Below are 144,179 nucleotides of genomic sequence, written 5' to 3'. Positions count from 1 at the left end.
GAGGAGGGTGGCTTCCAATGTAAACAACGAGGCTGGGGGGCCTCTTAAGGATCAGCAGCCTAGCCAGTCGGATGGTCTCGACGGGTTGGGTGGGGATGGGGGCAAAGATGAAATGCGGAGAGGAGAGGGACATTTTATACCTGTGATGGTAGGGAGGGGCACAGGAAATGGAAGTAGGGGCTGGGGACACCGCACCCGCTGTATTCGGGTGGTGCCGCGTTCTGCTCTCACTGCTCACCCTGCCTCCCTGTGGGTGCGAGAACGGGGAATCCTGGACTCCGACTGGTGTATGTGAATGCCAGGTCTGTAGCGAATAAGGCCCCCCTCGTACAAGATCTTATCGATGAGGAGGGCACGGACCTGGCTTGCATTACGGAGACCTGGTTGGGGCAGGAGGGGGGAATTCCTCTCTCTGATTTATGCCCCCCAGGCTTTCGTGTACTGCACCAGCCGTGACCCCAGGGAAGGGGTGGGGGGTGGCGGTGGTTATTAGAGAAAGTCTTAGTCCTAGGGAGGTCACTGTCCCTCAGATAGGCAGGTGTGAGTCTCTCCTATTGAAGTGGGACCCTGGAGTTCAGTCGGGTTTGTTGGTCATGTACCTATCTCCCAGCTGTGTGGCCACTGCCCTGCCTGCAGTGGTCAATGTCTTGGCTGAAGTGGCAGTGGAACTCCCCAGCCTTCTGGTTGTGGGAGATTTCAATCTGCCATCGATCGGCGAGACATCTGAGATGGTTCGGGAGTTCATGGCCTCCATGGCAGCCATGGATCTGACTCAGGTGGTTCAGGGCCCAACTCATAGGGGTGGACACACACTTGACCTGGTTTTTCTCTCTGGGCAGTGGATAAATAGCCGGGGTAGGGGGGAACTTTCCATTGCCCCCCTGTCATGGACCGACCATTCCCTCCTTAGACTGGACTTTCAACCCACCAACCCTCGCTGCTGGGAGGCAGAACCAGTAAAATGTTTCCGCCCCAAGGCGCCTGATGGACCCAGAGAGATTCCTGATGGAGCTTGGGACATTCCCTGCTTCCCAATCCCGCGATTCGGCTGAGGCACTGGTAGCATCCTGGGAGCGGGCAGCTGCTGGGGCCTTGGACCGAATTGCACCTTTGCAGCCTCTGACCCGACACAGATCCTGGGTGGCTCCTTGGTTCTCCATGGAGCTCCAGGAAATGAAGCGTCGGAAAAGATGCCTAGAGGAGTGTTGGCGGTCCTCCCGGTTTGAACCTGATCGAACACAATTAAGAACCCATATTAGGTCTTATCTTGTGGCGATGGAAGTGGCAAAGCGGGATCACTTCACCGTTCTCATTGCATCTGCAGAAAACCGCCCAACAGCCCTGTTTAGAGTGACCCGCTCTCTTCTTAATCAGGGAGCGAGGGAAGACCTCTTACAGGGCAGAGCTGAGGATTTTGTACAGTTTCTGCAAGATAAAATCGCTCAGATCCGGATTGGATTGGACTCTGATTGGGCAGAATCCATCCAGGAGACTGGGGTAAGTCTTGGGAATAGTATCTGGATTGAGTTTGGCCCTGTTTCCATCAATGAAGTGGACAGGATTGTGGGTAGACTGGGTGCCTCCACGTGTTTGTTGGATCCGTGTCCCTCCTGGCTTGTTTCAGCCACCTGGGAGGTGACTGGGGACTGGATCCAGGCAATTGTCAACACTTCCTTGAGGGAGGGAGTCTTCCCCACCTCTCTTAAGGAGGCGGTGGTTCGACCCCTCCTCAAGAAGCCTGCCCTGGATCCAGACTCATTTAATAACTATCGGCCTGTCTCCAACCTTCACTTTATAGCGAAGGTTGTTGAGTCCGTGTTGGCACAACAGCTCCCACAGTTCCTGGAGGAAACAGAGTTCCTAGACCCGTACCAATAGGGGTTCCGGTGTGGGCACAGCATGGAAACGGCTGTCAGGTTTTCAGGCTGTCTTCAAATAAATTGCGTCTCAAACAAAGTCTTTTTTGAAACAAACTTCCATTTTATTTAGCACGGCAACTTTTACACTGACTCCATGCAGCCAGCACTGACATGCTGACCCAAAATCCCTCCTCTTCCTTCCCCCACTCCTCTGCATGAATTGGCCATCTTCCCAATCATTCACCCCTAATCTACTGCTCCAATTCAAACAATTTTCCCCCTCCCATCCATCTCCTAGGGGACATTATCTCCAGCTAAAATAAGTAAGTGAAAGGCAACCGTCCCACTGCAGACACTGCGTTCTCCTTCTCATGTCAGCACTAGGATAAATGCATCTTGACGTGCTGACAACGGCATTGGTCGCTCTGGTGATTGATCTCTGGCAGGTCCGGGATGGAGGTTGTTCCTCCATCCTGGTCCTACTTGACCTCTCAGCGACTTTCGATACCATCAACCATGGTATCTTACTGCAGCGACTTGGGGGGTTGGGGGTAGGAGGCACTGTCTTACAGTGGTTCTCTTCCTACCTCTCAGGTCGCTCGCAATTTGTATGGGTGGGGGGGCAGAGGTCCACCCTGAGTCCCCTAACCACTAACCTGTGGGGTGCCTCAGGGGTCGGTTCTCTCCCCCCTACACTTTAACATCTATATGAAGCCGCTGGGTGAGATCATTCGTGGTTTTGGGGTGAGGTATCATCAATATGCTGATGATACTCAGCTATACATCTCCACCGCGGACCACCCTGGGGATGCCCTTTCCATGATGTTCCGATGCCTGGAGGCGGTACAGGCCTGGATGGGTAGGAACAGGCTCAGACTCAAACCCTCCAAGACTGAGTGGCTGTGGATGCCGGCACCTCGTGTTCTAGAGGTCCCATCACTTTTGATGGGGGGGGAGGTACTTGCTCCCGTTGAAAGGGCCCACAACTTGGGTGTCCTCCTGGATTCCCGACTGTCGCTGGCAGACCATCTGACGGCCGTGACCAGGGGGGCTTTCGCGCAGGTTCGCCTGGTGCGCCAGTTGCGCCCTTTCCTAGAACGAGATGCCCTTCGCACGGTCACTCATGCCCTGGTTACTTCTCGCTTGGATTACTGCAACTCCCTCTACATGGGGCTGCCCTTGAGGTGCACCCAGAGGCTCCAGCTGGTCCAGAATGCGGCTGCGCGGGTTGTTATGGGAACTCCCTGTTACTCCCGCATAACACCTCTCCTGCGCGAGCTGCACTGGTTACCAGTGGTCCTCCGGATCCACTTCAAGGTGCTGGTACTTACCTATAAAGCCCTACATGGCTTAGGTCCGGGGTATTTGCAGGACCATCTCCTGCCCGCCTCCCACCATCCTGTCCGCTCACACAGGGCTGCCCTCCTCAGGGTACCATCGACCAGACAATGTCAGCTGGCGATGTCCAGGGGTAGAACGTTCTCTGTGGGCGCTCCTGCCCTCTGGAATGAGTTACCCACCGAACTCCGGACAGCCCCTGATCTCCGCTCCTTCCGTCAAGGCCTAAAGACTTGGCTGTTTCAACAAATGGACTGATTCTGATTCTTGGGTTTTATTATTTATTTGTCCCTGTTTTAATTGGTTTTTAATTAGGATTTTCCTTTATTATTGTATGTTTTTTAACTTGTGTTCACCGCCCTGAGTCCTTTGGGAGAAGGGCGGCATATAAATATTTGTAAATAAACAAATAAATAAATAAATAAATAAATAAATAAATAAATAAAGAAATAAAGAAATAAAGAAAGAAAGAAAGAAAGAAAGAAAGAAAGAAAGAAAGAAAGAAAGAAATCTAACAAAATGAAATTCAATGGTGAAAAAAGTAAGGTTCTACATTTAGGCAAGAAAAACAAAATGCACTATGTGGTACCTTGCTCAATAGTGATGACTGTGAGAGGGATCTTGGAGTCCTAGTGTCAGTTTTGGAAGACAATTTTCTTTTTGCTTCTAAACTGCCACATATTTTAGCTGAGGAAGTTGGGAAGGGGTTGTTGTTGCATTGGTAGAAAGTTAGTCATAACAACATTCCATATTCAAGGACTTTTGCCTGCGTCTGATGGAGACTGCCTGAAGATTGTATCCGGTGGAGTGTGAAGAGTTGATTGGACAATGTGATGAACTTGTGGGTGTGGGGCAGGGCTGTGAACTCTTAGCTGGGTGGGGAAAACCTGGAAGCTTCAGATTCGGGTTTTCCCAGATGTGCCAACATGACATCTCTAATAAATTGGAACTTTGAGAAACCTCAGGCCTCAGAGCTTTATTTTGTTGGGGGTGTTCCTTGGAACCCTGATACCTAGTGGACAATCACTTAAATATGAGCCACCAAATGTGCTGCAGCTCCAAAAAAGCCAACACAGTTCTAAGCTGCATAAACAGAGGGATAGAATCAAGATAATGTGAAGTGTTAATACTACTTTATAATGCCTTGGTAAGGCCACACTTGGAATAATGCATCCAATTTTGGTCGCCACAATGTAAAAAAGATGTTGAGATTCTAGAAAGAGTGCAGAGAAGAGCAACAAAGATGATTAGGGGACTTGAGGATAAAACATATAAAGAACGGTTGTTGGAACTGGATATATCTAGTCTTATGAAAAGAAGGACTAGGGGTGATATGATAGCAGTGTTCCAATATCTAAGGGGTCACCACAAGGAAGAGGGAGTCAAACTATTCTCCAAAATACCTGAGGATAGAACAAGAAGTAATAGGTGGAAACTAATCAAGGAGAGAAGCAACTTAGAACTAAGGAGAAATTTCCTAGCTCTTCCAGTTGACGTCGAGGCACTCTCAGATACAGTAAACGGGTCTCCTTGTTCACTGTGCTGACTTCTCCCTGTTTGTGGGCTCTGAGAGGAGCCAAAGCCACCCTGTAGGGGTGGTGAAGCAAAGAGGGGCATCCTGTGAGGTCAAGGAGAGTTGCAGCTCTCCTGTCTGACCCAGGGTTTCTTTTCCCTCTCAGCCATGGCAAGAAGAAGAGGCAGCTAAAGATGGCTGTCACAAAGCTGGGACAACCGATGAACATCTAAGACTGGTGCTGGAGTGAAGTAGGTGAACAATGACTGGAACTGGGGGAGAGGATTTCCTTTTGCTTTAAATTCAACGTCAAGGAACAATTTAGAACTATTTGCTCAGAATTATTTGTAAAAGTGGCCTCTAAGCATTCTGAGAAATTATCAGACTGGAAGTGAGGGGCGAAGGAGAGAAAAATAATAAATTTTGGAATATACAGAAAATTGGACTCTTAAATTGGGAAGACGTGATACTGGGAAGGCATTTTAAAATGGTGGAATCGTCTACTTGTAAAACCTATTCTGCTTTTCTAATTGTTCTACGTCCAAAAGAATGCTTGATTAGTGGCAATACTGAAATTTCAGCTGAGAGTGCCACCTGATGGTGAAAGGAAAAATTACAAGCCTGGGAATATCTACATGAAGGACTGTTAAAATGTTTATTGGATTACTTTTAACTACCCTATGACCAGTGGTGGGATTCAATTTTTTTAACAACCGGTTCTGTGGGCGTGGCTTAGTTGTGGGTGTGGCTTGGTGGTCATGTGACTGGGTAGGCGTGGCTATGTGCATAGGGACTACTCAGAGGGCTGAAAAAGTCATTTCTGACTGGTCCTCGCACTTTTGACCAGTCCTCGCACTTATGACCATCCTCACATTAATGCCCGTTGCGGCATTCATAACAACCGTGTCAGTCATTTCACCACTACTTCTGTTCACCACGGTGACAAGATACTGTGCAAAACGTAAAATGTGAGGACAGTCGTAAATTCAAGGACTGGTCAAAAGTGCGAGGACTGGTCAAAAAAAACTTTTTCAGCCCTCTGAGTAGTCCCTATGCACCTAGGGACTACCCAGAGGGCTGAAAAAAGTGATTTCTGACAGGTCCTCGCACTTTTGACCAGTCATCATTTATGCCCATTGCAGCATTCTTAATTAAATTAATTAAATAAAAATGACCTGTTGGAGTAGTCCAAGGCAGTCCAAGGCGGGCGTTCGGGCTGGCTGCAGGGCAAGGTGATACAACCAGGATAGGTAGACCGCTGCTGCCCAGGTGGGCGATGGGCGCAGGCCTACAGGGCTGGCTGCAGGGTAAAGCGATCGGATGTCTGCAACCTTAAATACTCAACCTTAAACACATGTAAACACTTAAACACAACCTTAAACCTGGGTGGGCATTGCCAACTCCATATCACTTACTCCCACCCAGGTTTTGTAGCTCCCAGTATTTTCTTTTAAACAGGTATCTCTGGGTGTCTCATCTCTCTCATCTTTCTTTCTCCCCTTCATCTCTCTTTCTCCCCCCTTTCTCTCCTTCATTTCTCTTTCGCTCCATCTCTTTCTCCCTCCCCCTTTCTCTCCTTCATCTCTTTCCCCCCTTCTCTCCTTCATTTCTCTTTCTCTCCATCTCTTTCTCCTCTCCTGTCTGGGTAGCAGCTGTTGTGGCCCCGCCCTCTGAGCCTGTCCCATCAGAGGAAGAAAGCTCCGAGCATGAGGAAGAGGAGTCAGCCAGGCCTCCCTCTCCAGGCCCCTCCCCTCTGGCATTGTCTCAAGTGCCGGTCGAGGGAGAGGAGACAGCTGATTTGAATCAAAGTGATAATGAAACATCATTCCTGGACGCACGCCTCCGAAGGCGTGATAAACGTTTGCAGCAGCTTGGGAGGCGTCCTAGGGATTAGAACTGAGTCACTGGACCACACCCCAGAGACTATATAATAGAGGGTGGTGGTCAAGAATCTTTTGTGACGAACAAAGCAAACCTTGAATAGTCACTAAAGCCTCGTCCGGAGCTGCTGAGAGAAAGATTTAAAGTGTCGGACATTTGGACTCTTGAGTATTTTGTCTTTCTGGTTTACTTTGAAAATAAAGTCACTTGGCAGATGGTGTGTCTATCGCTGCCAAGTGGGAGATAAGAACTGGGTGCGTTCCAAAGTGTTTCCTTAACCCTCGACTGGCTGTGTGTGTGTGTGTGGGTACGGGGACAGATCAGCAGCAGCAGCGAACCTACCGCACCATCGGGTTGCCCCTCGGCTTGGAGGCGGCACCTTAAGTCTGCTCCCCACTGCGCTTGCGCCCACCCAGCTGCGCCTGCAGCAGGCTCTTGTTTATTTATTTATTTATTTGTTTGTTTCCATTTCTATACTGCCCTTCTCCAATAGGACTCAGGGCGGTGAACAGCCAGAGTAAAAAACAGAACATACAAAATTTAAAAGCAGTTTAAAATGATTAAATATTTTTGGCCGTAATTTAAAACAACCCAATTTAAAATCAGTTTAAAATTTAACTCAAGCCAGCCCAGCTAGTTGAAATAAATACGTTTTCAAGGCCCGATGAAAAATCCGGAGGTCTGTTATTGTACGTATCTCTGGGGGGAGATTGTTCCAGAGGGTGGGCGCTGCCACAGAGAAGCTCTCCCCCTGGGAGTCGCCAGCCGACATTGTCTGGCGGACGGCACCCTGAGGAGGCCCACTCTGTGCGAGCGTACTGGCCAGTGGGAGGCTATTGGTGGCAGAAGGCGGTCTCGTAAATACCCCGGCCCTAAGCCATGGAGTGCTTGTTGCTCTTACTGAGCCTCCAAATGGGGCAGACGACGCCCCTCCTCCTCCTGGAGCCCATTACGATGGGGAGCTTCGGCTGCAGCCTGGGCAGTCAGTCAGGGGTGGGTTCTAAAATTTTTTACTACCGGTTCTGTGGGCGTGACTTATTTTGTGGGCGTGGCTTGATGGTCATGTGACAATTCTTTAGGATTTAGCAGAGATACTGGTCTAGTAGGCTTTTAACTGGTAGACCAGTAGCCCCAGACCCCTTTGGGATCAACCTGCAGCCCTCCCATGTCTCCTAAGGTGGTGGAGTGTGTGGAGGGGGATGCTTCTCAAGAAGTCACAAGGAGGGCTGAGAGCTGGTTTCTGTCCCACAAGTAAGATTTGGTCCAGAACCAACCCCAACATGAAGGTCTTTTATTTGCTCTTTGTACTCCTTGTTTTTAACAGGTAATCAATTAAATTTAACAAGTAATCAATTAAATCCTGCATTTTTAACAGGTAATCAATTAAATTTCTGATGACGTAAAAATAGCTTATAACTCACCTTTCTAGACAGCTATTATCATGTCTAAAAGCAAGATATTCTTCTCCATCTTTTGTCTGGAGTACCATTTAATCCAGAGCCTTTTAATTCCAGAAGTCCAAGTTTAAAGAATGGACTTCTGGAATTAAAACTCCATTTTTTAGCTAAAACTTAATTCACACCTGTTAGTTTTGCTTGAGCAGTGTGAACAATTGACAGTGTGATCCTCCAAAGGTCTGAAAAATATATCACTGATTTTTCTTTGGCATTTAAACTAGATAACCAATGTGAAAAAGTGCATCAAGGAAGCCAATTCATACTGAACTGTATTGGGTTTTCTGTTGTTATTTGAATAAAATGAAAAGAAATCAAATAGTGGTACCTAGTGCGGAAAAAGAGATGAAATAATGGGTCATTCTCAACACTTGAATTCTCTACACTTAAAATGTCTAGAAATTATTATGGTTAAGTGAGTTTTGCCCCATTTTATGATTTTTCTTGCCATAGTTCAAATCAAAGTTCAAATCAAAGATTTGATAGTTCAAATCAGAGATTTGCTAGTTCAAATCAAAGGTTTCTGAGACCAATGTTGAATACTTAAATTTCAGGAGTCACCAATCCCAGTCTTAAAATGAGTTTAGAATCAGTGGGAGTCATTGATAACAATGAACTAACTAGCTACTGATAATGAGTCCAGCCCTGCCTTTCTTTTCCTTCTGTCCAAGTTTTGCAAGTACTTTTTCCAGGTATATGTTTTATTCCAAAGTATACAAACCATTATTGTTAGGGAAAAAATGGGTCTTCCAAGCAATTTTAAAAGACACTGTCAGAATGACTCTGCTCTCAGCCCCCCTTGTGGCTCCTTGAAAAGCATCCCCCCCACATATTTAAATGAAAAGAATAAGCTTAAAAATCCTAGCCTTTTAAAATTGAAAATATGGAGAATTGGGAGATGAATATGAGACACTAAGGGAGATGTTTCAAAAAGTAAGGGAGGCATTTAAGGGAAATAAATAAGCAGAGAATTGGTTAGTTTGCAAAAAAAAAAAAGAAAGAGAAAAGATGAATGAGAAGCAAGAGAAACAAGGATATAATATTGAAAAGGAAATAATTGAAAAAAAAGATAAAGATGATTACACTGGGTTCAATAGAAAAAATGGAATAAGATGAAATATACTGCTAATAATTAAAAAGATGAGGGGAAATTTTGAGAAATATACTTGATAAATGAAAGAAAGACTGGGGACTCCATAGTGGAAAATATAAAATTGAAAATGAATACAGCAATAGAGAGGGTTGAAGGAAGGAGAAGAGAGATGGAAGAAGGAAGGAGAGAGAGGGAAGGAAGAGAAGGGAGAAAGGAAGGGAAAGGAAATTAGAGTAGGAGTGAGGGTAAGAGAGGGAGGAAGAGAGGAGGAGAAGGAGAAAGGAAGAGGAAGTAGGGAGGAGAAGAAGCGGGGGGGAAGAGAAAGTAAGAAGGAAAGAAAAGAGAGAGGTGGTAGGTTTGAGGAGAAAGATTGCTGTACAGTAAAAAAGATGAAATGGAAGAAAGGCAACCCCAAACAAATATAAAGATATTAAGATAAAGAATGAATTGTTCAACTTTAAAGAATAAAATAGAACAAATATGAATAAATAACAATAATTAGAAACACACATACAAACATACAATTTATTTTCTTTGAACAGAGTATTTGGCCGGTTCACAAATTTAAACAGTGTTTAGTCATTTCAATTAAATTTACAATTTCTATATTTCCTTTTTGCCATATTTATTCCTCATCTATTTTTTAAAAAAACCAATATTATCCTTCATCCTCATCTCTAATCTTAATCAAATTCAATTTTCCCTTCTATTCTATATTATACCCCTTCCCATTGTCATCTATTTTTATATCCATCCTCACATTGGTTAATTATGTAATATTACAGTTGTTTAATATAAATTCAACCTTTTTAACATAAATCAATTAGTTATATAACTATCTTTTTTGTATATTAATTAATATGAACATGCATATTCCAATTATTTCCATGCAATGCAATTTCTTACAAATCAATTAATTATATTTACCAATAATAATAAACCAAATAATTTCCCCCATATATTCCTCCAAACCACAACTTAAACATTTCTGCTTTCAACACAATATACAATTAATAGTATCTCAATTATTACAATTCCCTAGTTAAATAGAGCTTTTTTTCTTTTGTGTTTTAAAATCTTGAACTCTCCTCTTTTTCCCTAAATTTCCCATTGTTTGCACCTACCTTTTTTGGTGAGGAAAAAGAAAAGAATTCTGCCTGCCTAATTTTCCAACATTGCAGCAAACAGCAAAGCCAACAGCCTGCTTTACTTTCAGTTTCGTTTTTCAGCATAGCTAGGGGAAAAAAAAATCTGCTCCAGCACTCTTTGCAAGCAAGCAGCAGAGCCCTGGCAAAACAGCTGAGAGCAAATCAGCTGAGAGTCGGGAGGCTGATCTAATCAACGGGCTAATTAGCCTATGCTGAAGCTCCACAGGCCAATAAAATTACAAAAAAACACCAAACCGTTTGTTAAATTGCTGGCTCCTGCCCCTCGCCCACCACTATTTATTGCCAATAAATAGTGGTGTGGAGGGGTGGGGCAAGGGGCGGGGCGAGCCAGCAATTTAACAAATGGTTCGGCCGAACCGCCTAGAACTGGCAGAATCCCACCACTGCCTATGACTACTGGAGACTCAAATATGAAAATAAGGACATTTTCTTAATTAAAGGGGCCCCTGGATATTATGCTAGAAAATTGAACCTGTAAAGGGGTGTAAAGAGGCTTTGGATAACTTTTGGGATTATCTAAATGGAACTGACTGTTTATCTATGGGATATAAAGAACTGGGACTAGTGCTGAAGGGCAACTTAAGAACTGAATAAATATTTCTTGGATTGTTGGACAAAAGTTGAATTTTTTAAAAATAAAACAAGATGTTTTATGAGGCAGAAATGGGTGGAATTTTGAAGGAGATGGCGTTACTCTTTCAAAATACAAAAGACACCATGGAGAAAGGATTTAAGGAGATTATGGAAAAAATGGAAAATACCATACGAGGGATGATGAGTAAAGAACAAGATGCCCAGAAAAGGGAGGAGTCAGCAGAAAAAATGAAGGAAGAAGAAGACAAAGAGGCGACAACAATGGAAATAACAGTGATTGGTGAATTAAATTGGGGGGAAATGTATTAAGAGAGTTGGAAGATACGTTTGAAAAAGAGATAGGGGCCTGGGCAGAAATTTTGGGAACTAGGCAGTGGAAGAGGGTAGAGGTGGGAGAAATACCTAGATTGAATAGCCAAGAAGCAGATTCTGACAGAGGTAGAGATCCAGGAGAGGAATTTGGGAGGCAAATTTTTTTTAAAAAGCATAGCAATTGAAGTATTGAAGCGGGCAAGAGACAATGGATAGATGATTTTTCTTCTCTGTTGTTGTTTTGATTTGCTTTTCCTTTTCTCTCTATTTATTATTTCTTTTTTGGTAGGTGACATGACTAGAAGTTAGGTAGGATAGAAAGAAAATATTTTTTAGTAAAAGGTGATATGATTAAAAGTTAGAATAAGTGACAGAAATAAGAGAAGGGGGAATGTTAGTGTATACACTTTTATATAATAAATCAAAAGTAACAGAGAAAACATGGAATAATTGAATAATGACAGATTGTAACTTATTATACTTGTGTATCATTATTAGAAATATATAAATATATAGATTGACTCTAATAATGATTAATTTTACTAGTTTTATTTGTATTAGAATGTTTGACACCTAGGTGCCACACTGTTCACGCATTGATTTGTTCGTAAAAAAAAAACTAAAAAAAAAGAACTAAGGAGAAATTTTCTGACAGTTAGAACAATTAATCAGTGGAACAACTTGCCTCTAGAAGTTGTAAATGCTCCAACATTGAAAGTTTTTAAGAAGATGTTGGATAACCATTTGTCTGAAGTGGTTTCCTGCCTAAGCAAGGGGTTGGACTAGAAGACCTCCAAGGTCCCTTCCAATTTTGATAAATTATTAATTATTATGAAGAAATGTTAGTGATGCTTAAAAATATTTATGAAAATGTGACAAAGAATCATAAGAAGATAATGGGATTGTTCAAAGATAAAGATGTGAGTGTAGAAGATCCTTAACAAATGGGGGGAAAAGTTTCAGGACTGGCTACTCATATGTTAAAGATTGAGGAGAGAGTACGGGAAATTGATGATGCTAACTTGGAGCTTGCAACTAAATTAGGAGAGGTTATGATACAAACAGAGAAAGTGGATGACGAAATGGTCATGTTACAATACAGATCAATGGAATTTGCCCTGAGGCTGAGAGGTTTGAAAGAAAAGAGTGGTGAAAATTTAAAAGATGTTTGTTCCAATGCTTTAGCAGAGCTGATTTCAGAAAGACCAGAAGATGTGGCAATTCAAATGGATAAAATTTACAGGGTTAATTCCTGGCTGGCAAAACAAAAGCAGCTACCAAGAGATGTGGTGATTTATTTCACAACAAGGAGAATTAGAAATGACATTCTGCAAGCTTCTTATAGAAACAAGATTAAAGTGGATGGACAAGAGCTGGTGGTCCTGAAAGAGCTTCCTCCTAAAATGTTAAGAGACAGAAAGCAGTTTGGTTTTTTGGTGAATGAACTAAGAAACCAGCAGCTCCAGTATAGATGGGATGTCCCATTTGGGATAATAGTGACATACGCTGGGCAAAGACATCGCTTAAACACAGTTGGAAAGGCAAAAGATTTTTATGTCAATGTTTTAAAGGCTGGCAGGCCACCCTCACCAGGGGGTGCTAGAAAGCAATTGGAAATGACACAACAAGAGAAAGATGGAGGGCAACCACAAATTTACGCTCAAGCACTAGCTGGAGGAGCCAATTTGGAAGAAGATTTACTGTTGAGTGGGGGTCCACCACCAACCCTTGAGTCATTAAAGATGATACAGCTGCCAAAAGATCAACGATTGACAAGAGCTACTTACAAACAACATCTGGCACGACAGCCTCAAGATTCAACCCAACAAGTCCAAAAAACACAAGCAGTGGGAGGAGCTAGGCCGAAGTCTAAAATGGCGGAGGAGGTTCAGCTGATGCTCTCAAAGCTTGGAGAGCCCAGAGATGGCAAATAAATTCTTATCTTGGAATGTCAACGGTTTAAATTCTCCACAAAAAAGAAAGAAAATATTTCACTATTTGAAGCAATTTCAGAACGATGTCATTTGTTTGCAAGAAACGCATATTAAATCCTCAGATCAAAAGTACTTGATAAATTCAAAATTAGGTACACATTTAGTGGCATCAGCACCAGAGAAGAAAAATGGCCTAGTTATATACGTTAAAAGAGGCTTAGTGGCCAATTTAATTGAGGCTGACACTCAAGGTATCTACCTATCTATATCTATATTGCAATCGAATTAACAACACAGAATGGGAAGCTGCTTGTAATTGGAGTATACGCACCTAATCAACAACAAGATAAATTTTATAAACTTTTACATACTAAAATATTACAATGGGATTATAGATCTTTACTTCTAATGGGTGATTGGAATGGGGTAATAAATACCCAGAAAGATAAAAAAAGTCTTTCCAAGATATCCATGCGCGCTAAGTTGTCTAAATCTTTTTTTGATATTTTGGAGGATATGGAGCTCAGAGACATTTGGAGAGAAAGGAACGTATTGGAGAGTGATTTTACTTTTTTTTCAGATAGGCATCAATCTTTTTCTAGGATTGATTTTATATTAACTACAAATGATCTTTTTTCTAGGCTGAAGAATACGAAGATATGTCCAAGAACTTTAACTGATCACAGCCCGGTTTGGGTGGAACTAGAGCAGGAAAGAGGGGAAAGGAGGTCTTGGAGGTTAAATGAGAATTTATTTAGATATGAAGATAACTTGTGTGAGCTTAAAAAACAAATGAAAGAATTTTTTGTTAACAATATGAATAAAGGAACCTCGATGGAGATGGTATGGGATGCGAGTAAGGCATATATGAGAGGAACATTATTTTTCTTGAACAATAAATATAGACTAAAACAACAAAACAGACGGAAAGAGATAGAGGAGGAAATTAAAAAGAAAGAACAATTGCTTATAATTAACCCTGGAGATAAAAAGGCAAAAGATATGATTAATATCTTAAGAGAGCAATTTAATATGTTAATGGCTGGGCAAGTAGCAACCAGCATACAATATGCCAGATATAATACATTTTGTAATGCTAATAAACCTGGGAGATGGTTGGCTTACACGATGAGGAAAAAACAAAAATCACGTGTTATAGACAAGATAGAATTTAGAGGTAAAGAGATTTATCAACAGAATTTAATAAAAAAAGGCTTTTTTGGAGTTCTATACAAAGTTATATGCTAAAGATGTAATTCAAGATGTTGATATTGATAGATATTTAAAGATGGAGATTCCTGAATTAACGCTGGAACAGAGAGAGAGATTGAATCAGCCAATAACTTCCGAGCAAATTGTTGGGGCAATTAAACAATTAAAAATAGGTAAGGCTCCGGGAACAGATGGACTAACAGCTGTCTATTATAAACATTTACAATCTGAAATGCTAGAACCACTCAAAATTTTATTTAATAAAATACAAGTAGGAGGAGGAGTACCACCTTCCTGGAAAACAGCCTTTGTCTCACTAATCCCAAAGGAGGACCAAAATTCCATTAAACCTGAGAATTTTAGGCCAATTTCACTTCTGAATACTGATTATAAGATTTTTGCTAAGATATTAGCTAATAGATTAATGCCAGTTATGCAACAAATAATTCATAATGATCAATCAGGGTTTATAAAAGGGAGACAAATGAGATATAATGTTAGACAAATTGTAAACTTACTGGAATATTTGGAAAAAAATAATCAAGTCCCTGCAGCGTTTATATTTTTGGATGCAGAGAAGGCATTTGATCGTTTGAACTGGCAATTTTTGTTTAAAATAATAGAGAAAATGCACTTTGGGGAATATTTCACACAATCAATTAGAGCGATATATCAGCAGCAAACAGCACAAATAATAGTTAATGGAGGTTTAACAGAGGCTTTTAAAATTGAGAAAGGAACAAGGCAGGGGTGTCCTCTGTCCCCATTACTGTTTATTTTGACTTTGGAAGTACTATTGAACAAGATATGTGACTCAGAAAAATTGAAGGGTATCGTAATTAGACAGCAAGATTATAGATTAAGAGCATTTGCAGATGCCTTGGTTATTACCTTATCCCAACCTATAGAGTCGGCTCCATATATATTGGATATAATTGATCAATACGGGAAAGTATCAGGATTTAAAGTTAACTCACATAAGACAAAGATGATAGTTAAAAATATGACTATACTTGAAAGAGATAAACTAGCAAGATTAACAGATTTTGAAATAGTTAAAAAGGTTAAATATCTAGGGGTATACATAGCAGCTTCAAATACAAAATTATACAAAAATAACTATGAGGTTCTTTGGCAGAAGGTACAGAAGGATATGGAAAATTGGAAAAAATTACAGTTGTCTTTATTGGGAAGAATTGCAGCAATTAAAATGAATGTCTTACCTAGATTTTTATTTTTGTTCCAAATGATACCTGTGCTTAAGAAAGATGAAAATCTGAGAGAATGGCAGAAAGGTGTTAACACTTTCATTTGGGCTGGGAAAAAACCCAGAATAAAAATGAAAATTATACAAGATACACGTGAAAGAGGGGGTCTCAAAATGCCTAATTTAAGATTATATTATGAAGCAGCAGTTTTATCACAAACTAGTGATTGGTTTAATTTAACTGAGGGGAGAATTTTGAATTTAGAAGTTTATGATTTGTTATATGGATGGCATGCTTATTTGTTATATGATAAAAAAGTGGATAAAGTATTTAAGGCTCATATACTAAGAAATGCTTTGTTGAGGGTTTGGAAAAAATATCAATATAAGTTAAATTATAAGATACCTGTATGGGCAAATCCTAGACATAAGGTGACCAGACGTCCCGCTTTTGGCGGGACAGTCCCGCTTTTGAGCAATTTGTCCCGCGTCCCGCGGCGTTTCAAAAAAGTCCCGATTTTTCTTGAGCCCCAGCTGATGGCTAGAAGAAAAAAAAACTGTTTAAACTCTTGCCCGGGGCTTCAAAGGGCCGCCCTACAGGCAATCAGTGTAAAGCAGTTTTTTTCCCCCTAGCTAAGCTTCAGAAACGAAACCGAAACCAGGGTCTTTGGTGCAGCGTGACAAAATGAGGCAGAGAGAGATTTATTTTTATTTTTCCTCCCCAAAAAAGGTAGGTGAAAAACTGCAAACAATGGGAAATTTAGGAGGAGAGTTCAAGATTTTAAAACACAAAGGAAAAAAAGCTGTATTTAACTAGGGAATTGTAATAATTGAGATACTATTAATTGTATATTGTGTTGAAAGCAGAAATGGTTAAGTTGTGGTTCGGAGGAATATATGGGAGAAATTATTTGGTTTATTATTATTGGTAAATATAATTAATTGATTTGTAAGAAATTGGATAGCATGGAAATAATTGGAATATTCATGTTCATATTGATTAATATACAAAAAAGGTAGTTATATAACTGATTTATATTAAAATGTTGAATTTATATTAAACAACTGTATTACATAATTACATAATTAAACAATGTGAGGATGGATATAAAAATAGATGACAATGGGAAGGGGTATAATATAGAATAGAAGGGAAAAATTGAATTTGATTAAGATTAGAGATGAGGATGAAGGGTAATATTGGTTTTTTTAAAAAATAGATGAGGAATAAATATGGCAAAAAGGAAATATAGAAATTGTAAATTTAATTGAAATGACTAAACGCTGTTTAAATTTGTGAACCAGCCAAATATTCTGTTCAAAGAAAATACATTGTATGTTTGTATGTGTGTTTCTAATTATTGCTATTTATTCATATTTGTTCTCTTTTATTCTTTAAAGTTTAACAATTCATTCTTTATCTTAATATCTTTATATTTGCTTGGGGTTGGCTTTCTTCCCTTTCATCTTTTTTATTGTACAGCAATCTTTCTCCTCAAACCTACCACCTCTCTCTTTTCTTTCCTTCTTACTTTCTCTTCCCCCCACCCTCTTTTTCTCCTCCCTACTTCCTCTTTCTTTCTCCTTCTCCTCCTCTCTTCCTCCCTCTCTTACCCTCACTCCTACTCTAATTTCCATTCCTTCATCCCTCTCTATTGCTGTAATCCTTTAATGCATATGGACTACTCAGAGGGCTGAAAAAGTTATTTTTGACTGGTCCTCACACTTTTGACCAGTCCTCGAACTTACGACTGTCCTCACATTTTACATTTTTGCCCTATCTTGTCACCATGTTGAAGAGAAGCAGTTGTGAAATGAGTGACATGGTTGTTAAGAATGCTGCACGGGCATAAATGTGAGGATGGTCATAAGTGTGAGGACCAGTCAAAAGTGCGAGGACCTGTCAGAAATGACTTTTTTCAGCCCTCTGGTTAGTCCTTTTGTGCATATGGACTACTCAGAGGGCTGAAAAAGTTATTTTTGACTGGTCCTCACACTTTTGACCAGTCCTCGAACTTACGACTGTCCTCACATTTTACATTTTTGCCCTATCTTGTCACCTTGTTGAAGAGAAGCAGTTGTGAAATGAGTGACATGGTTGTTAAGAATGCTGCACGGGCATAAATGTGAGGATGGTCATAAGTGTGAGGACCAGTCAAAAGTGTGAGGACCTGTCAGAAATGACTTTTCAGCCCTCTGAGTAGTCCCTATACACATAGCCATGGCCACCCGGTCACATGACCAGCTAGCCACGCCCACCCAGTCACATGGCCTCAAAGCCACGCCCACACAATAAGCCACGCCCACAATGGTGTCCTTCTTACCAATGTTAAAATCTGTTCACCTTACCCTATAGACATAGCCATGGCCACCCGGTCACATGACCAGCTAGCCACGCCCACCCAGTCACATGGCCTCCAAGCCACGCCCACACAATAAGCCACGCCCACAATGGTGTCCTTCTTACCAATGTTAAAATCTGTTCACCTTACCCTATAGACATAGCCATGGCCACCCGGTCACATGACCAGCTAGCCACGCCCACCCAGTCACATGACCAGCTAGCCACGTCCACAAAATAAGCCACGCCCACAATGTCCCTCTTTACCAATGTTAAAATCTGGTCACCTTACCTAGACATGCAATAGAAAATATAAGTATAGAACAAAAACAGGAGGTGATTACCTATAAAGAGCTTCTTATTATGGAAAGGGGGGTAATGTATTTGAAATCTTTAGATACACTGAGAGAAGAAGGTATAATTTATACATGGTTTCAGTATGGTCAACTTCAAGCTAGATGGAACGAAGATCAAAAAACTGGCTTTGTGCAAAATGAGGAGAATTTGGTAAAACAAATTAGAGATCAAAAACAAATGCATATTAAAAGGTTGTATAATGCTTTACTGGAAATAGATTCTGAGACGGAACTGGTTAAAGACTGTATGATTAAATGGGCACAAAATTTTCAAGAGCCAGTAATGATGGAGACTTGGGAAAAGATTTGGATTAGAAATGTGAAATTTACACAAGCACAAAATTTAAGAGAAAATTTTTATAAAATGTTTTATAGATGGCACTTAGATCCCAAAAAATTATCATGTATGTATCCTAATGTGCAAGCTAAATGTTGGAGATGTGACTGTGATGATGCAACTTATTATCATATATGGTGGACTTGTAGAAAAATCAAAGCATTTTGGATAAAGATTTGGTGGGTGATGCAGAATATTCTTAAAAAGAGACTGAAATTTACTCCACAGTTGTTCTTACTGGGTATAACTACGGACTGTACAGTTGCAGAGACTAAATTGATTTTGAACTTGATAACAGCAGCAAGATTGTTGGTAGCACAACATTGGAAGAAGGACTTTTTGCCTACTATTGATGATTGGATATTGAAAGTAACTAATTTAGCTGAAATGGCTAAAATTTCAGCATATTTGAAGGATCACACACAAGAAAGGTATATACAGGACTGGAGAAGATGGATTGATTATATACAAAATAAGTATCAGACCAAAAAATATCAAATAGCTTTTGAATGATCTCTTTTACTTGTATAAGCGCTATATAAGTGATATTAGAAGTTTTATGTTTAAGAAATAGGATTTTATATATGGGGGGTTAAGAATTTTTTTTAGGGGGTGTTAGTTTAATGATTGGTTATGCAATTTAGTTTATTGTTAAAGGTCAATAGAAATACCTTGTGTTCTGCTCTGGGAAGTCAGGGAGGGGGAGGGGGGGTTGGGAGGGAGGGTTCTGGGGAAATTGTGTTTGTTTTAAAACTTTTTCAATTAAAAAAAACAAATGGGGGAAAAGATGAATATAATATTCAGAAGACAGATGAGAAATTAGGAGTGGTGGTGGAGACAAATCAAAAAAAGTCACAAGAAGACAAAAACACTGAAGAGACAGTAACAAGAATCAAATAGATAATCTTTTAAGAGTTTACAATAGAACAGAGGAAAAAAAGAAAGATCTCCCAAAAATAATGAAAGGGTTATGGATGCTACCCAAATGATGCAGCAGAAGGAGACAAGGGGAAAGGCAGCGGGAACAATCAGTTTGTATAAAAATGCTAGAAAGAGATATAAATGATGAAATCTTAAGATACAGACACAGAGGAACGGGTCCCCACGTTCCCTGTGCTGAATTCTTCCTGTATGTGGGCTCTGGAAGGAGCCTAAGCTCCCTGAAAGGGCGGTGAAGCAAAGAGGAGCACCCTGTGATGTCAAGGAGAGTCGCAATTCTCCTATCTGACCCGGGTTTTTTTCTTTCCTCTCAGCCATGGCAAGAAGAAGCAGCCTAAAGATGGCCGCTACAAAGCTGGGACAAACCGAAGAATAACAGCTAAGATTGGTGCTGGAGAGAAAAAGGTGAGCAGTAGTGGAACTGGGCAAGAGGATTCTTCTTTTGTCTTAAATTGAACTCCAAGAAATAACCAGAACTATTTGCCCAGAATTGAGTGTTAAAGCGGCACCTAAGCATTCTGGGACGTTTTGAAAAAAAAAAACCCTAACCGGAAATGAGAGCTGTAGGAGAATAAACAACAGACTATGAAATAAATAGACCCCTAAACTGGGAAGAAACACTACTGGGAAGGTATTTTTAAACATTGGATTTATTTATATATAAAAAAACTTATTCTGCTTCGATATTTGCTGTATAATCCGAACGACAACGAACTAGTAAACTAGCAAACTGAAATTTAAATGGAGAGTGCCACCTGCTGACAAAAGAGAAAACTACAAGGAAGTGATTTAGGTAAAGAGACTCTTGAATAACATATTAGCCAAGGTGACGCAGTGGTTAGAGTGCAGTACTGCAGCTACTTCAGCTGACTGCTAGTTCAGCAGATCAGCGGATCAAATATCACCGGTTCAAGGTTGACTCAGCCTTCCATCCTTCTGAGGTGGGTAAAATGAGGACCCAGATTGTTAGGGGGCAATATGCTATTTAGTATACTGTCTTTGGTGTAAGCCGCCCATAGTCCTCGGAGAGTGGGCGGCATAGAAATATGACAAATAAATAAATAAATAAATAAATAAATAAATAAATAAATAAATATTAGAAGATTGAATTTGCAAAGAGGATATAAAAGATTTTTTGATAACTTCTGGGGACTACTTGAATGGAACTGAGTGTTAACTTAAGAGTAAAGATTGGGACTAGTGCACTCCTTGAAGGGTAGTTTAAAGACTAAATAAATAATTCTTGGACTGTTGGATAAAAACCAACCTTCTTAAAAATAAAATAAGATATTGAGGGCTTCCAGTGATGTTGTCAGGGCAGCGCACAGGGAAAAGAGCAAGCTCCGCTCTTTGACTCTGTTTCTTTCGTGTTGGGGGATCCTTCGAAGGCGTGTTGAAGGCTTGGAGAGCTACATGAAGCAGAGGGGAAGCCCGAAGGTCAGCGAGGTGGTGTGCAACCACCTGCTGAAACAAGGGAAACCCTCTTTAACCCGGCGCAAATGTGTCCTGTCATCTCATCTTGACATGGCAGACCCGAGGCCATGATAGCGCACGATAGAATTGGAAGAGGAAATTTAATCAGCAGACTGTGCTCATTTCCAGTGGTGAGAGACTCCCATATGCATAACAATTGGAACTGTCAAAGTGAACAAAACAAGGTACTTGGCAAATTACAGAGAGCTCTGGCAGGAAACTAGCGGTGAATTAAAGAGACGAGCCATGACTAAGTGAAAGTATATGCCGAGAGAGGTTCGGGAAAAACAGAAAGGAAGATCGAAAGCCGACTGTAAGGGGGAGAAGGAGAGCGAACGAGTGTAAGATAATGGATGAAGAGTAAGAGAAGAGAAAAAAAGAGAACTCATACGTTGAAATTTGATAAGAAAAAAGAAAGGGGGTGGTGAAAGACGATTAAGATGGACGGAGATCGGGTGATTAGAGAAAGCACGAGAGACAAGGAAGGAAGCTTGGAGAAGCCCAAAGATTAGACAGAGGTGTGAATAAACAAGTTGAGAAGAGTGCCTGGTGGAGGATTTATAATGAAAAGTGAAAGCAGAGTGGCGGAAACGATCTGGATTTAAATAGTTACAAAGTTAAAAACGCTTGAAAGAGACAATGAGAAGATAGAGAGAGAGCGCCAAAGAGAAGAAAAGGAAAAAAGAACTGTAAAAATTGAGAAATCCAGATATAATAAAGCATTGGGAAACTAAACTAAAATATTTTTTTTAAAAAAAGTTAAAGCAGAGGACATATCCTGGGTGAAATAGAAAATAGATTGTCATATTGTTACATTATAATCTGTGATTAACATTTTGGCAATAGGATATTTTCTGAATAGGGATGTGCCTACAATTTTTGTGGTAAAACAGCATTTACAAATACACAATGAAATATTGACATAGATAGTAGTTTAAGATTAGTCAGATTGTACTGAAGGTAGTATATTTAGCATAGAAATATTTATAATCAATATTTATTGTAAATTAAGATATTTAAGTTAATATTAAGATCTATCTGGAGTGATATATGATTATACTGTATTGTATTGTATGCCTATTGACATAGATAGTAGTTTAAGATTAATCAGATTGTATTGAAGTATTATATTTAGCATAGAACTATCTATAATTAATATTTATTATAAATTAAGATATTTAAGTTAATATTAAGATCTATCTGGAGTGATATATGATTATACCGTATTGTATTGTATGCCTTTATGATTGACTTACAATTGTAAACTCTTATAAGTTTTTTGGGTAGGTAACCAACGAAAATAGAAACTGAAACCTAGAGCCTAGAAAAAACAAAATGTGAAAGAAGTTAACACTACAATATTGATAGGTAAAGGGAAAAGATATTGAGAAAGCCAAAAGTAATATAAAAGGGGCCAAGCCAAAAATAGATATAGGGAAAAGGAACATAACTATAAGAAAATTAATTTAGAGGGATAAAAGAAAGTATTATTATTCGTGATAAAAATAGTGGTTGGTAATCTGGGAAAAGATTTATAAAATTTTAGGAGAAAAAAGTAACATTCTAAAAGAAATGACAAGTATCACCACTACATCACTGAGAACAGGGAAAAGGGCAGCTTCAAACCCAATGGTGGCAATGGCTTCCCCATCAACCCAGAGAACAATAGAAGGAATGCTGCCTACAGAAAAATCAAGCTCCAATTTGACTTCTCAAATGATGCAGACTACTCTCGTAATGATTCAGGAAACTGATGAAACTTCAGGAGACAATGACGAAAATCATGGAGAATTGAAATCTGACATACATAATTTAGACAATAAAATGGATTCAATTCAAGAGGCGATACAAAAGAATGAGCAAAAAATTAGAAATAATTATTTGGAAATAAAAACTGAACAAACTGAAAAAAAATTAGAGCAGATAGACCAAAAAATGATGGCGGTAAACAAAGACTTGGAAAGCTCATTAATGCATTTGGAAATAGATTGAGCCTCTTTTTACTTGAGATTTCAAAATGTGGCGGAAACAAAAGAAGATGATCTAGGAGAGATAATGGCGGGACTGATTGCGGAAGCCCTCCAGAGAGATAGAAATGAGATTATAAATGAGATGGACAAAGTATACAGAGTTCAAACCAACTATGCAAAGTGTCACCATTTACCAAGGGAAGTACGTATTAGATTTGCATGCAAAAACGTGCGAGATATTATTTATAAAATCACAAGAGATGAACCAATGATTTATCATGAAAGAGAGATAATAACATTGAAGCAAGTCCCCAGGCAGATTAGAGAACAAAGGAAGGATTACTGGTTCTTAGCATCTCTACTAAACAGAAGAAAAATATTATTTCGGTGGACCATTCCAGAGGGAATGTCAGTAACCTGGCAGGGCAAAAAAATTAAAATCGATGATCTAGTTAAAGCCCAAGAACTATATGATCAACTGATGGGGATGGAGGACGATTCGAGCAGTAAAGATACTGTAAATTGGAACCATCCAGTTTAGAAGAACAAAGATAAGAATCCGGGGATGAAGATGTGGGAGAAGGAGCCAAAATAAAGAAGGGGAATCAAAATGAAGAAAGGAGTACGAGTACCAGACCATAAAGAATTACAAGAGCAAACAAAAACCAGAGACCAGAAGACAATTAAGAAAATAGAGAAAGAAACTAAACTACTGTCAGTAAACATAAACGGATTGAATGATCAGGTGAAAAGGAAAAAAATACTTACAAAATTAACAAAACAGAATGTAGACATTATATTCCCCCAAGAGGCAAATATCAAAAAACAGGATCAGAAATATTTGGAATATAATAAGTTGGGGAATTTATATGCCGCACTGGCAGAGAAAAAAAAAGAGGGGTCAGAAAAGAAATAAAAAAATGAAATATCAGAAAAGAAATAAAAACAAGTGTAATATATGAAGATCCGAAGGAAAGAATATTATTATTGGGATTAATAGTAGGGGAAGTTAAAACGTTATTAGTTAATATATATGGTCCCAATAAAAACCAGAGGGAATTTTACAAAAAAATACACAGAAAAATCATTGAAACAGGTTATAAAAATATATGTATTGTGGGGGACTACAATGGGATAATAGATAGAAAAAAGGATTATATTAGTGAGAAGAAAAGGGGGGGGAAAGGAATGTACTACCGGAAAACTTTTTTCGATATGGCAGAAGAATTAAACCTGAATGATATATGATGAACACTAAACCCCAAAGAGAAAATTTTACTTTTTATTCCAATCTGCATAAATCCTTCTCAAGAATAGATATGGTATGGGCAAATAAAGAACTAGGTAAAGAAGTAGAAAATGTAGAGATTCTCCCAAACACTTGGGCAGATCATAATCCCCTGAAAATAATATGGAAAGGTCAAAAAAAGAAAATAAGAAGATGGACATTAAACCCAAAGATACTACAAGAGAAGGAATACATACAAAAGATTGATCAGGAACTAACCTTATTTCTAGAGATAAATAATAAACAACACACTTCTTTGCAGAATCTATGGGACACAATAAAATCATACACAAGAGGAATAACTGTAGCATATATGGAAAAAAGAAACAAGGAAAAATAGAAACAGCAGGCTATATTAGTAAAAAAATTAGAAGAGCTAGAAAAAAAATTCAAATAAGGCCAGGTGATGTACAACTAATTTAAGGTGACCAGACGTCCCGCTTTTGGCGGGACAGTCCCGCTTTTTAGCAATTTGTCCCGCGTCCCGCGGCGTTTCAAAAAAGTCCCGATTTTTCTTGAGCCCCAGCTGATGGCTAGAAGAAAAAAAAACTGTTTAAACTCTTGCCCGGGGCTTCAAAGGGCCGCCCTACAGGCAATCAGTGTAAAGAGTTCCTGAAGCAGTTTTTTTCCCCCCTAGCTAAGCTGCAGAAACGAAACCGAAACCAGGATCTTTGGTGGAACGTGACAAAATGAGGCAGAGAGAGATTTATTTTTATTTTTATTTTTCCTCCCCAAAAAAGGTAGGTGAAAAACTGCAAACAATGGGAAATTTAGGAGGAGAGTTCAAGATTTTAAAACACAAAAGAAAAAAAAGCTGTATTTAACTAGGGAATTGTAATAATTGAATTGAGATACTATTAATTGTATATTGTGTTGAAAGCAGAAATGTTTAAGTTGTGGTTCAGAGGAATATATGGGGGAAATTATTTGGTTTATTATTATTGGTAAATATAATTAATTGATTTGTAAGAAATTGGATTGCATGGAAATAATTGGAATATTCATGTTCATATTGATTAATATACAAAATTGATTTATATTAAAATGTTGAATTTATATTAAACAACTGTATTACATAATTACATAATTAAACAATGTGAGGATGGATATAAAAATAGATGACAATGGAAAGGGGTATAATATAGAATAGAAGGGAAAAATTGAATTTGATTAAGATTAGAGATGAGGATGAAGGGTAATATTGGTTTTTTAAAAAAAATAGATGAGGAATAAATATGGCAAAAAGGAAATATAGAAATTGTAAATTTAATTGAAGTGACTAAACACTGTTTAAATTTGTGAACCGGCCAAATACTCTGTTCAAAGAAAATAAATTGTATGCTTGTATGTGTGTTTCTAATTACTGCTATTTATTCATATTTGTTCTCTTTTATTCTTTAAAGTTTAACCATTCATTCTTTATCTTAATATCTTTATATTTGTTTGGGGTTGGCTTTCTTCCCTTTCATCTTTTTTATTGTACAGCAATCTTTCTCCTCAAACCTACCACCTCTCTCTTTTCTTTCCTTCTTACTTTCTCTTCCCCCCCTCTTCTTCTCCTCCCTACTTCCTCTTCCTTTCTCCTTCTCCTCTCTTCCTCCCCCTCTTACCCTCACTCCTACTCTAATTTCCCTTCCCTTCCTTCATCCCTCTCTATTGCTGTATCCTTTTATGCATATGGACTACTCAGAGGGCTGAAAAAGTTATTTTTGACTGGTCCTCGCACTTTTGACCAGTCATCGAACTTACGACTGTCTTCACATTTTATGTTTTTTGCCCTATCTTATCACCATGGTGAAGAGAAGCAGTTGTGAAATGAGTGACATGGTTGTTAAGAATGCTGCACGGGCATAAATGTGAGGATGGTCATAAGTGTGAGGACCAGTCAAAAGTGCGAGGACCTGTCAGAAATGACTTTTTTCAGCCCTCTGGTTAGTCCTTTTGTGCATATGGACTACTCAGAGGGCTGAAAAAGTTATTTTTGACTGGTCCTCACACTTTTGACCAGTCCTCGAACTTACGACTGTCCTCACATTTTACGTTTTTGCCCTATCTTGTCACCATGGTGAAGAGAAGCAGTTGTGAAATGAGTGACATGGTTGTTAAGAATGCTGCACGGGCATAAATGTGAGGATGGTCATAAGTGTGAGGACCAGTCAAAAGTGTGAGGACCTGTCAGAAATGACTTTTCAGCCCTCTGAGTAGTCCCTATACACATAGCCATGGCCACCCGGTCACATGACCAGCTAGCCATGCCCACCCAGTCACATGGCCTCCAAGCCACGCCCACACAATAAGCCACGCCCACAATGGTGTCCTTCTTACCAATGTTAAAATCTGTTCACCTTACCCTATAGACATAGCCATGGCCACCCGGTCACATGACCAGCTAGCCATGCCCACCCAGTCACATGACCAGCTAGCCACGCCCACAAAATAAGCCACGCCCACAATGTCCCTCTTTACCAATGTCAAAATCTGGTCACCTTAAACTAATTGAAGAATTAACATTAGTAAAACATAAATTAATTCTAATAGAACTAGCAGAACATGTTAAAAACATTAAATATGCGAAACAATACCAATTTGAGAATGCAAATAAGCCAGGGAGGTGGTTATCATACAAAATAAGAAAAGAAAAGGAAAGTAGAATAATACACCAACTGCAGGATGAGGTAGGGGATTTACAAAATAAGGAAGAAGAAACTAAAAGGATTGCATTAAAATATTTTGAGAACTTATATACACAGGAGGAAACTGAGATAGAAAAAATAAACGACTATTTAAAAGAGAAAAAGATGCCCATCATAGGGGAAGATAAAGAGAACGCTGCTAAATAGAGAAATAACATTGGCAGAGCTAAAAGAAACGATTCAAAAACAAAAAAATAATAAGACCCTGGGACCAGATGGTTTTCCAGGAGAATTTTACAAAAGCATGGGGGAGCTATTAGAGCCCATTCTTTTACAACTGTATAATGAAGTTTTGTTAGAAGCAAAAATCCCCGTTTCATGGAGAGAAGCATATATAATAGTGATTATGAAAGAAGGTACTGGCCCAAGCCAAATTCAAAACTACAGGCCAATTTCACTTTTGAATGCAGTCTACAATATTTTTATGGCTATCATAGCAGGAAGGATGAAAAAAATACTGAATGAAATTATTCACTCTGATCAAAATGGTTTTCTCCCTTCTAGACAAATTAGAGAGAACACAAGAATAGTATTGAACATATTAGAGTATTACAAGGCGCATCCAGAGAAACAAATTGCTCTTGTGTTTCTGGATGCGCAAAAAGCATTTGATAATTTAAATTAGTAAATATATGATTCAGAGACCCTGAATCGCCCCATAACAATGACTGAATTGATTGAAGCTCGTAAAAAACAAAAGAACAATAAAACTCCAGGACCAGATGGAATTCCTACTGAATTTTATAAACACTCCCAACAAGAAATAGACGAAATATTGCTACAAGTCTTCAACGCAGCATTATTGACAGCTGAAATCCCAAAATCATGGACAGAAACCATTACTACGTTAATACACAAAGAAGATTTAGACCGGACCCAAGTTAGGAATTACAGACCCATCTCATTACTCAATGTAGACTACAAACTATTCATGTCAATATTAGCGCAGAGACTCAAAACAATAATTCATAAATACATACATACAGACCAAAACGGCTTCATACCTAGGAGGCAGATTAAAAATAACTTGAGAACGATCATAGATATACTGGAATACTACGATAAGAAAATAGATAAGGAAATAGCTTTAATATCTCTCGACGCCCAGAAGGCCTTTGATAATTTAAATTGGTCCTTTCTTACATCACAACTTGAATTAATGAATTGCGGAGAGAAATTCCTTAAATTGATAAGAAAGATTTATTCCTGTCAAACAGCCAAAATTGCAATAAATGGTGACATGACACAAACTTTTGACATCCAGAAAGGCGTACGACAAGGTTGCCCCATGTCACCTCTATTATTTATAATCGCACTGGAAGTTTTACTAACGGAAATCAGGAAGGAAGAAGACGTGGAAGGCCTTAAGATTCGGGGAGAGGAGTACAAATTACTTGCCTTTGCAGACGATGTGATCTTCATATTGGAAAACCCAATACGATCTGGAACCAGGTTGATGACAATGATAGAGGAATACGGGGAAGTTGCGGGCCTCAAAATAAATAAGCAGAAGACGAAAGTATTGACGAAGAATATGACCCAAACACAACAGTTGAAATTAGAACAAGAATTAGGACTTCAAATAGTAAAGAAAATAAAATACCTAGGTATTTGGTTGACAGCAAAAGCAACTACAATTAAAGAAGATAATTATACCAAATTGTTAAAACAAATCAAAAAAGACTTAGAAATTTGGAGTAGATTACAACTCTCATTGATGGGCAGAATTGCCTCAATAAAAATGAATATATTACCAAGAGTACTATATTTATATCAAGTGATACCAATACATCCCGGAAGAGATTTCTTTAAGAACCTCAACAAAACAACAATGAACTACATATGGCAGGGAAAGAAGGCCAGAATCAAAATCAAAGCCCTACAGGATTCACGGGACAAAGGAGGCCTAGCAACACCAGATTGGGAACTCTACTATAAGGCATCAGGATTGACCTGGATTAAAGAATGGATGGAACTCAACAACAAAAGAACTTTATATTTAGAAGGCTTTGACTTAATAAGAGGATGGCACGCTTTCTTATGGGACGGATCGGATAAGAGACACATGTACTTCCAATGTCATATAATTCGAGCTTCATTATTCAAGATCTGGCAGGATATTAAGAGAACTCACTATACCAAAATACCAAAATGGTGGTCCCCGATGGAAGCATTGATATACCCGAACACTCTCGAAATAGGAAAAATGATGAGGTACCAAGACTTACTGAATCATGAAGGCAAACTCATTTCAAGACAGCAACTCCAAAACTCCGGCATAAATATCGATTGGTGGCCCTATATTCAAATACACTCAAGACACATAGCAGACAAAAAGCAATATGGAATCTCGAATAATTTGAACGAATTGGATAAGATTTTACAAGGCCCAGAACAAAAAATGATAACCAAATTATATAACTACTTACTTAGATATAAATTACTGGAAGAAACAGTAAAAGAAAATATGATAAGATGGGCCAGGGACATAGGGCACAACATCCAACTGGCAAACTGGGAGAAATTGTGGAAACAGAACATCAAAATGACAAGAGCCATACCCTACAAAGAAAACCTCATAAAAATGTTTTACAGATGGCACCTAACACCAGCCAGACTAGCCAAAATATATCCAAACACCTCCCCACGCTGTTGGAAGTGCAAAACAAAAAAGGGGACATACTACCATGCCTGGTGGAAATGTACAAAGGCCCAACAATACTGGAAGGACACAAAGGAAATCATTGAAGAAATAATAAACCAACAAGTAGAAAACACTCCAGAATTTTTTTTATTTGGAATGATAACAACACAACACAACAAAGAGACAAAATACCTCATCATACACATCTTGACAGCAGCACGGTTACTGTTTGCGCAAAATTGGAAATCAGATCAACTCCCAACCAAAGACAAACTAATCTCAAAGATAACAGAATGTGCCGAAATGGATAGACTGACACTAGAACTCCAAGATAAAGAAGAAAGTGAATTCTATCTTGTGTGGCACCAGTGGTATCAATGGCTGGAAAAGAAAATCAGTACAAATATAGATGAAAGAATATAGGGTAGAAAAAATAAAACTGGAAACAACTAAATAAAGAGGAGATGCAAGATTATTTCTAATCTAAAACATCTGAATTGACAATGTATTACGTATATATTAACTTATAAAGCAATATATATTCTGATGATGATCAAAACATATATGTAAAGTATAGTGTGGGTAGGTTGGTGGTGGGAACTCGTTTGTCTTTGTAATGTCTTTGTATTTTTTGTATTGTCTTTATATCTCTGTTTAAAACTCAATTATATATATATATATATATATATATATATATATATATATATATATATATATATATATATATATATATATATAAAAGGAAATATATGATTAGTCAAATTAGAGAAATGAAATTCGGCGACAAATTGTTAAAGGAAATTTACAAATAAAACATGTGTGTGTGTGTGTGTGTGTGTGTGTGAAATTAAATGTATGCAGAGTTAACTAAGATGTGCATAAAAAAATGTCCAGCATTTTCCCATTTTTTTTCCCTGAAGAAGGTCTGCTGCTGCTCCTATTACAGGCTTTTCTCAGTGGCTTAGTGGTTATAATATTTGATACATTGAAGATCCTTGGTTCAAAAGCTGGTATTTTTAAAATGATTATTTTTACTTTCCTGAACTATTTTTTGCTGAGCTCTATCAGTGCACTGTTTTATTATTTTTTAGTCATCTGACATAATGGTTTCACAAGCAGCTTCCCAGGTTTAAATTAATAGATTCTGCATCTAATGTGGAACTTAGCAAAATCCTTTCCAAGCAATATATACATTATTTGGATCAAAAGTAGGCATACTTGCTGAATCTGTTAATAGCTGTTTCTTGGGTTACATCATAGCCAGTTGGCTCAGGAAAATATATATTTGAGGCAATGACAGGAGCGCTATATTTCTAATGCAGATGGCTGTCATGTAAGGTCAAGAAAAATTACAGTTCATTCAAGAAATAACTGGCAAATACAGAAACACTACCCATATGAGATCCAAATGCTGCTGCCCGTCTCTACTTTCAACCTTTATTTTTAAGGTTTTGGGTCAGCCCCTAAAGTTAAAAACTAGCATGGTCCTCTCTCTATTGCCAATCATTTCTCCACTAATGACTTATAACATCTTCTAGCCATTGTTGAGCTGACAAAACCCATTTTCATTAGCACTGTATCAGCATATTGATGGTTGGATGTCTCTGCAATAAGGCTACAGCATCAGGCTGTATGAGGATCAGTATCAGGAAAATCCATGGTGTTACTCCAGCAATGTGTCTCTTGGCCCATCGTCTGGAGACTGAAGGGAGTACTGAATGAATAAATGCCATCCTTGAAGAATATCTCTGATGCTTTGTTACTCAACAGCAGGACAACTGGGTGGACGTGCTTCTGGTGGCTGAGTTTTCACATACAGTAATAACTTGCAACACATTTCCACCCAAGCGACCCCCTTCTTTGCCAGTTACATCTTTCATCTGCACCTATTCCTCTTAGCCCCATTGGGCTCTCCCATCCCTGTGGTGAATGTATTCCTCAAAGAGCTTCAGGCTGTGCACCACATGCTGAAACACCAGTTCAAAAAAGCCAAAAAGGATTGCAAGAAGTTTGCTGACTGCCACCACAGAGACATTCCACCGCTATTTGTGGGGCATCAGATTCAGCTATCCACGTGACACCTGCCTTCAAGCCAGTTATCCAAAAAACTAGACCAAAAAACTGGACCCTTTCCTATTGAAGCCATGATCAACCTTGTCATCTTCCGGCTAACATTGCCTCAAAGTAATCTACCCAATGTTCCATCGGTCCTTACTGATGCCTATGTCAGCAGACAGTCCCCACCATCCCACCACACTACCACTGGGTCCCGTGGCCACACAGGGACATCCAGAATATGAGGTATTTGGATTCCTGTTGGATGAGGGGATGCTTTCAGTACCTGGTGGCTTAGAAGGGCTATGGACCGGAGAACTTAATGTGGATGGATGCCAAGGATAAGCACGCTCATCTGGTATGGACACCAAGTACCTGGAGTGCTCTGGTCTGCATGGTTCTGGGAAAGGGGGCCCTGTGTGTGGGATAGTGTAATGACCCCATTGGATCCCAGTTTGGAGGAAGAGGAGGAGTTGGAACCCAGGACCGTCTGATGGATATGGCACGTCTCCCTTGAAATGTTTGGAGAGGCCAGAGGCTGAGAACAATGCTGTCCCAGGGCCCTCAGGCATTGGGGGAGGTGTTTGACCAGCTGGAAGCCAGGGGGAGTTTGTCAGGAACAATTGTTTGCTTTGGCTTACACTCCCCCAGCTTTCACTTGTGCTCTTGTCTGTTTCTTGCCTTTGCGTTGTGGACTGCCTTTGGCCTTGTGGACTTGCTTTGCCTTGTAGACCTGCCTTTGACCTTGCCTTACCCGGTGTTGACTTTGGACCTTGTCCCATGAGCTTGCATCCTCTCTTTGGACTTCCTTTGTTCTTTACCAGGTTTGGGGGACTGAGGTAGTGTGGAATGGAGCCTTGCCAGTTTGTTGGGCCATTTGTTGTGGCCTTTAAACAGAGCAATAAAGGACTCTACAGTATTGATGCCTGCCTCTGCCTAGATGACTTGGGTCATAACAGGAGCCCTTGAAAGCCGCCCCCCCCCCCCGTTTACTACAGCCATTAGCAAACCCAAGTACCTCTTGGAAGGAAATTTCCATGGACTTTATCATGGAATTGCCCAACAGCTTAGGAAACACTGTCATATTGGTCATCACCAATGTTTTCACCAAACAGGTTTATTTTGTTGTCTGTCCCAAGATCTCCTCAGCACGATCCTTAGCCAAGCTCTTTGTGCAACAAGTTTACAGACTCCATGGACCCCCCAAAAATCATCTCACTCAGAAAAAGTGAATTTACATTTCACTTTTGGCAAGAGTTCTTGAAACCTTTGGGGACTTCCCAGGGACTGAGCTCTTCTCACCACCCCCATATGAATGGAACCAATGAACGCACAAATGGCATTTTGGACCACTACCTCTGATGTTATGTTAACTATCAACCAGACAACTGGGCACAACTTTTCCCCTTTACAGAAGTGGCATATAACAACACTGTGCACACCAGCACCAGATTCAAACCATTCTGGGTGGCTACCGGCCAAGACTTTGTCACTATGCTGGAACTTCCTCAACAACAACAACCCTAAAGCACCACCCTCGCTGAGTGGATGAAATCCCTCCAGCACACTTGGTCGGTTGTTTGCAAAGCATTAGACAATACAAGGGAATCCCATAAAAATACACTAAAAAGAAAAAGCAGCCGCAAATCAAATTTAAAGTTGGAGACAAAGTATTCCTCTCAATCAAGTACTTTCCCCATCATCAGAGTCATCAATCTGGTGACTGTGGAATTGAACCTTCAGCGCATCCACCTGGTATTCCACTGTAGCCTATTAAAGTCTGCTAGCACATCCCCCTTGCATCCTGCAATGAAGCCACCACCAGCACCCATCCTTATTGAAGAACACTTTGAAGTTAAAGGAAATACTGGATTCATGAATTCACAGAGGCTGACTCCAGTATTTAATCCTTTAGAAACATTTTCTAGCCTCTGAATCAGAGTGTATTGATGCCCCACATATGCAATCCCCATGCCTCATCCGAAAATTCCATACCCTATCATACCCTATCAAACCTAACTAAATATCTAACATCTTTCTTTTTCTCTTTCTTTCCAGGATTAGCTCATTTTTCAAGGGGACAGAATATCAGAACTGCAATCCTTCACTTGCACTTATGCTTTGCTAGATACCAGTCTATATAAACCATGGGGGGGGGGGAGGGAGCTGTGGGAAGATGGGGAAAAGTGAATGAGATCTTCATGTCATCCCAAGATATCCAAAGGCCATGGACCTGGGAATGGAATGCAATGCTTATCCACCTACTCAACTGTTACAGGGACAGTTACCAAAACATCACCTTCAAATATGACTGGACAATGGGAAGATAGTGGGAGTGGACTGAAGAAAGGTAGGTAAAATGAGGACCCAGATTGTGGGGGCAATAAGCTTTATATAAATATACAAAAGTATGAAGGCTATTGCTTAACCCATTGTAAGCCGCCCTGAGTCTCCGGAGAAGGGTGGCATATAAATTAAAGCAAAAAAAAAAAAGAAGGAAAAGTTAACTAGGGAATCTTCATGCACAAACTTTTAGTTCTGGCTTTATTTACTGTAAGTGCTTGGCTTTTAGTAAAACTAATCTTTTTGCTACAAATGGAGTCAAAAGTGTTTCTTTCCAAAGGGACCAAGCTGGGCCAGGTCTGACATCCAGGAAACTACAGATTTATCAGCCTGACATCAATACCTGGGAAGATTCTGGAAAACATAATCAAGCAATGAATCTCCGAACACCTAGAGGCAAACAAAGTCCTAATGAACAGCCAACATGGATTTGTCAAAAACAGATCTTATTGCATTCTTTGACAAAGTGACAAAATTAGTGGACCAGAGAAATGCTGTGGATATAATTTATTTGGACTTCAGTAAAGCATTTGATAAAGTAGACCATAACCTACTACTAGATAAAGTAGAAAAATATGGGTTAGACAGCATCACCACCAGATGGATTTGTAACTGGCTGACCAACCACACTCAACGTGTAGTCCTCAATGGCACTACTTCTACACGGAGGGTAACCCAAGGCTCTGTCTTCGGCCCAGTACTCTTCAATACCAAAGGATCTTTACAGACCTGAAGATTGGGCCCTATCTAACAAAACTAAATTCAATGGTGAAAAAAGTAAGGCCCTACATTATGGCAAGAAAAACCGAATGCACAGTATAATACAGAGGTATAATACAAACTACACAAACACACAAAATCTCACAAAGCTGTATGTGGAATTTTGTGTGTGTAAAGTATGAAAGTTGGTTTTTTGCGTTTTTTGTGGCTGTGTGAGGTTCCTGCTTGTTGCAGGGGCCATTTTGGGTCTAGCACAGCTGCTTTTACATTGTGGGTGAGCCAGTTGTGTTCTGTTGTGTGTGTGTAAAGTGTGAAAGTTGTTTTTTGGGGCTTTTTGTGGCTGTGTGAGGTTCCTGCTTGTTGCAGGGGCCATTTTGGGTCTAGCACAGCTGCTTTTACATTGTGGGTGAGCCAGTTGTGTTCTGTTGTGTTGTGTGTGTGTAAAGTGTGAAAGTTGTTTTTTTGGGCTTTTTGTGGCTGTGTGAGGTTCCTGCTTGTTGCAGGGGCCATTTTGGGTCTAGCACAGCTGCTTTTATATTGTGGGTGAGCCAGTTGTGTTGTGTTGTGTTGTGTTTTTTAGGTTAAAAAAGGGCGAAGAAGTGACATTGACTTGGCCACACCCACCTGACCAACAAGCCATGCCCTCCCAGTCACCTTACCAAGCCACGCCCACTAATTAAGCCACGCCCACAGAACCAGTAGCAAAAATTTTTAGATTTCACCCCTGATCTAAATACTAGTGTAGGAAGAAATATCCTTCAGGGTTCAGCTCCAAGTGGGGAAAAAGATACTAGAAACATGGAGACTGCTTGGAAAGATGGCTTAATGGTGGACAGGATCACATGGCTTGAGTTCCTGAACAGAAAAGGGGACGAGACGCAGTGAGTCCCCGGGTTTTATGCCCTCTCTGGCTTTGAACTTCCTGGGGCCCAGAAAGAGTATCCTGGTTGCTTGTCAGACTCCCAGGGGGTGGGGGTCTTAGCTAACCTTGCTGGTTGATGTAATCTTCCCAGGTGCCATGTGGTGAGTTTCTGTTACTAGATGGGTCCTATTGTGTTGCAGATGATGGTCCATTGACAAAGATTGAGTTTCTGTCTCTGGCCCACTGACAAAAGGTATGGGCAGGAAGATGGGAGCTGCTTCGTCTTTAAAACATGCTTCTCCATTTCTCATCCAGGGAAACATAATATTCTGCCTTTTTAATATTTCCTAAAATATTTCATTCTTCTAGGAAAGGGGCGGGTGCTAACTTCCTACACTAGATTACTTGAAGATTAGAAATTCAAGTAAATGAGGGGAGATATGATATTGTTGCCAACTTAGAACTAAGGAGAAATTTCCTGACAGAACAATTAACAAATGGAACAATTTGCCTGCAGAAGTTGTGAATGCTCCAACACTGGAAATTTTTAAAATGTTGGATAACAATTTGCCTGAAGTGGTGTAGCATTTCCTGCCTGGGCAGGGGGTTGGACTAGAAGACCTCCAAGATCCCTTCCAACTCTGTTATTCTATTCTATTCTATTAGGTCTTCTGTTCTCATGCACAAAGATTTTAATGCAGAATATTTTAAGTAATTTTATTATTCCACCAGATGTATTATTTTTGCTTCTAGATTTCTTAGCAGAAAATTAAAATCACAAATTCAATTAAAATTATTTTTACTACAATCTTATTTCTCAATTTTAACAATGCTAATTCAACTTGCCAACAAACGTGCTACCTCTTTTCCTTCTATTGGAGTAAAAATAGTCTCCAAACTGCTCAAAAGAATTAGGGTCAATGTTCTATCTCTTGAAAGAAAGCATACTTTCATGAAAGAAACGATCCCAACCACGCGCGTCAGTCAAACCCGTTGAGCATGCGTGGAAAATAGAACCCATTGTGACGTCCGCGTAGACGCGCATGCTCTTAGTACCTTATCTGCAATGGTGTGGCATCTTTTTCATGCGTCCTGTTGTGGGAAATTGCGGTGCTACGTCGTGTCATGTCAGCGGCTTCTAAGGCAGCCCTGGGGGTTTCTGTCCTGCTCTCGGGCGGAGTCATTATTGGTGTCCACGTCCAACAGAGACGTCTCAGAGAGGTAATGTCGAAAGATTTCTCATACAGTATAAACTCCTACTTCCTCGTTGAATTTGGGAGCCATTTTTTTTCTCTCGGGTTAGAGGTAACAGCTATTCCACAGAAAAGCTATGGAGGAATCTGCTGTTTTATATTGCTGTACTAGGGAATTTCCAAAACGTTTTTAAAAGCATATGTAATTCCGCCGTTTCTCTTTCAAGAAAAAAGCCGCATTTAATGATTTTTCCTTCCAATATCTCTTCTGTGAAGAAAAGTTAGGGAGTTTCTAAATATATGTTAGTACTTTCTAAGGCTTATACTGAATTTGGACTGGAAGAAACTCCGAGGGACAATTTTACTTTTGCTCAACTTGAATGCTTCGTTGTAAGGTTTTTGTTTTCTTCCTGGAAATCTAAACAAGCCTTTATCATTTTCCTAATTAAGGTATCTTGTAAAAAGCAAGCAGTAACTTGTATCTTTATATTATATTTTTGTTTTTGGGCAGGGTTTACAATTTACAATGGCTTAACCTCAGTTCTTTGCAGAGAGTGAAAGAAGAAACTAATATTAAAATAGTATTGTTGCCAAAGTTAATTCCACTTAAACATTTTGAGAATTAAACAGTGTTAGAGAATGAGAAGTTTGACTCAATGATTGCTAGATGGAATCTTCATACAAGTTTATAGGAAACTAAAAAATTTCCTGGAAAGTTGGTATCTGTTTCTCAAAAACTGGATACTGCAACTTATTTTTACTTCATCCTTTTTTTGCTAACTTTTTTTCTGGTTTCTTGTTAAAACAATGTACCATACAAAATAGTATTACAACTAGTTTCATTTTTTATTTTTAATAGTAATAATACAAGTTTGATTTTTCAGTTAAATCTTTTAATCTCTGATTTCCCACAAGTGTAACTGAGGCTTTTATGTTCTAGGTAGTTCTCACTAATTGGTGGCAGCTGGGACCAGCAATACCATCTCTACTTTCATGATCCTGACTTTCATGTGCTAAGCAAATCCCACATGCATCCCACAGTCTGGTTGTCATTTTCTTTCAGCCCTAGGAAGGAGACAATGACAAAACACTTCTGATAAACCTTCTCAAAAAACCTGCAAGGACTTGTCCAAGCAGTTTCCTCCATGATTGAATGGAAAAAAATATTTTGCAAATATATTATATTTTAGCCTAGAGAAATTGTTAACTGTACTCCACTAGGGAGATATGGGACTGACAAGAAATGAGGGGAGGATCAGAGATATTGTTCAGGACCAGTAGCTGCACCAAATTCTATGGAACAGCTTCCCACAAGACATCTGATATTTATGGCTATCCTCAAAGTTATAGCCCCTGTGGTCATGTGATAAAAATTAAGACATTTGGTAGTCTGTCTGCATTTATGACCATAGAGTGCCCTTCAACTCTCCTCACCTGCCTAATTTCCCCTCCAACTCTGCTCTCCTCTGCTGTCTTTTGTCCTTGCTGCCCTGCACCCTACCCACACCTCAGTGGGAGGAAGAAGATGGCAAAGATAATCTGGGGGCTGCAGGATGGAGTACAGGGTGGTGGAACAGCAGGGGCAGTGGAGTTCAGAGTGACCCAAAAAGCAGAAATGAGAGGAAATGGATTGGAGAAGTTGAAGTGAAGGGGAGCATGCTAGGGCAAAATAAGCATGATAGCATAATCTTGGGCTAACAACTGCAACCAGGACTACCAAAACTGCTGTTGCTAAATGGTGTGGTCACATGATATTTCACCTAACAGATAGTCCTCAAACGACAATTGAAATGGAACCTTACAATTCCCCTTCTGTGCTCTTCCCAGTGCGGTCATTAAGTGAATTGGGAGACATAGTGCAGATCCTTCCCCAAGCCTCCTAAGGCCTTCCCCACCCCCTGAGGCATCTTGTGCTCTGCTTCCTGCCCTTGGGTCTGTTTCACACCCATAGACCCACATTCTCCTTACCCCACGTCACCCATTGCACCTTTCGAACATCTCTGGAATTTGTGTTAGAGAAGCAAAGCAGGTCTCATTGTTTCTGGCCTACATGGTGCAATCCTGGAAGTGGCTGCCATTTTCAGGTAAGCTGCCCTGAATAGTGGGCACTTTGAAAATGGTGGCGGCTTCTGGAATCGTACCATACAGCCTAGACACGATGAGGCCTGCTTTGCTTTCCTAACATGAGCTCCAGAGATCTTCAAAAGGTAAGTGAGGAAGATGTGGGGCCTGGGGGGCGGGATGCAGGCCTAAGGACTGTGGAACCTGATGGGGAGATAGGCAGGAAGGTGCTGAAGGGTCCTTGCAGTCAGTTGTAAGGGCAAAGGACTACAGGGGTGCTGCAGAAGTCATAATTTTGGAACTAAGTCAGCTTTTGGGTGGTCCACTGTAACTCTGAACAGTCACTAAATGATTGGTCTTAAGTTGACTACCTGTAGTTCTTGACTTATAACCATTTGTTTACCAATCTTTCAAAGTTACAGTGGCACTGAAAAAAGTAAGTTATGACCAGTCCTTGTATTTACAACTGTTTGGATCATCCCCACGGTCATGTAATCAAAATCTGAATGCTTGGAAATTGGCATCTATTCCAGTGTCTCAGTCATATGATTATCATTTGTGACCTTCCCAGCTGGCTTTGATTTCTCACAAAATCAGTAGAGGAATTCATATAATGACCATGGGATTCACTTAACTTCAGTGAATCGCCTAATAACTGGGGCAAAAAAAACCTATAAAATCACATGCAAGTCACTTAATCTTACTTAGCAATGGAAATTCTGATGCCAATTGTGGCTGTAAGTCAAGGACTACCTGTATATGAGTAGATGTAGTCCTCAACATATGGCCACTTGTTCAATGACCATTCAAAGTTATGATGGCCCTGAATGAAGAAGCTTATAACCTGTGACCTCAATTTTCCTCCCAATGTGATGAGGTGGCTGACCCTACTGTATGTGAATCAGCTGATAGCTCTGCCAGGTCTCAGGAAGAAGGCTTGGTGTGGCCAGCAACTGCTTCACATGCAGTAGGGTCAGGCCTGGTGCACCTTAACAGTGAGAGGAAAATGGCAAAGACCAGCTGGTTGTGGCAGGGCGGATGGGTTAAAGCACACCGCACTGCTTGGCCAGTCAGGTAGCTGATGTGGCTGAGGCTTACTCCCTGCTGCTGGCCTGGGCTGAGATGGCTGAGGCTTCCAGGGATGGCTGCAGCTTTGTGCAGCACTACAACTCAGGCATCTTGCACTGTGTCACATCAAGAAGCCCTTGAGCCAAGCATATTTTTTCCCAGCCTATCAGTGCTTGTGGCATACTGCAGCACCCCCAGTTTGCATGTAACTTGTGCTGGGCCTCCCCCAGGGGTGAAATGCTCCCAGTTCGGACTGGATCGCCTGATCTGGTAGCGATGGGGCCGGTGGTTCAGAGAACCAGTAGCAAAAATCCTTGCTGCCCCCCCCCCATACCCAGCTGAGCTGCGCAATCATCACAGGCTTTTTTAAAAAAAAAATTAAAGCATTTTTTCTACAACCTCTTCGGCTGAAAACATGCTTTTAAAATTAAAAAAAAAGCTGATGATTGCGCGGCTCAGCTGGGATCGTCAGAAGCTTTTAAAAGCATTTTTTCTACAACCTCTTCGGCCACTCCCACCCAGTCACATTACCCACCACCACCAAGCCATGCCCACAGAACCAGTAGTAACAAATTTTACATTTCACCACTGACCTCCCCCCTTCCCAGCCTACTGTATCCCTGTGCTTCTTACTGAAAGTACCTCATCTAGAGCTGCATGGCATCTTGTTTATGACATGTTGCTTAGCTGGAAGTTTGGTCCAAATTATAATCATAAGTCAAGGGTTAATGTATTTTTTGCTTATTGTATATTTTTTTTCCATAAGGATCTGTAATCTAATTAATATTGTATTATAATTTATGTATATCTGCTAAAAACCTATGTTGCAATATATATTAGTTTTGAAGAATTCTTAATTTTATAGCAAGTATGATGGATCTTTTCCAATCTTTTAATAATAATATATCTTTTTTTCAGAGATTACATGAAGGCGTGTACAGAGATCTTGAGAGACAGAAATACAAGGAACATTTTAATCTTTTAGATAAACATACTACTTTAGCCTTACAACTTGAAACAGAGAATAGCACAATGCTAATGGCAAGAAAACCCCAAGCATGAAAAGAAAGAGTTGTCATAATTTTCTGTTAACATAATTTTATTATCATATTTTTCAAGTCAAATCATTATTTTGATCATACTTTTTAAATATTAGAAGAAAACATTTTTATATAGTGAAAATAATTCTCCATAGGCATAATGGATAAAAATGCATACATGACTAACATGATGACTTGTCATGATGATGAAGCTACAAGAGCATCTCCTTCAGAAGGACTGGAAGAGGGGGAAGTAGAAGGAGAGACTCTTCTTATAGTAGAATCTGAAGATCAGGCATCAGTGGATTTGAGCCATGATCAAAGCGGGGACTCTATGAATAGTGATGAAGGAGAAACATCCTGGGCAGAGGAGATGTCTTATTACTGTGAAAGATGTCAAAAATGGTTGCCAGCAAGTAAGACTTCTTAATTATATTGTGTCCTTTGTGAATTTGAGTTTCTCAAAGTTACAGTTATTACTCTGTTTTGCACATAAGCACATATGTCCATGTAGAATAGTGTCTTAACACAAGTTTAGGTATAGGTATTCCGTTCTACCCATTTGGTGTTTTTTAGAAATGATCAATTAGCTTTGTATGAACTGCAGAAGCCTGGAGGTATAATACTTCTTAAAGTAAACAACATTGAAATCATTTATGCTTACTTCAAAATAAATGACACAGATCCCAATCCTCTTAAGACACAAATAAATTGTTGCATAGCAAATTCATTTTAAAAAGCCTTAAACATATATTAACTATTTGAACTTACTTTAATCAACATTTCTTTGTTGCAGAGCAGAGAAAATACCTGCATTTGTTTTTCTATGAGAAGCCATTGAGAAATTCAAGGACTATGGTGTTTAGATGTTCAGAAAGATCCAGAAAGGCAGCAATCACAAACCACTTCCATTCCTGTATTAAGAATATTCCATGAAGACAGGGCCTTCAAAATAACAGAATCGTTTAATGTTTATTTGTTAATTTTTATGTGTGATTGATGGCAAGCAGTTTCCTTCAGGTGTTTAAGTTGGCTTGCATTTCCCTTCATTCTTATCATGACAATCCTATGCCCAAGTTACCCAAATGAGTTTACACAGTTGAGGAAAACTTGAATCAGGTACAATACATTAACTAATAATATCTCTCCCACCCTCAAGGTAAACAAAGCTGGAAGACAGACAACTTTTCAGACAGACAACTTTTTTTTTCCAATTTAATCATTTTTATATGCATTATCAAGCAAAATCAAACATAATACTTGCTATTCAGAAACCCAGTAAAAAGCATGTGTACTGTTTTTGCTACTGTTATTCTTATAATCGTGATTGTTAACTAGAAAAAGGGCTGCTGCTGTTTTAACTGTATAAATAGCATTGACATTACAGCAAAACGGGGTATGCACAAAATGCACACATCCCACCTAGAAAAAAAATGGCCCAAATTAACATAGAACCTTTGTATTTTTAAATGCACCCTGAAACTTAATATTGATAGAATAGAGTAACATTTATAATTTCTGTTATGGTCCATGAAACCATACTTTGTATTAGGCATTTATTATAGCATTTCAATTTCAATCAGAATAGAGCTGGAAGGGACTTTGGAGGTCTTCTAGTCCAAGCCCCTGCTCAAGCAGGAGACCATTTCAGACAGGTGGTTCAGTCCAGTCTTTTCTTAAAAACGTCCAATGATGAAGCACCTACAACTTCTAAAGGCAAGCTGTTTCACTGGTTAATTGTTCTCACGGTTAAGAACTTTCTCCTTAATTCCAGATTGCTTTTCTCCTTCATTAGTTTCGATCCATTGTTTTTTGTCTTGCCTTCTTGTGCTTTGGAAAATAAGTTGACCCCCCTCTTCTTTGTGGCATACTGCTATCACATTGCCCCTAGTCCTTCTTTTCTCTAGACTATCCATAGCCAATTCCTGCAACTGTTCTTCATCTGTTTTAGTCTCCAGGCCTTTAATCATCTTAGTTGCTCTTCTTTGCACTTTTTTCAGATGTTGAGAAGTCTCAACATCTTTTTTGTAATGTGGTGACCAAAATCAGATGTAGTGTTTGAGATGTGATCTTATGAAGGATTTATAAAGTGATACTAATGATTTTGATTCTATGCCTCTCTATTTATACAACAAAGGATTGTATTAGTTTTTTTGGCTGCTGCTGCACACTGCTGGCTCATGTTTCAGTGATCGTCCACTAGGACTCCAAGGTCCTTTTCAGTTACTGTTTTTGAGCCAGGTTTCGCCTAATCTGTACTTGTACCTTTGGTTTTTCCTGCCTAGGTATAAAACCTTCCTTTTCTCCACATTTAATTTCATGTTGTTTGATAGGGTCCATTATTCAAGTCTGTAAAGATGTTTTTGGATCCTGAGCTTGTTTTCTGGGGTGTCGGGTATTCCTGCCAGCAAATTTGATGAATTCCCCTTCTATTACCTCATCTAAATCATTTATGAAGATATTGATGAGTACTGGGCCTAAGATGGAACCTTGTGGCGCCTCACTGCTTACTTCCCTCCATGTATTCCTCTGCGCATGTCCAAGATGGCCGCTCCCAGCTGAGCGGCGGCGATACTCGGGGGATATCCCCCGGGTTTTGGGGGTTCCGGGGGTTCGACCAGCTAATTGACCCCCATGTCTGGTGAGGGGAGCTTCTCACCAGTCTGTGTCATCTTCTTGAGAGCTGGCAGCTCTCCAGGACACGATGGCCACGAACGAGACGGAGACGGCTGCGCTGCGGCTCTATGAGCGGGGAGAGCGCCCTCAGCGCCCTCGGCATCTCCCCGCAGCTGCCGAGCTAGTGGAACGGGCGGTGGCGGCGTCGGCGATGCAGCCCCTCCCTGGAGCTTCAGGGACTCCGAGGGGATGACAGGGGCTTCCTGTTAGACCCAACGGTGGACGGGGATGTTTTAAGAGCTGGCATCGTCGGGATTGGCACTCGCTTTAACACTGGGACGAACGGCTGGGAGAGATAACATCAGAGAGGCCGGAAAGGGACAGGAGCCTGAATAGGGAGAGCGAGGGGCATCCTGACCATGATTTGAATCAGACCATCAATGTTTGTTTCTTGGAACTGCCGGTTACAGCTATGGATGGGAGGCCCACTTGGAGGGGGCCCACTCCTGGTCCTTCCAGAGGCTCCCCCCTCCCTCATTTGGATGGGGGTGAGCTAGAAACATTGCTGTTTGATGGTCACAAAAGACCTTGGGCCAGGCTTTTATGCCTTACGTGGTCTATCAGCCTCCAGGAGGCCACTTATCATCTGGAGATGCCTCTGAATAATATGATACGATACTTGTTATGATACCTGCCTCCCATGGACATGGACATCTATAGCCTCCCGATTCGCCTCCCTACTCGCCTAAGGTGCAGCCGCTAGAGTTATCGGAGTCTTCTCTGGGCCCGTGAACCTGTAGATTGGTGGTTTGTTATCAATGCCCCCAATTGTAAGAGGGAAATATTCGGATTTCAAGTCTTTCATGGTGCCGGTCGATGACTGCGGTTTCTGGCCCTTCCCAGCTTTCGTGAGAGGGCAGCTGGTGTTAACATCTGGCCTCGAAGCGGCCTAAGACTCCATCCACTGCTGTGAGAGAGCAGTGGAGTTTATTGACTTGGAATTGATTGAATATCCCTTTCCAGACTTTGGACTATCTTGATTACCCCCAGGCCGTTGATTTTCCCCCGATTGATTGATTAATTAATTGATTGATTAGATGTATTCGCCAACAGAACTTCTTATTCTGCGAGACTCCCCCCTCTCGCAGGTGTGGCCCTCCACTTTATCAAGGGCCTACCTTTATGACGGGCTTTGGCACCCCGAGAGGTGGCATGCTGCAAAAAGGGGATTAAGGGGTTTTTTAGGGAAACTTTTTGATAGATTTTTAAGGGATTTTAAGGGGCGGGAGGGTTGTGTGGGTTTGGGGGTTAACCCACGGGGGGAGGGGTCCGGCCCAGCTGTTAGTGGGGCCACGGAGGGTGTAGATTCCGGGGGTAAGGGGGACATCAGAGTCCATTCTGTCGAGGGCTTTTCTATCAATGTGTTGAGTGGGAGGGGCAGATATGGTGGGAGCAGGGGGCCGCATCATGTAGTGGGGGCGCGCACTCGCTATCTTCGAGCGGTGGCACGCCCCGGTCCCCATAGCCCTTCTCGTATCCCAGGCTGTTCAGACTCTCAGGGCCCGAGCCTTCGGCTGCTGTCGTGCAATGCCAGGTCCGTGGTAAATAAAGCCCCCCTCATTTGCGATCTTATTCAGGAGGGGGGAGCGGACCTGGCAGGTATTACGGAGACCTGGTTGGGCCATGAGGGGGGGGTTCCCCTCGTGGATATGTGCCCACCAGGTTTCCGAGCATTCCATCAGCCGAGAGCTCAGGGCAGGGGCGGGGGGGTGGCGGTTATTATAAAGGAAAGTCTTGATCCGAGGGAGACCACTGTTCCACAGATAGCCGGATGTGAGTCCCTTTTTGTGAGGTGGGGTCGTGGAGTACAGATGGGCTTGTTGATCACGTACCTGGCTCCCTGCCGCGTGGCAACGGCCCTGCTCGAGCTGCTCAACGTCATAGCTGAGGTGGCGGTTGGTACCCCCAGACTTTTAGTCATGGGGGATTTCAACTTGCCATCTGTCGGCGAAACGTCTGAGGTGGCTCGAGAGTTCATGGCTTCCATGACGGCCATGGACCTTACTCAGTTAATTCATGACCCCACTCACACGGGTGGACACACTCTGGACTTAGTTTTTGTCTCTGGTCAGTGGTTGAGTGGCCTTGATACAGGGGATATAGTCATCGAACCCTTGTCATGGTCTGACCACTCGCTCCTTCGACTGGACTTTCTAACCGCCGCACCCCGCCGCAGGGAGGCGGGACCGACCAGGTGGTTCCGCCCCAGGCGCCTGATGGACCCTGATAGGTTCCAGATGGAGCTTGGGCCATTTCCTGAGACTCTGGCTCACGACTCGACTGAGGACCTGGTGGCTGCCTGGGATAGTGCGGCTGCCGGGGCCTTGGACCGTGTCGTGCCTTTGCGGCCTCTGACCCGGCACCGAACTCACCTAGCTCCTTGGTTCTCCGAGGAGCTTAGGGAGATGAAGCGCCGGAAAAGACGCCTGGAGAGTAGTTGGAGGACCAGTCGCTCCGAATCCGACCGAACACTGGCGAGGTCTCATATTAAGACCTACCTAGTGGCGATAAAAGCGGCGAAATCTAGTTATTTTGCCGCTCTTATCGCGTCATCAGATAATCGCCCGGCCGCCCTGTTTAGGGTGACCCGCTCCCTCCTCCATCTGGAAGCGCGGGATGACCCCTTGCAGGGCCGAGCCGAGGACTTTGTGCAGTATCTGTATGACAAAATCGCTCAGATTCGGGAAGGACTGGCCTCTGACTGGGTATGTCCGGACGGGATGACTGAGGCCGGTCTTGAGAGTGTTATCTGGGGGGAGTTCGATCCTGTGGCTCCCGAGGACATGGACAGGGTCCTGGGACGGCTGAACGCGACCACATGTTTATTGGACCCGTGTCCCTCCTGGTTGGTACTGGCTTCCCGGGAGGTGACACGAGGCTGGCTCCAGAAGATTGTTAACGCTTCTTTGAGTGAGGGGGTCCTGCCGGCCGCTTTGAAAGAAGCGGTTGTGAGGCCCCTCCTCAAGAAGCCCTCTCTGGATCCGGCTGTTTTGGCTAACTATCGTCCAGTCTCCAACCTTCGCTTTGTTGCGAAGGTTGTTGAGAGTGTGGTGGCGCAACAGCTTCCCCGGTACCTGGATGAAGCTGTCTATCTAGACCCGCTCCAGTCCGGCTTCCGGCCTGGGTACAGCACGGAAACGGCATTGGTCGCGTTGGTGGATGATCTCTGGAGGGCTCGGGATAGGGGTTGCTCCTCTGTCCTGGTCCTGTTAGACCTCTCAGCGGCTTTTGATACCATCGACCATGGTATCATGTTGCACCGGTTGGCGGGGTTGGGGGTGGGGGGCACCGTTCTGCGGTGGTTCTCCTCCTACCTCTCTGACCGGTCGCAATCTGTGTTGACGGGGGGGCAGCGGTCGACCCCGAGGCACCTTGCTTGTGGGGTGCCACAAGGGTCGGTCCTCTCGCCCCTTCTGTTCAACATTTATGTAAAGCCGCTGGGTGAGATCATCCGTGGCTTTGGGGTGGAGTTCCATCAGTACGCTGATGACACCCAGCTGTACATCTCCACCCCAGGCCACCCCAACGATGCCCTTGAAGTGATGTCCCAGTGTCTGGAGGCCGTGCGGGCCTGGATGGGGAGAAACAGGCTCCGACTCAACCCCTCCAAGACCGAGTGGCTGTGGCTTCCAGCGTCCCGATATAGCCAGCTGACGCCATCGCTGGCTATTGGGGGCGAATCACTCGCCCCCACGGAGAGGGCTCGCAACTTGGGCGTCCTCCTGGACGCACGGCTGTCTTTAGAAGATCATTTGACGGCCGTGGCCAGGGGGGCTTTTTATCAGGTTCGCCTGATACGCCAGCTGCGCCCCTTTCTAGATCGGGACTCTCTACGCACAGTCACTCAGGCACTAGTCATTTCCCGCCTGGACTACTGCAACGCTCTCTACATGGGGCTCCCCCTGGGGTGCACCCGGAGGCTCCAGCTGGTCCAGAACGCGGCCGCGCGGGGGATTATGGGGGCGACGAGGCGCTCCCATGTGACACCTCTCCTGCGCGAGCTGCACTGGCTCCCAGTGGTCTTCCGGGTGCGCTTCAAGGTGTTGGTGACCACCTTTAAAGCGCTCCATGGCTTAGGGCCGGGGTATTTACGAGACCACCTTCTGCCACCAATAGCCTCCCACCGGCCAGTACGCTCGCACAGAGTGGGCCTCCTCAGGGTGCCGTCCGCCAGACAATGTCGGCTGGCGACCCCCAGGGAGAGAGCCTTCTCTGTGACGGCGCCCACCCTCTGGAACAACCTTCCCCCAGAGTTACGTATAATAACAGACCTCCGGATTTTTCGTCGGGCCCTGAAAACCTATTTATTTCAACAAGCTGGGCTGGCCTGAGTTAAATTTTAAATTGATTTTAAATTGGGTTATCTTAATTTCGGCCAAAATATTTAATTATTTTAATACTGTTCTTAAATTTTGTAATGCTTTGTTTTTATCTTGGCTGTGCACCGCCCTGAGTCCTATTGGAGAAGGGCGGTATAGAAATTTAATTAATAATAATAATAATAATAATAATAATGTAGATGTACTACCATTAAGGACAATTCTGAGTACAGTTTGTCAGCCAGTTACATATCCATCTGGTGGTGATGCTGTCTATACTACATTTTTCAAAGTAGGTCTACTTTGTTGAATGCCTTGCTAAAGTCTAAGTATACTATGTCCACAGCATTTCGCTGGTCTACTAATTTACGCACTTTGTGAAAGAATGAAATAAGATTGGTTTGGCATGATCTGCTTTTAACAAACCTGTTCTAGTTATAACTTTATTTGTTTCTAGATGTTCGCAGATCTGTTTTGCGATTATTTTTTCCAGTATCTACCCAGGCATTGATGTTAGGCTGATTGGTCTGTAGTTTTCTGATCTGTTTTCCCCACCCTTTTTTTTTTGAAGATGGGAACCACATCATTAACAACACTTACTGTGAGCACAAAGAACCACCACACATATTAATCTTTAAATTAGTTGCTGGAAATACAAAGTACAAATTGCATACATTCCTCTCACCCATTCATATTTTAATTGCATCCACTGGTATACATTTCTGCATAGTACATTATTTTAGAAAATCATCTATAATTTCACAGAAAGGCTGACTGTCATGTAACTGAGAGAGAAACAGTTAAGCGCTATTAACAATTGTCTTCTGTCTGACCACATGGTTAAATGTTTCTATCTTCATGCTTCATACCAGGATCTCAAAAAGTTTAAATCAGGAACAGCAAGAACATGATCAATTAATTCTAGCTTAAGTGGTCAAAAATTTGAAAAAAGTACAAGGCAAGGAATAACAGCTCAGTCATATACTTGGACACTTGAAATACTTACGTTTTTCAACAGTTCAGCGATTTGAATCTATAGTGCCACGTAACGGGGTAAGCTCCTGTTACTTGTCCCAGCTTCTGCCAACCTAGCAGTTCAAAAGCATGTAAAAAATGCAAGTAGAAAAATAGGGACCACCTTTGATGGGAAGGTAACAGCGTTCTGTGCACATTTGGCATTTAGTCATGCCGGCCACATGACCATGGAGACATCTTCGTACAGCGCTGGCTCTTCGGCTTTGAAACAGAGATGAGCACCTCCCCCTAGAATCGGGAACGACTAGCACATTTGTGCGAGGGGAACCTTTACCTTTTTAATATATACGATAAGAGCCAATCTGAGGTAGTGGTTAAGACATCAGGTAGAGACTGGGAGACCATGAATTCTAGTCCTGCCTTTGGCACAATGCCAGCTGAGTGACCTTGAGCTAGTCACTTTCTCTCAAGCCTGCAAATGAAACAATAGCAAACACTTCTGAAGAACTTTGCCAAGAAAATTGCAGGTACTTGTCTAGGCAATCTCCAAGTATCAGACATGATGGAATGGAAGAAAAAAATACTTTGTAATATAATTCATAATGAGTGACTTGAACTGTTTTTTTGGAGAAAAAAGGACTGATTTTTATTTATTTACAGGTCATACAAGAGAGCAGATCACCTATCTTAAAGGTGATAACTTTTTCAAGTTTACTTGTTCTGATTGTTCAGAAGATGGGAAGGAGCACTTTGAACGGTTGAAGCTAACATGGCAGCAAGTAAGTAGCAAGCTAATTAAGAAAGTTCAAATAATGTAATAATAAAATAGTTCAGATTTCTTTATATGTTAACATTAGAAGAATTTTTAAAATTATTTCCTTCAACACATTTTTCAGTAAACAATGTTTAAAATATTTTAAACAATGTTTAAAATGTATGTATGTATATGAATATGAATATTTAAAGATTATTTGAATGTAAAAGTAAAATCTATACTTAAACAAAGGAGAACAGAAAGAAGTAAATAGTGCAAGAAAAATAGAATAGAATAGAATTCTTCATTGGCCAAGAGTGATTTGGACACATAAGGAATTTGTCTTTGGTGCGTATGCTCTCAACGTACATAAAAAGACAAGATACATTCATCAAGAATCATAAGGTACAACACTTAATGATAGTCATAGGATACAAATAAGCAATCAGGAAACAATATCAATATAACTCGTAAGGATACAAGCAACAAAGTTGCAGTCATAAGTGGGAGGAGATGGGTGATAGGAACGATGACAAGACTAATAGTAATAGTAATGCAGCCTTAGTGAAGAGTTTGACAGTGTTGAAGGAATTATTTGTTTAGCAGAGTGATGGTGTTCGGGGAAAAAAGAATAAGGATATAGCCTTTATCACAACTATAATGAAATTTAGTGATTCTTCACCCCTCTAAGGTTACAGACATTTTTATCTATCTTCTATCTCGGGGGTCCCCAACCTTTTCGACCTCAGGGATCACCAAGTTCATAATTTTAAATCCCGCGGACCACTAATACAAATCCAGTGCGCCGCTTGCTGAAGCGCCTGGACTGCCAGTGACGGGATGGGGTCCTTCAGGCACTCTCCATCCTCTCTCTCTCTCTCTCACTCTCTCTCTCTCTCTCTCTCCCTCTCCCTCTCCCTCTCTTTCTCTCCCCCTCTCTCTTTCTCTCTCCCACTCATTCTCTCTCATTCTCTCTGATTCCCTCTCTCCCTCTTTCATTCTCTCTTTCATTCTCTCTCTCATTCTCTCTGTCTCTTTCTCATTCTCTCTTTCATTCTGTCTCTTTCTCTCATTCTGTGTCTCTCTCATTCTCTCTGTCTCTTTCTCTCTCTCTCTCTCTCTCTCATTCTCTCTCTGTCAGGTTCCGCAGAACAAAACCCCCAGCCAAATGATGTTTAGGTTTGAAGCGTTTATCTTCTCCGGCACTCACTGACCATCCAAGCAATAAACAATGCAAAGAAAGGATTGACAGAGCTAACATCTGGTGCTCCCCACCACCTTTAAATAGTTCCCATCGCCACACCCCCTCCTCCACGTGCCTGCCTGTCACCCAGAGCTCCCGGAAGTGCTGAGTCACTGTCTCGTAGTTGTAAATTTGCTTTGAGGCTCGCCTGCTGCTGGAGACATTCTGAGGCAGTTCTGGAGGCCCTGTAAGGGGCTTGACAATATCCAGCTGTTTGCAACAAGGCTGCCTCCCCTGGGATCGGCTCCTGATCGTCTCCCCCCCCCCCAAATGGCAGCTCTGAGCTGAGCATGCCAGAGCTGATATGCGGCCCCTCTACCACGGAGACTGCATCTGGAGTAGAGAGAACATGGTCAGGAGGGATATGGGTGGTTCGGGCCCCCCGGCTTATCTGGGTACTTGTGGTGGAACCGGGCTACCAGTCAAGGTGCCCTAACGTTTGTATCGGGGACCCATGAAGCCTCTGACAAAGAGTAGCCTTTCCATAGGACGAGGTATTGCAGCTGCCTCCTATGCCACCTGGTGTCTAGAAGATCTTCCACCTCATAGTGCTGTTCCCCGTCTACGTTTACGGGTGGAGGTGGCTGTACAGGACCCCCCCTTATGTGTGACGGCTGAACTGGCTGGATCAAGCTGCAGTGGAAGACCGGATGCATTTTACCTAATAATTGAGGCAATTTTAATTGCACCATGACGGGGTTAATCACCTTCACAATAGGAAATGGTCCAATGAATTTAGGGCCAAATTTCTTACAGAGCACAGATAACTTTAGCTTTTTGGTAGAAAGGAATACCATCTGCCCTACAAAGAAAGGCGTTTGTGGCCTTCGCTTTTTGTCTGCCTACTGTTTGTATTTCACAGCTGCATGGTGTAATGCCGTTTTCACCACCCCCATACTTATTGCATCCGGGCTATTCACTCCTGCATACCTGAATCGGCAGTAGCCACCTGGGGACACTCCGGAATCAGAATGAAGTCCCTCCCCAGTGGCTACCTGGAAAGGTTGCGGGATGGAAGGCTGAGCTAAGGCCTTGGGACAATCCTATCATGTTTACAAAATTCCGTCAGAAGCGAGCGGTAAACTGCACCCCCCGGTCTGATATTATCCGTTTGGGTACACCATGGAGCCGATAGATGTGGATGATAAACAGTTTGGCCAATTGTTTAGCAGACGGGAGGCCGGTACATGCTACAAAATGAGCCTGTTTAGAAAACAGGTCTACAACCGTCCATATCACTTTCTTACCCTGGCTGTCCGGTAGGTCCACAATGAAGTCCATTGCTATCTGTTCCCATGGGCATATAGAGTCCCATGGGCATATAGCCACAGGTTGTAACAGTCCGGGAGGGCGCCCTGGCCTGGCTTTCATGGCCGTACATATGACACAGCTGCCTACGTACTCCTTTATGTCCTTCATATGGGGCCACCAGAATTGGCGATTGGTTAAATGCAATGTTTTGAGGAACCCAAAATGCCCAGCTAAGCGGACATCGTGACATCGACGTAACACTAGCAAATGGACAGCACTGGGTACATATATTTTGGCTCCCTTCCAGGCAAGACCATCTCTCTGAGTCAATAACAAGCGATTCTCCTGGTACCATTGATCTGCTTGTAGGGCTGCCTGGATGGCCCTGGGTATGTCCACAATTTGGGCTCATGCACGGGTTGTGGATGACGTATGTTGGGTAGCTAACACTTTAGTGGGTGGTTTTGGGATTATAGCTTGTATGGAGACCTCCCTCTTTCTGTCATATTGTGGTTTACGAGAGAAGGTGTCCGCGGGGAAGTTCTTTTCCCCCGGGATGTACTTCAGCGTAAAGTTGAATCTCCTAAAATATAACGCCCACCTCAACTGTTTCGGCGATAGTCACTGTGGGGATTGGAGGGCTTCCAGGTTCTTATGGTCTGTCCAGACCTCAAAGGCCAACCCTCCCCCTTCTAATAATTGCCACATTTAACAAGGCCCACCGGACTGCGAATGCTTCCTTTCCCTATATTGACCAATTACATTCAGTCTCAGTCAATTTTCTGGAGGTATAAGCACACGGCTGGAGGACCCTGTCATTGTTCGTCTGTAGAAGAGCGGCCACTGCCATGTCACTAGCGTTGACCTGGACTACAAACGGCTTGTCTGTTTCTGGGTGTTTAAGCACTGGCTCGTTTGCAAACAGGGCTTTCAATTGCTCAAACGCCTGCTGACACTCAATCGTCCATACCACCTGACAACCAGGGTGTAGGGACTTTTTGAGATGTTTTGTTTTCAAGAGATCAGTCAGTGGGAGAGCCACTTGGGCAAAGGATAGGATGAACTGGCGATAGAAATTAGAGAACCTCAAAAAACTAGCTGTTTGCGAGTTTTGGGGGCTTGCCAGTCCAACATCACCTTTACCTTCGCAGGATCCATTTCAACACCGTTAGGTGAGATACGGAACACAAGGTAATCCAGCCGTGACCGGTGGTACTCACATTTCAATAATTTTACGTATAATTGTGCCGCTAGTAGATTTTTCAGGACCTGACACACTAGGGCGACATGTTCCTCCATGGTCCTGGTATATATTAAGATATTGTCTAGGTAGACGAACACCCCTTTGTATAAATGTTCATGCAACACCTCATTGATGAGCTGCATGAACACAGCTGGAGCTCCCTGGAGGCCAAAGGACATAACTCTGAACTGATAGCTTCCCAGGGGACAATTAAAGGCTGTTTTCCATTCGTCCCCTGCCCATATCCTTATCCAATAATACGCCTCCCTGAGATCTAACTTTATGAAAACACGGCCCTCCGCCAACTGGGCCAACATATCCTTCATCAACGGGAGAGGATATAAGTGCTCTATATAGACTGCGTTAATTTCCAGGAAGTCAACACAAAGGCGTAGGCCTCCATCTTTCTTTTCGTGGAAAAGGATGGGTGCCGCCACCCGGGACCTCGTTGACTGAATGAATCCCCTTTTTAGATTTTTTTTCTATGTATGCCCTCATCTCTGTCAGTTCCTGTGGGGTCATAGAATACAATTTGGGCTTGGGTAGTTTAGCTCTGGGGAGGATCTCAATAGCGTAATCCGTGGACCGGTGACGAGGTAGGGTGTTACACTCTCATTTGCTAAATATCTGTTTCAGGTCTGCATATATTCTAAGGAATTCTCCATCATCCGTTGTTTTAACATGGGGTAGTGTGATACTTCGCCCCTCCCTATCTGGTCTCGGTTCTTGGAGTTTCCCCTCATGGGGTGGCTGGTCAGGGCCAATCCCTATCCGCAGATGGCGAGAGCCACTCCCCCACCATATTGTTGGGCCCCACTTATCTAACCATGCTAGGCCAAGTACTATCTCCTCCGTAATACTCGGGACCACAATAAACCTCAGTGTCCCTAGATGTTGCCCAATACCACCCTTTCTGTGACATGCATGGCTGGTCGACTCCCCAACAATGACCCATTCATTTTCTCAAAGCATATTGGCTTTGCCAGTGACCTAAGGCCTACCCCCAAACTGGCGGCTATGGTAGCATTCACCAAACAACGAGTACACCCTGAATCAATCAGGGCTGTACAGTTCCGTCGTTTGCTTGCCTCTACCACCACCGGTATGACAAATGGTTTGACCGGTCTACATACCATTGGATCGGAGTCTCTTTCCATGTCCACTGGCATCAGGGGTGTCAACTCTGCTACTAAACGCGGTATGGAGCGTGCTTCCCTGGCTTGCCCTCTGTGATTTCTCTGGCCCATCCTTGATGCTCTTCCTGGCTGTTCCCTTCTTTGTGCTGGATGAACTACTGGACCCCTTTGGAGCGTTGTCATTGCAGTCAGCCGCCCTGTGACCCTGCCGCCCACACTGGAAACGTGATCAGCGGCCTGACCAAAGATGGCTTTCCAGGTCCAGGTGCCACAGGGAGAGGGGCCATTGCTGATAGTAGGGGCCCCCATGGCCCAAGGCCTGTGGTCCGGGTTGGAGATGGCAATGGCCTTTGTCCTCAGGCTCCCCACTCTCTTTTTGGTCTGTCTTCCCGGAATTCCACATCGAGTTCCATTGCGGCCTGGAACCATACTGGCAATCTTGGGGGCAGTCCTCAGCACATACAGGTGCGGCATAGAGCACAGTCAAGGCCGACCTTGAAGTGATGCACAATCAGCTGCTCTGGCCAACCCCTTGTCAGCTAGGCGCCAGAATTCCCTAATGTATTCTCATACAGGCCTCCCCCGTTGTTTAACTGCAAGCAGTTCATCCTCCGCTTCCTGGGTCCTTGTACTGTCCTCGAATCATTCTTGCAATGCTGCTAAGAACAGACCTATGTCGCCTAGTTTGGCAACGTGTTCTACGTAGAGGTCCACCACCCAATCAGCGGCCTCTTCATCCATTACTGCTGCCACCGCCATTATCATGTCCCAATTGGACGTGTATAAATGGCCGTAACGGTCCAGGTGGTTTACAACCTGGCCCAGTAAAAGGGCTACTTTCCCTGGGCTGCCGTCAAATGTGGCCCGCACTGGTGGTGGATCCCAATGTTCCATGGCCATGGCCAACGGACACACCTCTGTGGCCTAGGGGGGGTAGTTCTCATATCCTGGTGACCTCTCCCCCAGTACGTGCTAACCTCCAGGGAACTGAGGTGTCTGGTGACCACCCGGCCTGGATGGCCGGCGGTCTGTCCCTGTGGGCTTCTCCTGGGGGTCTCTGCTGGGAACCCGAAACCCACCGGCCACCCCTCCTGGCTGTTGGGGTCCGTGTGGTGGGTGGCCTGTTGCAGCCAGGTCCCACCATCCACTGTCATGTCCTGGCTCACGAAACCCACCGCCCCAAACAACTCCTGCAGCACGTCTATGGTCTGGCTGCCGACTCTGGTGGAGAAGCTCCAATCGTTATCTGATATCCTCCTTTCCTGTCACTGGGCAAAATGGGTCCCAGATGGGGTGAGTGGAGGAACAGACGGCAGAGTGGCCCTGCGGCCCAGACCCCATTCCCCACTGGATCCTGGTGGCCTTTGTCCAGCCTCTGGCTCCCCATGCTCCACAGGAAGCTCCCTTGCGCTGGAGTGGTCTTTGGGTCTAATGTCCAGGGATGCCTTCCCTGCCAGGTCTGGTATGGCTTCCAGTACAGTGACTTCAGTTGCCACTGCAGAATCCTCCAAATCAGCTACCTCTAACCCCAATACTGTATCTTCAGCCATGGTCAAGAGCTCTGTCAAATTGTCAGGTTCCGCAGAAAAAAACTCCCAGCCAAATGATGTTTAGGTTTGAAGCGTTTATCTTCTCCGGCACTCACCATCCAAGCAATAAACAATGCAAAGAAAGGATTGACAGAGCTAACATCCGGTGCTCCCCACCACCTTTAAACAGTTCCCGCCACCACACCCCGTCCCCCATGTGCCTGCCTGTCACCCAGTGCTCCCGGAAGTGCTGAGTCACTCTGAGTTGTCTCACAGTTGTAAGTTGTGCTTCTGAGGCTCGCTTGCTGCTGGAGACATTCTGAGGCAGTTCTGGAGGCCTTGTAAGGGGCTTGACAATGTCCAGCTGTTTGCAGCAAGGCTGCCTCCCCTGGGATCGGCCCCTGATGGTCTTTTCTCCCCCTCCCCGAATGGCAGCTCCAAGCTGAGCATGCCAGAGCTGACACTCTCATTCTCTTTCTCTTTTGTTCTGTCTCTGTCTCTTTCTCTTTCATTCTCTGCCTCTTTCTCTCTGTGTCTCGTTCTGATTCTCTCTGATTCCACTTCATTGTCTCTCTCTCTCTCATTCTGTCTCTCTCTCTTTTTCATTCTGTCTTTCTCTCTCTCTCCCCAACCTTTCTCTCTATCTCTCTTTCTCCCCCTCTCTTTCTCTGTCTCATCTCTCTTTCCCCTTTTTTCTCTCTCTCCCACTCTCACATTCTCTCTCTCATTCTCTGTCTTCATTCTCTCTCTCATTCTCTTTCTCTCATCTCATGGGCCAGCCAGTGTCTTGGGGCTGAGAGGAAGTCAAGCATCTCCCCAAGAGACCGAGGTGTGTGGAGCACCAACAAGGGCCGTAAGAAACGGCCATAAGATCCTGCAAGAGACGAAGCTTCGCTCCTGCTCTGGAATATGGAGCAAATCTCCATCCCCCACCCTTCCCTTGCCAGGCGAAGAGTGAGAGGGAAGGGAGGGCGAGGGGCGGGGATAGCCACTGGTAGGTTCAGCCAACAGGAAGCTACAGCAAGGGGAAGAAAACAGCCCGGGGCTCCCGCCACCCGTTTCTTCAGCCACCTGCACTGCCACCCCCTTTGCACCATTTCCTCATTCCGGCCAGCGAGGACTGCGCTGCAAAGTTGCAAGTTGCACGAACTTCCCTCTACATTTATTTACAGCCCCAGCATGAGCTGCCTGGCCAGTCCCATATTCCAGAGCTCTAGTCACAGGACTGGCCATTGCTCATCCCGGAGCAGCTCTTCCACCCAGGTGCGCTGCAGACCACCAAAATTTTGTCACGGACCACCGGTTAGTGACCACTGTTCTATCTTATCATCTTTATCCCATATCCCATCACTTATCTATAAATAAATCAAAACTTTCATCTATTCAGCCCTAATGTCAGCAAAAGGTATGTAAAGGGTTGCCATATCCCCGTGATGGCGAACCTATGGCACGCATGCCTGAAGTGGCACACGGAGTCATGTTGCCTGGCATGCGCAGCGTCGCCTGTTCCTCTTCCAGGTTTCTGTCGCTCATGCGTGCACAATGATCAGCTGGCCTTTGTGCTTGCGTCAGAATCTCAAGGACCTTGGAGGGACAGCAATCACCCCGAAGGTTCAGAGGAATCCTTCTAAATCCAACCGGGAAAAAACCAGCCATCTTGGCTGGCTGAGCGTTGACAACTGATTAGTGTGGAAGCGAAGATCAAATAAAGAGGACATCGGTAAGAATTAAAATAAATAACAAGAATAAGAAAGGTATAACTACAAAGAAACGAAAAGAAGCAGGTGATAGTGAGACTCCAAAAACCAGCGGCTTTACTGCCAGACAAGCGGCGAGGGAAGAGATACTGGAGCGGAAATTCAAAGCCGACAGTGACAGCACAATTTTGACAGGCGGCGGAGGCAAGTGAAAGCTAAGAAACATTGCGAAAAGGTGTTTGGATTACAAACTTACAAAATAAATTGGTTTCGAAGAGGAAAGTGTGTAAAATTAGAACTGTGATCGTGCTGAGAGACAACAGAGAAGCGAGACCTAGGAAAAAACCGCGGACTGAGAGAAAAGCATACAGTGGAAACCTTAATGAATGGTGGATAAAAGACTTGAAGAAGAGAAACTTTCGCTTTACAATTAGAGATGGCGGCGAGGTGAGCCACAGATACGAGACATTGTAACTAGATACCAGAAGGATACATTGAATCCCTCTGAAAAAAGACACAAACAAGAGACTTTTTTCTACTGAAGAATCGGAAGAGATTGACTTATTTAAAGCAAATTTCTTTAAAACTTTTAAAACTGGAGTGATAGAAGACAGACTGAAGAAGGAAGATCACGGAAGTAAATCCAACTGTTTAAACATGATATAGTGGATAAACTATTATATATTTAATAATATATGTAATTAGTTACTCTCATTTACTTTATATATTTAAATTTAGATTTTACTCAATTTTGATCAAGTAAATAACATAAATAATAATTATTATAAATTATATATATTCATAAATAATCTTAGATATTGAACGATTGATACAATACTAGTAATAAGTGCCATATTTTTTTAGATAATTAATTATAGACTTTAGGTATTGATATTGTCTAACAATTAGAACTTATATTGCATATTAACTATATTGATTAGTATTATCTTTTCCTACTTTTCCCCTTTTCTGTGAGTAACTTGATAGACGTTTATACAAGAAACGATGATGGCTATGCAGGAGAAAATGTCAAATAACCATTCTGAATTAAAAACAGACATACATGCACTGGACAAGAAGATGAATGAAATTCAAGTCTCAATATTCAATAATGAGCAAAGGATCCAGAAGGCGGAGCAAAGAATTGAACAGAATGAGAAAAAACTAGATACGGTAGACCAGACGTTGACGATGCAGAACAAGGAATTAGAAGATTCATTAATCCAACTGGAAATGTACAGGGCTTCGTTTTACTTACGGTTCCAAAATGTCATAGAAGACAAAGATGAAGATCTGGGAGAAAAAATGGCTGAACTGATAGCGGAAGTGCTCCAACAGAGTAAGCAAGAAATTATTAGAGAATTGGACGATGATTATAGGGTACAAACAAATTATGCGAGGAGAAACAGGCTCCCCAGGGAGGTCCACGTGAGGTTTGCGAGAAAGAAAGTGAAAGACATCTTGTATAACATGGCGAGAAGGGCAAATTACGTATAGAGGAAAAGAGGTGATCATATTAAAGCAAGTGCCAAGAAGAGTGAGGGAGGTAAGAAAGGACTACAGATTCCTAGCCATGCAATTGAATAAAAGGAACATACTTTTTAGATGGCTCTTGCCAGAAGGGATGTTAATTACATGGCAGGGGAGGAAAATAAAAATAGCCTGAGTTCAGCACAAGATTTCCTCAACCAGCTAAGAGGGGCGGAAGAAGAATAGAGCAGTAAAGAGGAAATCGAGGCAATTAACCTAGAAGAAGAAACTTCACATAAACGAAATAGTAAAGAAGAAATCGCGGAGGAGAAGAAGATAGAAGAAGAAGAAGCCAAAGGGAAAAAAACAAGACCAGTAAGAGCCGTAAGAACAAACAGGAACTAGGAACCAGACAAGGAAATCAGGAATGAATAACCTAAAACTAATATCAATAAACGTTAACGGATTGAATGATTACAAAAAGAGGAAGTCAACACTCACAAAGTTAGCGAAACAAAATGCAGACATAATCTGCCTACAGGAAGTTCATATAAAAAAGGATGAGGGCACTTGTCTAGAATACACAAAATACGGCAAAATATTTACTTCACTAGCAGAGAAAAAAAGGGGGGGTAGTAATTTATGTAAAAAAGGAATAGAAGCTGAATTAAAGTACAATGATACAAAGGGCAGAACTCTTATGATCGAGGTCACTAGAGGTAATTCCAAAATGCTAATAGCGGGCATCTATGCTCCAAACAAAAAATGGAGAATACTTCCAAAAACTCCATGAACAATTAGGAAAATTGGCACACAACGAAATTTGCATTATAGGCGACTTCAATGGCATTGTAGATCCGGACAAAGATTATAAAAGTAATAAATCCAACAAAAATAAAAGAACAAATTTACCAAGAGCATTTTTTGATTTAGCGGACGAATTAAATTTAATTGAATATGGTGAACCCTGTATCCAGATGCTAGACAGTATACATTCTATTCCAACCCGCAAAAGTCATGGTCTAGAATAGACATGGCATGGTTTACCAGGAAGGTGGGATTAGATATATGGACGGCAGATATTAGCCCAAATACTTGGGCAGATCATAACCCCCTTGAAATAATTTGGAAGAGTACAAAGAGAAAGAAACAACAGAGATGGAGGCTCAATGTGAAATTATTGAATGACAAAGAATGCATAGAAAAACTGAAAGAAGAAGTAAAGTTCTTCTTTGAAGAAAATGAGAACCAAGGAACACCACGAGAAATAGTCTGAGATGCTATGAAGGCCTATTTAAGAGGGGTAGTGATATCCTACAATGCATTCCAAAATAAAGAAAAAAGGAAATCCTTGGAAGATATTCTTAATCATCTAGTGGAAGCAGAAAGGAAGCTCCAGGATAATCCTGGAGACGGTGCAGCAAAACAAAATTGGTTGATGTGGAGACACAAAATGAACATCTTTGACCAAGAGGAATTAGCCCTAAAAGTAAAAAGAACAAAACAATATTACTTCGAAAATGCCAACAAGTCGGGAAGGTGGCTGGCCTACAAACTGAAAAAAGAAAACGAAAAAGGGCAAATCCATATATTAGAAGATGCCAAGGGCAACCTTTTAAATAAAGAAAAAGACAAATTAGAGAGAGCAAGGGAATACTACGAAGCTTTATACAAAGAAGAGGAAGCCCCAGAGGGAAAACTAGAGCAATATCTGGCAAATGCCGAGCTTCTACAAATAACGGAGGAAGAGAGGGAAATGCTTAACGGAAAAATAACACTAGAAGAGCTTAAAACAGCCCTCTCCAAAATCAAAAATAACAAAGCACCAGGCCCGGATGGTTTCCCAGGGGAAATATACAAAAAGTTGGAAGAAAAAATTCAATCAAAATTAATGGTAGAGCCTTGGTAGTACAAGGGTTTAAGGCACCCTGTTATTAAGCTGCTTAAGACCAGCTGCCTGCAATTACTGCAGGGTTCGAATCTCGCCAAGGCTCAAGGTTGACTCAGCCTTCCATCCTTTCTAAGGTAGGTGAAATGAGGACCCAGTTTGTGGGGGCAATAAGCTGACTTTGTATAAATATACAAAAGGATGAAGGCTATTGCTGAGCACATTGTAAGCCGCCCTGAGTCTTCGGAGAAGGGCGGCATATAAATCAAATTTAAAAAAAAAAAAAAAATGGAAATTTTTAATGAGGCCCTAACGAGTGCAAAAATTCCAGATACATGGAGGGAAGCGTATGTCACACTCCTACCAAAAGAAGGTGCCGACCTAAAACAAATCCAAAATTACAGGCCGATATCTCTCCTTAACACTGATTACTAATTATTCATGAGTATAATGGCCAAGAGACTTAAAAAAATACTAAACGCTTGGATACATAAAGATCAAAACGGATTCCTCCGGGGGAGGCAAATTAAGGACAATTTGAGAATTGTATTAAACATCCTGGAGTATTATGAAGAGCATCCCGGAAAACAGATGGCCCTAATTTTTTTGGACACCCAAAAGGTGTTCGATAATTTGAATTGGAAGTTTATGATTAACCAAATTAGAATAATGGGATTCGGATTAAATTTTGTGAAAATGATAGAAACTATTTATGACAACCAAAGGGCGAGCATTCTAGTGAATGGTGACAGGACAAGAGGGTTTCAGATTAGGAAGGGGGTAAGAAAAGGCTGCCCCCTATCACCGTTATTATTTATTTTGGCCCTAGAAGTCGTATTGCGAAAAATCAGAAAAAATGAAGAAATCAAAGGTTTAAAGATCAGAAAAGAAATCTACAAAACACAAGCATTTGCGGATGATGTGGCCCTAATATTAGAAGATCCTTTAGAATCCAGACCAAAAGTATTAGAGGAATTGGGCAAGTATGGAGAGGTGGCAGGCTTTAAATTGAACAAAACTAAAACTAAAATACTAACTAAGAATGTAATTGAAAACCAGGAAAATGAGATAGAAGAATCGCTGGGATTACAGGTAGTCAAAAAAATAAAATACCTGGGAATTTGGATTACTAAAAGGTGCTCATCCCTAAAGGAAGATAATTATGTTCCCCTAATTAGAAAAGTGAAACAAGATTTGGACAGATGGAAGAAAATTAAACTATCATTTGTAGGCAAGATAGCTGCGATTAAGATGAATATCTTTCCCAAAATTTTATTCCAATATCAAAACATACCAGTGACCCTAGACAAAAAAAATTTTTTTTAGAATTAAATAAAAACATCAGGGACTTTTTATGGGATGGGAAAAAACCGAGGATCTCACTTAAAATTCCACAGGGAAAAAGGAACATGGGAGGTTTTGGACTCCCAGATTGGGAATCGTATTCCAGGGCAGCCAAGCTAGTATGGATAAGGGAGTGGGCCATATTGGATAACAGGAGAATTCTAACTTTAGAAGGCCACGACTTACAGAAGGGGTGGCATTGCATACCTGTGGGACACAAAAAAAAAAAAAGAAAACTTATTTTCATAGGCATAAAATCAGGGAATCCCTAATTCAAACATGGACCGGAATCAGACAGCGTTAGTATACAAAAGTTCCCAAATGGCTCTCCACGATGGAGGCCTTGATCTATCCAAACAGGTGGGGAATGGAGAAAATGTGCAGATATAAAGATATATTAGATGGGGGAGGAAACCTTAAATCAGTTGACACTCTGAGAGACCAAGGTATAAATCTTGATTGGTGGACTTACCTACAAGTAAAATCAAGATATCAGAAAGACAAGAATATGGCTTAGAATTAGGATATAATGGACTAGACAAAATTTTGATGGGACCGGAGAAAAAAGTTTGGGCCAAACTATATAACTATTTGCTAGATGAGGACAGAACTGAAGAGACATCTAAAAACCAACTGAAAGTATGGGAAAAAAATATAGGACATAGTTTAAATTTCAATGAATGGGAAGAGGCATGGAACAAAAACTATAAATTAACTAGAGCCGCGACATATAAGGAGAATCAATACAAAATGCTCCACAGGTGGTACCTAGCACCTGCCAGACTAGCTAAGATGTTTCCCAATATGCACCCCAACTGTTGGAAATGCGGCCATGGTCAGGGCACCTTCTTTCATATGTGGTCGACATGCCCTGAAGTGAAAAGATACTGGAATAGAATTTGGAGATGGATACAAGAAATAATTGGAGAAGACATAGAATTGACACCGGAAATATTTCTCCTGGGAATAGTAAAGAAGGGGTATGGAAAGAAAAAGATCCATTTGATAATACACATAACCACAGCTGCTAGACTGGCGTATGCACAATTCTGGAAAGAGAAAACCCTGCCACCAGAAGAACTTATAATTAGGAAAATTCTGGATTGCGCAGAGATAAATAAATTAACGTATGAAATAAACAATGATGAGAACTCAGAGTATTATACTGTGTGGGAAAGGTGGTACGAATGGTTGAACAACAGAATTAAAGGGGGAGTATAAGGTATGTTAAATAAGTAGCAACAAATTGATTAAGTGACACCAGAGACATTTTATGTATATATGTAAAAACACTGCAGATCCAATGTTAACAGAAATGAAATTTTTGTCTTGTATAAATATAAAACTTAATAAAGTATATTTTAAAAAAAAAGATAGACGTTTATAGAGATATATCGATTAATTGAAACTGTTTTGATTATAATTATATACATTTATTATATAGATATTGCCTAGATATAGTAATTTTTATAGTAATTCTAAGTAGTCTTAAATAAGCTGGTTGATGATCTTAGACTACACACAAAATTATTGATAATTAATTATTCAGAATAAAAAGTGTGATTTATTAATATTATTACCTGATATATAAATATTATAGTTAAGAGGAATAAGAATAGAGTAATGAATTGCTGAACTATTGTACTTTCTCCCTACTCCTCAACTGACCTACCTAACCCTTATATAACAATATTTTTAAGTGAAATTATTAGAAATACATAAACTAGTGACTATACAACAGAAAAGAAAACAGATAAGATATCTCACATACTGACTCCTTTCCTCAATCATACATATTGAACAAATCTAATACTAATATTAATACAGAAATAAAAATACATCGACTCTATAAGAATCATAGTGTATGAAAATTTGGGAAATCGTAAAACAAAAAATAAAGATGACAACAACAGGTCCAACAATAACAACCAAGACAGGTAAAAAATTAATATCAAACAAGACAACTACAATATCCTCACCAGCAGAACAAAAAACAATCAATACAATGCTATCCTCAGACAAAGAAAAAGCCTTCACTACATTCAACATACAAAACATCCAATCAGTCTTAGCCATGATCCAGGAGGGGATGAATAAGACGCAAGAATCAATAGCGAACAACCACGAGGAAACGAGACGGAACAATGAAGAATTGAAATTAGATGTAGGAGAAATAAATGACAATATTAAAAAAAGGATGACAAGATTGAGAAAATACAACAAAATATTGTAAAAAATGAACAACGGATCCAAAATATGGAAATAAAAATGGACCAAGCAGAAAAAAAAATTGGCAATATGGAACAAAACCAGACAGCATTAAATAAAGAATTGGAAGACTCAATTACTTATTTAGAAATGGAGAAAGCATCCTTTTACCTATGGTTCCAAAACATTGCGGAAAATAGAGAAGAAGACTTAAGAGATTTGATGACGGGAATATTAGCAGAAGCCACCCAGAAGGAGAAAGAAGAAATCAGTAGGGAAATAGATGAAATTTACAGAGTTCATATGAACTACGCCCGCAGGAATAAATTACCCAAAGAGATCCATATTAGATTTGCACGCAAAATAGTGAAGGAAGAGATTTATAAATTAATGAGAGAAGAAACAGTTATAAGGGGAAGGAAATAATAACCTTAAAACAGATTCCGAGACGAATAAGAGAGCAAAGAAAGAATTATAGCTTTCTAACAACACAATTGAATAAACATAAAATAATGTTTCACTGGTTAATGCCAGAAGGAATCCTCGTGTCCTGGGAAGATAAGAAACATAAAATCGACACACTAGAGAGAGCAAAAGAATTTTTCGATCATCATTTCATATTAGAAGAAGAGCAGGAAACCAGATAGGATCCAGAAAACAAAAACCAAGAACATTCTACAGAAGAAATGGAAAGAGAACAAGAAGAAAAAAGACGAACTGAAAGGGAGAAGATGGAACAAGAAGGAGTAAGGGGGAAAACACAAATGATAACAAGGAATACAAGAAGACTTAGGCTAACAAACAGATAAGTAAGAAGAATGGGACAAGAAATAAGGTTAATCTCAACATAAACGGACTAAATTTACCAACTAAAAGATCACACACATTTAAAAAATTACAAAAATTAAACATGGATATCATAAATCTACAAGAAGTGCATATCCAAAGGCAACACCAAAAGTTATTAGAAAATAGAAGACTAGGAACACTATTCACCTCGTTAACAGAACAAAAAAAAAGAGGAATCGCAGTATATATCAAAAATCATATACAAGCAAAACAAATTTATACAGACGGAGAAGGTAGGATCCTGATGATTGATATTAAGATGGAAACCAAAAATATATTACTAATATCAATTTACGCACCGAATGGAAATCAAAAAGAATATTTTAAAATATTATATAACATAATTAAAGACTTAGACTATGAACATATATGTATTATAGGGGACTACAATGCGATTGTAGATATAGAAAATGATTACCAAAGCAGCAAAAAGAATAAAGTTAGGAAAAAGACACTTCAAAGATATGGCCCAAGAACTACAATTACAGGACACATGGAGAGAACTGAACAAAACCAAGAAACAATACACATTTTATTCGAATCCGCACCAATCATGGTCCAGGATAGATATGGCCTTGAGACCACGGAGTTAAGGAAGGACATAAAAGAAATTGAAATTGCACCGAATGTATGGGCAGATCATAATCCAATAATAGTAATTTGGAAAGGCCAACAAAAAAAGATGGATGATGGATAAAGAGATTATAAATGATAAGGAATACATAGAAATGATTAAGAAAGAGATGAACATATTTTTTCAAATAAATACGAGAGAACAAACATCATTGTAAAATTTATGGGACACCACTAAAGCGTATATAAGAGGTTTAACAATTTCTTACAAAGCGAAGAAAAATAGAGACAAACAGCAAAGGAAAGATAATCTACTGACAGAACTTGGAAAATACGAAGCGGAACTACAGAAAGAACCACACAGTAAAATGATTAAAGAAAAAGTAAATCTTACGAAACATAAAATAAATTTAATAACCAACAACAGAAATAGCGAGGAAAATTAAAATGGCAAAACAAAACCAATTTGAATACGCAAATAAAACAGGGCATTGGCTGGCCTACAAATTAAAAAAAGGAAAAAAGAACAATATACCAACTACAGGATGAACAAGGACAAATGTACCACAGGAATGAGGGGGGAAAAAAGAATTGCAAAGAACTTTTTACAGGAAGAAATTCAAGAAGAGATTAAAGATTATTTAAGTAAAACCAATATTCAAGAAATAAACGAAATCCAAAGAGAACTATTGAACAGACCAATTTCGATGTTTGAATTAATGGAGGCAAGAAAAAAACAGAAAAACAATAAAACCCCAGGTCCGGATGGTATACCATCGGAATTCTATAAAATCGGGCATCAGTTAATAGAGAATATCTTATTGCAGGTCTTTAATGAAGCACTCTCAGAAGCCAAAATTCCTCAATCATGGACAGAGACAACCATTACACTGATACCAAAAGAAGATTCGGACCTTACTCAAATTAAAAACTATAGACCTATAGACCTTGATTACATTCACCCAGACCAAAACGGATTTATCCCAAAAAGACATATTAAAAATAATACAAGAACGATAATTAATATTCTCGAATATTACGAACAGAAACCGGACGAACAAATGGCACTAATTTTCCTAGACACACAAAAGGTGTTCGACAATCTCAATTGGACATTTTTAACAGCAAACTAGAAAAAATGAGAGCAGGCGATAAATTCCTAAACATGATCAAGAGGATATACTCCAACCAAACGGCAAGAATATGGATAAATGGAGAGACAACGGACCAATTTGAAATATCTAAAGGGGTGAGACAGGGTTGTCCCCTATCCCCCCCTACTATTCATACTAGCATTAGAAATATTATTGAATGAAATTAGGAAAGACAAAGAGATAAAAGGATTAAAAATAAAGAATCAGGAATATAAATTACAAGCGTTCGCCGACAATGTATTTATCTTAGAATGACCAATCGGGTATGAAATTATTAGAGAAAATAGAACAATACGGAAAAGTAGCAGGATTGAAAATTAATAAACAAAAAACAAAAATTTGACGAAAGCTCAGGAGAAAGAATTGGAAGACATATTAGAAATACAGACAACAACAAAAATAAAATACTTAGGAATTTGGCTCACCAACAAAGTATCAACACTCAAAGAAGACAACTATAATAAATTGGCCAAACAAATTCAAAAGGACCTAGATATATGGAGTAAACTACGATTATCACTCTTGGGTAAAATCGCTTCCATAAAAACAAATATCTTACTGAAAGTATTGTACCTATTTCAAGTAATACCAATAAATCCAGGAAAAACATACTTCAAATATCTTGATAAAATGATATCAAAATACATCTGGCAAGGAAAAAGGGCAAGAATTAAATTGAAACATCTTCAAGACACCAGAGAGAGGGGTGGTCTAGGATTACCGGACTGGCAAATTTATTATAGAACCGCATCACTTACATGGATAAAACATTGGATAACACTAAAAAACAAACGCATGTTGGCACTAGAGGGATTCGATCTGCTGAAAGGATGGCATGCATTCTTATGGGAGGAGAAATTTAGACAACATGAACATTTTAGAAGACACTTCATCAGAGAGGCACTAGCAAAAACTTGGACAGAAATAAGGAAGAATCACTACGACAAAATTCCAAGGTGGCTCTCAACCATGGAGGCCCAAATATATCCAAACGCAGTGGACATAGATAAGATGAGAACATACAATGAACTGTTGAATAATGAAGGAGAAGTGAAGACAAGAGAAGAATTGAAAGAACAGGGTACAGACATTGATTGGTGGCTGTATTTACAAATAAAATCAAGACATAAGATGGACATGAAAAAATTTGGAATACGAAAAGAACAGAACGAATTGGACAAAATTCTGTTGGGATCAGATGATAAATTAATAACTAAAATTTATAACTATTTACTAAAATACAAATTGGAGGAAGAAGTGGTGAAAGAGAATATGATTACATGGGCGAAAAATTTCGGATACAATATTGAACTCGATAAATGGGAAAAAATATGGAAAGTAAATACCAAACTGACAATGTCTGTACCCTATAAGGAAAATACTTACAAAATGTTCTACAGATGGCATCTCCCCCCAGCACACTTGGCAAAGATGTTCCCTAACACTACACAGGATTGTTGGAAGTGCAGATCACACAAAGGGACTACTACTACCACATGTGGTGGCCATGCCAAAAGGCAAAAAAATTTTGGAAAATGATCCAAAAACAACTGGAAGAAATTACCACCCAGAGAGTGCCATTAAAACCAGAAACATACCTATTAGGAATACTAACAAACCACTATGAAAAAGAAATACAATATTTGATAATCCATATTCTGACAGGAGCAAGAATCACATTCGCGCAAATGTGGAAATTAGAAGATACGCCATTGGAGGATAAAATAATACAAAAAGTAATGGAATGTGCAGAGATGGACAGGCTTACCAAAGAAATACAAGAAAAGGAAGACACAGAGTACTATCTGGTTTGGCAACGATGGTACGATTGGTTAGAGAAAAGGAAACCGAAATAAAAAATAATCAGTAGGATAAAAAGGGAATACCAACTAAGGAAACAAAAATCAAGAAATAATCTTAAAATATTGTTATATAATGAATGATGTATATATATATATATATATATATATATATATGTTTTCTCAGGTTTTCGCGGGTGTTTGTATGTAGGTCTTTGGTTATTCGGGTCTTCTCCCACGTAAAATTGGAAGTGTCTTGGCAACGTTTCGACGAAGTCTCATTCGTCATCTTCAGGCTGGTGTTCTCGGCTTCGTGCTTCCAGGAGCAATGTGAGATCGCAGCTGTCTCTTCCTTTTAACTGCTAGTGGAGGTGTGAGCTGATTGGGTGGGAACTTGGCTGTGTTCTGATTGGGTGGAGGTGTGTTCTGATTGGTTAGGGGCTTGGCTGTGCTCTGATTGGCTGGGGTTGTGTTCTGTTTGGGTGGGGGCTTGGTTGTGCTCAGCTTAGTCTGAGTTGCAGGGGGATTTGAGCTGGTGAGCTGCGTTGTTGTTGTTTGGCTTCGTGTTTGTGGCCGTGCGAGCTCTTCATGGTGGGTGTCAGTCTGCTTCATGTATGGATTGGAGGGGTTTAAAGTGGCTAATGATGCAGCTGCGGTCTGGCTTCTGGTCCTTGGTCGTGGCTCATTATCAGTGTGGGTTTGAGTCTGCTTTCTGCGTGGATGTGTGGTGGTGACATCAGGTGTGGCACTCGTGAGTGTGGGTCTGGTGTCATTCGTCGTGTTAGGGACTCGTTTGTCAATAAGGGCGGGTTTCCAAATGGCTGGTAGGCGGGAGGTATCGTCTCGTTTGTTCATGCTGTGTGGGCGTTTTTCTATCTCAATGGCTTCTCTGATTATTCTGTTGTTAAAGTGTTCAGTTTTGGCGATAGTTCTGGTCTTTTTAAAGTCAATATCATGTCCTGTGGCTTTAAGGTGTTGGACCAGGGAAGAAGTTGGTTCCTCTTTTCTGACTGAGTTCTTGTGTTCTTCTATGCGTGCACTTATTCGTCTGTTGGTTTGTCCGATGTATGTGGTGGGGCAGGCGGTGCATGGGATTTCATATACTCCTTGATTTTCTAACTCAATTTTGTCTTTGGGGTTCCTTAGGATGGTGGATATTTTTCGGTTTGTGCAGAATGCTGTCTTGATGTTATGTTTGTGGAGGATTTTGCTTATTCTGTCTGTGGTGCCTTTTATGTATGGGAGGAGGGCCTTGCCGTTTTCTTGTTCTCTGTCTTGGATTTTAGTGGGGGTTTCTTTTTGGATTAGGTTGGTGATCTTATTTCTTTGGAATCCATTGGATGTGAGTACGTTAGTGAGGGTGTGTAGTTCGGTTTTTAGGTGTTGTTCGTCAGCTAAGCGTTTTGTTCTGGAAATGAGTGTCTTGGCTACAGAGTTGATCTGGGCAGGGTGGTGGTGTGAGAGTGCGTGCAGATAGCGGTTTGTGTGTGTTTTCTTCTGGTATATAGTGTGTCCTAGGGAGCCATTGGATTTTCTGTAGACTAAGACATCCAGGAAGGGAAGTTGGTTGTTCACTTCTGTTTCCATGGTGAACTGTATTTTGGGGTGTAGGCTGTTGAGGTGTGTGAGGAAGTTGTCCAGTTTTTCTTTCCCATGTGGCCAGATTATGAAGGTGTCGTCCACATATCTGAGCCAGAGTTTGGGTTTGTGATCGGATTTTTCTAGGGCTTGGGTTTCAAAGTATTCCATATAGAGGTTGGCAATGACAGGTGAGAGGGGTGATCCCATGGGTGCTCCTTCTGTTTGTTTGTATTTCTGTCCATTATAGATGAAGTATATGTTGGATAGGCAGTGGTTGGTCAGATCTAAGATGTGCTTGGGGGGGTTATATTTGTTTTGGATAACTGTCAAGGCTTCTTTGATTGGTACTTGGGTGAAGAGGGATATGACATCAAAGCTCACGAGTAGGTCACTGGGCTGTAAGTTTTGTTGCTTTATGATGTCTATGAACTGGAATGAGTTTTTTACGTATGAGGTGATGGATTCTGCATAGGGCTGTAGTTGTTTGGCGAGAAATTTGGCTAGGTTTTGTAGAGGTGAGCCTATGGAGCTGACTATGGGTCTAAGTGGGGTTCCTTCTTTGTGTATCTTGGGGAGACCATAAAGCTTAGGGCATCTGGATGACTTCTTCCCTGGTCCAACACCTTAAAGCCACAGGACATGATATTGACTTTAAAAAGACCAGAACTATCGCCAAAACTGAACACTTTAACAACAGAATAATCAGAGAAGCCATTGAGATAGAAAAACGCCCACACAGCATGAACAAACGAGACGATACCTCCCGCCTACCAGCCATTTGGAAACCCGCCCTTATTGACAAACGAGTCCCTAACACGACGAATGACACCAGACCCACACTCACGAGTGCCACACCTGATGTCACCACCACACATCCACGCAGAAAGCAGACTCAAACCCACACTGATAATGAGCCACGACCAAGGACCAGAAGCCAGACCGCAGCTGCATCATTAGCCACTTTAAACCCCTCCAATCCATACATGAAGCAGACTGACACCCACCATGAAGAGCTCGCACGGCCACAAACACGAAGCCAAACAACAACAACGCAGCTCACCAGCTCAAATCCCCCTGCAACTCAGACTAAGCTGAGCACAACCAAGCCCCCACCCAAACAGAACACAACCCCAGCCAATCAGAGCACAGCCAAGCCCCTAACCAATCAGAACACACCTCCACCCAATCAGAACACAGCCAAGTTCCCACCCAATCAGCTCACACCTCCACTAGCAGTTAAAAGGAAGAGACAGCTGCGATCTCACATTGCTCCTGGAAGCACGAAGCCGAGAACACCAGCCTGAAGATGACGAATGAGACTTCGTCGAAACGTTGCCAAGACACTTCCAATTTTACGTGGGAGAAGACCCGAATAACCAAAGACCTACATATATATATATATATATATATATATATATATATATATATATATATAAATAAATATAGAATACCGAAGTAATTTTCTTTTTTCATAAGGCTCAAGTTGCAAGACTTGATTTTAATGTATAGTTTATTTATGTTGTGTATTGTATGTATGTATGTTTTTGTTTGTCTATCTTTAATAAAATAAATATTAAAAAAAACAATATAGATCACATCACATTTAACAAGCTTATATAGTTCTGATAATACACATGTTTATGTTAAATTATAGTCTTTCATTATTTAGTTATTCAAAATTTCAATATCTTATTTTTATGCCAATCATCATATTTTGAATGTCATATCTTTTAAAGTATTGATCATATTTATTACATTTAGCAAGCTTATATAATTCTAATAATAGTACATATATTTAAGTTATGTTATAGTCTTCCATTATTTAGTTATTCAAATGATAATCCTTCATTATTTAATTTGCTTATTCAATTTATAATCCTTCATTATTTGATTATTCAGTATTTCAATATGTTATTTTCATGTCAATCACCATATTCTACATGTCATACATTTTAATACAAATAAAATATAATCATATTCGTTACATTTGGCAAGCATGCACATATTCATGCTGGATTATAATCTTTCATTATTTGGTTATTCAATAGTTCAATATATTATTTTAATGCCAGTCACCATATTATGTTAACATACTTGATAAAACCATTGTGTATTTTATTAATCCCCTTCCCTCTAGTTTCCATCCCTATTCTAACTTTTGGTTATGCCACTACTATATTTAAACATATTCCCTTTCTAGTCATCATCTCTTACCTGCTTCAAAGCTTTCATTACTCGTTTCTTAGCTTGCCTGCCATATTCCTTGCTTGGATCTTTATTTCTATCTACTTCCACATCTTGACTACTCATTTTAAACATTTCTCCCTTTTCTTCATTTTTCCATTGTCTAGCTTTCAAAATATCTATTCTTGTCCCTATCTCTGTTCCAGAAAAATCTTCTTGGTTCTCCGGTTCCTTTTTTAATTCCCTTAGAATACTCTCTCCTTGGCTTATTTCATCAATCCTTATTATTTTTCTTATTATCTCCTTCTTATCATCTTGTTTCATTTGTTTTGTCTGTTCTGTTTTCTCATGTACTCTTTTTATTTGGCTCCTCCTCTTCCTGGGTGTCTTGATCACTCATTGTCCTTTGTATTATATTTCCCAGCTTTTCATCTATGCTCTCAATTCAGTTCATCAGTATCTCCCTTGTACTTTGAATTAATGATGCCATCTCTTCCCAAATTCCACTCATTTCTTCTTGATGAAGCATCTCGTTAAATTTTATTGTGTCCCTTTTTTGTCCAATAATCCAAAAACCATATATTCAAGCCTAAAGTCACTTCTCAAAAAATTCAGTATTCTTAATTCTTTGTATCCCACAATTGATCAACCTGTCTGGATAGCCCCTTAAGTTTTCCAGAACCTCCTTAAGTCTCTCTGTAGATTCTGTCTTGTGTTGTAATCTTCAGGGGTCCTTTTAATGATAGTGTCTTTCTTATTCTCACATTTTTAAGTCTCTAGTAATCCAGTATTTCCAAGATTTTGGGACTGTGTTATGTTTCCTTTCATCAGCAGGTTGCACTCTTAGATTAGATTTCAATGTTAACCAATTTTTCCAGTTTTCCACAATGTAAAAATAATGTTAATTTTTAAAGTAGATAATTCTAGCATTTCAAAATGCCTATCCAAAACAATGCCTGTCCAATTTAAAATTTAATTTAAATTTTCTTTATTTGTAACATTTTTTTGCCTTTTCCTCTATTTCTTTTTCCTTCAATTTTGAAATTTTCCTCAGAGTGTTAAATCACTGCTACTTTTAAAAATCGTTATGAGCCTCTCTTTTCTTGGATATTCTTTTGGGGTTAAAATTTGAATAAAAAATATTCTTCTCACCCAGTTCCAGACACTGTTCACCAACTCGGCTCCAGCACAATTCTTAGATATTCCTTGGCTGTCCCAGCTTTGTGGCAGCCATCTTAGACTACCTCTCCTCCTCGCCGTGGCATAGAGGGAAAAAAGCTCCGGGGTTCAGCAGGAGGATTGCGATCTTTCCTGCAACGTCTAAAGTAGACCCCTGAAGTAGAGACCTTCAAATGTCTAGGTCCTACCATATCTCACAAACTAAAATGGACATCCAACATAAAAAACGTAATAAAAAAAGCACAACAAAGAATGTTCTTTCTGCACCAACTCAGAAAGCTCAAACTGCTCAAAGAGCTGCTGATACAATTCTACAGAGGAATTATTGAGTCTGTCATCTGCACCTCTATAACTGTCTGGTTTGGTTCTGCAACCCAACAAGACAGACACAGACTTCAGAGGATAATTAGAACTGCAGAAAAAAAATTACTACCAACCTGCCTTCCATTTAGGATCTGTATACTGCACGAGTCAAAAAGAGAGCTGTGAAAATATTTACAGACCCCTCGCATCCTGGACATAAACTGTTTCAACTCCTACCCTCAAAACAAAGCTATAGATCACTGCACACCAGAACAACTAGACACAAGAACAGTTTTCCCCCAAAAGCCATCACTAAACAAATAATTCTCTCAACACTGTCAAACTAGTTACTAAGTCTGCATTACTATTAATCTCATCGTTCCTATTACCCATCTCCTCCCACTTATGACTGTATGACTGTAACCTTGTTGCTGGTGTCCTTAAGATTTATATTGACTGTTTCAGTGGTGGGTTGCTACCGGTTCGCACTGGTTCGGGAGGACCGATAGCGATAAATTGGTGAGGGTCGCAGAACCGGTATTAATTGCTGGCTGGCCACGCCCCCGAACCGGTCCCCATCCTACCCAGTCACTTCTTTTACCTCCTTACCACCTGAGCGGCTTGCCTGCCTAAGCTGCCTTCCCATGTGGTGCCTGCCCTGCACCCCAACTGAGCTGTCGCCTCCTGCCTATAGGTAAGTCACGCTACCCCCCCCAAAGTATGCTGCGCCACCCCCACCGGGTGTTGTACCTTATGTTTCTTGACGAATGTATCTTTTATGTACTCCAAGAGCGTATGCACCAAGACAATCACACTTGGCCAATGAAGAATTCTATTCTATTCTACGCTACGCTACGCTACACTACGCTACTCTACTCTCTCAGAGCGCCCCTCCTTACCTTTGCTGCCCCTATAAGGCGGCTTTGGGTCTTTTCAGAGCCCACAAACAGGGAGAAGCCAGCATAGGAATAGCCAGCTCCGTTTCTTATGACTGGTAGTGCTGTGATGTCAGCCAGAAGTCTTGTTTTAATCTTGATCAAATCAACCAATTTTATATATCTTACTTTCACTTCTAACAGTCTTAATTTTAAAATCACTCAAATATTGTTGTAGAATTCTCTTCACTTCCTTTTTGTAGAATTCTCCTTCATTTCCATTGTCCCATTAGACAGAATTTTTCAAGACTTTTAACAAGCCTTTTTGGTAAATCCAGTAGGAAAAAATTATCAAAGTTTGTCTTGGCTTGTCATTTGCTTTTAGTACGTACACTTATATACCACTTCACTGTGCTTTACAGCCCTCTTTAAGCAGTTTACAGACTCAGCATATTGCCCCCAACAATCTGGGTCCTTATTTTACTGACCTCAAGGTCAGTAAAACATGGAAGGCTGAGTCAACCTTGAGATTTGAACTGCCGAACTTCCCTTTTAAATTTTAAATCCTCAGCCAATTTCTTTTGTAGATTCAGTGAAACGTCCACTTCTAAATCATTCTCTTAGCCAGTGAGTTGTAAATATCATCTCTGTTAAAATTTGTTCTATATCTGTCATTTCTTCAGTAAATGTTTTGGGCATAGTCTATCAATACAGGTAATAGAGTTATGAATGTAATAGAGCCTGCCAATTACATTCATACCCAAGGAATCATTTGAATCACGATAAATGAACATGATCACTCCCTGCTTTCCCCAACGCCTGGTGGCTCAGCAGACTAATAGAATTGTGATTAACACTAGCAGTCTGCAATTACTGTAAATTCAAATCTCACCAGGCTCAAGGTTGACTCAGCCTTCCATCCTTTCTAAGGTAGGTAAATTGAGGACCCAGTTTGTGGGGGCAATAAGCTGACTTTGTATAAATATACAAAAGTATGAAGGCTATTGCTTAACGCATTGTAAGCCGCCCTGAGTCTCCGGAGAAGGGCGGCATATAAATGAATTTTGCACAGGTCATTAAATGAGGTATCTCAGAGTAGGGAAGAGCATGCGGGGCCTAGTGCTGGAGCAGGCCATCCAAGGCATCCCCCATCCACTGAGATACCTCATGATCCCCTGGGGTTCCCACAATTGCTTTCCCCTCTATCCTGCCCCACCAGGTCTCCACAGACTGGGCCTGCTTTGCTAGCATCCCAGATTCCACTTACTCCTCCCCACCTCATTCCCCATGGATTACTTACTTTTTGAAGATCTCCAGAGCTCCAGAAGAGGCTGGCCCACTGGCAGAGAAGCCAAAGTGTTTTATTCAGATGATGGCGAAGCTGTAAGAAAGTGAAATCTAAGGAAAACATTTTCACCAGAGTCTGAGTAAAAAAACCTTCGGCTTGGGGCCAGAGAGACACATCATTATTTTGAAACAGTTTTGTGTTTGTCAATATGACCTCCAAATATTTCACTTTTTTCTCAACCCTTAAAACCAGCCTTTTTAGTCAATATATCACAATCCTGTAAGATCATATTCTTAATTAGCATTGTTGTTTTCTCTTTATTTTAAAACTGCTAAAATGCCAAACTCATTTAATTTTCTCATCAAATATTCTTTATTATTTTTGGGGTCTTGCAAGAATATAACCAAATCACCAGCATATGTCCTCAATTTATAAACTTCCTTCTTGATACTTATGCCTGATATTTTCTCATTTTGCACGATATCTTTGTTCAAAACTTCCAGCCCCCAAATAAACAACAAAGGAGACAAGGGATATCCTTGTCTTGTACCCTTTTGAATTTCATATGAATTGGTTAAATCACTGTTAATAACAATTTTTGCTTGCTATGACATATAAACAGTTTTGATCCCTTAAATAAAATTATCTCCAAAGTCCATTTCTTCCAGAACTTTAAACATAAAAACCAAATTTAGATTGTCAAAGGCCTTCTTTGCATCTAAGAATATTAAAGCTGCCTTTTCTCATTATGGTATTGTAAATATGCAATAATATTCAAAACAGTCCTCACATTGTCCTTAACTGTCTTTGGTAGAAAGCCAGATTGATCTTCGTGAATATATGCCTATAAACTCTTCTTTAATCTCTCTGTCAAAACTGCAGCAAAGATTATATAGTCATTGTTTAATGAAATTGGTCTGTAATTCTTTATCTTTGTAGCATCTTGACTGTCCTTCAGTAGTAATATTGGATTCTTTCCATGTTTGAGGTATCTTTCTCCCCTGTAATATATCGTTCATCTTTCAAAGATCTTGGAACGCCAGGGAACTACCAGAGGCTTGGAAAAGAGCTGAAGTGGTTCCCATCCGGGGAGGGGGGGGGAGGAGAACGGGACGACACAGATTCAGGAAACTACAGACTACAGACCAATCAGCCTGACATCCATACCTGTGAAGATCCTGGAAAAAATAATCAAGCAACAGATATTTGAACAAGCAAAGCAAGCATAGTTATAACCAGAAGCCAACATGGATTTGTCAAAATAGACCATGCCAAACAAATTTTATTTCATTCTTTGGTAAAGAGATTAAATTAGTGGACCAGGAAAAGGCTGTGGACATAGTATTCTTGGATTTCAGTAAAGCATTTGATATACCATAGTAGACTATGTTTAGAAAAATGTGAGATAGACAGCATTATCATCAGATGGATTGGTAACTTGCTGACAAACCGCACTCAACAGGTAGTCCTTAATGAACTACATCTGCATGATGGGAAGTAAGCACTCTTTTATTTTATTTATTTTATTTATTTAAAAAAATACATCAAGAAAAAGAAATAGTCAAACAAATGATCGCGACAGGAACTTACATGATATTTACACTTTCTACGGTATGTAGACTTCAGTCAGATTTAACAAATATTAAGCATAATCCTGGTTATATTTGACTTTTTGGGCGTTTGTTGTTCAACCAAACATACCATTTGTCCCAACATTGGAAATATACGGAGTCCTTTTGATCTCTCAATGCTTTAGTCAGTCTGTCGGCTTCCGCATAATCCAAAATTTTCTCCAAAATCAACTCTTCAGCCGGCAGGTCTTTCCCCTTCCAATATTGGGCGAAACATATTCTTGCTGACGTGGTGATAAAAACACACAGACACCATATATTTGTGCCTATGTTGTCTGGCCTAATGTTCAGTAGGTAGTACTCTGGTTTCAGAATTAGGTTATAACCTGTGATTTCCATGATCCATGCCTGTATAATTTTCCAGAATTCAGTCGTCCTGGAACAGGTCCACCACATGTGGAAATAGGTGCCAATCTCCCCACACTTCCAACAGTTTGGTGAGAGATTTGAATACATTTTAGAAAGACGAGCAGGTGGAAGGTGCCATCTATACAGCATCTTGTACACATTTTCTTTGTATGATGTTGCCCACAGGAATTTCATATGTTTAAGCCAGATTTCTTCCCATTTTGTCATATCAATTGGATAGCCAATATTTCTCCCTCAGGCAATCATAGAGTCTTTAACTATTTCATCCCCTATCCAATAGTCTATTAAAAGTTTATATATCCTTGATAACATTTTGTCCTCTTTTCCTAGAATGATATTGTCCAGATCATGCTGATTCAAATTAATACCATCTTGTTCCCTATCTTTTTTAAATTTCGAGCAAATTTGGGCATAAGCCCACCAATCCAGTTGTTTTCCCTGCAACTCCAACTCATTTCTTGATTTCAGACTACCATGGGGGTCCAAAAGTTCCCGGTAAGGGAGGTGATTTTCTTTGTTATATAGAGGCCTATACGTTATAGCTTCGAGTGGGACCAGCCAAGCGGGGATTGAAAAGTAAAATTTGCCCTTAATTTTCCTCCAGGACTCAATTAGAATATTCCTCACATAATGTCCTGCAAGGCACCTGTGCTTTGGGATTTTGTTTTGCCAAAGAAAATAATGCCAACCTTGATGTAGCCCCTCACCTTCCAGGATCAACAACCTCCTTCTTCTCAACAATATCCAATCCCTGATCCAGACTAAATTTGCGGCCTGATAGTAATATTCCCATTTTGGAACACCAAATCCTCCTCTTTCTTTAAGCTCTTGAAGCATTTTAAGTTTGATTCTGGGTTTTTTGTTTTGCCAAATGAATTTAAGGACATAGTAATTTAGTTTTTTAAAAAAATTACTTACCTGGCAGGGGAGATATCTTGATCAGGAAGTAAGCACTCTTTAAGTTTCTGTTTTAGGCCCAATACTCTTCTATATGTTCATAAACAATTTAGATGAGGGAACCGAAGGTGAACTCATCAAATTTGCAGACAACACCAAGCTGGCAGGAATAGCTAATACCCCTGAAGATAGACCCAGGATCTTAACAGACTTGAACATTTGACCCTATCTAACCAAATGAAATTCAACAATGAAAACAATAAGGTTTTACATTTAGGCAAGAAAAACAAATGTACAGGTATAGAACTGGTGGAACCTGGCTTAATAGTAGCAACTGCGAGAGGGATTTAGGAGTCCTAGTAGACAACCACTTAATTATCAGCCAGCAGTGTTCTGCAGCCACCAAAAAAGCCAATACAATCCTAGACTGCATTAACAGACAGAGCGAATCAAGATTATGTGAAGTGTTAGTACCAATTTATAATGACTTGGTAAAGACCACACTTTGAATATTGCATCAAGTTTTGGTCATAGTGCAGAGAAGAGCCACAAAGATGATTAGGGGGCTGGGGGCTAAAACATATGAAGAAAGATTGCAGGAATTGGATATATCTAGGCTAGTCAAAAGAAGGACTAGGAGGTAACATGATAGCAGTGGTTCAATATTTGAGGGGCTATCACAAAGAAGAGGGGGTCAACCTATTTTCCAAATCATCAGAAGGCAGGACATGAAGCAATGGATGGAAACTAATCACGTAGAGAACCAATCTAGAATTAAGGAGAAATTTAATGACAATGAGAACCCGATGGAATTCCAGTGGAATGGCTTGGCTTCGATGCACTGCGGCCGGCTCTCTGCGCTGGTAGCAGGAACCACTGTAGCTGGCGGGCGTTTCTGTGCGCCCAGGGCACTATTGCAATACAGAAAATAAATTTGCCGAGCAGTTGCAATAAGCTGTGCAACATTACCTGCCTCTTGGCTAAAACATGGTCCACCAGGGCCCTGATGTCCTGTTGCCTTTCAGCCGACAGAAAGACCTGGCCTTTTATGGAATCGATCAAAGCCCCAAGGTGAGTAATGCACGCCGTGGGCTGCAGGTGACTCTTCTTCCGGTTGATGGAGAAACTGTGAAGAGTGATAATGTGGCATACAGACTGTAGATCTCATAAAGCCTGTGAGGGAGGGATGTGAGGGAGACAGGAGCAATATATTGTCCAGGTAACACAACAGTCGAATCGGGACGAGACGAATCATAGCCGCCACCGCTGCCAGTAACTTGGTGAAAGTACGTGGGGCCGATGACAGGCCAAACGGCATGGTCCGATATTGATAATGCTTGCCGGCAAAGGCAAATCTCAGAAACCTGCAGTGCTGCGGATGTATGGGCACTTGTAGGTATGCTTCCTGCAAATCTAGTGATGTCCCCCTGTCTCACACAGGCCAATATTGTCCTGAGAAATTGCATCTTGAACCTCTTGTACAGTATGTATTTGTTGATGAACTTTAGGTTCAAGATGCCCCTCCAGCCCCCCCGAGGACTTGGCGACCAGAAACAGAATCAAATACACCCCTGTCCCTTCCTCTCCTGCTGGAACTGGTTCTATTGCTCCTATTTCTAACAAATGTTGTATTTCCTTGGACAGTTGCTGATGTTTCTCTGACTGTCCGGCAATTGGACAGGAAAGGAAGCGGTCGGGAGGTGTGGTCCTGAATTCTAAGGTGAGACCTAGCCTCACCGTCCAAAGTATCCAATCTTTGGACGTAGTTGTTTCCCATTGATGGATGAAATGACTGAGGCATCCACCAATGGGAAAAAGGGATTGCGAGTCACTTGCCTCGCCTACTGGGTCTGGATCCTGCTCCCCTATAGGGTCTCCTTGAGGTAGGGTGATATCTACCTCTGTCCCGAAAGGACTGCCTATCTGCATTCCTGTCAAACCTCTGGGGGTAAGTCCTAGTGAAGTAGGACCCACTGGGTCCTGAGTCTGGCGAAAGGGCTGTCTCTGAGGGTACAGGGTAAACCTGTGTTCTGATGTCCGATAGGATACCAGAAGCACCTTCTGTTTATCCTTCCCCTCTACAAGAATAGGCTTCAGTTCTGCTCCAAACAGATCCGTTCCTTTATAGGGAGCAGAGGCCAATTTCCATTTTGATTTTAAATCTGCTTGCCAAGGGCGCAACCAGAGGAGCCTCCTAGATGTTACATTAGAAGCTATTGCCCTTGCTGCAAATTTTGCGGCATCTAGAGATGCATCTGCCGAATACTCGGCAGCAGCCACCATTTTATTGATATCCTGCTGGATACGTAAATCGTCTGGAGGAAGACGGTCACGCAATTGCCTCAGCCAGATTAAATTAGCTCTATTTAAAAAGGCAGAAGTTGCTGCCTTCACCGCCCAGGCAGCTGCTTGGTGTGTCTTTCTAAATGAAACATCCGCCCGTCTATCCTCAGTTCTTAACACTTCTGAAACATCATTAGACAAAACAGTAGAGGAAGTCAAACTAACAACGGGAGTGTCCACTGTGGGAATAGCTAACAACCTGTCTAATACTGGGTCTACACAATAAGTCCTTTTGTCATGTCCCATGGGCGTCGAAAAAGCCCCAGGGAGATCCCACTGCCTCTTAATTACCTCAGAAAATAATTCCGGGTATGGAATAAAATCATGGTCAGGGGCGGGAACAGCAAAGAATTCATTCTGAGGCGTCTGCGAGCCCTCTACCTGATTCCCTGAGTTCACTACCGGCCCCATGTTAGTTGCTAACATTTTGCCTTGTGTAACAATGTCTTGAAAACAGATGGACGGAAAAGAGTTGCAAAGGCCGGCTTATCTGGCAGTGCTCCCTCGTCCGCCGAAAATTCCTGGTCCCCTGGGTCCCCTTCTGCCTGCCATGAATCCTCGCTACTGACTGATTCTTGTTGGGCGACAGGTAAAGGTTGATGCCTCGATTGTATGGAGGCTTGAGGCTGACAACCTGTCAAGTTGGGTGGCATATGACCCTGCTGATTAAGTCCCGAGACCAAAGCCTGGGCTAATGCATTTGTCAGTAAAGTCTGAAAATCAAAGGACTGTCTTTGTCCCTGCCCCTCCCCCGCGTGGAGCCCCGCTGTGGTTGGGGTAAAAGTGGCCTTTGGTGCCAATCTGGCCCCTGGCTGTAGTGCTTGTGATCCCCTCAGGGTCTCCAGGACAGGTCCTGAATCTTTCTCCTGACACCCCTGAAGCTCTAAGGCTGTAACAGAAGGAACCCTGGCAGCCACAGGCTGAGATACAAATTCCTCCTCTAACTGAGAAGAAGGTGGCGCAGTACTTGGCTGGACCTGTTTCTTGGCCCATTCAAACTGCCTCTCCAGGGCATTATGCCGTCTCTGGGCAACTCTGTCCTCAATGGTAGACCTAGGAATCCCCTGGTCAGGTTCTCTCCTATTGGAAGAAGAAGAAAAGCTCTTAGACCTAGACTTAGAGGTCTTTTTAGCTCTGGGGGGAGTCTGAGGCTGTTCGATGTCTGAGGAGAACTCTGGGTCAGCCATTGTAAGAGTCACTGCAAGGCACCAGTGACTCTGAAGAAATAGCAGAGTTGGCGCCTAAATCAACTGCCAGCTCCCTCCCAGAATGATACAAAATTGCTTGAGAGCTAAGCTCTCCCAGCGCTCTGGCTGCTCTGCTGGAAAACACTTGAATAAGCCTTCTTCCAATCCAGCCACCCCAGCAGCTTTCAAATTATGGCGTGGGCTAAGCCCTCCGATCACTGCCTCTCTGTGCAGTCAATAATTAGCGGTGGAGATGTAAACAATCACACGCCACTGGGACCGTCAAACCTGGCATCAAAATAGCGCGAAGCAATCCACAGGCTTCTTGCGCTTCTCCGCGGCCAGCCTCGTCCAACCAAACTTCAATCTTCTGTGCGGCCCGGTCCCAAGGCTTTCAATGCACTAGAGCTAATTGCTCTTCGAGCGCTAGTCAGAAGAAATCACCTCAGAGTTTGCCTCGGAGCCCCGAGCATTGACTCTGGAGCCGCCCTACACTAAAAGGAGCTTAAAATGGCAGCCGCGGTTATTCCGGCGTACCGGGTGACCAGCAGGTTTGCCGGCGGCTAAATCAACAGCTTAACGCCTTTCGGAGTATGCCACCCCGGAAAAAACTCCTCCTGCTAAAATGTGGGGTGAGGGTGGTGACCTCACCCACCACAAGCAGCATTAAGCAGCTCCAGCTGCAACTTCAGCCAGAAACCTGCACTCTTCAGCTCCCACAAATAAAATAACAAAAGAAATAAAATAATAAAATAATAAAGCCTCTCTAAACACCTATCTAACTAACTGCCAGAGCAGTTTGAAATAGGTCCCTACAAGAAGACTGAGCGAAAACAACTGAGGATCTAGGAGGCAGAGGAGGTGTGGCCTATGCAAATTTAAAGAAATATTACGCTCAGTCCCTGACAAGCGAGGAAATCCCACACATGAATTGACTAAGCAGCGCAACGGAAAATAGGGGAGAAGGTGGTAAAAGAGCATAAATGAGCAAGAAAATAATATTGAAGGAAAAGGAATTGAATGCAAAAAGCAGTTAGATGATTTCACTGGGATTTACAGTGGCAAAAAAAGAGTGGATGTGGGGAACATCCCCCAAAAAAGAATCAATCAAAGGGTAAAGAGGGAAATGTTCTACTGTAATGCTCTCTACATGGAGCTCCCCTTGAGGAGCACCCGGAGGCTCCAACTGGTGCAGAGTGCAGCTGCGCGGGTGGTTACACCTCTCTTGCGCGAACTGCACTGGCTCCCGGTGGTCTTCCGGGTGCGCTTCAAGGTTTTGGTTACTACCTTTAGAGCGCTCCATGGCTTAGGGCCTGGTTATTTACGGGACCGCCTGCTGCCGCAAACGGCCTCCCACCGGCCGGTACGCTCTCACAGAGAGGGACTCCTCTGGGTGCCGTCGGCCAAACAATGTCGGCTGGCGGCCCCCAGGGGGAGAGCCTTCTCTGTGGGGGCACCTACTATCTGGAACGAGCTCCCCCCGGAGATACGGAGGATCCCGGAACTATGCACCTTCCGCCGCGCTCTTAAGACCTTTTTATTTCACCAGGCTGGTCTGGCCTAACTTTTCCCATTCTTTTTTAATGTAAATTTTAATTTGTTCTTAACCTGGGGTTTTAAATTTGTCTTGGGCTAAATTGATTTAATTCGATTTTACTTCTGCTCTTAATTTTTGTATTCTATGTGTTTTATTCTGTGCCTGTTCACCGCCCTGAGTCCTTCGGGAGTAGGGCGGTATACAAATTAAATAAAATGAAAAAAAAAAGTGAAAATAGTGGAAAGAGATCAGGAGAAAGCTTGGGGAGATCGACGTGAATAATATATCTAAAAGTGAGAAAAAGGTTTCAGAAAAAAAGATTTAATAGATATAAAAAAAGAAAAAGAAGAAGTTAAAGAGAATGAGATAAAAGGAGAAAATTATCAAGAAGTGGAATTTTGGAGAGACCAAGAGAAAATGGTTAAAGAAGGGAAGTTTAGTGGAAAGGAGGAAGAGAAATAAGGTACATATTAGTAGATTTAAGGGAACTGTATCAATATTATTAATTGTGAATGGTCAACTAAGTTAAAGGGTTTTAATGTAAGGTTTGAATATGGTGATGTATATTGCTTATAGTAAAACAAAATAGCAGATGAAATGTGAAATGGCAATTTGGTTTAATTTTGAAGACAATTTAAATTAAGAGATAGTTGAAATGTTAAAAAGTGGGATGGGGATTTTCAGAAATATATTCTGTAATGGAGAAATAAGATAATTAATTGATGTTATTGTAAGAGATTAGAAATTAAGGATGGATAGTGATACTGTTTATGTATTATGTATTAAGAAATTAAGATAAGATGAAGTATGGAAAAAGAATATTATGGCTGAAATTGGAAACATGTAAAATGGTCTTGGGGGAAAAATAATATGGTAGAAGCTGAAATAACAAGATGTGGGGGAAAATGATTAATTTGTGATAAAGAATTATCTAAAAGAGGTGAATATGGAAAAAATGGGAAGATTGGAATAGATTATAAAGATTAATATATACAAGATGTATAAAATGTGGCCCGGTCAACACTCTGTTCATAAAATATGTATGATGAAAGAAAAACTACCAAAAAAAAAAAAATCCGGATAGGCATGGCTGGGGAGGGTCATGTGGGAGTGACATTGAGTTGGCCACGTCCACCCAGGTTTTGTGGCTCCCAGTGTTTTCTGTGGGAAATGGGTCCAAATGGCTCTTTGAGTGTTTAAGGTTGCAGACCCCTGGTCTAGACAGTCACTTATCTAAAATGTTATAGATTCTACTGCTTGAGCAGGGGGCTGGACTAGAAGACCTCCAAGGTTCCTTCCAGGTCATTCATTCTGTTCTATTCTACATTGCAACCATACTATTTCTCTTTCCTTATTAGAATATTGGGGGTCTGCTGCTGCTTCTTTTTTTTTTGGCACCTCACCAATCCTCCAGGAGTTTTCAAAGATTATAGCTGGCAATTGTAAGATCATTTCTGCCAATTACTTCAGAATATTGTTTTTATTATTTGGCAAGAAGTGAAGGAAGGGACAAAGTCAGGAATGTATTTGTGATAACATCTGGAAAGTCTTCTGAGCTTTCAGAAGATGGTGAGAGACAGGTACCTTGGTCTATATACCAAACAAATGACCCCCATTTGATATGGGATCCCCATATCAAAACAATTTACCTTATGTGCGGCCAGAATCTGAAAATAACATTTATCACAGCACAGTACTTATGCAGATCTCAACCGAACTATTTTGCTTATGTGGGACTGATTGAAGTAGATTGCAGAGGTAACACCGAAATACAATTTTATCATATTTTATCTATATCTTCAATTAAATTATTGTATTTTATTCCAATTTCATTTCAGACTGTATTTTATTCCAATTTCATTTTAAATTGTATTTTATCCAATTCAATTTTAAATTGCTTTTATCAAATTTTAGTAATAATTTGTTTCTAGAACTCTGCACTTTGGTATCGCCCAAGGACTAATAAATAAATAAAGATTAAAGAAAGATGAATGTTTGGGTTTTCTGTGGCTTGAGATGTAATTAAATTAGGAAATTGAATATAGAATTGCATCAGTAATTCATCTTTGGAAATTTTTAAATTTTATGACACAAAGTTTAGAAGATAGAAGGTTTTTATACATAAGCAGATGAATTGTTTAAGGTGTTAATATTAGCATTTCTGTTCGTAAAATAGGTTGTCATGCTGGCTATGTATAATCTATCTCTAGAAGGAACTGGTCGCCAAGGTTATTTCCGATGGAAAGAAGACATTTGTGCTTTTATTGAAAAACACTGGAGTTATCTACTAGGAAATCGGTAATTATTACAAGTATATCGTAATGTATACAGTAGTATTATCATTTAAATATTCTGTTAATTTGGAAAATACAGTTTCAGTATTACTTTTAATTCTTGATAGAAAGGCCACAAGCTTCAGAATTTGCAGAGCGTATCAAAAAATGTTGTAAAGCATAGTCATCCTTTTTTTTAACAAAAATGTTGTGTCTAGTAGTTGTAACGTTAACCAAATATGATTCAAGGAAATCTCTAGAACATCAGCAATTTTAGTAAAATAAAATGCTCTGATATTTTGGATTACTGCAATTCCCTCTACATGGGCCTGCCCCTGAGATGCACCCGGAGACTCCAGCTGATCCAGAATGCAGCTGCACGGGTTGTTATGGGAGCCCCTCGTTACTCCCATATAACACCCCTCCTGCGTCAGCTGCACTGGTTACCAGTGGCTCTCCGGGTCCGCTTCAAGGTGCTAGTCCTCACCTATAAGGCCCTTCATGACTTAGGTCCGGGATATTTGCATGACCTTCTCCTACCTGCCTCTCACCATCCTGTTCGCTCACATAGGGCCGCTCTCCTCAGGGTTCCAACGGCGAGCCAATGTCACCTTGCTGTGCCCAGGGGTAGGGCGTTCTCTGTGGGTGCTCCCACCCTCTGGAATGAATTACCTACTGAGCTCCGGACGGCTCCTGATCTCCGCTCCTTCCGTCGGGACTTGAAGACTTGGCTTTTATTTATTTATTTATTTTTATTTTATTCAATTTGTATACCGCCCTTCTCCTAGTGGACTCAGGGCGGTGCACAGCCAAAACTAAAACACATAACAATACAAAATTTAAAATTATTAAAAGAATTATATACTTTGGGCCAATTTTAGAACTATTCGAATTAAAACCCATTGACAGATTAAAAGCTAAACAACTAAAAAACTAAAAAAGGGGGGGGGCTTTCACACCAGCCCTGCTTGATGGAAAAGAAAAGTTTTCAGGGCACGGCGAAAGACCCGGAGATCCGATATCCTTCTTATCTCCGGGGCAAATTGTTCCAGAGGGCGGGAGCTGCCACAGAGAAGGCCCTCCCCCTGGGGGTCGCCAGCCAACATTGCCTGGTTGACGGCACCCTGAGGAGTCCCTCTCTGTGGGAGTGTACTGGTCGGTGGGAGGCTATCGGCGGCAGAAGGCGGTCCCGCAAATACCCAGGTCCTATGCCATGGAGCGCTTTAAATGTCAGGGCATTTATTAATCCCATGTTTGGCTCTGGGACTAATTACCCTGGTTTAGAGGAGATGCATCATGGCTTATTCCAAGTTGTAATAATCTGAAAAGAAACGCGAGGAAAAGTTTCTAATAAAACTCATTTATTTGTTATAAAGAAAATAAAACACCTCACTAACTAAGAAAAGTTAATTGTTACATTTTTGAAAGTAATTCTTGCCGGCTATCTGAGCCGGACCTCTGGCAAGAGAACAAAGGAAAGAGAGAGTGAAGAGCAAGTGAAGGAATGTGGGTGTGTACGGAAACACGTAGCTTACTGATAAGAAGTTGGCAAGCAAGCTACGGAGAGTCTGACAGTCCAGAAATAATGAGCTCAGCTGGTAAATAAAATAACGCAGTGACATTCCCCTTCTTTTGCCAGTTGAGCGAATATCAGTTCATCATCAAATAAGGCACATCTTCTCACGCAGATACTCGTGTTGAGCTGCTGGAAGTGGTTTGTTGAGCATATCAGCAATTTGATCATGTGTAGATACATACTGCATTTTGACAAAACCTTTTTTCACTAAATGCTTTATGTTTTGATAACGGATGTCAATGTGTCTGGACCTAGAACCTGTGAAATGAGATTCAGAAATATAAACCACCGATTCATTGTCTTCCATCACGGTGATCGGTCGGATCGGGTGTGTCCAGATATCTGTGACTAAAGCATCAAACCAAGTTAGGGAATTACATGCATCTGAAACACAAGCATATTCAGCTTCAGTAGATGAACAAGAAACAAAATTCTGTTTACGTACTTGCCAATAAACAGGACATCCATTTAAGAACATCATATAACCTGAAGTACTTTTACGTGATTTCTTATCACTTGCCCAATCAGAATCTGCATAACAACATAATTCTGCATAATCAGAATGTGTTGGTTCTAACAATAACTTCATGTGTTTAGTGTATTTTAGGTATCTCAATAATTTCTTAATACATGTCCAATGAAACTGTTTTGCTTTCCCTACGTGTCGTGATAAGAGGTTAACACTAAGTGCAATGTCGGGTCTGGTCCAACTACTAATGTATAACATTGACCCAATGACTGAACGATAAAGTGTTTGATCCTTGAATTCAGGACTTTCTTCTTGTGTCAAGTTATGAAAATCTGTTTGCATGGGTGTCTTTGTTGTGTTAGCATCTTTCATGTTGCAATGATGCAAAATTTGTTCAATTTTATCTTCTTGTGAAAGACTAAACCCCTTCTGTGTCTTTTCAATCTGAACACCTAAATAAGTGCTAATGTGACCTAATGATTTCAATGTGAAGTATCTCTGCAAAGCTTTGGCAAAAATTTCACTCATTTGCTTATTTGGACCAATATAAACAATATCATCAACATAAACAAGAACTATCTCATATGCATTGTTAGATCTTTTTGTGAACACGCACTCATCAGTTTCGGACTTAATAAAGCCCATTGAATTTAGTTTGTCAGTAAGACATAAGTACCACATTAAACCAGATTGTTTCAGACCATAAAGACTTTTGTTTAGGAACCAGGTATCCCCTTCTTGCTGTCGGAATCCTGGAGGACTTCTCACGTAGATCTCTTCGTCTAGGTCTGCATGTAGATAAGCCGTGTCAACATCAAACTGGAAAACTTCTAAACCAAGGATAGTTGCAGTTGCTAAAGCAATTTTTACACTCTCAGTTCTGACTGTCGGTGAGTAAGTATTTGTGTAGTCCTCAGGATAACGTTGAGCGAAACCCTGAGCTACAAGTCTGGCCTTGTACAGTGACTCACCATTTGGTTTCTTTTTGATTCTGTAGACCCATCGAGTGCCAATGACCTTTTTGTTTGCTGGAGGTTTTGCAGGTGTAAATACTTTAAGTTTCTTTAGACTGTCCATTTCAACCTGCATTGCCTCATACCATTTGTCTTGCTCTGAATCAGGGAGCTGCTTGATTTGTGTGAAATTATCAGGTGGAAGTGTGACATTGCAAATCAAAGGCAAGGGTGCTTTTGTCAGTTGCCAAGAATATCGTTGTGGAGGGATCCCTTTTGTGACCCTCTTGGAACGTCTCGGAACAACTGTCCAATCTTCTTCTGCTTCGTCCTCGTCCTCACTTTCGTCGCTAGCGTCAGCATCCGCGGCTTGCGAAGACGGAACATCGGGTTGAGAAGAATCAGTGGAATCTTGATCATCAATCTGCGTAACATCAGCAGTATCATCTCTGGGAAAATAAACTCCAGGATCATTGGAATGAATCCTGGACCAGTCAATATCTTCTTCAAAATTAGCAGATTGGGAAATCACAATTACATGTTTAGAGTCAATAAATTTGCTCCACTTTGAGTTATCATCAATACCCATAAATCTCAGTCTTTTTGCTGCTGGACTTCCTTTTCTTCTTTGAGCTAAGGGAATGTTCACCATAGCATATGAACCAAAAATATGGATGTTTTTAAGATTGGGCTTGTAGCCATACAACATGAAGAAAGGAGTCTGATTTGTTACACTGCTCCAAGTACGGTTGACAATGTAATTTGCATACTTGATAGCTTCACCCCAGTATATCATATCAAGGTTGGCGTCTTCTAGGAGACAACGCATCATGGTTTGCAGTACTCCTTGTCTTCGTTCTGCGACTCCATTATGAGCCGGTGTGTAAGGCGCCGACGTCTGATGAATAATTCCATTCTTACGCATCCAGTCCTGGAAACTCTGAGACATGAATTCGGCACCACGATCACTCTGGATTCTGGCGATGCGAACTTGGTGTTGGGTAGAAACAAGGGTTGCAAAGTCTTTAAAGATCTGAAAAGTCTCTGATTTTTCTTTCATAGGATATACATATCCATATCTAGAGTAATTATCAACAATTGTTAGAAAATATTTTCTACCACCAAATGATGGTGGGAATGGACCAACTATGTCAATGTGAACCAAATCAAAAATGCGTGTTGACAGGCGTGTAGCGCGTTTGGGAATGGCTGCTGCTTTGGATTTGGCCTTCTTGCATACAGCACAATCCAAAAACACCTTACACCCCTTTAGATCCAAACCTTTTGCGAACTCCGGCATCTTCCTAAGAACACGGAAACTGGCATGCCCCAATCTTCTATGCCATTTGTGGATACACCTGGAATGCAAAGGTTTACCTGTTAGTGAATTCTCAACATTAACATTTTTATGCGGAACCTCAGGCTTGCTCTGAGCAACCTGTTTACCAACTCTGTTTTTGTTGGCTTTAGGAGCCTTTGGAATAGCAACAGGATCTCTCTCTGGAGCATCTCTCTCTGGGCCTGTGCTCTGCCTTTTTGGAGTTTGCATACTTGCCTGTGTTTGTGGTTTAGGCTTTGGCTTTAAGTAATAAACACCACCAATTAATATGGTTTCAGCAACAATATCTCCATCTTTAACTATGTAACTTGCTTTTTCAAGGTGGTGAACTTGGAACTTTAACATTCTAGACAAGTGATACTGACTAAGCAAATTACTGGTTGCTGTTGGTATGTAATAAACATCAGGAATGAATGCATCGAGCTCTTCAACATAAACAGTTCCTTTTCCTTTGACCTGACAAGGATGATTTGAAAAAGAATAAAGTTCACGTAGTTCTGGTTCAGGCTCGTGCATCTCTGTGAAAAGTTCCTTTCTGTAGGTAACATGCAATGCTGCACCACTGTCCAAAGTCCACAGGAGTCGTCTGTCGTACTCTGGTTGAGGTTGTGGATCATTGGTTAAAGCCAATGTGGCGAATGGAGTTTGTGGATCACGCCGGGGACCACGACGACCTTGTTTACCGCCTCTGCCTCTGCCTCTGGAGTCTGTTCCTCTGGGCTGGTATGTGACAGGAACTGGAACTCGTTGGGGACAATCCCGGGTGGCATGTCCCACACGATTGCAGGTGTAGCATCTTGGCGTCCTTGGAGCGTAGGTCCTTCCTCGGAAGGGGCGCCTAGCTGGAGCTCTTGATGCGGGTGGTCCTCTCAAGTGTGGCGTGGCCAACATGAATGCCTCTTCTTCAATCAAAAGTCTACAAACATTGTCCACTGTGCGTTGAGCAATTGGGACTTGGTTAATTTTTGTAACAGCATCTTTCCATTCATAATTCAAAGAGTTAATAATGATGCTGATCATTTGAATATCTTCAATGTTATGGCCTCTTTCTCTCAATTCTGTTCTCAGACCTTTCAGTTTGGTCAAATGTCCTCCAATTTGTTCACCGGGTTTCAATCTCGAACCGTGGAGTTCAGACATGAGTAAACATGAAGATTCAATTGAGATAGGCCTGTAGCAATTTTCCAATTCAGCCCAAATTTGTCGGGCTGTTGTGTTTGGTGGAAAAGTGACCTGCAGTTCAGTATCCATGGACATCAATAATGTTGTACGAGCCCTTATCTCTAGATCTCGTATTGCAAAGTCCCATGGTTGAGCAGGTGGGTTAAATACCATACAATGACTGCCTTCTCTAAGAAGCAATAGTGTAATCTCACTGACCCAGGCTTTGTAATTGTGTCCTGACATTTTTAGTTTTGACTCACCAGTTAGTGGAGAGACAGAAAATGCCTGGTGAGGAGCCTGCACTTGGTACGCTGGCTGTGCTGGCAGAGGTATTTGCTGTGCTTGTTGTGGACCTAAAAATGGTCTTGGTTGTGCCATTGGAGGCGGGCCAGGAGGTGGCCCTATTTGCACTTGTGGCTGGGGCACATATGCAGGCATTTGTAGCTGCTGTGGCTGATGCACTGGAATCTGCTGTATTCCAGTTGCCATTTGTGCTTGATCTGCAATATTGGCATGACCTGCTGGAGATGCAATCATTTGCCTTTGCTTTGTTCCATCTAAAAGGACACCAACACCGCCAGGGGGTGTTGGAGTTTGGGCCTGTGGAAACACTTGTGGCATTTCAGCTTCCTGTAGTAAATTACTTTTGCCAGCAGATGGTGCTGCACCTTTGGGCAGCTTTGCATACGGGGCATTGTATGCTTTAGAGTAGGAGTGGTTACGTAAGACATGTGTAACTTGATCAGGGAGACTTTCATGTGATGTATGCAGTGCCCTCTGTCTTAATTGGCCTGACACAGAATCCACCAGGGGGAGTGTCTTTGGCTCTGAGCAAGAAGACAATATGGCGCTTTTTGAAAAATTTAAGTTATCTCCCATATCTTGCTCAAGCATAGATATAGCCATTTTTGCTTGGGATAGCTGCTGTTCATAGAGTTTTATACGGTAGGCTTTCATGGCCAGCTGATCCAGGGTGAGCTTAGAGCTTCGAGGAGAATAATGAATTGTTTCTCTCTCTGCGTGGGAGGAATTTTGCTCAGCAGTGCTTGCACCGAGCTTTACAAATTCAGAAGGTTCTGGGGAGACTTTTTCAGAGCTTGGAAGATCAGAAGAAAATGTTACTGACCTCAGTCGTAAATCATCATCTTCAAAAACAGCTTCTGTCTTATCTGTCTCCATTTCTGTTCCCACGGCTTCTTCTCGTTCCAGGCGTGTGGCTGTAGTAAGGGGCTGGAAATCTGGAAACCTCCTTTCTGCCACCTCTTCGTTGGAAAGATCAATCAAATCATTTACGAAGAGTGGTCTTGGTTTCACTTTGCCTTTTTTTCTTCTGTTTCGGCATCTCAGCAATATAATTAGCGTACCTCAGTAGCTAAAAACTAATTGCCTATGCGCTCTTATCAGAAGTAACAAAAACAAGGAAAAAGCCATAAATCAAACCATCCTCGTGCTACCAGAATGTCAGGGCATTTATTAATCCCATGTTTGGCTCTGGGACTAATTACCCTGGTTTAGAGGAGATGCATCGTGGCTTATTCCAAGTTGTAATAATCTGAAAAGAAACGCGAGGAAAAGTTTCTAATAAAACTCATTTATTTGTTATAAAGAAAATAAAACACCTCACTAACTAAGAAAAGTTAATTGTTACATTTTTGAAAGTAATTCTTGCCGGCTATCTGAGCCGGACCTCTGGCAAGAGAACAAAGGAAAGAGAGAGTGAAGAGCAAGTGAAGGAATGTGGGTGTGTACGGAAACACGTAGCTTACTGATAAGAAGTTGGCAAGCAAGCTACGGAGAGTCTGACAGTCCAGAAATAATGAGCTCAGCTGGTAAATAAAATAACGCAGTGACATTAAAGGTGGTAACCAACACCTTGAAGCGCACCCGGAAGACCACTGGAAGCCAATGCAGCTCACGCAGGAGAGGTGTCACGTGGGAGCGACCCCTTGCTCCCATAATCCCCTGCGCGGCTGCATTCTGCACCAGTTGGAGCCTCCAGGTACTCCTCAAGGGGAGCCCCATGTAGAGAGCATTGCAATAGTCCAGGCAGGAAGTGACGAGCGTCTGAGTGCCTGTGCGTAAGGAATCCTGATCCAGAAAGGGACGCAACTGACGAATCTGCTCTTCTAAAGACAGCCGTGCATCCAGGAGGACACCCAAGTTGCGAGCCTTATCCGTGGGGGCCAATAACTCGCCCCCAATAGCCAGCCATGGCATCAGCTGGCTATATCGGGACGCCGGAAGCCACAGCCACTCGGTCTTGGAAGGGTTGAGTCAGAGCCTGTTACTCCCCATCCAGATCCGCACGGCCTCCAGGCACTGGGACATCACTTCAAGGGCATCGTTGGGATGGCCTGGGGTGGAGATGTACAGCTGCGTATCATCAGCGTACTGATGGAACTCCACCCCAAAGCCACGGATGATCTCACCCAGCGGTTTCACATAAATGTTGAACAGAAGGGGCGAGAGGACCGACCCCTGAGGCACCCCACAAACAAGGCGCCTCGGGGTCGACCGCTGCCCCCCTGCCAACACCAACTGCGACCGGTCAGAGAGATAGGAGGAGAACCATCGCAGAATGGTGCCCCCCACTCCCAACCCCTCCAACCGGCGCAGCAGGATACCATGGTCAATGGTATCAAAAGCCGCTGAGAGATCTAACAGGACCAGGACAGAGGAACAACCCCTATCCCGAGCCCTCCAGAGATCATCCACCAACGCGACCAATGCCGTTTCTGTGCTGTGCCCAGGCCTGAAGCCGGACTGGAGCGGATCCAGATAGACAGCTTCATCCAGGTACCCAGGAAGCTGTCGCGCCACCACACTCTTAACAACCTTCGCCAAGAAGGGAAGGTTGGAGACTGGACGATAGTTAGCCAAAACAGCCGGATCCAGAGCAGGCTTCTTGAGGAGGGGCCTCACCACCGCCTCTTTCAAGGCGGATGGCAAAACACCCTCACTCAAGGAAGCGTTGATAATCCCCTGGAGCCAGCCTCGCATAACCTCCCGGGAGGCCAGCACCAACCAGGAGGGAAATGGGTCCAATAAACATGTCGCGTTCAGCCGCCCCAGTATCCTGTCCATGTCCTCGGGAGCAACAGGGTCGAACTCCTCCCAAATGGCAGTCTTAAGACCGGCACCCACCATCCTGTCTGTACCTACCCAGTCAGAGACCAAGCCTTCCCGAATCTGAGTGATTTTATCGTGCAGATACTGAACAAAATCCTCGGCACGACTCTGCAAGGGATCCTCCCGCGCTCCCAGATGGAGGAGGAAACGGGTCACCCTAAACAGGGTGGCCGGGCAATTATCTGCCGATGCGATAAGAGCAGAAAAATAGTTACATTTTGCCGCTTTTATCACCACTAGGTAAGTCTTAATATGAGATCTTACCAGTGTTCGGTCAGATTCGGAGTGACTAGATCTCCAACTGCTCTCTAGGCGTCTTTTCTGGCGCTTCATCCCCCTCAGCTCCTCGGAAAACCAAGGAGCCAGGTAGACTCGGCGACAGGTCAGAGGCCGCACAGGCACGACTTGATCCAAAGCGTCAGCGGCCGCCCTATCCCAGGCGGCCACCAGCTCCTCAGCCGAGCCATGAGTCAGAGCCTCAGGTAATGGCCCAAGCTCCATCTGGAACCTATCAGGATCCATCAGGCGCCTGGGGCGGAACCATCTGGTCTGTTCTGCCTCCCTGTGGCAGGGTGTGGCTGTTAGAAAGTCAAGCCTAAGAAGGGAATGATCCGACCATGACAAGGGCTCAATTACTATCTCCCCTATCTCGAGATCATTCATCCACTGCCCAGAGACAAAAATCAGATCCAGAGTGTGTCCTCCCGTGTGCCTGGGTCCACAAATTAATTGGGTCAGGTCCATGGCCATCATGGAAGCCATGAACTCCCGAGCCGCCTCAGACGCTTCGCCGACAGACGGCAGGTTAAAGTCCCCCATCATCATAAGACTGGGGGTCTCCACCGCCACCTCGGCAATCACGTTGAGGAGCTCGGGCAGGGCCGCTGACACGTGGCAGGGAGCCAGGTACGTAATCAGCAAGCCCATCTACCTCCCTTGTCCCCATTTCACAAGGAGGGACTCACATCTGGCTATCTGAGGTACAGTGGCCTCCCTTGGGGCGAGACCTTCCTTTACGAGAACCGCCACCCCCCCACCTCTCCCCTGGGACCTCGGTTGATGGAATGCATAGAAACCCGGAGGGCACATCTCAATGAGGGGGACCCCGTGTTGAGGGTAAACTGCCCTCTGCAGAGTAGAGCGACGGACCAGACAGCGTTGCAACACAGATACTCTCAGACTCTGAACGTCGTTAGAAAAATAAATAGTCTTTACTTGTAAAACAAACAAACTTGGCTTCTCATAAACAAAGAGAACACTTTCAATACAAAACAAAGTTTGCTTACAGTTCTAGTTCCGTAACACCGTCACAGTATCTCTAGCAGTAATATCACGAGCAGGAGTGAGAAGGAGTGAATGAACTTCCTGCCTTCCTTTTATTTCTGTTTTAACCACTTAATCAATTAGTCATCTTGTAGCAGTTAAAGTTACAGTACATATTATCTACCCAACCGTAGGATAAGGATCCAACACCCTCCCCCTCCTGGCCCAACCAGGTCTCTGTAATACCTACCAGGTCCGCACCCCCCTCCTGAACCAGATCACAAATGAGGAGGGCTTTATTTACCACAGACCTGGCATTGCACAACATCAACCGAAGGCCCAGGGCCTGAGGATCTGAACAACCCGGGGTGCGAGACAAGCATTGAGGGCCGGAGCACGCAAACGCTCGCAGATAGCGAGTGCGTCCTCCCCTAACACGATATGGCCCCCTGCTCCCGCCATATCTGCCCCTCCCACCCATGATGTTGATGGCAACGCCCTCCCCAATATAGGAACTAGCCCCCCCAGCTCCCCCCAACCCCTGTGGGTTATCCCCCAAACCCTATTTTCAAACAAATAGGCTGAGACTGATTCCGGGCTTTATTATTTACAACTAATTAATTATTTGGATTAAATTATGATTTTATTGTACTTGTTTCTTAACTTGTGTTCGCCGCCCTGAGTCCTTCGGGAGAGTGGTGGCATATAAATACATGTAATAAATAAATAAATAAATAAATTTTCATACTTATAAATTGCTTGCTTACAGCTTGCTTATACTTTCAGTTATTGTAACTTTCTTAAATATATGGTACATGAAATCTTAATGTATTGGATCTTAATTCAGCGGACTTAGTATGAAATGGATCAATAGTCTGCAACAGGAAATTGTATTTATGCAAATTGTCACAGGATTACTCTCCAATTTAACCAGTTTGTTAATAATTGACACCTGTGTCCCAATTAGTCAATTAAACTAAATGAGTTTATACTGTACTGTATTTTAAAAACCACAAGGCCACATTCCATTATTGAATAAAGTTTTTTAAAAGTTTGGTTGGAGAATCTGTGTGGAGTATGATGTTCACTTTTCTGTCTATTTAAGATATTAAATGATGATTTTTTATTATTTGAAGAATTGTAATACAAGTGCCACTGATCAAAAGTGTGGAATAGCAGTATGTTGAGGTAAAATATGTTTTGATGTCTAGATATGGATCAGCAACTAGAAATGTTCCAGAATTCCTTCTAGATAATTTAATAATTTTAATAAGCCTAGAATAATAATAATTTAAGAGTAGTTGTTAAAATAAAACAAATTATCTAAATAAAACATCTACCCTGTTTAAAGATCATTCAAAGTTACTAAAGCATTGAAAAAGTAACTTTACAACTAGTCCTTGTATTTATGATGGTCACAGTGTCCCATGGTCACATGGTTGCCATTTGCACTCTTCTCAGCCAACTGACAATAAGCAAAGTGGAGCAATAAAATTTTATTTCATGTGATGTCTTGTTTAAAAACTGGGTGATTTACACAAACCTGCAAAAATAGCTTTGTGGCAGTCATGTAATGTTTCACTTAATATTCAAAAGCACATACTGTAGAATCAGAAATAAAGGAACTGGGCATCCATTTTAATATGTATATGTCACATTTTAATAGATTTAAAATTAGAGAATTCAGGAAAACATTTTTACTATCTTTTGGATTCCTGTGTGTCTTTTAAAGCAGAAATCAGTGAGTTCATCTAATTGAGATGTTAAAAATACTATATTTTACAATAGAAGTTAACTTCACATGCTAATTTTGATCTGAAGGTACTTATGAACTGGAGGACAACAGAAATAGCTATTACAATTAGTTAATGATTGTTTTTGGGATTGGAATTTCTATTGCTAATCACTGCAATCATAAAGTGTGATCTCACATGACTGCATTGCTTAGTAATGGCAAACCCTGCAGTCCCTATTGCTATCATTAAGCAAGAAATGCTGACAATTTTTTGCTGGCTGCCAATAAGCAAAATCAGTGGGGAAACTGGCAGGAAGTTGCAAGTCCAAGGCAGCCCATAGGCATCTAGTGGATAGGTAAGTGACTACTGCATTGCGATGTATGATCGGGGCCGGGGGTAGTTGCTACCAGGTGAGGATGTGCAGGTGGCTGCCACTAGACGGGGATTCTATGGGCACATGTACTGTGGAGTAAAATCCCTGGGAATGATTCCCTGGGATCTTGTACACACTATAGTCAAACTCCTCAGGAGAAAGAGCTGCAAGGGTGCAAACAGCTCACAAAAGCAACTTGCAAACTTCCTTTCAAACTTCCTTGACTGTGTGGGAAGCCAGCAGGAAAGGTTGCAAATAGTTGCCAAGCACCCAGATTGCAGTCATGTGACTACGGGGATCCTGGGCCAATTGGAACTTGGAGGCCCGGTTGTCTATACCACTTGTTCAGTACCGTCATGACTTTGAATGGTCGTTGACTGAGTGGTCATTAAACAAGGATATTGAGTAATGCCTGTAGTTTATAGAGCTTCATGTTATTAGATGTTGGTATAAATGTTAAAGGTGTTATCTAAAAATCATAATGCTAAATTCCTTATTCCCATCTAATTATTTAGAAAGAAGACATCTACATGGTGGAGCACTGTTGCTGGTTGCCTTTCTGTGGGAAGCCCTCTGTATTTTCGCTCAGGGGCTCAGGAATTCGGAGAACCAGGATGGTGGAAACTTGTTCATAATAGGCCCCCTATAATGAAGCCTGAAGGAGAGAAACTTTCTGTGTCTTCTCTAAAAGCAAAAGGTAGGGCTTTATGAACTGCATATAAATCTGCGTATTTCAAGATTCAAGCTAAGCCTAGGTTCATAGGCATTTTGGGGAGTGGAAAGGGAATGTGTGCAAGCTTTGAAAAATTATCTGAGAGTTAATTTTATGCATCACAAAATATAAAAGTACAGAAATACAGGTAATCCTCAACTTATAGCAGTTCATTCGAAGTTATAATGGCACTGAAAAAAAGTGACTTATGACTGTTTTTCACACTTATGACCATTGCAGCATTCCCATGGTCATGTGATCAAAATTAGCAACTGGTTCATATTTATGATAGTTGCAGTGTCCCAAGTTCATGTGATCACCTTTTGCAACTTTATGACAAGCAAAGTCAATAGGGAAGCCAGATTCACTTTACAACTGTGCTGCTAACTGCAGTTATTCACTTTTAACAACTGTGGCAAGAAAGATTGTAAAATTGGGCAATTTTACAATTGTCTTCCTTAGCAACAGAAATTTTGAGCTCAATTGTGGTCATAAATTGAGGACTACCTATACAGAATAATAGGGTTTGAAGGGAGCTTGGAGGTCTTCTAGTACAACCTTCTGCTCAGTCAGGAGACCCTATATAATTTGGGCAAATTGTTGTCCAATCTCTTCTTCTGGAGGTAAGCCATTCCACTAATTAATTGTTCTGACAGCAAATTTCTCCTTAATTGTTAATTAATTAATACTTGGATATCTCTGATAAACTTCCATCTATTACTTTTTCTCCTACCCACAGGTGTTTTGGAGGTCAACCCTCTATTCTCTGTGACAGCCCCTCAAATATTGAAAGACGACTATCAGGTCACCCCACTCCTTCTTTTTGTTAGACTAGACCGGACATGTCAAATACAAGGCCCGCAGACCAGATCCAGCCTGTGATGTGCTTAGATGTGACCAGGGTGGATTTGATTTAAATCGAGGTTGATTTAAATCACAATTTAAATCTTGATTTAAATCACTAGTAAAAAGGCTTGATTTAAATCAACTCGATTTATATCATAATTTTTAAAGAGCAACTGTCATCTCTGCTACTCCTTTGACCCACTGTTGACTCACCGAAAGTCCCAGTGTTGCAGAATATGCAGCCTCATGCTACATAACTAAGCTCCATTTCATGCTGAATAAACTAAATTATTTATGTATCTTAAATAGAAAACTATCTTACGATAGATTTTTACCCCAAAAGTTTTTTATTAAAATAAATTCGATTTAAATAAAAAAAATCCGATTTAAATCAAAAAAATCTGATTTTTTTGATTTTTTTTAAAAAAATCATTGATTTTTTTTCCCACCCTGGATGTGACCCACAGGACTGCCCTGCAGACATAGAGGGGCTGGCCCCTGCTGCCTCAGCCTCCCCCTCCCCCGGGCACATGCACATGAGTGGAGAGAGCGTAGGGCCTAGCATTCCCAATGACTGTCTTGCCCCGCAGGCTGGCCACATTCTGAGCACTTCCCTTTCACCCGGGATGCCAGCCCCCATGTGCTCGGGCCGGCCACCATCACCTCGGCCCTAACCCTCCCCTTCTATGCCAAGCGCATAGAAGACGGCAAACGTGGGGTTGGTGAAAGGGAAGTGCTCAGAATATGGTCAGCCTGCGGGGCAAGACGGTCATTGGGAATGCTAGGCCCTATGCTCTCTCCACCTCCTGTGCATGTGCCTGTGGTGGGGGGGGTTGCTGAGGCAGCAGGGGCAGCCCTTCACTGTCACCAGAGCAGCCAGCAGTTTGGGGAGGCAAGGAGCTTGTGGGGCACCAAATTGTCCCCTCGTCAGGTTAGGCAGTGCGACTTGTTCCATCCCGACCCAGGCATCCCGAGTCAGCCACGCTCAGTGAGCGGCATCAAACCGGCCACACCCACCCAGTCACACCCACCTAGTCACGGCGACCCAGCTACTGCCCTTTGAGGGCAACCATAATGCTGATGCGGCCCTCAATGAAATTGAGTTTGACACCCCTGGACTAGACAGATATAATTCCAGATATAATGCCACCTCAGGCCCTTTGTCATGTAAAAGCTATTCTTAAGTTTCCTTATCTGTTCATTCTTACTAGATTCTAGATTCCTGCAAGTGTTCTTCATATGATTTAGTCTCCAGTTCCTATTCATCTTTGTTGCTCATCTCTGCACTTTTTCTAGAGCAAGGATGGGTAATTAATTTTTTCAAGGGGCTATGTGAGATGCTGGGATTGTTGCACTCTGCCCTCTGCTGACCCTCTGTACTCTGCCAACACCCCACCCCCCAATGCTGATACCCCAACGATGACACAGGCCATATAGGAACCGCTGAAGGGTGTAAAATACCCAAGTCTGTTCTAGAAAATCAAGATTTTTTGTTGTGGTGATCAAAACTGGATGCAATAGAACATACGAGCTCGAGCAGGAGACTCTATACCATTTTGGGCAAGTGGCTGTCTAGTCGCTTCTTAAATTCTAAGTGTATTCCAAGTGTTCAAATGTTGTCAAGATCCTTCTGGATCTTGAGCCTATCTTCTAAAGTGAAGGCTATTTCCACAGCTTGTTATCGTTTGCAAATTTGATGAGTTACCCTTCTATCCCCTAAATCATTTATGAAGATATTGAAGAGTACTGGGCCTAAAACAGAATCTAGTGGTATCCCACCGTGTGGTTGGTTGGTCAGTCAGTTACTAGTAATTTAAAACAGTGGTGACTAACCTGTAATGCCAGAATCACATTTGCACAGAATCACCTTTTTCCCCTTTTAGATCAGTGATAGCAAAACTTTTTGGCACCAAGTGCCCAAACCGGAGCTCCGCATGGGCTAACTGGTCTTTGGGTTTGTGGCACACAGATGTGCGTTGTCCAGTTGGTGTTCGGGTTTCTGGCGCCCCAGCGCACTCAAAGATCAGCTGGCCAGCGCACGGGAAACCAGAAGAGCAGCTGGTGACGACGTGCATGCCCACAGAGAGGGCTCTGCGTGCCACCGCGTGCCATAGATTTGCCATCATGGCCTTAGATTATCTTCTGTCTGCACTAGTGAATTAATTTTATCTTCATATAGGAAAAATTAAAAATATAGTGCAATCTTAAAATAGATTTAATGCAGTTAACCATACAAGAAAAAATCCAGGAATGGCTAACCTCACACATATACCTGGTCTCATTCACTTTGCACCATCATTGAACCATTCTTTTCATGGTACTCTTCTACACATTATTAAATATCAGGCTCACAACCAACAAAATACTGCACACTTTGATTTAAAATATGCAAGCATATATGTATGTAAACTTGCTGTGAATTTTTTTAATACTTGTAATGTAATCAGATATAATCAGCATTGTAATGCTGATATGATTATGGAAACTCACTGCTTATTTTCCGGCAGGTTCAAAACTGTCTATAGATCCAATCATTACAGTGGAGGGGCTTAGAAAACGAGTGAGCCGCAATCCAGTAGAATCTGCTATGGAGCTGAAGGAGAAGCGGTCTCGCACTCAAGAAGCCAAAGAAATCAGGAGAGCTCAGAAAGAAGCAGCTGGCTTCATGGACAGGAGTACATCCTCTACACCGGTCAAATTCACCAGTCGAAACAGGCATTCAGACATTATGCTTGAAAAGGGGGAGGTGGTTGACTTTTCCTCCCTCAGTTCTTCTGATCAGACACCTTTGACCAGCCCATCTCCTTCTCCCTCTCTGGATTTTTCTGCTCCTGGAACTCCAGCGTCACATTCAGCTACACCTAGTCTGCTTTCAGAAGCTGATCTTATTCCAGACATAATGCCGCCCCAGGCCCTTTTTCATGGTAAAAGCAATTTTTAAGTTTCCTTATCTGATCATTTTTACTAGATTCATTTGCACAAACATATTTTGACTGTGGTTGTACTACTGAGATATGTAATGTTTGTTAAGAATGTTATAGGAGAAAGAATATATAATTTTCATGATTGCAGCACTTGAGAAAATAAAATTATCCATATAAAAAAGGACTTAATGTGTAACATAGCAAATATTCATCTTTTTTCTTTCCTTTTTTTATTAAGACACATAAATAAATGAAACAACAATTAATATACAAAAGGAAACATTGAATCATTTTTAAAAGCCTACAATTTGGAAATGTATCTAAATAGGTTGATAATCTTAAGAATTTAAAGATGTTAAACATGATAATTATACTTTGCCCAGAAAGACATTCATATAGACAGAAGTGTAATTTTATATTATTTATTATTAAATTTATTTGCTGCCGATCTCATTTTGAAGCGACTGGGCAGCAATAATATTAGTAATAAGTGGTTTGACAGAGCTTCAAAATTCAGTGTTACATATTTGATTAGTATTTTTAAAACATTCTATCATAAAAGAAAAGAAAAATGATATCTGATGATAATATTCATTAGGTGTGCATATGCACACTTTCTCTGTTGAGATGTGGAAAATGAACCAACTTTTAAATGGTTGGTTTGAATGTTCTGAACTCAGAATAATACATAGAAGTATTCCAGTTGTTCTGGGCACTATATTTGGACTTTTCTTTTGAGGCTTGCAACTGAATTTGCCAGTAAAGCAGTAAGGAGTAGAGATGCCCTTGCTGCTATTATTTGGATGGAGAGATCTTAGGAGTGCTGGGCAAAACAGCAGGCATTGAAATATCAAAAGGCTCAATAAAGAGCCATTCTGAATTTAGATGCTGCTATGGAGGACTATCTTCAGTGCTGGTAGAATTTCACTGCTGAATACAGTAGAACCTCTGGTCACGACCATAATTTGTTCCATAACTTTGGTCGCAACCCGATTTGGTCGTGACCCAAATCTAATTTTGGAAATTTGGTGCTTACAAAAAAAATGGCGCAGAAGGGGAAATTGGCCGCGGGAAAAAAATTGTGAATTTTTTGGTTGGAACCTGATTTGGTCGTGGTCAGAAGCGTTCATGACCAGAGATTCTACTGTATATCTGCCTGGCTATCTTCATCCCATTTTGATAGAGCTTTTAAAAATGTTCTTTAGGTTTCACTTAATTTTAAAACAGTGTAGTACATACTGTATAAAAAAGAACACCGCTTTGGGGGGGGGGGCGAAAGCCCTACTAAGCAGGTATATACAAAAGTATGAAGGTAATTGCTTAATGCATTGTAAGCCGCCCTGAGTCTCCGGAGAAGGGCGGCATATAAATCGAACCAATAAATAATAAATAAAATAAAATAAAATAAAATAAAATAAAATAAAATAAAATAAAATAAAATAAAATAAAATAAAATAAAATAAATAAATAAATAATACATACATACATACATACATACATACATACATACATACATACATACATACTAGCAGAAGGGTATAAAGGAAGAATTCACCCTCTTTCTGAGCAAACAGTGCTAAAATCTGACTGAACCTGACAATGGCCGCCTGGTGGTTTCTTGCCTACCAAGCAAGAATGTTGATGTGATAATACTTCATATGTCTGTTATTTGATGGAATAAATCTTAAAATAAGACACTTATTAGTAGACTTTTATGGCCTTCCTCAGGTTGATGAATGAGAGATAAGCCCCTTACTTTACAATCCTGAATATATTTAGTCTCCAATGTTTAGGCTCTGGATTAAGCCCGAGGTGAAGGATTAGTGCTGTCCCTCTGGTACCATTTCACTTATTTACTGTATTGCCTGAGAGCTATATATTACATGAAGATCCTTGTGACTCTGTATAATTCTTCAGTCTCTGCAATCCCACTGTGTGGAAAACTACTTGACTGACCAAGTGCTTTGCCAGTCTGTCCATTATCATTGGAACGACTTGCCTGGTGCATCTTTCCTGGAATAGCATACCAGTATGAGTTTACTGGAATACCATACCAGTGTTACTCATATCAATGATATTTGTTGAGTCATCCCTGGTATTAAACTATCTGAACTAAAATGAGATTTAGACATTATCATCTATCCATCCAGGGGGACAGAGCATAATTAAATGTAATAACTGTTTAATAATTGTTTAAATTTAATATTTAAACAATAGAGACAAATGTTAACTAGTGTGCTTAATCATCTCAAAGTTGATAGGGCATGGATAGCTTTGCTTCTTGGCTTCAAAATTACATAAAGCTGAATCGTCCTCAGGAAGTAAAGAGAGCAGTAAGTTTAGATAGGAAAATAAACTGAGACACGGTCATGAAGGAGAAGAATGTCTCTGACTTACAGATCATACTAATATTAATATGAAAAAAATGTTCAGCTATTGAAAGCTGAACACAAGGAATGAGTAAAGGAAAGAAGATATAAATGTCTCTGTATATGGCATTGTAGATAATTACTAACAGTACCAAAGACTGCAAGAAGCTTATCTGTCCTGGACCAAATACTATAAACTGACTGCTCCCTTGAGATAAAAAACAGCAAGTCACATTTCTGAATCATTTAATATGAGTGCATGATAGGACTTAAAAGTAAACTATTATACTCGAGAGATAGGAGGAAAATAGTATGGGTAGCAATTAAAATAGATGTACATTGGAGTACCCTTGGAAACACTACAGATTATCATCAAGACTAGGTTGATATGGCACACCTCTTTCTCACTTTCTCTCATGCGTACATTTGTAATAATCAGATTTGAATAAAACTATCCTTAGTTGTAGGGTTGTTTAATTTTTCAACCAATATAAATATTACTGATTTACAGAAACTTGTACAGGCAATCATTGACTAACGACACAATTGAGCCCCAAATTCATGTTGCTAAGTGAGACAGTTGTTAAGTAAGTTTTGCCTGATTTTGTGACTTTTCTTGCCACTGCTGTTAGGTAAATAACTCCAGTTGTTAAGTTAGTCAGAGGATTGTTAAGTGAATCTCGCTTCCCCATTGACTTTGCTTGTCAGAAGGTCACATGATCTTGGGACACTGCAACCATCAAAAAGGTGAGTCAGTTGCCAACTGTCTAAATTTTGATCATGTGATCATGGGCATGCCGCGATGGTTCTGTGAAAAATGGTCATAAGTCACTTTTTCAGTGCCATTGTAACTTCAAATGGTCACTAAATGAACTGTAGTAAGTTGAGGACTGTATTTTAGTTTTCTGTTGTTTTGTAAAAATTGGGATATTGATTTTGTAAGGCAAAAAAATCAAAGTTGACATATTTTCAGAATTTCCTAGGTATCAACATTTACTATCTGCAGGAAAAATATTTGGTTACAATATTACAGTGTTTCTGAGGCATTTTGTTTTGTTTATAGATGATGAAGAGATGGAAGGTATGATAGACCCAGGAATAGAATATATCCCTCCATCCGGTGCATCAGGGACAATGATCCAAAAGAAAATGAAGCTGTCTGATCAGATTAAACAAGAGCTGATGTGTGAAGAAGGAAGAGCAGAGAGGCTAGTCAATGTTGTGGAAAATCATAGTAGTACACATGCCTTCCTTCAAGACCAAGGTTTAAACAAGCGGAAGACCCAGCAAGCTCATAAGGATTCGCAATCTAAATATACTGCTATTGGTATCTATGAAGAAAAACTTCTTTTGAGGAACTTGGAGGCCTGTCTAAATGCAGCAGACATGACTCCTGAGGCTCGGAGACTGAGGCGCAAGCTGATAGTCCGAAAGATGAAACGAGAGAGAGGTCTTCCCCTTTTTAACTTGGACGATATTGTGAATTCTGCTCTTATCTTGGTTGATCAGTTTTATGGAACTAAGGAAAGACATGCTGCCTATCTGCCATCAGATTATGCAGTATACAAAACTTCTTGCCAGGCTTTCCGAATCTTGGATCGATATCAGGTTCCTGTTTTTCTGTTGTTATTATCACTATCATTATCATAAAATATATCTTATTTTTTCCTTAGGAACTTACAGTGATTCCTTTTGAAATCTCCCTGTTTCATAACAACAACCTATGAAGTAGCTTGGGTTGAGAAAGAGCAATTGGCTCAAAATCTCTGTCTTTTTTTAAGTTATTCTCTATAATTCAATATGTATGAGAATCCATTTGGAGACAATTTGGTGCCATGGTTAACGGCACTGTCTTACAAACTGAGAGTTGGTGAATTTGGTGCCATCTTAGGCACAGAACCATTTGAATGAGACTGGGCCAATCACTATCACAGACCTAGTAAGGACTAACCATTTCAGAAAAAAATATTGGCAAGAAAACATTGTGAACTCTATGGCAAGAAACAAGACTGACTTGAAGGGACAAATAATAAATTATAATCTGTTGTTACATCCCTGTAAAAAGGATGGAGCAATAATGCTTAACAACAATAATAAAGTTGGAAGGGACTTTGAAGGTCTTCTAATCCAACCACCTGCACAAGCAGGTGCCTGTGATGGCGAACCTATGGCACGAGTGCCGGAAATGGCATACAGAGCCATTTTTCTGGGCACGCGAGCTGTTCCCCAACTCACCTGCAGCTGCGCATGCACACACCCCCCAGCTAGTGTTTGGGCCTCCAGTACGAATGCGCACAATTCAGGGGACTCAGCTGGTCCTTGGAGCTCTGCGCATGCATGCGCATTTGTGCACGCACCCTGGAGTACTGGTGCACAGCGCATGGTTGCGCAGACGGCATTCATGCATGTGCATTGAGCATGCAAAAACCACATGCATGCGCAGATGGTGTGATTGTGCATGCAGAGCATGGGGCACACGCGCGAAAGCTGTGCGCATGTGCAAATAGTGTGCGTGCAGCGCATGGGTGGGTGTGCAAAAGCTGTGCGCATGTGTAGATGGTGCAGTTATGCGCACAGCGCATGGGGGAGGAGCCCTGCGTTAGCATGATGGCACACATGCACGCACAGCGCGCAAAACACAGACCTGTTTGGCACTCGGTGAGTAAAAGGTTTGCCACCACTGCCCTATACCATTCTGGACAAATGGCTGTCTGATCTCTTCTTAAAAATCTCCAGTGATGTAGCACCCACAACTTCTTGAAGGCAAGCGGTTCCACTGGTTAATTCTCATTATCAGGGAATTAATTTAGTTCTAAGTTGGTTCTCTCCTTGATTACTTTCCATCCATTACTTGTTCTGCCTTCTGGTGCTTTGGAAAATTGATTGACACCCCCCCCCCCATTTCTTTGTGGCAAATATTGAACCACTGCTATCATGTCACCCTGGTCCTTCTTTTCACTAGACTAGAAATACCCAATTCCTGCAATCTTTGTTCATATGTTTTAGCCTCCAGCCGCTTTATCATCTTTGTTGCTCTTCTCTGCACTCTTTCCAGAGCCTCAACATCTTTTTTATATTGTGACGACCAAAACTGGATGCAATATTCCAAGTGTGGTCTTATCAAGACACTAGCTGGATACCCATGCTTTGCTATGAAACTGTGATCGGGCTTGATAAATCAACACTTACAGCTTGAAAATTAATGAGTAGTTACGATCGGCTTCTCCTCTTCCCTTCTCTCCCTCAGCCTTGCCCCACAGAAACGGCTCCTATCCTATCCCCTTCTCTCCCTCAGCCTTTCCCCACAGAAGCCTAGCCTATACCCTTCTCTCTCTCAGCCTTACCCTACAGAAGCCTCCCCTATCCTATCCCCTTCTCTCCCCCAGGCTTGCCACACAGAGGCCTCTCCTATCCTGCCCCCTTCTCTCCCTCAGCCTTGCCCCACAGAAGCCTCCCCTATCCTATCCCCTTCTCTCCCCCAGGCTTGCCACACAGAGGCCTCTCCTATCCTGCCCCCTTCTCTCCCTCAGCCTTGCCCCACAGAAGCCTCCCCTATCCTATCCCCTTCTCTCCCCCAGGCTTGCCACACAGAAGAGGCCTCTCCTATCCTATCCTAGGCTTTACGGTTCTGGAGATTTCGTGATTACAGCATGAGTGGTTTTCGCGTTTTTATATATATAGATTATAAAGCAGTACACTTCACATGATCCTGATCTTAATGCAGCCTAGGATTGCATTGGTTTTTTCGCAGCACTTTGCTGCCTGTTATTTAAGTGTTTGTCTACTAGGACTCCAAATGTCAAATGGACCCCTTCCACTACACTAGGTATTGCAATTTCCCTTTCTAATATCTGGAATCCAGGATCCGTTTTACTTTGTAATGTTTCTCTCCTCCCATCATAGTTGGTCCAGGGGCTTCTTTTCCTACAGGCCTTAAGTTAGAGCCCTGGACTGGCTTCAACAAACTGCAATGGAAAACTGGGTGCCCTTTCCCCAATATCTTGGGCAGCTTTAACTCTACCATAACAGAGTTGATCACCCTCACAATAGGGAAGGGCCCCACATACTTAGATCCCAACTTTCGGCTGGTTTAACCTGGTTTAATATCAAGGTTCTGACTGACGAACCCAGCCGAAGCAATCACCACCGAGATGATCCAACACTCTTCATGCAAAATTTTATTGAGTACATCACTTCAGCACAGTTGAAGGCAAAAAGAAGATCTAGATCTTTCCCGTGCTAATCCCCATAGTTAAAGTTCACATTCTTCCACCCCCCCAATTAGCTCAGGTCACATTGTCTAGTACATTCTCTGGATATTGTTGTGGGAAAATCAGGCTTTTGTAAACACCTGCTGGTGTCCTCATGCAGATCTCTTGATATCTGGGCCATGTTCTATCTCCCGCTCCCTCCCCTCATAATTTGTTGGCAAGCTGAGATGTGTTAATAATGGCAACAGCAAAAAGTCTGTACTGTGTTTTCCCGAAAATAAGACCCTGTCTTGTATTTTTTTGAACCCTGAAATAAGCACTTGGCCTTATTGCCATGCGCTCAAAAGCCCGATTGGGCTTATTATCAGGGGATGTCTTATTTTGGGGGAAACAGGGTAGAGATTCTCAGTCATCCAGCCCAACCCCCTGCTTAGGCAGGAAACCCTACACCACTTCAGACAAATGGTAATCCAATCTCTGCTTTAAAACTTCCAGTGTTGGAGCATTTACAACTTCTGGAGACAAGTTGTTCCACTGATTAATTGTTCTGTCAGGAAATTTGAGGGGCTCCTACAAAAACGAGGAGGTCAAACTATTTTCCAAAGCACCAATGGAAAAGCTTGCCTTCAGAAGTTGTGGGTGCTCCATCACACACAAGCAACACAGTTACAAGATAATTTGAAATCTTTACAGTCTAATACTGTAAGCTAACTCTTAAATGCTGAAAATGCAGGATCAAAATACATAAACACAGAAACAGCATTGCAACCCTATTCCAAATTAATAAAATCAATTCTGCTAATTAGAACATGTATTTAAAAAGCCATAAGAACTCTGACAAGAAACTCCTGCTCTGTATTAACATTTTTAAAACTCCTTCCCTGGCCTAATCCTGTCAAGAACAAGGAGAGATTCAACCTAGAAATGAGGAATTTTCTGACAGTGAGAACAATCAACCAATGGAACAGCTTACCTTCGGAAGTTATGGGAGCTTCATCACTGGAGGCTTTCACGAAGAGATTGGACTACCATTTGTCAGAAATGATGTAGGGTTTCCTGCTTGGGCGGGGGGTTGGACTACATGACCTACAAGGTCTCTTCCAACTCTGTTAATCTGTATGATCTATAACTTTCTATTGTTTCTGGGCCACTGCATTCCTGCGGTTTTGTTATTGCAACTAAGTATTCGCCTGTTAAATGGTTCTTGGCTGTCTGCCTGGGCCAGAGCTATTAACTGAAGGGAGAGAGAAGTGGGGGAGAAAGCTCTCTTGCACTTTAAGCCTTAATTTTAAAAGACCTAGAATTTTTCTGTTGAGGAAATGGCTATGTGGTTATTTCTTCTTTTTCTTTTCCCTTCCTTTGGTTAATTACAAATTAGCAGGAATGTCTGAGAGGTGTGTGAGCTAGTGGAATCTTTAGGCAGGCAGGCAGACAGGCAGCCTTGACTATTCAGCCGGTTTGCAGAACTCCACAAAGAGTTAACAAAACAGTTCTCCCAAAACTGCGAACTGGTTGAATTCCACCAGTGTTATTACCTGTTTGCTCCCAAAGCTTCCAGGAAGCTTAGTGTCCAAGGGCTTTGAATCCCGAACTTCTTGCACCCAAAGCGAGAATTATATCCCTAACTCAATGAGCCGATGATGCTATCATGATGATTGTTCCAACCTTTTAAGGAAGTAGCCATTATTGGGTGTTTTTGAAAATTACAACTTTTCATGTGTTTTATATTTATGTATTCTAGTCCGAGTGGATTTAATATTGCTATTCCTTAATTTAAGAAATAACTGAAACATTGTGAAACAAATTCTGATGACCCCATGGTTTATGCTGATACAATATTATTATAAGTTTCTGCTATCCTTTTGCTATCCTCAATTTATGACCACAATTGAGCCCCAAATTTCAATTGCTCAGCAAGACAGTTATTAGATGTGTTTTGCTCATTTTACAATGTTTCTTATCACAGTTATTAACTGAATCACTGCAGTTGTCAAGTTAGTAACTTGGTTATTACTAACAATGGCTTTCCTCATTGACTTTGCTTGTCAGAAAGTTGCAAAAGGTGATCACATGTTCATAAATACATGCCAGTTGTCAAGCATATGCATTTTGATCACATGACGATGGGGATGCTGCAATGGTCATAAGTGCGAAAAGTAGTCATAAGTCACTTTTTTCAGTGCCATTATAACTTCGGTCACTAAATGAATGGTTGTAAGTTGAAAACTACCTGTTAATGCCAAAATGATTTGTTGTTCAATACTAAAGCTCCCAAGCTTGCTTCAGACTATAGTAATGTAAAATATATTGAGGCTATGGTAGTCATTGGCAGAAGCATTTCTGAGGAATGAGAAGGAAATCAAAGTACAGCTTTGGAAGAGAAAAGGTTGCAGAGCAAAAGAGAAAGATGGTCCTTTACTTTCGGAAAGCAAGAACAAAATCAGAGAAAATAACTTCTTACTCACAGGAGGAACTTGGGTTAGGGATGAGCACACTGGCATCCTCTAGATCAGTGGTTCTCAACCTTCCTAATGCCGCGACCCTTTAATACAGTTCCTCATGTTGTGGTGACCCCCAACCAGGGGTGGGTTCTAAATTTTTTTACTACCGGTTCTGTGGGCGTGGCTTATTTTGTGGGCATGGCTTGGAGGTCATGTGACTGGGTAGGCGTGGCTAGCTGGTCATGTGACCAGTTGGCCATGGCTATGTGTATAGGGACTACTCAGAGGGCTGAAAAAAGTCATTTCTGACAGGTCCTCGCACTTTTGACCGGTCCTTACACTTATGACCATCCTCACATTTATGCCCGTGCAGCATTCTTAACAGCCATGTCACTCATTTCACAACTGCTTCTTTTCACCATGGTGATAAGATAAGGCAAAAAATGTAAAATGTGAGGATAGTCGTAAATTCGAGATCTTGTCAAAAGTGCGAGGACCAGTCAAAAATAACTTTTTCAGCCCTCTGAGTAGTCCATGTGCACAAAAGGATTACCCAGAGGGCTGAAAAAAGTCATTTCTGACAGGTCCTCGCACTTTTGACCGGTCTTCGCACTTATGACTGGTCATCATTTATGCCCATTGTAGCATTCTTAACAACCATGTCACTCATTTCACAACTGCTTCTCTTCACCATGGTGACAAGATAGGGCAAAAACGTAAAATGTGAGGACAGTCGTAAGTTCGAGGACTGGTCAAAAGTGCGAGGACCAGTCAGAAATAACTTTTTCAGCCCTCTGAGTAGTCCATATGCATAAAAAGATACAGCAATAGAGAGGGATGAAGGAAGGGAAGGGAAATTAGAGTAGGAGTGAGGGTAAGAGAGGGAGGAAGAGAGGAGGAGAAGGAGAAAGGAAGAGGAAGTAGGGAGGAGAAGAAGAGGGGGAGGAAGAGAAAGTAAGAAGGAAAGAAAAGAGAGAGGTGGTAGGTTTGAGGAGAAAGATTGCTGCACAATAAAAAAGATGAAAGGGAAGAAAGCCAACCCCAAACAAATATAAAGATATTAAGATAAAGAATGAATGGTTAAACTTTAAAGAATAAAAGAGAACAAATATGAATAAATAACAATAATTAGAAACACACATACAAACATACAATGTATTTTCTTTGAACAGAGTATTTGGCCGGTTCACAAATTTAAACAGTGTTTAGTCATTTCAATTAAATTTACAATTTCTATATTTCCTTTTTGCCATATTTATTCCTCATCTATTTTTGTAAAAAACCAATATTAACCTTCATCCTCATCTCTAATCTTAATCAAATTCAATTTTTCCTTTCTATTCTATATTATACCCCTTCCCATTGTCATCTATTTTTATATCCATCCTCACATTGGTTAATTATGTAATATTACAGTTGTTTAATATAAATTCAACATTTTAATATAAATCAATTAGTTATATAACTACCTTTTTATATATTAATCAATATGAACATGAATATTCCAATTATTCCCATGCAATCCAATTTCTTACAAATCAATTAATTATATTTACCAATAATAATAAACCAAATAATTTCTCCCATATATTCCTCCAAACCACAACTTAACCATTTCTGCTTTCAACACAATATACAATTAATAGTATCTCAATTATTACAATTCCCTAGTTAAATAGAGCTTTCTTTCTTTTGTGTTTTAAAATCTTGAACTCTCCTCTTTTTCCCTAAATTTCCCATTGTTTGCACCTACCTTTTTTGGTGAGGAAAAAGAAAAGAAATCTGCCTGGCTAATTTTTCAACGTTGCAGCAACAGCAAAGCCAACAGCCTGCTTTAGTTTCGGTTTCGTTTTTCAGCATAGCTAGGGGGAAAAAAAATCTGCTCCAGGACTTTTTGCAAGGAAGCAGCAGAGCCCTCCGCAAAACAGCTGAGACCAAATCAGCTGAGAGTTGGGAGCCGATCTAATCAAGGGCTAATTAACCTATGCTGAAGCTCCGCGGGCCAATAAAATTACAAAAAAACACCAAACCCTTTGTTAAATTGCTGGCTCGCCCGCCCCTCGCCCACCACTATTTATTGGCAATAAATAGTGGTGCGGAGGGTTGGGGCAGGCCAGCAATTTAACAAATGGTTCGGCTGAACCCCCTAGAACCGGCAGAATCCCACCACTGGCTATAGGGTGGCCCTTTGAAGCCCCGCGGCAAGAATTTAAACAGTTTTTTTTTCCTCTAGCCATCAGCTGGGACTCAGGAGGCAGCAATAGATTGGGAGTGGGCGGGGTAAGCGAACGGCCGGCGATCCAACAGAGCAGAGAGTGAGGGTGAGTGAAGGCGTGGGGGGGGCGAGAGAGGGCTTTGGCAACCCCTGTGAAATGGCCGTTCGACCCCCAAAGGGGTCACGACTCCCAGGTTGAGAACCGCTGCTCTAGATAATTTGAACCACAGTTTCATAATCTTCAAAGCTACAAATCAAAGCAGATGGAGGCAAACTTGGTTTCTAGCAAGAAAGCTAGATTCTCACAGAATAATACTAATCAAAAAAAGAAAAAAATGGGTGTTATGGGAATTTTGGCAACTATTTGTGTTTATTTTAATACCCTCTCTATTTCTAGGATTTTTTTTAGGATGGCAGGGATTTCATGATTCTCTTTTCAAATGTTGATGTAAATTGGAATGTGACTGCCTATTTTTCTGATAAAGGAAGAATGTGTAGATATTCCAAATTTGTAATATTTCGTAGATTGCCATCCTCTTTCCAGTCATTGTGAAATCTTTTCCAGTCACATGTAGAAATGTTTCTGTTTCATGTAGAAAGGTGGGAAACACAGACTGAGAATAAATTTTGTGCAATAAATATATAAAAATACAAACAGTAAATATATTTCTAATTTGCTGCTGATAGTTTTCTTGTCTGCAGTGTCACAAATTCAGAATTTTTTACTTATCTTTTTATTATGCGCAATATTGGGCATCAAAGTAAGATAAGCAATTTGATTTTAAATGCATAAGACCACTTATTCAGTAGTTGGTTTCTCTAGGATGCATGCAACTTCTTGCTATTTTGGATACCTATATAATCTCTGTATATTAAAATTCTCTTTGTTCTGCTTAACATTAGATGTCATCATGCATCTGCCATATTTGATTAATCATTGGTACTGGCCATATCACTGAATTTATTTCCTGATTACTTCTGTAACTCAGTTATTTCTTAATTTTGTTTTACAGACTAAGGTTTCTGCTGCGAAAGAGTTTCAACATAGAACTACAACATTTTGGTGCCGACTTGTAGGGTCTGAAGATACAACTGATCATAGCATTATCAGTCCCTATACTTCTCGTGTTTTGAAACCTTATATCAGGTATAGATATGCTATTGGGAAGACATTTTTTCTTCTGGCTCCTTTATATTCTTTGATCTTGGTAAATATTGATAATTAAGAAAATAACACTGATCAGCTATAGCTCTCCTATTGCTTTTTCTCATTGCTTTGTCCTGAAGAAAATAAAAGATGAAGAAGTAAAAGGTGGCTTTCAGGATGGGTGGCAGAGTTTGCTTCTGCATATAGACAAGGAAAGGGAAAGTGCCAAATGGTGGGTTGCTACCGGTTTGCCTCAGTTCGGGCGAGTCGGTAGTGGCGATGGTGAGGTGAGAGCGAACCAGTTCGCTCTGACCATCAGCTGGGCCTTCCCACCCACCCCTGCGCTATACCTACCTATATTCGTTCATTTTTAGCCCAGCTGATAGGCGTGCAGAGCGAATTGCTGCACCTCAGCTGTTCGGAAATGTAATGCGCTTGTGCAGAGCGCAAGTTTGGCATGCGTGTGTGCAAAGTAAACTGGTGGTAACACCGGTTGTAACCCACCACTGTTCCTGCCACAGTAAAACACTGACTATGCTAAGATTATGATGCTAATCAAGCACTCATCTTTTATCCAGAACTTATCAAATGGCAACATATGCTAAACATTTTGATAATTTAACATTATGTGGGAAAGCCACATATACTTTACTTGCTGAAGGAAGAGCTGGTGAGTTTAATGGGAGATGAAATACTTAGATTTAAGACACACACCCGGTGACATCAGAGTCATAGAATTATAGGGCTGGAAAGTTTCTTGGAGATCTTTTAGTCCAGCTCCCTTCCCAAAGTTGGAGACTTTCTGCATCCTGGATAAATGGCTGTCCAATTTTTTTTAAAGACCTCCTGCGATATTCCTCTCACAACTCCAGGTGGCAAGCTATTCCATTGATTAATTATTCTTACTGTCAAGAAATTTTTTCTTTGTTCCAGATTGGATCTCTCTTTAACAAACTTCCATCCATCCCAGTGGTGACATTCAAATTTTTTCCATCCTCCTCCCTATGAAAGCCCCTCAAGTACCAGAAGATAGCTATTATGTAATCCTCTTGTTAGGCTAGACATATCTAGTTCCCTTAAGAATTCATCATATGGCTAGTTTCTAGATCTCTTATCATCTATTTGCTCTTCTCTACATCCTTTCTAGGGTCTCAGCGCCTTTTTTGTATCATGGTGACCAGAACTGGATGTGTATTCCAAGTGTGGAGGCACTTCTCTTTATCTTGATCCTTCTGTTCCCTCTGATGCAGCCTAGGATTGCATTGACTTTTTTGGCAGCTGAACACACTGTTAGCTCATATGTAACTAATGGTCCACTAGGACACAAAGATCCCTTTCACAGTTACTACTCTGTTTAGCCAAGTACTGCCTGTTCTATACCTATGCATTTAGTTTTTCCTGCCTAAGTGCAGGATCTTACTTTTCTCACCACTGAACTGTATCTTGTTGGATAGGACTCAATGCTCAATTCTGTCAAAATCGTTCTGAATTATAACTTTGTCTTCCAAGCTGTTACTCCCTGTAGTTTGTTTTAATCTGCAAATTTGATGAGTTCTCCTTCTATCCCATCATCTAGATCATTTATGAAAATGTTGAAGAGCATTAGCCCAAGACAAAATGTTGAGGTACCTCACTGCGTGCTTCCCTCCACGTAGATGTAATTCCATTAAGGACTACACTGAGTGCAGTTTGTCAGCCAACTGCAAATCCATCTAGTAGTGGTACTATCACACATTGTTCTATCACACCAAGAAATGGGCTGCAGTCTACTTTGTCAAATGTCTTATGGTCAAATGGTTTTAAATCGGCCAAATCTATTTAATTATTTTAATTTTTAATTATTGTTGTGTCTTGTGTTTTTAAATTGGCTGTCCTTCGGGAGAAGGGCGGTATAGAAATAAAATTATTATTATTATTATTATTATTATTATTATTATTATTATTATTATTATTATTATTATTATTGATGTCCAAGTATACTATATCCAAAACATTACTTTGATATGCTAATTTAGTCAGTTTATCAGAGAAGGGAATAAAGTTTGTCTGGCATGATCTCTTTTTAACAAACTCATGCTGGCTTCTAGCGATTGATTAGTTCATTTTAGGTGCTCACAAATCTGCTTGAATATCTTTTTTAGGCTTTTCCCAGATATTAATTTTGCTAAGTGATTAGCAAAAAATTCATCTATTTTTCTTTTTCCTCTCATATTCACCCAAATGCGTTTAAGAAGGCTTTCATCCATGGTGTTATGTCATTCTGTAGAGGTGTATTCCTTACATAAAATGCAATGCAACACTTCCTCCTCTTCTGGGAGGCATGTTTCTTTTGAATAGTTTATATCCTTCTAGCATATGTTCCAATTGTGGGATTCTTTTCCAGTGTGCTGGTCCCACAATCCATAACCGGGTTCCTTTCTCCATATCTTGACAACAACAGAGAGAAAAAAACTCTGTTCCTTCGTGCTATAACCACGCCCTCCTGTCACCTTGCACTTCAGTCTTTTTCTCTCAGTCGCTGACAGACTGGGTGGTTTCTTCGTGCTCGGCTTTTACCCTGCTATTTTTGTAGGCTCGTTAGCTGAATTTATTTATTTTTGATTATTTCTTTTACCTTCGGGAGAGAGCTGTGGATTGGACTCATTGCAGCCAGCTGCTGAGGTGCGTGTGCCGCGTCTGGGGCTCCAGGCCGGCCTGAGCCTCTCCTTTCATTATATTTAGCAGCATCCGGATACTGTCCCTTCGGGGCGGTCCCGGGATTGGCATTTCAGCTGCCGGTGTTGATGTTGGGCCGCAGGTCAGCTGGCTGGCCCTCCCACACCACTTACTTTAATCAGCTCTCCTTAGTGGCGGCTCCGGAGTTCCTGCTCAGGTTCCGAGCACACTCTGAAGTTTATACAGCTTCACTGCACTCGACAGCCGATTGCCTGGCGTGGGAGTCAGAGCGATCGGAAAGGCCGCGGTTGTTGCCAGTCACTGTTATTATGACCGCCATCTTGCTTTGCCCGCGCGGCTGCCATTTTGGAACGAGCGGCTTCCATCTCGGGCTCCTGGCGTGGCCGCCATTTTGGGTCAGGGCGACCACCATTTTGTTACTGGCGCGGCTGCCATTTTGGGACAGGGCAGCCGCCATTTTGTTACCAGAGCGGCCGCCATTTTGAGATTGGGCGGTCGCCATTTTGTCTTGCCCTTGCCGCTGCCATTTAAAGGCTCCTGCACTGTCAGACCTCCGGAACAAGCGGAGCCAGCGAAGCCACGCCTTTGGCCCTTTTGGGCCAGTGCTAGTGGGGGATATTCATTCAAGCCTGGCCTCTGGACACAGTTTCTACACTACTGTGACTCAGCACAGTAGGAGGTTTGTGCTCCTGGGAGGGATTGGTTTCTTATTGGTTACACAGTCCCATCTGGGCCTTTATCTCATTGCTCCATTGCGTGACTGACTTACCTTGGACTCATGGCTGACTCCTCCTTATCATCTGATCTGGAGCATGAACCTAGCCCTCCCAGACCCCCCAAAACCAAGGCCAAGGCAAAGACTTGGTCGACCTCTTCCAGCCGACCCATACCTCAGCCTAAGGCCTCAGTTGCCTCTGATAAAGACGCACTGCGTCGCTATAACGCTTTAGAGCGCCAATTTAAGAAGGCCAAGCAGGCTGCTTCTTCGTCTCTAGGCCTAGAGGCGCAGCCATTGCAGCAAGCCCCTTTGGTGCGGGGATTGATATCACGCCCCTCGTAACCCATACTCAATGGCCCAGTACGCTGGCACACTCATTTGGGGGTTCTGACCAGTCTCTGGCTCGCTCACGTGGGGTGTCCTTTTCCATGCCGAACGTCTCGGCAGTGGGGTTGGCGCCATCAGCAGCTCCCCAACAGAAACAGCCAGAGGCTACGTTAACCCCTACCGCTGCGGGGCTCCGCGACGCAGCGGGTCACCTGCAAGGGAGCCAACTGGACCTACAAGCAATGTTGTCTACTGCCCTATCATCTTCGTTGGCGGGTATTCAGCAGGCAACCCAACTACCTAGCACAGCTGTACTGGTCCAGCCCCTATCACAGGGTCAGCTTCCTGCAAGATCCCACTCTCCATCCCACAAAGAGTCCACTTCCTTGGATGATTCCGATCAAGAGGAGGACTGCCCTGAAGACATTGAATTCTCGGAGGACAAGGGCTTGTTGCCGGATACCCCTGCCTTTACTGGGCTTTTCAGACCGTTCCTCTTCAAGTCGCTTTTGCATAAAGCCAGGATGACAACAAACCTCGGGACGGGGGATTCACACCTCAGTGCAGCGCAATCGGCGTTGGGTCCTCATGACTCCTTGTTTAAACTGACCAAGCCGGACAAGGACTGTATTCCCTGTCCCCAGCTGTTTTCGGAGGTGATACAGAATCCGTGGACCCAACCTGGCTCGTTGACAGCGCCCAGCAGCCAGGACAAGAGACTGTATTGCGCAGCCCCTGAGTTGGAGGACATGTTAACGCTACCAGTGGTGGACGCCCCGGTCGCGAACCTATCCTCTACTTCGGTCCTGTCCACTGACTCTTTGGATGGACTCAAAGTGCACGACAGGAGAGCCGAGCTTGCATTCCGGAAGGCACACCAAGCTACGTCCTGGGCCATCAGAACAGCGACCGCTACGTCCTTCTTTAATAGGGCCTCACTTATCTGGCTGAGGCAATTACAAGAGCGACTTCCCCCAGAGGAAACGAGGTTGCATCAAGATATTAACAAGATAGTGGCCGCCACTGAATACTCAGCGGACGCCTCGTTGAACTCTGTCAAATTTGCCTCACGCGCATTGGCCTCCATGATCACATCGCGATATCTGTTCTGGCTCTGCGACTGGAAAGCTGATGCCAAAGCCAGATGGAAGTTAGCTTCTGCACCATACAAGGCCCCCAACCTTTTTGGGGCTGCCTGTTGTGGCCCCGCCCTCTGAGCCTGTCCCATCGGAGGAAGAAAGCTCCGAGCATGAGGAAGAGGAGTCAGCCAGGCCTCCCTCTCCAGGCCCCTCCCCTCTGGCATTGTCTCAAGTGCCGACCGAGGGAGAGGAGACAGCTGATTCGGATCAGAGTGATAAAGAAACATCATTCCTGGACGCACGCCTCCAAAGGCGTGATAAACGTTTGCAGCAGCTTAGGAGGCATGCTAGGGATTAGAACTGAGTCACTGGACCACACCCCAGAGACTATATAATAGAGGGTGGTGGTCAAGGATTTTTGTGACGAACAAAGCAAACCTTAGATAGTCACTAAAGCCTCGTCCGGAACTGCTGAGAGAAAGATTTAAAGTGTCGGACATTTGGACTCTTGAGTATTTATCTTTCTGTTTTACTTTGAAAATAAAGTCACTTGGCAGACGGTGTGTCTATCGCTGCCAAGTGGAAGATAAGACCTGGGTGCGTTCCAAAGTGTTTCCTTAACCCTTGACTGGCTGTGTTTGTGTGTGTGTGGGTACGGGGACAGATCACTGCCTTGGATCCAGTCCTCGTTGATGATAAGGATAGGCGCAAGGTCCTACCATCTTCCTACCGCAGACCAAAGCGCCGTTACGTCCCGTATTCACAGAGGCAGCCCTTTCGCGCTGCTTCAGGACCTGGTGACCTGCCTACCAAGGAGGTGATCACTTCGTGGACACACAACAGTCCTGCGACCACGGCAGAACCCATTCCTCTTCCAAGCGCCCGTTCTGGGGATCAGGGTATAAGAACTTCCACTGGGGCAAGTGACTGTCGGTCGTCCGGTCCCATCGGCGGGCGTCTCCAGCTCTTTTACCACCAGTGGGACCAATCGATGGCGGATGCCTGGATTTGCCACATAGTTGCTCAGGGACTATCCATCGAATTCACGGGCCCACCTCCGAGTCGTTTCCGGTGTTGCCCGGTTCCGGTAGCACCCGAGAGGAGACTTCTCATGGACGAGGAGATTCGTCATCTTTTGGACATCAGGGCCATAGAACCGGTTCCTCTGGATCAACAGGGAACTGGCATCTACTCAGTTCTCTTTTTGGTTCCCAAAAACTTGGGAGGCTGGAGAGGGATTCTGAATCTGAAAACCTTGAATCTGTTGGTTCACTATCGCAAATTCAAAATGCACTCCCTCCGTTCGATCCTCAGCAGTGTGAGAAAGGGGGACTTCTTACAGTCCTTGGACCTCAGGGAGGCATACCTTCATGTCCCGATTCATCCCGCCCACCGGAGGTTCCTGAGGTTCGAGTATGCGGGCAACCATTTTCAATATTGTGCCATGCCCTTTGGGCTGTCCTCGGCCCCCAGGACCTTCACCAAGCTGGTGTCGGTGGTTGCGGCAACCCTCAGGTCTGTACCAGTCAGAGTCTTATGTTACCTAGACGACATCTTGGTACTCTTGTCTTCCCTGGACCAGTCGTCTCGCGACATGGCTTTAGTAATCGATGCTTTCCAAAGACACAGCTTCTCCATCAACCGGAACAAGAGCAAGTTGATTCCTTCCACCTGTCTGCTTCACCTGGGCGCGGTGATCGACTCAGCCAAGGGTCAGGTGTTCTTGTCACCGGACAGAGTCCAGAATCTCAATGAATTGGTACATCAAGTTCTCGCTCAGAGGTCTACTCCCCTGTTGCTCCTGTCTCAGCTGTTGGGGAAGATGGTGTCGTGTTTTTCCATCGTTCCCTGGGCTCACAGGCACTCTTGCCCTCTACAGTGGCACTTTCTTCCCTTTCAGCGGAACGGCCGCAGCAACTCCTCTCACCGGGTGACATTACCTCCTCAGATATGCCTCTCGCTCCGCTGGTGGACCTCCCCAGCTCTGCTTCGGGGATGTCATTTCCTAGTGTCAGACCGGCTGGTGCTGACCTCCGACGCAAGCCTCCATGGCTGCGGCGCACACCTCCTCAATCAGGTGACACAGGGCCAGTGGTCTCCGGCAGAACGGCTATACAGTATAAATTTTCTGGAACTACGAGCGATACGGTTGGCTCTCCGACACTTTCAGCAGACTTTGGAGGGTCATCACATATTAGTCCTCACCAACAACATATCAGCCAAAGCTCATGTGAACCGGGAGGGTGGTACTCGTTCCAGATCATTGATGCTAGAAGCGGAGAAACTACTGAATTGGGCGGAACGTCACATTCTTTCCATCAGAGCGGACCACATCTCCGGCGTAGCAAACGTTCAAGCAGATTGGCTGAGCAGGGAGCAAATAGACCCGGCGGAATGGCAGTTGCATCCTCAACTGTTCCAGGACATCACGCATCGGTTCGGGACTCCGGTGATTGACTTGTTCACCAGCCAGTCGAACGTTCAACTCCCTCGATTCGTGTCCCGCTACCCGGAACCGTTGACGGAGGATTGCGATGCCCTCCGATGTCGTTGGCCTCCAGGACTATTGTATGCGTTCCCGCCGATTCCCCTCATTCCTCGGGTTCTTCGGAAACTGCTTGAGGAACAGGCGGACCTGCTGCTGATGGCCCCCAATTGGCCACGCCGGCCGTGGTTCGCTGATCTAGTGGCACTCTCCGTTGCCTGTCCATGGGTGATTCCTCCTCACCGAGTCTCTCTGCGTCAGGGAGTCATCTGCCACCCAGAGCCTCAGTGGCTCCAGTTGACCGTCTGGCGCTTGAGAGGGTCATCATGAGGAGGGACCGGCTGTCGAACGAGGTGATTGACGTTATTCAAGCTTCCAGAAGACCGTCCACTTCCCGTATCTATGAGGCTTCCTGATGGGTGTTCTGCGCCTGGTGCTCTAAGCACCATGTGGATCCGACGTCCACGGACATCCTCAACTTTCTTCAAGCGGGCTTCGCCAGAGGTTTGGCGCCGTCTACTCTGAGGAGGTAAACCGCAGCTTTGTCTACTGTGCTTACCTGTCCACCGTATCCATCCTTATCACACCATCCTCGAATTCGGGATTTCCTCCATGGCGCCATGAACTTAAGCCCACCTATGGTACATCGGTATCCGTCCTGGGACCTTCCTCTTGTCCTGAAGACTCTTATGTCGCCCCCCTTTGAGCTTTTGGGCTCCATCGCTCTCAAGTTTCTTTCCTTTAAGGTGGCATTCCTCCTGGCAATTATATCGACCAGGAGGGTGTCGGAACTTTCTGTCTTATCTATCAGGAAGGATCTCTGCATTTTTCGTTCAAATTCTGTAGTGCTTCGCCTGGACCCTACGTTCACCCCCAAGGTGAATTCATGGTTTCACTGGGCCCAGGAGCTCATCCTGCCGGACTTTTGCCCATCTCCTCGACATCATCGGGAGCAATGTTGGCATAAGTTGGACGTACGTCGGGCCCTCAGGCACTACATTCGCCATACTTCTTCCTTTTGTAGGACTGAGGCCCTCCTGGTCTCGTTTCTTCCAGCCTCCATGGGCCAGAAGGTCTCTGCTTCCATGGTGGGACGATGGATCAAGGCCTGTATTTCGCTGGCATAAGAACTCAACGCCAGACCCTTACCAGGCAGGATTTTGCCACATTCTACCCATAGTGCGGCAACCACGGCTGCCTGGGCTACCCAGGCCTCTGTTTCTGATATCTGTCGGGCGGTCACCTGGTTGTCCATCTCACCTTTCATTCGTCATTACAAGATTGACACTTAGGCCTCGGCTGAGGCTTCGTTTGGACGGCGTGTGTTGCAGTCTGTAATTTTGGACCAAGACTCGGGGAGCAGTCAGCCTCCCGCCCTGGAGGTTTGAGCTTGGGTATATCCCAGCTATGGATTGTGGGAGCAGCGCACTGGAAAACGGACGTTGTCTTACCTGAACGTCCCTTTTCTGGGCGCTGCGACCACAATCCATCCCCTGCCCTGTCAGCCTCCTGCTCCAGTATCAGTGTGTTGTGTTTTTTTGGTTGTTTTGCTTCTCTTCGAGTTTCTCTGTGTTTGGGAGTCAGCGCCTTCGTGGTAAAGACTGGAGTGCAAGGTGACAGGAGGGCGTGGTTATAGCACGAAGGAACAGAGTTTTTTTCTCTCAGTCATTGTCAAGATATGGAGAAAGGAACCCAGCTATGGATTGTGGTCGCAGCACCCAGAAAAGGGACGTTCAGGTAAGACAACGTCCGTTCTTAACAAATTTCAGTAATAGCAGCAATATCATACTTCAGGTACTAGGACTTCAAGTTCTTCCTGTTTTTACCAAACTCTTGAGTATTAATGTATAGGATTTAAGCCAGGGGTGAAATGCTCCCGGTTCGGACCGGATCACCCGATCCGGTAGCGATGGAGGCGGGTGGTTCGGAGAACCGGTAGCAAAAATCCCTGCCCCCCCCCCATGTCCAGCTCTTCTCTTTGGCCGAAAAAATGCTTTTAAAAGTAAAAAAAAAGCCTCTGATGATCGCGTGGCTTAGCTGGGATCGTCAAAGGGATTGTCAGCTGATGATCCCAGCTGAGTTGCCTGATCGTCAGAGGCTTTTTTTCTTTTAAAAGTCTCTGATGATCCAAGCTGAGTTGCCTGATTGTCAGAGGTTTTTTTTCTTTTAAATGCCTCTGACGATCCAAGCTGAGTTGCCTGATCGGCAGAGGTTTTTTTTCTTTTAAAAGCCTCTGACGATCCAAGCTGAGTTGTCTAATCAGCAGAGGCTTTTTTTCTTTTAAATGCCTCTGACGATCCAAACTGAGTTGCCTGATCGGCAGAGGCTTTTAAAAGAAAAAAACAGGCAACTCAGCTGGGATCGTCAGAGCCTTTTGAAAGCATTTTTTTACAACCTCTTCAACAAAGAGGTTGTAGAAAAAATGGTTTTAAAAGAAAAAAAAATTGGCTATGCCCACCCAGTTACATTACCTCCCCCCCCACCAAGCCACGCCCACAGAACCGGTAGTAACAAATTTTAGATTTCACCACTGATCATTATGACTGACTTTGTATCTGTTTCCTACCTCTCCTGTTTTGTACTAGGTTCCCTTCCTACTTTTCTCTTCCTTTCTCATTGTCTGATTCTTGTGGGTTATGCTTGGGATTTTATTTTAAAGATTGGTTTCTCTAGTTTAAAGCCCTTTGGGTGAGCCTGGCTAGTTGTTTTCCAAATACATTCTTTCTGGTCCTTGCGATGTGTAGCCCATCTCTTGCTAGAAGTCGTTCTTCTAGGTAATGTAAAACATGGTATAAAAATCCAAAATTCTCTTTGTGGCACCATCCCTTGAGCCAGTAGTTTACTTTTAGAATCCTTTGTTCCCTCATTGGATCTTGACTTTTTGTTGGAAATACAGATGAGACTATTACTTGTGCTCCCAGATGCTTTGTTTTTCTGCCTAGTTGCTTGTAGTCCCTTGAAATGGTTTTCAGGCTATTAGTTGTATTATTCATCCCAACATCAAAGAGGAGAAAGTAATAATAATCTATCAGCTTCATTATTTTAGTAAGTCTCCTTGCTATATCTTTAATCTTTGCACCTGGGAAACAATGCATCTCTCTCTAGAAAAATTATCCTATTAAAATTGTCTTACTAAAAATGAGAGGGTCAGAGATACTGGACGTAATTCTCACAAACAGAGATGAAAGCCGGGGTTAAATTTAGCGGCGAAACTTCGGAGGAGAATGACCATGTGATTTTTGGAAGTCAACATAATGCAGACAAGAAGCAACAGAGCAAAGTTAAACTAGTGTCTTATACTGTAAGAAGGCGGATTTCAATAACTTAGATCTTTGGAAGGTTTTCCTGGATGGAAATCTTGAAGGAAAAAAGAAATCAAAAAGTTTGGAAAACTCTGAAAAATGAGATTATAAAAGCCCAGTCTAGCACAATACCATAGAGAAAGAAATACAAAGGAGCCCAGAAAAAACCAGCATGGTTGCATAAAAAACTCTCAAATTGTAAGACAAAAAGGACAAGTATAAAAAATAGAAAGAGGGACATACAGGTGAAACTCGAAAAATTAGAATATCGTGCAAAAGTTCATTTATTTCAGTAATGCAACTTAAAAGGTGAAACTAATATATGAGATAGACTCATTACATGCAAAGCGAGATAGTTCAAGCCTTGATTTGTCATAATTTTGATGATTATGGCTTACAGCTCATGAAAATCCCAAATTCACAATCTCAGAAAATTAGAATATTACATGAAATCAATGAAACAAGGATTGTACCTAGAACAATATCGGACCTCTGAAAAGTATAAGCACGCATATGTACTCAGTACTTGGTTTGGGCCCCTTTTGCATCAATTACTGCCTCAATGCGGCGTGGCATGGATGCTATCAGCTTGTGGCACTGCTGAGGTGTTATGGAAGACCAGGATGCTTCAATAGCGGCTTTCAGCTCTTCTGTATTGTTCGGTCTCATGTCTCTCATCTTTCTCTTGGCAATGCCCCATAAATTCTCTATGGGGTTCAGGTCAGGCGAGTTTGCTGGCCAATCAAGCACAGTTATCCCCTGGTAATTGAACCAGGTTTTGGTACTTTTGGCAGTGTGGGCAGGTGCCAAGTCCTGCTGGAAAATGAAGTCAGCATCCCCATAAAGCTCGTCTGCGGAAGGAAGCATGAAGTGCTCCAAAATCTCCTGGTAGACAGCTGCATTGACCCTAGACTTAATGAAGCACAGTGGACCAACACCAGCAGATGACACGGCTCCCCAAATCAATACAGACTGTGGAAACTTCACACTGGACTTCAAGCATCTTGCAGTGTGTGCCTTTCCATTCTTCCTCCAGACTCTGGGTCCTTGGTTTCCAAATGAGATGCAAAAGTTGCTCTCATCAGAAAAGAGGACTTTGGACCACTGAGCAACAGACCAGTTCTTTTTTTTTTTAGCCCAGGTAAGACGCTTCTGACATTGTTTGTTGTTCAGGAGTGGCTTGACAAGAGGAATATGACATTTGAAGCCCATGTCCAGGATCCATCTGTGTGTGGTGGCTCTTGATGCACTGACTCCAGCCTCAGTCCACTCCTTGTGAAAGTCCCCAACACTTTTGAATGGCCTTTTCCTGACAATCCTCTCCAGGCTGCGGTCATCCCTGCTGCTTGTGCACCTTTTTCTTCCACACTTTTCCCTTCCACATAACTTTCTATTAATGTGCTTTGATACAGCACTTTGGGAACATCCAACTTCTTTTGCAATTACCTTTTGAGGCTTTCCCTCCTTATGGAGGGTGTCAATGATGGTTTTCTGCACCATGATTGTGATTCCTACTGAACCAGATTGAGAGGCCATTTAAAGGCTCAGGAACACTTTGCAGGTGTTATGGCTTAATTAGCTTATTAGAGTGGGACACTTTGAGCCTAGAATATTGAACCTTTTCACAATATTCTAATTTTCTGAGATTGTGAATTTGGGGTTTTCATTAACTATAAGCATAATTATCAAAATTATGACAAATCAAGGTTTGAACTATCTTGCTTTGCATGTAATGAGTCTATCTCATATTTAGTTTCACCTTTTAAGTTGCATTACTGAAATAAATGAACTTTTGTACAATATTCTAATTTTTCGAGTTTCACCTGTATAACTAAAGCAGAATATAAGCATATAGCCTGAATTTGTAAAGATGAAAAACTAAGCTCACAATGAACAAAGACTTGTAAATAAATGTCAAAAACAATAACAAATTTTCTTTCAACATGTTTTTAAAAAAGTCAAGGAAAACAAGTTTCTGATAAGCCTAGCTGACAACTTTGTCATCCAAAAGATAGAGGAGGGAACTAGAGGGTCAGCTACACTGGACTTATTTGTTATTAACAGAGATGAAATGGGGTTGAAGTTGCAGGAACTTTGGGGGAAGGTGACTAAGTCATACTGAAATTCGACATAATTCATAATGTAATCAAACAAAATAAAACTACTGTCTTAGACTTTAAGAGACCTGACTTCAATAAATTTAAGAGTTTAGGAAGGATTTCACAGATAGATATCCTAAAAAGGGGGGTGGGAGGAATTCAAGATGCTGGGAAAATTGGAAAAATGAGATTATAAAAACTCAATACAATACCTCAGAGAAATAAAATAAAAACAAGAGACCCCAGATGAAAACAGTAGGTTTGCATAAAGAAATTTCTGACAAACTGGAGAGAAACAAGGACTAGTATAAAAAATAGAAAGGGATATATAACTAAAACAGAATACCAGCAAATAGCTCAAATCTGTAAGGACTAAGTCAGGAAAGCTAAGGCTCAGAATGAACTAAAAGTTGGAACAAATGCCAAAAATAATTTTAAAAGTTTGTTTTAACATGTAAGAACAAAAAGAAAAAAATATTAAGGAAACAATTGTTTCACTAACGGAGAAGATGACAGGGAAATGACAGGCAGAAGGGAGAAAGCAGAATTGTTAACTTCATTCTTTGCATCAGTCTCTACACAAAGGAAAAAGTAGTCCAAACTATCAAAACCAGTACCGTAAAGGAATACAAATCAAAATAGGCAAGAAAATGGTAAGAGAACACCACTCCACTGTAGATGAGTTAAGATCACCAGTATCGAATGAATTACATCCCAGAAATCTGAAGGTGCTAGTAGATGTTTAATTTTTACACACACACACACACACACACACACACACACATTCATGCATGTAGGTATACATATAAAATAATTAATCAAAAGTTATATTAGCCATATTTCATTAATTTAATTTTGGAGTGTATTCCTACTCGTATACCTACAGAAGAGAAGGTTAAAGAGGAACATGGCAGCCATCTTCCAATAGCTGAAGAGCTATCACAGAAAAGAGTGTCTGGCTTTATTTTTTATAGCTTCTGAAATTAGTATGGAAACAGTGGTCGACACTTTACAGCTGGAAGTTCAAAGTTGGAATAATGCAGAATTTCCTTACTGTGAAAACTGTTAAGCAGTAAAACAGCCTGAGCCATGAGAGTTCCATTGCTGAAAAAATTCAAGCAAAGTTTGGATAGCCATTTGTCTAATATAGGATAAATATTTCTTTCCTGGGAAGGGGATTGGTCCAAAAGACCTCCAGTATCCCTTTGAAACATATTTCTGTGAAATACCGTTTTGATCTACTTCGATCTACTTATACCGTGTTTCCCTGAAAATAAGACCCAATCTTAGATATTTTGGGGGGGGGCTACAAAATAAGCACTAGAGCTTATTTTTGGGGAAACATGATTTCAGAGTGATCAGCTTGGTGCCCTCCCCATGTGCGCACAAAAGGTAGCAAGTTCAAATCTCACCAGGCTCAAAGTTGACTCAGCCTTCCATCCTTTCTAAGGTAGGTAAAATGAGGACCCAGTTTGTGGGGGCAATAAGCTGACTTTGTATAAATATACAAAAGTATGAAGGCTATTGCTTAATGCATTGTAAGCCGCCCTGAGTCCCGGAGAAGGGCGGCATATAAATCAAATCAAAAAACAAAAAAAGCGTGCTAGGGCCGATGTCTGGCTGCAGCCTGCTAGCCCCTTGGTTGCTGCACTCTGGGGCTATGCAGCCCGTGCAGCACAGGTGATTTAATTACCTGTCCAAGCAGTAATCAAATTGCTTTGATAGAGGTGCAGTAGAGGTGCAGGGGGGAGACATGCATTCCGGAGGCGCTGCACGGGCCACAGGAAAGATGAGAGTCGGTTGGAGTAGGTGGGCGGCCACGAGAGGCTCATCTTCACGTGGCAGCATCGGCAGCAAACAGAGACAGAGGTGCATAGGAGGCACGTAATACTGTATGTAATTATGTATGTATGTATGTATTATCAGGCAAACCGAGAGACGGACAGAGTGGGCGGGAGGCTGTGGGTGGCTTGTCTTCGCATCTCTCTACTTGTCTGTGGCCCATGCGGCACATCCGGATTGCGTGCCTTCCCACTGCACCTCTGCCAGTCAGCTGTGCGAAGACAAGCCTCCTGCAGCTGGCTGCCCACTCCAGCCCACTGACCCAGCTTTTCCATGGCCCACGTGGTTCGTCCAGATCGCCTGGCTCTCTCGGCCTCTGCCTCCACCTGCTGCTTGGGACAGGTAATCAATTCACCGGCGCTGTGCAGGTTGCTGCTGCTGCCAGACACCATTGGCCCCAAGCACCTCTGGTGCTGGCCACACCCACCCCTCAGGCTGATGATGATCTTCACTAGGGCTTATTTTTGGGGTAGGTCTTATTTTTGGGGAAACAAGGTATTTAACTTAGTTTTTTCAATTGTTTCCTCTAGACGCGATTATGAGAACAAGCCCCCAAAGCTTCAGCTGCTGATGGAAATACGAGCTCATTATCATAAGAATGATCCAGGCTGGACTGCTGAACCAGAAGCCCCCATTGATTATTGCTACGTGCGTCCTAATCACATCCCGACCATTAATTCATTGTGCCATGAGTTCTTCTGGCCAGGTAGGATTTTACTAGATCAGAGCTAGCCAATCGTTCCTGATCTAAATACTGCATTTGATTGACTGAATCACTTGGTGGACTGAGGTCTTCCACTAACTCAGTGGTGATACCAGAAGTAGCAATTTAAAAGGTTTTGACAGATGTAGGGGATAGATTTAGAATGGAAATTGGAATTTTTGCCTCAGAATAATTTTGTGCTTCCATTCCTTTCTTATTTCTCTCTTTAAAAAAAAATATCTGCAAGTCTCATTGCTAAATTTATTGTATTATTTTATTAAATTCATTTTATTAAATTTCTATACCGCCTTTCTCCCAAAGGACTCAGGGCAGTGTACAGCCAGAAATAAAACCATGACAATAGAAAAATTAAAAACAAGTTAAAACAATTAAATCAATTGGCTGAAAATTCTAATAAAACAACCCATTAAAACAGTAAAAATATTATTATTATTTAGGCCAGCCCTGCTTGTTGGAATAGTAATGTTTTTAGGGCATGGCGAAAGGTACGCAGGTCGGTAATCCTATGAATCTCCGGGGGCAGCTCATTCCAGAGGGTAGGGGCCCCCACAGAGAATGCTCTCCCCCCTTGTCAGCCGGCATTGTCTAGCTGACGGCACCCAGAGGAGCCCGTCTCTGTGGGAGCGTACCGGTCGATGGGAGGCTATCCGTGGCAGAAGGAGGTCTCGTAGATACCCAGGGCCCATGCCATGGAGCGCTTTAAAGGTGTCAACCAACACCTTGAATTGCACCCGGAAGACCACCGGGAGCCAGTGCAGCTCACACAGGAGTGGTGTTACATGGGAGCGTCGGGTCACTCCCGTGATTACCCGCGCGGCCGCATTCTGGACCAGTTGGAGCCTCCGGGTGCTCTTCAAGGGGAGCCACATGTAGAGAGCGTTGCAATAGTCCAGACGGGAAGTGACGAGGGCATGAGTGACTGTGCGTAAGGAGTCACGATCCAGAAAGGGACACAACTGGTAAATCAGGCAAACCTGATAAAAAGCCCCTCTGGCCACAGCCGTCAGATGGTCTTCCAGGGACAGCTGCGAGTCCAGGAGGACACCCAAGTTGCGAGCCCTCTCTGAGTGGGTCAAGATCTCACCCTCAATAGTCAGTGATGGAGTCAACTGACTATGACGGGACGCCGGAAACCACAGCCACTCGGTCTTGGAAGGGTTAAGTCTGAGCTTGTTCCTCCCCATCCAGATCCGTACAGCTTCCAGGCACCGGGACATCACTTCAAGGGCATCATTGGGGTGACCCGGGGTGGAAATGTACAGCTGAGTATCATCAGTGTACTGATGGAAATCCACCCCAAAGCCACGGATGATCTCACCAAGCGGGTTCACATAAATGTTGAACAGGAGGGGTGAGAGGACCGACCCCTGTGGCACCCCACAGATTAGGCACCTTGGGGTCGACCTCTGCCCCCCTGCCAACACAGACTGCGTACAGCCGGAGAGGAAGGAGGCGAACCACCGCATAACGGTGCCCCCCACTCCTAACCCCTCCAGCCGGCGCAGCATGATACCATGGTCAATGGTATCAAAAGCCGCCGAGAGATCTAACAGGACCAGGACAGAGGAACAGCCCCTGTCCCGAGCCCTCCAGAGGTCATTGACCAATGCGACCAATGCCATTTCCGTTCTATACCCAGGTCTGAAACCCGACTGGAACGGATCCAGATAATCCACTTCAGCCAGGTGCTGAGGAAGCTGTCGTGCCACCACACTCTCAACAACCTTCGCCACAAAACGAAGGTTGGAGACAGGACGATAATTTGATAAAACAGCCGGGTCCAGGGAAGGCTTCTTGAGGAGGGGCCTCGCCACCGCCTCTTTCAAAGCGGCAGGAAAGAAACCCTCACTCAAAGAAGCGTTAATAATCCCCTGGAGCCAGCCTCGTGTAATCGCCTGGGAAGCCAGCACCAACCAGGAGGGACACGGGTCCTCCTGCACCCCTGAAATAATAAGACTCCCCGATAATAAGGCCAAGCCCTTATTTCAGGGTTCAAAAGAAAATAAGATCCTGTCTTATTTTCAGGGAAACACAGTAACTTCCTGATATCAGTTATGTCAACTAGGAGAGCAGAATAGTTAGAATAGAATAGAATAGAATAGAATAATAGAATAGAATAGAATAGAATAGAATAGAATAGAATAGAATAGAATAGAATAGAATAGAATAGAATAGGAGCATTACTGCAGAGGTGGTATTCAGCAGGTTCTGACCAGTTCTGGAGAACCAGTAAATACCACCTCTGACTGCCCTCCCCCCACAATCTATTCTCTGCCTCCCGAGTCCCAGCTGATCAGGAGGAAATGGGGATTTTGCAGTAACCTTCCCCTGGAGGGGGGTGGGAATGGAGATTTTACACTATCCTTACCCTGCCACGCCCACCCAGCCATGCCATGCCACGCCTACCAAGCCACTCCCACAGAACCAGTAGTAAAAAAAATTTGAATCCCACCAATGATCTACTGGTGTTCCATATGGATTTGGTTGCCCTATGAATAGCCTCATGCTTTAATTCCAAGTGAATTCAGAATACTATAGGACTATAGGTTGCAAAAGTTTGTGCTCGTTACCCTTTTTGTCTGACACTACCTCAATATACACCAGGGCACCTAGGATGTATTTGCTCTAGAAACCAGAGAAATGACCCATTTGTGGCATACAAACCAGGAGACCAAGTCAAGCAGGTCTCACATTTCATCGTGAATCACGATGTGGGAGGGAAGTCGATCACATTGGCATTTATTGCCACCTCTTTGGTCAGGGAGCAGCCACACATGGGCATCCTAGGAATAGAAGTCTTACTAATTGACACTTGGCTTCATAAATTAGACCGTCCATGCTTGCCAGTCACTTCAGAACAAACACCATAAAGTATGGCCTTTGGCTCCAGAGTCTATCTGCCAGAGAATATTATAAACAATTTTATAACAGGAGAATATTCCTGTAGTCCATCCTTCATATGTGGGCCAGAAATAAAAATCCATTTAAAAGAAGTCAGTATGATGCTTGAATGCTGTTTAAAAAAGTTGATGGAGTATGATAACGTACAAAAAAAATTCATGAACTTGTGGCAAAACTAAAGCAGTATTTTGTACTTTTATTGAAAACTATTTTATTTAATAGAAGATATTCGTAATTACATATGGGTAATGCTTTTTTTATTAACTCCCAGTAACTCGGACTATTTTTAAAATAAAAACTGTCTTGTTGCTTCTTGAAGATTAGCACACTTAATAGGTTATATTGACCACAGTCTATATGATTAGATGCAGGTAGTCCTTGTTTAGCAATCATAGTTAGGACTGGAAAACCACAAACCACAACTGGGTTTTCAATTTTATTTCAGCTTTCCTTTCTCCCTATTCCCCTGCCCTTTGGAATGTTCATTGTGGCCTTGAAATAATTAGCCAGAAGGCAATTAATGTTTGCATTTGCATTTGTTTTAGATTAAGCGAATGAGTGTAAGCAGCCCACAATGGGGGATACATATTGAAAGAATGTGCTAGTGCCAGCTGTTTGCCTAATATGCTCATGGCTCCCAGCCTCTTCCTCTCCATTGTGTTCTGTGAATGGAGGAAGAAAAAAAGGGTTAGACACAGGAAAGATAGTTTGTTTAAGCAATCTCTCCACTCTGCAAGAATGAAAAAAAAAAAAAACCCTGTTCAGGCATAGGATAAAGTGTAGTAACTGACTATAATGATGAACATGTGACTGAGAGAGATGCTGCAAAGGTTATAAGTGCACACCTTAGTTTTGAAGTTATTTTTTCAGCACCATCATAACTTCAAACACTCATAGCACTTGGCCTTGATAACGTCTACCAATACTATGCTTCTAATGAAATGGACTGTCATCCACATTTATGTTAGATTTTGATATTTAAAATATCTTTGCTGCAATAGGCCTGGTGGCTCAGCAGACTAAAAGCGTTGTGATTAACACCAGCTGTCTGCAATTACTGTAAGTTCGAATCTCACCAGGCTCAAGGTTGACTCAGCCTTCCATCCTTTCTAAGGTACGTAAAATGAGGACCCAGTTTATGGGGGCAATAAGCTGACTTTGTATAAATATACAAAAGTATGAAGGCTATTGCTTAACGCATTGTAAGCCGCCCTGAGTCTCCGGAGAAGGGCGGCATATAAATCAAATTAAATATATATATTTAATTTGATTTATAGTTACCACCTGGAAAATATCTTTTTATATAGTTATTTTTATATGATTCATTAACATGTAATTATTTCCATCATGAATATGAATATGTCATTGTTTGCAGTTTCCTTTTTTCATTATTTATAGGGATTGATCTGTCAGAATGCCTGCAGTATCCAGATTTCAGTGTTGTCGTTCTTTACAAAAAAGTTATAGTTGCTTTTGGTTTCATGGTGCCAGATGTCAAATATAATGAAGCATATATCTCTTTCCTTTTCGTTCATCCTGAGTGGAGACGATCAGGGATTGCAACTTTTATGATATATCATCTTATTCAGGTACTTTGAAATGATTCTGTTATCCTGAGAAATATGACTTAATTAATTTAATTGCAAATTCAAATATTCATTTATTCAAGTAATAAATCTGTGCTTGTGTGACTTACTCATTGTTCAGCTTTTTCAAAATTAAGGAGGCTGTTTAGCTAATTTTTTATTTTGCTTTTAGGCCTTGATGTAGCACCTGAAAAAAATACCGATAGAGGAGAATATTTGCAGCTCAGGGTTGAAATGAGGGGTCTTTGGTGCTCTCAGCTTGATTTTTTTCTTGCAGATTTTTAATTACCCAAACTACCGTGTTTCCCTGAAAATAAGACCTATTTCAAAAATAAGTCCTAGCTTGATTTTTTTCACATGTGCCCAATATAAGCCCTACCCCAAAATAAGCCCTAATTAAGACCCCACTCACTCTGTTGCACCTGGTTGCACGGGGTGGGGTGAGCCACTTGCACGTGTTGCCCCCAGCCTCTGTTTCGCTGTCAGAGGCCTTCAGAGGCTGAGAAACGAGCTCTGGATTGACACATGCAGCGCCCCTTGGCCTCCATTTTGCTGTCAGAAGCCTTCGGAAAAGGCCTCTCCCAGAAAGAGCCTTGGTAGTACAGGGGTTTAAGGCACCCTGTTATTAAGCTGGTTATTAAGACCAGCTGCCTGCAATTACTGCAGGGTTCGAATCTCGCCAAGGCTCAAGGTTGACTCAGCCTTCCATCCTTTCTAAGGTAGGTAAATTGAGGACCCAGTTGTGGGGGCAATAAGCTGACTTTGTATAAATATACAAAAGGATGAAGGCTATTGCTGAGCACATTGTAAGCCGCCCTGAGTCTTCGGAGAAGGGCGGCATATAAATCAAATTTAAAAAAAAACAAAAAAAAAACTCTGGATTGACATGAGCAGTGCCCCCCGACCTCCATTTCGCCATCAGAGGCACTGTCAGAGCTTGTTTCTCAGCTGCTGAGGTCTTTCCTGAAGGCCTCTGACAGCGAATCGGAGGTCAGGGGGCGCTGCATGTGTCAATCTGGAGCTATTTTCTTGGCTGCAAAGACCTTTTCTGACGTCTAAACATCTGGCAGTTTATATAATGAACCATAATAATCTTAATAATAATAATACCCCCATCATTCAATTACAAAAGGTGGCTTTACTTAGAACAGCTTATATCCTGCAATGATAACTTTAACACAATTAAACATCTACATCTGTCTATCCCAGGTCCTTGTGAAGGACTCAGTAAGTGGATAAAAATTCCAAATCTAGTTTGAACATCTGGCTGACTGTAACAAACCATAACCTAAATTGTTTAGTATTTAAAAGCTTAGCATCTAATTGTGCAATTTTATTTCAGTGGAAAAACTAGCTGTTAGGTTTTTAGGTGTGTGTGTGTATGTTATGTACCTGTGTTTCTCCAAAAATAAGACCTGGTCTTATTTTCTTTTGACCCCTGAAAAAATGGCTAGGGTTTATTTTGGGGGGGTGTCTTAATCTGCCCCCCCCCCGTGTTCTGGTATGAGGCAGGGGGAATTGAGCTTCCCCACACGCCTCTCACCGACTTACCTAATGGTCGCACCAGCCACCCACACAAAATGGAGGCTGCTCCAATGACCCTGGCCACCAGGCCACTTCTGCTGTGTAATTGTGGCCACAAAAAGCCCAGGAGGCTGAGCAATACACCCCACACGCCTCGCATCTGCTTGCACCAGCCATCCACGCATGAGAGCTGCAGCGGCCACCAGGGCCAGGGCCCGAAGAGCACTGGGCTCAGCGTAGCTGTAGTGTGCAGGCCGGCACTCAGCAGCCCAAACAGTTGACAATGCAGGCCAGAGCCTATCAGGCACCTAAACACTTTTCGCCTGCTTCATTTCCCTCTTGGCGAAAAGTGTGCAGCAGTTCAAGCGATCAAATGTCTCTCTGTGTGAGAGAGACAGAGAGAGAAAGAGAAACGGCAAAGGGGAACCAAATAAGGGGACCAAGCCTCCTCTGCCCAGAAGTAACATGCAGCCTCTCATAGTAACGAGAATTGCAGGCAATTCTGGAAGATTGTGGGAAGCAATTGTGCCTGCAATTCTCGTTACTGTGAGAGGCTGCACATTGCGAAGAATGAAGTGAGGTGTTGTGAGGGTGGAGGACAAAGCAAGGCAGGGGGTGCAGAGCTGCCCCACATGCCCTGCACCGGCTTACCTGAAGGCCCTTCAGCCAGGCCACCCATGCCAAACCCTCACACACACCCCACCCAACCCCCAGGGCAGCTACATCCCTTCACTAACCTGCTTTCCAGCTCTGTGCTCAGGGAAGTGGCCCAACAAGCAGAAGCGCCGCACCCAGAAAGAGAAGGGCAAAAGTCATGCTGCCAGCTGTGTACTGTTTGCTCTATCGCCCCTCAGCTGTGGAACCTGGCCAGGAAGGTGGAGGGCAGAGTCGTGTGCAGCGCCTGTGAAACCTTTCCCACCTCCTGCTGGGTTAACACACAGCTCCTCCCCTTCACTCTTCTGCAAAGGAGACACAATTCATGCCTCCGCGTTCGGTATATGGGCTGCCCCAAGGGGCCAGTGGGCTGTGCCTGCACCGCCTCTCGTGCTGGCCATGCCCATCCCCCGGGCTTATTTTTGGTGTAGGGCTTATATTAGCCCCCCCATTAAGCTTGGACTTATTTTTGGGGTGTGTCTTATTTTTGGGAAAGCATGGTATATGTTTATGTACATGTGTATATGAGTTTATATTTGTGAGTAGGTTAGAGTTGAGCTATGGAATATGTATCTGAAAGAAATACATTGCTACTTGGAACAATGATCTCTGCAATATCTGGCATTTGGTTTGTGTTATTAGTTACTGGTGTCTTTTTAAAGGGGAAAAGGTCTCTTTGTTATCTTAAATTTTAGGTTTGTTTTGTTTGTATTAAATGATTTGAACGTGTTTGTGCCTTTAAAATGAGGATTTCATCTATACTGTAGCTAATAGTCAAGTCATGGAAAGTTGACTTTTTACAGTTCTTTAATTGATTTTAATATTTTGGAGCTCTGCTTGTATTCTTTGATAACAATTAGATAAGGAGAAGATTTACTTATTTGAGCTGTTTATTACTAAGGGTTATGGGATGAAGAGTTTCATACTAGTTAATGAAAGGGGTAAAGAGATTATGAAATTGTTTACACATGTCATGATGATGGGAAATCCTTTTCTTAAAGGGAGAGATGTGCCTTTTATTCCTTTTATTCCCCTCTTTTTCTTTCTTTTCTTTTTTCTTTATTGTTCCTTCTCAAAATGTAAATTATTGTAAAAAAAAAGGTTTCAGGACTGTAATGCAATTCTAAAAGTAATAGCAGACCCACACATTGCAACCAAAAGTATGGATCCAATATGTAGATATCTTTGTCATAATAATGCAAAAATTAGAGAAGACACATGAAAAATAAACATCTTCAACGGAATATACTGTATTTCACAAGGTAAGAAGAAAAAAAGTACTACCATTTCTGGATATCCTTATCGGCAAAGGAAATGGTGCAAACTAGAAACACAAGTCTTTTGAAAAACCAGCCACACTAACCATATGCTCCACTATCAAACTAACAACCCAGGCACCCACAAGAAGAGCTGTGTAAGATACATTATTCAGACAAGAACAAACACATTGCAGAAACCAGAAAAAGAAAACAGACCACTTATGTAACATCTTCCAACAAAATAGATACTCACACAACTTTATCAAAAAGTATGGGACCACTCAACCCACTATAGTACAATCAATATAAGGCATGAAAAGAATAACACTACCATATATCAAAAACATCTGATACAACCAACATACTAATATAAGCACATGTCATGACCGCACATCCTCTCCAAAACATTTTAAGTAATATGTCAGTTTATTTTAAAAAATGGTTCACTTCTCCAAATGTGCCATTCTTGAGGTTTCCTTAAATGATTACCAGTTGTCTGAAGTTCTCTCTGTCCTCCTTACTTGTCAATGTTGTAGTAAGAACTCAGTTTCAGTGCCAATGTTTCACTCCTTACAAGGGAACAACATGAATAGTGTTAAATGGAAGCTAGTGTAGGATCTGGTATTTCTACTGTCTTAAGTTATTTACCTTATTAAGAAGAGGAATCATGTAACCTTGATATAATTCTTTTTTTCTTTTCTTTTTTACAGACTTGTATGGGAAAAGATGCAACTCTCCATGTCTCTGCTAGTAATTCTGCAATGCTGTTATATCAGAAGTTTGGATTTAAAACTGAGGAATATATTTTAGATTTTTATGACAAATATTACGCTTTAGATAGTAAGGAATGCAAACATGCCTTCTTCCTGAGATTGCGACGATAATACATAAGCTTAGTAGATAAAATTGTAGAAAACCTGTCAGTAAAGGAAAATTTGACTTAGAATGCTCCTGAGTGCTCTCTTTTATTCATTGGTAATAAGCTGGATATCTGCTGTTCAGCTTTTCTGAGAATTCTTTCACATTTCTGAGAAGATGAATTCTTCACAAAAAAAATCCATTAAAAATAAAAAATGAAATTTATTGTAGAAGTGCAATTGGATCAGTATTTTTGTGAAGAACCTTATCAGTTCAAGTGCTAAATAACAACAGAGTATATTTATATACTCAGAGAATATTTATAGCTCAGGGTTTAAATGGAGTTTTTGGTGCTCTCTGAGCCTAATTGTTTTCTTGCAGATATTTCATTACTCAAACTAGGTAACACCAATCAGTGCTAGTAAGGAGTGGGCTTGCTTTCAGTTTGTATTCCAATGGCTTGCCCTGTCAGTGCTGGAGGGGGTAGTCTTAGAGGTTCTTTGTTTCCTCTGTTTACTGTTGGCTTGTTTGGCAGTTCCTTTATTGAGGTATTGTTTACTTGATTGTTGATCTGATGTTAATCTTAAAAGTTAATCTATGTTCATCTGGGTGCTGATTGCTGGTGAGGCAGGGGCGACAGCCAGTAGCAGAGTATACTGAAGAATTCCGGGACCTCGCGTGTCGTGTGAACTGGCCGGAATATATTTTGGTGAGTTGTTTCAAGGATGGGCTGAATGATGATCTATACAATGTCTGCGTGGCCCAAGGTGCACCGAATCATCTACATGAGTGGTACGTCACCGCCGAAGAAGCCGAGATTGATATGGCCAGAAACCAGTACCGAGTGGGGCGAGCATGGAAGAAATCCCCACCCCAAGCAAGAGCCCCTCAAACCACAAACCGCATTCTCTCCGAAATCCTCAGCCTGTTTCAAGTGTGGAAAAGAGGGGCACCGAGCTGCAGAGTGTCGTTTGCAAACACCCACCCGGAACCACCCCCTCTTTGGGGAGGAAACCCTGGCATCTCAGCAGGAGGAATCACTCATTTGGAAGCGATCCAGAAGATGAACCACTGCTAAGCAAACCAATTAAACTGCTTACCCTCCCCTTAAGACTATCCCAAACCAGGACAGGGAGATAAATATCTCTGCTCTAGTGGACTCAGGGTGCACCCATTGTTTGATCAGCCCAACCCTAGTAGGAAAGTTGGGGATTAATGTAAGAAAGCTGAAAAACCCTATCGCTTTCTGCCAACTAGATGGGTCAATAGCAGGAGGGGAGCCAGCTTCTTTTGCCACCGAGCCTCTACATATAGGCATCTGAAGCCACGAGGAAATGCTTACATTTATAGTGGCACCTGGCATGGAATGGCTGAAAAAATGGAACCCCAAAATCAGTTGGAAACAAGACATCATAAAATTTCAGATGCACGTGACTTTTGCTGAGAATCCACATAAAGGAACTGAGGGGACAGAGAACTGAGAAACAGCCATGCCTGGTCACGCCCTGCCAACTGAGGGCATACCCATAGAATACAAGGATTTGGCTGAAGTTTTTAGCGAAAAAGCCTTAGACGAACTCCCTCCCCACCGCACCACTGACTGTGCGATAGAAATCTTACCCGGCGCTAAACTCCCTAAACCCAAGATGTACAGCATGACACCGAGGGAGTTGGAAGAGCTGAGAACATTTATTGAGAAAAACCTAGTAAGGGGTTTCATTGAGCCAGCCCGAACAAAAATCGCAGCTCCAGTGTTATTTAGAGAGAAAAAAGATGGCTCAAAATGTCTCTGTGTTGATTTTCGTAATGTGAATGCGATCAGTGTGGAGAACATGTACCCCCTCCTCCTTATGAAAGATATGCTAGCACCCCTCGCTAAAGGGAATTTTTTTTGAAAGCTGGACTTAAGGGAGGCTTACTACCGTGTCAGAATTAAGGAGGAGGACGAATGGAAAACGGCATTTAACATCCCCCTCGGGTGCTACCAATTCAAGGTGTTCCCCTTTGCGTTACAAGGAGCCCCTGCAGTGTTTATGTAGTTAATAAATGAAGTACTACATCAGCATTTGTATAAGGGGGTCCTGGTCTACTTGGACGACATTTTAATATATACCGAGACTAAAGCAGAACATGTAAAACTAGTCAGGGCGGTTTTAAACAACTCCGCTCTGCCAAACTTTATGCTAAGCTTTCTAAATGTGAATTCCACCAAGCAAAGATTGATTATTTGGGGTACCGCATTTCACACCAGGGCATAGAAATGGACCCTCTAAAAGTGCAAGCTGTACTTGATTGGGAACCTCCACGCACATGTAAACAGTTACAAAGCTTCCTGGGTTTTGCCAACTTTTACCGCCAGTTTATCCCCGCTTTCACTCAGATTGCCCTCCCCACCACCAAGCTCTTAAAAACGAAGGGGGAGGGCAACCCTAAACCGAAGCAGCCGTTGAACTGGACTATGGAATGCCAGGCGGCATTTGAAAAACTTAAACGGCTGTTCTCGGCAGAACCAATTCGAAAACACCCAGACACGGAGAAACCATTTGTCATACAAGCAGATGCCAGCGATGTGGCAATAGGAGCAGTCCTGCTTCAGAAAAATGAGCAAGACCAACTACAATCATGCGCTTACATATCCAAAAAGTTGAATGAGACTGAGCAAAGCTGGGCCATTTGGGAGAAAGGCTTATGCAGCTCGTTGGGCACTGTTAACCTGGAGGCACTTCCTAGAAGGCAGTAAGACCCCTTTTGAAGTCTGGACTGATCATAAAAATCTAGAAGCCCTAAAGACCCCAAGGAAACTCTCCCCAAAACAAGTACAATGGGCTCAGTACTTTAAACGGTTTGATTTTACTCTAAAATACCTCCCGGGGGGGGAAATTTTCTGGCACATGCGCTATCCAGAAAACCGCAATACAATAGTGTGAAGTCAGATGTAATCAAACCCATAGTACAAAACAATCAACTAGCCGCTAAAGTAATCACCAGATCCCAGGCAAAACAAGAAACATTGACGAACCACCCAAACTTTTAAACAAGCATTGGCCAACGATGAATGGTTTTTGAACCATAAATCCAGCTGTCTGATGAAAGAAGACTTGGCTTGGGTGGGAGGGAAGTTGTGTGTTCCAGCCAGCCAAAGACCATGCTTAATGGTAAGGTGCCACGACTCCAAATTAGCTGGACATTTTGGTTTTGTGAAAACTTTACACCTAATTAAAAGACAATTTTGGTGGCCATCACTAAAAAAGGACATAGAAAGCTATGTAGCTAGCTGCCCCATTTGTGCAGCAGCAAAAAGACGTCGGGGAAAACCTCAGGTCTATTGCAGAAGGTAACTGAGCCTTCAGCACCATGGAGAGAGATTGCTATAGATTTCATTGTAGAATTGCCAAACAGTGAGGGAAATACTGTTATTTGGGTTGTGACAGACCTGTTTTCAAAACAGGCACATTTTATACTTTGCCAAAAGATCCCAACTGCTAAAAGTTTAGCCAAAGTATTCCTAATACACATTTATCAACTTCATGGAACTCCACAAAGGACCATCTCCGACAGAGGGGTTCAATTCACCTCCAAATTTTGGAGGGCATTTTTGGACTTACTTGGTACTGGCCAGGGATTGAGCTCCTCACACCACCCGTCTACTAATAGAAATTCTGAAATGTTGAACTCGGTGCTAGAACAATATCTAAGATGTTTTATTAATTTTCAACAGGATAACTGGACCAAACTTTTGCCTTTTGCTGAAGTTGCGTTTAATAATGCTGTACATTCAGGCACTGGTTTTACCCCTTTTAGAATAGCGACAGGCCAGGATTTCAGTCCCATGCCTGAACTACCCACAGAAGAACCCACCATCCCCTCACTTAAGGAACGGATGCATAATTTGCAAAACACATGGCCAGTGGTTAGATTAGCCTTAAAGGAAGCTAGAGAGGCTTTTAAAATTCAAGCTGACAAGAAAAGGATGGAACCCAAACCTTTTCATGTTGGAGACAAGAGTATACTTATCTACAAAATTCCTGAAATCATTACAGCCATCAAAAAAACTAGGGCCAAAGTTCATTGGACCTTTCCCCATCACTAGATCCAGTAGCAGTTGAACTACTCCTTCCAAAGACACTCAGGCAAATCCACCCAGTATTCCATATTAGTTTACTCAAGCAAGAAGTAATCTCATCCCTCAGACCACCTGCATCTACACCACCTGTTCCCATCATGATTGAAGGTGAACAACAGTTTGAAATCAAGGAAATCCTTGACTCTAGGACCCACAGAGGGAAAATCCAATACTTAGTCGCTTGGAAACATTTACAATCAGCACACAAGGAATGGGTCACTAAACACTATGTTAGGGCTCCAACCTTATTGAGAAAATTTCACTCCCAATACCCTAACAAACCTTGTTAATATACTATCATGAAATCTTGTGTATATTTTGTGGACCCTTTCATTTTCTAAGGAGGGTAGCATGTCAGATCCCTAAGAGTGATACTGCCAATCAATTGGGAGAAGGGGGAGGCTTGGATTCGATTTACTAGCATTGCCTGTGTCAACAGATATTTTACAAC

At 42.0% G+C, this 144,179-nt stretch overlaps 2 protein-coding genes and 1 pseudogene across 3 annotated transcripts; 2 read left to right on the top strand and 1 right to left on the bottom strand.

The window, feature by feature from the left end:
• Positions 1-33,701: 33,701 nt before the first annotated feature.
• On the top strand, positions 33,702-40,971 carry PET117 (PET117 cytochrome c oxidase chaperone). Its single transcript, XM_060686752.2, has 2 exons — positions 33,702-36,808; positions 40,828-40,971. Exons 1-2 carry the CDS (start codon positions 36,713-36,715, stop codon positions 40,969-40,971), a joined length of 240 nt encoding a protein of 79 aa, XP_060542735.1. The 5' UTR covers positions 33,702-36,712.
• Positions 36,726-139,693, top strand: KAT14 (lysine acetyltransferase 14). Of its 2 annotated transcripts, XM_060686743.2 has the most exons (11): positions 36,726-36,808; positions 41,105-41,365; positions 49,580-49,698; positions 86,608-86,729; positions 99,222-99,403; positions 102,772-103,188; positions 106,621-107,165; positions 115,438-115,571; positions 130,630-130,805; positions 135,123-135,313; positions 139,458-139,693. In XM_060686743.2, the coding sequence occupies exons 2-11, from the start codon at positions 41,110-41,112 to the stop codon at positions 139,629-139,631; spliced, it is 2,316 nt and encodes a 771-aa protein (XP_060542726.1). In that variant the 5' UTR covers positions 36,726-36,808; positions 41,105-41,109; the 3' UTR covers positions 139,632-139,693. The 2 variants fall into 2 exon arrangements, with proteins under 2 accessions (XP_060542726.1, XP_060542729.1); XM_060686746.2 differs by lacking the exons at positions 36,726-36,808; positions 102,772-103,188 and having other exon boundaries at positions 41,110-41,365.
• On the bottom strand, positions 95,487-96,533 carry LOC148114786 (uncharacterized; annotated as a pseudogene).
• Positions 139,694-144,179: the final 4,486 nt, after the last annotated feature.

This window comes from Pantherophis guttatus, chromosome 3, assembly GCF_059756535.1.
Source record: "Pantherophis guttatus breed Tessera chromosome 3, ASM5975653v1, whole genome shotgun sequence".
Lineage (NCBI taxonomy): Eukaryota > Metazoa > Chordata > Lepidosauria > Squamata > Colubridae > Pantherophis > Pantherophis guttatus.
This window is presented reverse-complemented; position numbering and strand designations above follow the sequence as displayed.

Excerpts from the sequence above, each read along its gene's own strand:
- PET117 (XM_060686752.2), top strand. The coding sequence starts at position 36,713 with ATGTCAGCGGCTTCTAAGGCAGCCCTGGGGGTTTCTGTCCTGCTCTCG. Across the intron at positions 36,809-40,827 it reads AACAGAGACGTCTCAGAGAG|AGATTACATGAAGGCGTGTA; the intron begins GTAATGTCGAAA and ends TCTTTTTTTCAG.
- KAT14 (XM_060686743.2), top strand. The coding sequence starts at position 41,110 with ATGGATAAAAATGCATACATGACTAACATGATGACTTGTCATGATGAT. Across the intron at positions 107,166-115,437 it reads GAATCTTGGATCGATATCAG|ACTAAGGTTTCTGCTGCGAA; the intron begins GTTCCTGTTTTT and ends TTTGTTTTACAG. Across the intron at positions 135,314-139,457 it reads TGATATATCATCTTATTCAG|ACTTGTATGGGAAAAGATGC; the intron begins GTACTTTGAAAT and ends TCTTTTTTACAG.